Source organism: Erigeron canadensis, chromosome 9, assembly GCF_010389155.1.
Source record: "Erigeron canadensis isolate Cc75 chromosome 9, C_canadensis_v1, whole genome shotgun sequence".
NCBI classification, from domain to species: domain Eukaryota; kingdom Viridiplantae; phylum Streptophyta; class Magnoliopsida; order Asterales; family Asteraceae; genus Erigeron; species Erigeron canadensis.
The window spans coordinates 31,493,923-31,637,521 of record NC_057769.1 but is presented as its reverse complement, the minus strand read 5'-3'; the positions used below and the strand labels follow the sequence as shown (position 1 = coordinate 31,637,521).

Below are 143,599 nucleotides of genomic sequence, written 5' to 3'. Positions count from 1 at the left end.
CTATAGAAGTCGATATAGTTCCCCGGCTGTAAGGATATATGATCCCAAAAAATGCCAAAACAAATAACAAGCAAATGCTGTAAAAAAGAGAGAAGGTGTTTGTGAGTAAAGTTCAAATGTAAAGTGCAGTACTATTGGTGGCAAAATGGGTGGGTTGCACGAGTTGGCTAAATGGCAAAACAGGTAAATGTTGGAATGGGTAGGATTGACTTGAACCGAAACACTAGTCAAAAGTTTAATATAGATAATTAGTGTGTCAAATATGATTACAAAACTATTGTTTCAATAATAATAATAATCAAGTTATTTTAATAAATGAATTAGTAGGTTTAAGGATTAAGAGTTCACACCGGGAGACATTAAACACATTCGATTCTTTTCCATTTATACTGAATTCTTTTTTGCCGGTTAACCCGTCAAAATTTTTCCCCCTATTGACCCATTTGTAAGCAATGAGTTGACATGGGCATCTTTATTGTAATCGAACTGCATAATTAAACTTAAAAGCTAGTTACATGGTCAATAGTTGTGTGCCAGTGCCTAAAACAGCACAAAACAATGCCATTCGTGGAGGACATCTGAATACATCACCATGAACATACTTCCAACCCACTTCCTTATCTTGTTCTTCATCTACACTAGAATATCTGCAATTGGAATCAAAGACATTGAATATGTAAATGGGTTTACAAGTTTGATTTCACTATTAGGAAGCAGTAGAACTAACATATTACCTTTTCAAATCATTCTTTAGATGACGCATAAAAAGCATTATAAGCAGCCCTGTTAGGAGCACGATGATGACCACACTATTAATGAAAGAAAACCAATGCATATGTCGTTGTGTAGGCAACAATGAAGCTCTCGAATACTTGTTCATTCTGTTCTTGTACTCGCTTGAAGTTGCATTCCAGTATATAGAATATGTGAACGTAATATCTACTTCAGTTTTGTCACTGATATCCACAACATAATTTGGGTCACTAAAAGCACGTATTTCAATGATTTGGTCACTGTTGTAAAGAGCATCAAACTGAACGTGTTTGAACAAGATATATGTGGGTCCCAACCCATCACCTGTAAAGCTCTCATCTTCCACTTTTCCAATAAATCCCCATAATGGAAGCTCATCGTAATACATCTGGAAGTAATAATCATTATCAATAGCATTTTTTAATTTCGTTATGTCGTCTCGCGTAAGCTTCTTATCACAAAGAACTTGGTCAACTTTATTTTTGCGGAACTTCAAGTTGTATAAGGTATTGGTCATCCTATCTCCATTAAAAACCTCCCCTAAAGTTTCCTTCTTTGGGATCACTTGATCTGCAAAATATTTAAAGAAAATATGGATCTAAGAAGGGTTATAAATTATAATATATAAAAGGCAGAAAACTTGCAGGGTTTTTGCAGTGTAAAAAACAAATAAGCAGAAACTGTTATTTGTCATCTCATGAGTCCATGACGGCGTGAAAACGTATATAAAATGGTGGTACATACAAAGGTCAGAAATCTTAAATTCACCGCTAATTAAAGAAAATGGCACAATTACTTGATCTTGTAGGTTTGTTATGTTTTCTGTTTAGAACAATGAGCATTGTTATCCTTTTCATTTACGCCTCTATTTTCCACCTTTTTGTAAACTTTTTTAGTGCTAGGTGAATTTTCTTAATCGTAATAACTTAAGGCTAAGTAGAAAGGTTTTGGACAAACTAAAACAATAAATACCATTTTTTTTTTTTTTTTTGACAAACTAAAACAATAAATGCAAGAGATATCAAGAAAACAGTATTCGTAGTTCATCTGCCTAATTTACTATGAGCCAAAATGCTAACCTGGATGGCAGAATGGCAAATCATAGTATTGATACGTTTCACTGCAAGGTATCAAAAGAACAATCTTAAAAAGTAACTTGATGAAAAAGCCTAACCAATTTGAATACAATAATGCTTGCAGGATTATGGTTTTCTTACGGAAAAGACAAAAGTACAATAATGAAAAATGAAATGGAACAAACAGATGGACCTTAAATCTGAGAACCAACTATCATGAAATGAACAATGTAAATCATCCTAATCTAGCTTAAGATTCAAAATTCCACATAGGGGCATCTTAATAATAATTTTCCAACATATATCTTCCTCTAACCATATGCTAACCCAGATTCCCCCTAAAAAAATTCAATCCTTTTGTTTTTAAATCACTTATTGACACCGATTTCGTTTACTTTACTATTTCCCCATGAAGTTCCTGGTCTAACACTTTACATATACTTAAATGTCATTCACTTTTTCTACACAAAATTACACAAATCTTGAAGCTTAAAACTTAAAAAGACTCAATCAAAACTCAAACTAATAAAAAGTGAAGACCTTTTATAACTAATTACCCCAAGTTCCTACATAATATCAAAAAGTTCAATCCTTTTCAAACTAAAAACAATACCCAATCCAGCAATTCACTAAAAACAGTAATTTATTAACATGGCATTTCTCCTAATCAAAATTTTATATTAAAACACAAACACAGACACACACAGATTACTGATTACTAACCTGGGATTGTTTAAGGGACCAATAATGTTGACAAATAAAGGGACATCATCTCCTACATTGTATCTATGATCAAATGATGAAGCTATAATTGGGGAAACCAATATTTCTAGGGTTGTTAATACTACCAAGAACATATGAATAAAGGTGGTGTTTTTTTGAGTCATTCTATCTGATTTTGGATGCAAAGCAATGATATTTGAAAGGGAAAATTATTGGGACTTCATTAAAAAAATTTGAGCAAAATGTTTAAGTAATTTACATGCTTTCTCAAATGGTCAACTAGTTCTTCAAATCTGTTGGATCATAGTCAATTTAGAAGATAGTCATATTAGAGTAAACTTTTTTTGTTTTGTTTTTCTATTTCTATTTTTAACAATAGCCCCATGGTATTTGATATTATATCAAAATGGTTCTTAGAAAAGGCATATATGGAAAAAGAGAGAAAAGTTTCATTTTGTTCAATTTTCTATTAATGCCTTACTAGAAAATTTTGGATCCCGCGTTGCAGTGTCTCAATTCCTTTGTTGAAACGGTTTGTTATTTTAATATATATGCCGTGAATTTTCGACAGTTTAATTAGAAATAATTTTGTCATTAATATGTTTGTTTAAAAGTATGCAAGAAACCAAAACGTAAACCGTAGTAGAAACTTGAACGGGATGTGATATGACAAAAATATCAATATATTAATTCAGATACTAAGTGGATGCGATATAACAAAATGCAAGTAGTGGTACGGGGTGTATCACAATAAGGTTGAATGACAAATAAAAAGTGTGAAAAAAACAAAAGAAGTAACCCGTAATAAAAAATCCGAAAAGGAAAAACAAAACTAAAAAATAAAAAGACGTGACAAAATCCGAACAAGATGCAATGTGACAAAATCCAAACTATAAGAAACGTGCGATGTGTCACTTTATAACCGGTGCTACGTGTCAAGTTTTAATAAGCATGGAACTTATTGATAACCATGCAAAAAAAAAACCGAAAGAAAAAACTCCAAACGGGATCCGTAATGTCAGAATCTAAATAGTGATACGGGGTATATGATGAACTAATAAAAGAGATCATATAAGCAAAAAAAAAAAGGTATCAAAAAACCAAGAAAAACCGAAAGATAAATAACCTTAAAGAAAATAGAAATAACAAAGGAAAAATAAAATGTTGAATAAAAGTTTCCAATATATTATTTGAGAACACAAAAGCCAAAAAAACTATGATGAACACCAAGAAAAAACCTCAAACGGGATCCAAAATGGTAAAATCTAAATAGTGATGTGGGGTATACGATGAGCCAATAGAAAGAAAACACAAAAGCAAAAAAACTATGTAATAAACCAACAAAAACCAAAAGAAAAATAACCTTAACGGGATCCGATATGGCAAAATTCGAAAAAACGCGGGGTATAAGTGGACCAATAGAAAGAAAACACAAAAGCAAAAAAAACTATGTAGGAAACCAAGAAAAACCGAACAAAAAATAACCTTAACGGAATCCGATATGGCAAAATCTAGGAAAAAACGCGGTTACGGGTGGACCAATAGAACAACGCCACGTGGCACATGACACTGTTCATTGGCCTCGCCTTTAATGAGATTACAATTTGTTAGCGATTGACTATCTATGCCTCTATGGTGATATCTAAACGCACAATATGTCGACTCTAATCTATAATTCACGTGCCCTTCTTAATTACCAACCCTAAAGTTAACCATTGGGGATAGTACAGTAAAAAAAACCCTTTTAATGATTGTTCAAATAAAAAACCTAATGCTACAAAATATGGCGTCTAATCTTTGTAAAAAATTGGTTGGTATGAGCTTTCATTTATTTTGTGTTTCAATTATGAACTTTGCGAAGTTAAATGAAAACTCTGAAAAGCTTTCACTCCAGTATCTTGAGTATAACCTTTTAGGTGTGGTTCTTTAACAAATTTTTCATTGAATTCTTTTTTAAGTAAGTCACTTGGCCCATTGTCTTACTCTATGAGCCAAGTCAAGTATAAGTGTATAAGACCTCCCACGGTTGACCAATATAATTGACTTGTATTAAATCATTCATTTTATAAGTGGGTGTTTGTTCGTAGTAAATTTTGTTCTCACACAATAATCTCAAATAAACTTTGACTGTTATATATAACACACATTCAAATATTCAATAACATTCGTTTTGCAACTAGACTTTGTCAATTCGTTTGCGATAACTTCAAATTTTAATCTGAAACAAGACTAGCTAATCAAATCCTTTCCGTCATCCTTATGTTTCTTCGCCTTGCTCTAATAGTTTTACCCCCCTGCCTTGCAGTAGTGGTCATCAAGCATCAAGTCCGCCTTGATGTCACGGTTGGTTTCATTTCTAGACATCCCCGAAGGCACCATTGTTCCTCTATATATAATTGGCACGTTATTTGTCATCGGCACATAAGGGTTTAATGCACTACTCGGTGCAAAGTTGTATCCGTTAGACGTAGCACCTATCGGTCACAATTAATAAAATGTGATCAAACTTTTTTCTTCTTTTTTTTTTCTTTTTATGCTATTAAATCAATAATGTTACATATATAAACCTGTCGCATAAGCAAACACTATATTTGTACCTTGCGCGACACCATTATGGTGTTGAACCATCTCTTGGGGGTGTGCTACTTTTGATGGTGCCCGAACAACCCCTAAGCTAATCAAGAATTCCTCAAGTGTCATCTCATCATCAGAGCTATGTTGTTGTCTTTGTAGTGCTTGAATTCGAGTTTGGATTGGTTGGATTTCCCCAATAATGTCTTTTAAAGATTTTGGGATGCTATGATCATCAGCTTGTATATTGATGTCTATACCTTCTTCTAGGATTTGAAGCTGGTTATCATCTGCCTGGACATAAGCCAGGTACTCTTCAACATTCATAGAAATTGAGTTCTCGATTTTTGCAGGATGACATTGAAAAGATGCCCGGGACAATGTCATTTGGGTGTTTCTAAATTCTAATATAATAGATCAATTCACAAAATGAAAAAAAGATAGCAAAATTTGCTAATCAAAAATGCTATTTATATATAGGCTTTAAGAAATCACTAATGCTCACGACGTCTACAAAATACTCTTGTTTAGCTTTAAGAAAAGCTTGTGTCATTCTTTCTTTTTTTAAATTGATTGTTAACTAGGAATTATTAAAAGTCGAAAATTCAAATGCATTAAATGAATTATTGTGAAAAATGTCGGTCATTGGTTAAGATGTTCAACCCAATCGTCACAAGTGCTATATTAACGGTGAACCATGACATCATATATCTTTTTCTTAAACGACTAACAATTCACATATGGTAAATGTGATGTTTGACTTAGAAAATCGTAAATACAATAAAATAGTTTAACCAATATTTTATAACATTGAGGAGAACAATATCTTTATGTTTATTTTTTTATAAAACCATCTCTTCCTTTTAAACTTTTTATTTTTCAAAGCACAAAAAATGGAAATGATTAATCATCCTAATACAATAGTCAAAAAATCATCCTAAATGCTAGCTTTAAAACATGACAAGTGTTATCCACTAATTCTCTTTCTCAATCTCACCACTGATTTTGCCACATATCTCAATCTAATAGTTAGGAAGACTTTTAGATTATTGTATTAGGAGGATTTATCATTACCTCAAAAAATACCTTTAATCTTCAATACCTTCACAACCACATATTATATTTACCTAAAATACCCTCAAAGCATTTTCAATCCATATTTACTCAAACTGATCATCTCTTTTATTCAAAAATTTAAAAATCTTTACATACCATACCTATAATATCCTTAATTATTTACAACATGCATCTCTTAACTCTAAAAATAATTACATTACCGTTCAATTAATTTTACATTAATAATCACACTGCTAGCGTCATCACCGCCGACTGTCACCATCAACACCATCGCCACCACCACCCATCACCGTTACTGCCGCTGCAATTTCTGGATAACACCTCTATAGAATATAGATGTTTTCATCTCTTTCGCATTAAATTTATGCACTACGTCTATATATTACTTTTTATGCATCAAAACTTGAAAATATACACTACTTTTGTTTAATTAAAATTATTTTGTTATATGTCAACTTAAATATTTCAATACCTAACTATATATAAATGAAGTTAAGTTATTTTTTAACAAGAGTCAACCAAGTATAGTAAATATAATAGAAACTTCAAAAAGATATTAATTATAGGCTTATAGCTATTTTGAACACAACCTTGTATATATTAGTGTAAAGTTACAATAACTTCACATTTTTCTTATACGATATGGCAATTTTTCATGGTACGAGTATTTAAGAAATCTGACAATTTGATGGTTTCCATCATGTGGATGGCTGGATACGGATGGATGGCTAAATGCGGAGGCGGTATAAAATGATTGGCAATTGATGTGTGATAAAAATGGATAATAAAATTGAGATGGAGGGTAAGGGTGTATGAGTATGTCACATAATTACGAGTATTAGTGGTGAAACTAAATATATATAGAGTTAAGTTCAGATATACTCCTGCATAAGATATCATATTATCCAAAACTTGTTTTAAGATCATTGTATATTATTAATTAGGGTTAAGTGCGCCGAAATGTAACTAACTAAATGACATATCTATAGTGGGAACCAACTATCAGGTTGGATATTGTGTGTTAAGAACCTAGTAAAAATGTTCAAATCATGAGCCGACCAATCAAAAATTTGCACATGGCGGCTCATATAGCCGGGTTGCCACGTATGTCATATTACATAATTTGGACAATTTATTAAGTTATTAACATACAATGTCCAAAATTTTAGTTCATTCTTACTATATATACATTTGGTTTTATAGTCAGTTACATTTTAAGGTACTTAACCCTATTAAATATTGAAAACTTGTAAATTGGATAAATACGATATTTAGGGGGTTTAGAAAAGGGATATATGATATTTGCCCATCTATCTATAATATAACTAAAAGAGGGGGTTGGGGGTACACTTGATAACCCTAATCCCCTCCTAGAGCCTAATCCTCCCTTCTTATTAATACTCTAACTTTTTAATATTAAATTTAAATAAATTAATTTTTACTTTTTAGCTTTCTATCACCAATTTACATTTTAACCCAATTCTAAAATAACTAATTTACACTTTTTGGTTTTCCAATCACCAATTTACACTTTAACTCAATTTAAAAATAATTAACTTACACTTTTTGATTTTCCATCACCAATTTACACTTTAACCCAATTTAAAAATAATTAATTATACTTTTGGATTTTCCATCACCAATTTACACTTAAAAATAATTAATATACATTTTTTGATTTTCCATCACCAATTTACAATTTCACCTAATTTTAAAAATAATTAATTTGTACTTTTCGGTTTTATTGGTAATCTATACTATAACTCACGTACGACAACAAAAAACGAAGCTACGATCAACTATAAAAAGAGTTTTCTTTTTATATACTTTGTACATAATTAATCATTTTTAATATTGAATTCTTATGTTATTGTTATTATTATTTTTTTAAAATTTAGTTTGTTAGCCATTATATTTCGTTATGGCTTTTTCAACAACAGTAATATGACCATATTAGTTCATCTTGAAGATCTGAAGCCAACACATGTTAACCATCATTTACGACTCCCTGTTGTGCATGCATGTATGGACCGTTTCAGAGTGGAACAACCCGAAGAAAATCAAAACGTTCAAAATGGTATTTGTTATGTATTTTTCAAATTATATAGTTTACACTTTTAGAATATAAGAAATTGTAAATTTTTTATTCAACTAAAGTTGGAAAAAAAAAAGGTAAACTGAAATCAATATTTATATAGAGTTAATTTTTGTATGTTTCTTCTTTAGCTTTTGTATTGATTAAGTTGTGATATATGACTTAACTAATCTATATATTATATATTAAATTTTGTATTTGTAACCTATATTAACTCTTAGGATTTACGATTATATCTTTCTATAACCTTTTAGATATCTAAATTTGTTATAAGTAGGTTTTCGATTACTTTAACATATCGACTTTGATTATTTTGATTTTGTTTTGAAAGTAGCTCATTAATGGTGTATAGTTAAGATTTACGATTATATCTTTCTATAAGCTTTTAGATAAAAAGTCAAATTTTGCTATGAGTAAGATTCTTATTATTTTAATATATCGACTATGATTATTTTGATATTTTTTTTGAAATTTTATGAGTATTTTGACCGATGGAGTGACTATTCAGCTAGCAAATTTCCAAGTTGATTTCGGTATCTATTTAATATATTTGAATACTAATTTTTAGTTTTAATTAATATATTTTGATACTACCCGTCCATTGGACGGACCTGAACACCAGCATATATATAACCAACAGAATATTAACCCGTCCTGATTTGAACTAAAAGTAGTACTATGAGCTGAATTATTTACACCTACTTTTGTATTATAAAAAGTCAAAATCTCAATCATAACATTATGATTTTATGAACCGATCAATGAAAAGAATAAAGATTCATATATATAGGATCAACAAAAATAGGATCTCAATCTTTATTATCAGATATGTTAGGATATATATGATGACCAATGATTTCTTGCCATGCAATTCTTAGACATGATAATGAGTTTCGACCTATATTGAAACAATGCACGTTTCTGATATTATGATGCATGTTTGAACTAGCTTCTTGTAAGTTGTAACAACCAATTAAGTTAGCCCATATTTATATACGTACTTAATGATGCATTTTAGGAATTTTTGATAATGGTTTAATAATGTTTCTACGTTATTTGTTTGTACAACTAATTTTATCTTTCTCGTCTTCTTCTTAAGAACAAAACCGGCTCCATCTCTCTAGCTTCCACTCCCGTTAGACCCCACCACCAGCGCCACCGATGGAACAAAATTAAATAAGAAAATAAAAATAAAAAGTTTAAATAAATTAAACCCGGTTATGTTGTTTATGTAACTAGCTTAGCAACCCGCATATTACGTGGGTAAATCAAAGAAAATTTATTTGATATACCGATAAAAACGAAGCATAATTAGAAAAACAAAACAAAAATAAATATAATGAATGACGTAACAAATGTTTTACGAAATCAGATTTTATTTTAAAAAAATGATATGAGTATATGATTAGATGTTCAAAAAATGTGTTATTTTACATTAAGTTTGACTATTTTTGAAAATTTTTTTAATGGAGGATTAAAAATAAAAACTTTAATATGATGTCATAAATACAATTACATAAAAAAGATTATTAATAAGAAAATACCTAAAATCAAAGTGATGCTTTATTTATATAGTAGAGTAGATTAATTTAACCCCCTCATACTAGCTATATAGTTTGCACCTTATTTTCTTTCTTGAAAAGTCATACATAGACTTAGAGTTATCGAAAAACTAGCTAGCTCGTGCACTTAGTTTATGTACGTGCTTATTCAATAATATAACAATGTATTACATAATATTACAGTCGACGACGACTCGACGTACACCGGCCAGTTGCAATGATTTTGATTCAGGTGAGCTAATTGAGTATAGCTCTAGCTGGTAGCTAGAGTAAATATTATCGGCGTCTGGCAGCTGTTTCTCTCTGACAATTGAAGAAAGCGGCAGCAACAGGGCGGCCGAGTTCATTTTCATGAGCAAAGCTTCTAGTGTTGAATCTATCTCTTGAAACTGGACAACTCACACTTTGTCTTCCCTCTTGCTTAAAAAGCACAAACACATACCTATATGTACATATATATGTACATAACACGATTGGACGAGATATATAGCTAGCTTGATATATATATTAAGAGTAGACCAATAATTGCAATATTTAATAATGAAAAGACCAAGAATTGAAGAGATTGATGGACAATATATATAATTACTTAATTACCTGTGAATGCCAATGTTTGGCCTAGGCATCTCATAGCTCACCACCTCATTCCCTACACACACACACACACACACAAAAAGCTTGGATTTTTTTAAGCTCCTTATATAACAATTAATGAGGGGATCAGCGATTTTTGGTCTACTATTCATATGAGCAGCTAGCTCAGCTGGGACATTACTTCATTTATATAGCAAGAACTTTGGCTATGATTTGTATTTGTATTTGTATATATAGACACGTGATGGGCCGGGCTAATTAATATATCTGGCCCGTAATCTATAACGAAATGAGATCACTAAAAGATCGATGATCTGTTAACAACATTTAGCTACAATTAATAAAAGTTGACAATTAATAATACAGTATTTGCCTTATTGGGAAACTTTTTAATTAAGTCATTATATCAATATTCCTACATTGCAAAAAATTAAACCCACTAAACATGCATAACTATTAACTAGAAGTCTAGAAATGAAGTATGTATAGTAGTAGCGTAGTGTATGTGTTGATCCGTCGAAGTAGAGCAATATAATGGCATGATAGGTATAATAGGACGGAGATTCCGTCAAGTTTGGAATTAATTTGAGAGGTCAAGTTAAAATAATCTCAACCATTATTGGATTAAACTTAACAGTCATGATTTTTGAATCTTGATCATTGGTTTTAATTTAAGGGTCAAGATTTTCCCAACTTAACTATTAATATCTATAATATAAGACGAGTTGGGGAACTTGAGGAAATCCCAACCCAACATCCTATTACTCGTAGTTGTTCGCGTATCAACTCCCTTATGGAATTGCGACGACAACACTATTAATTATATCTATAATATAATTAGACGTATAGTAGTTCTATATACTTCTATTTATACTTGACAAATATGCGAACAACTAATTCAAACATATTGTTACTATGATTTTCCAAAAAAGCATATTGTTACTATGTATATATATATTTTTTACTTAGCAAAATTTGAGTCACAACTTACAATCAATTAACTAGTCTTTAATTCAATGTTAAATTGTTAGCTGTAATATTAGTACGTACAGTAAAACAGTAAAAAGAACTTAAAAAGGAAAGACATATGTAATTATGTATGAATGAATGATGTGAAAGAAGAATATATACCGAAAGAGGAGTTGGTGGTGCCCGGGATGTCTGTAACCATCCTGGAAAGAAAGAAAGAGGAGTCAAGTCACTACAACAAATTAATCAATTATACACATTTTATTTTACACAATTTTGAAAGATGCGTATATTATTAGATCGTTCACACTTATAAATGTGTGCAAAATGTACACATCAATAAGTGCGTAAAAATTAAAAAGTTTCACATATAAAAGTGTAAAAAAAATGTTCACGCTAATAAATGTGCACAAATTTTATATTTTACACTTATAAGTGTGAAGATCATTTATTCACGAGTGACTTCTTCGCACTTATGTAAAAATCACCCGCGAAGAAATGATTTTTATAGTGCGTATAAATCACCCGCGAAGAAATGATCTTTACATTTAAAAGCGCGTACAAATCTAACATTGTACATACTTATTAATTAGTCTGCAAAAATTTTCTTCGCACTTTTAAATGTAAAACTTGTAATTTTTTCCACACTTTTTAGTGTATATTATTTATACACATTTTTAAATGCGAACAACTTAGTAATTTTTTTTACATTTTTAAAAAATGGTGCATACAAATGACAAATTTTTTATAGTGACCACACTGTCACTTCGATGTTTAATTAGCTGCCGGCCAACTAATTTTTCCATTTCCCTTTTTGTTCTTTCTTTTTTTTTTCTACCACCAATTGTAGGCATTATTAATTCACATTTTAATAATAAAGTGCCAATGTATTTTTAAGTCGACACATTCATTCATTTTGAAGTTTTAGTATATGTAGTCTAAATCTAAATCTAGATACATATATCCAAGTCGATTAAAATCAGGACAACCACGCGCATTGCTGATAGCTTGAATTCGTTACAAATTAATGAACTCACGAGATCAAGAGGTTTTTATCCAATTACTTATTATTATTATTATTAATATTATTATTTATTTTTAAGGTTCTAGGATTCAAACTTTATATATGTGTTCATCCTAAGATACATATAAAGGCTATTATCATTTATAAAAAGGTTGGAAATAGCTAGATAAATTAAGTAGCAAGAAATAGGGATTATTTAATGAAGTTTTGATTGAGAAGGAAACACTAAATTATTTTATAAGGCTCCTACATCGGAGTCTATTTTACAAAAGACTGTAAGTATTTAAGGTGTATAAAATAATTATACACTCATCATAAAATTCATGAATTGATAAATTTATGATATGAAAATATAGTTTTTCCATGTACGATAGTAGTAGTAGTAGTTCTAAGGGCTGAATTTAATATTTTTCTCATTATTATTATTGTTATTATCATCATCATCATTATTACTAATTAGTATATTAAAGGTTACCTATGCTTATCAATTTATCATACTATATCCTTAATCATGTTTAATTACTTCGTATAGCTAGTATGATGGTATTCATGCATGAAATATTTCCAAGGAGAAGTAAGTAATTAAATAACCATTGGCTTAAACCCCAGTGGTCAAAGGTATCTTTTAAATCCACTATGTGAACCGGGAGTGAGTTACCCAAGGATCTGACCTAAACACCAAAGGATTCGATGTAAACATATTAGTTCACCCAAGTCCACCAAATCTGCCTCATCTACGTACTGATAACATCCCTATCATTTAAGACATTTATTAAGCGACCCATCATGTGTCGAAATTAATTAAGTGTCTTTGATGTACGTTGTGAATGTAAAATGTTAATTACTCGTATTATTGATGAAGAGAAACACATGCGCGATAGAGATACAAGACGATTAACTGAAGAGATTGAGGAGATCAATCCATACGTCAAAGTCAAAGCTTTCGAGAATTTGAATCGATCAAGAGTGGATTTTATGGTGCTTGTAACTTTGTAAGTAATTAAACTAATTGTTATGTTTCCGGATGGTACGTAACTGTATTTGAATCGATCAAGAGATTGGTGTAAATGGGTATCAAAAAAGTGTAATGTTTTCATGTGGCGTGCTGCCATGGATCGGCTACCCACCTCGTCAGCTCTTCAGGCTAGAAACTGCTATTTTGACAGTCCTGAATGTGTATTCTGTGGCGATAGGGTTGAGGATGTCAATAATTTGTTTTGCGAGTGTATTGCAGCAGCAAGAGTGTGGCAGTACATAAGTGATTGGTGTAAGTCCCCTCCTTTTTTCATTTTTTCGATTAAAGACTTGTTGGAATACCATGAAATTAAGGGGAAAGGTAAAAAGGAAAGGAAAGTTATAAAGGGTATTATAATGATTAGTTGTTGGAGTATTTGGAAAGTAAGGAACGAGATCAAATTTGCAAAGGTTAACTGCAATGTGACCGGAATTCTCCAAGACATTAAGTCATTCGGGTTTTTGTGGTATAGGAATCGTACAAAGAATAGGAGTATAACGTGGGATGATTGGTGTCATTTTAATATTGTGTAATATGTTGTAAATATACCGTCGACGATTTGCCGGGGTCATGTGAATAAAAGTTTACTTTTCAAAAGAAAAAAAAATGTAACTGTATCTTGTGATGTAAGTTATCTTTATGAGAAAGTTTAATTACTTGATGACCAAGTTTATATATATATATATATCCTACTCATACTAATACTCGTACGGTATACGGTAGCTATATAAATTGTATCACAAGAAATTCTAATATTTGCCTTATACATGATTTGTGAGTGTGAAATAAAGCTAGGTTAAAATAAATCGATGGTTCGATGATTGTACTAAATTATAATAAACAATAATGATAAATATAATATATGTTTAGTTGGAGTTTTATGTTTATCTTAGATTTTTAAAATCACATCAAAATCGGAACTTGTAAGCATAGTGGATGACGACAAAGAGCCTTGCGATTTTGGATCGTAAACTCAATATTTTGAAGTCTTCATGTTAATAACTAATCATAAATGATATAAGTAATATGAGTTGAATAATTAAAAAATAAAAATAGACACTTTATTAATGACCAAATGATCAATCAAATAATGTTATCATATCTTTTGTATTAATAAGCCAAGAGTTAGAGTTTAATTGTAAGTATAATAAGGAAATTGAATCTATATATAATTAAAAAAGCTAATTTAAAACGGTAGATTGATAGGAACCGTTTGATCCCATGTACCGAATTGGTACCCACATAACCCCAGCAGGGATAGTGTCAAGGTAATTCAACCACTTAAATTCAATTCTGCCTCTAGCAAGATTTGAACCCAGGTCGCTCCTAGAAAGTGGCAGCTGGTGGTCAACTCTTCTATGAAGAGTTGGTTAAAAAAAAATAAATTAAAAGGACACGTGTTGATCAAGGATTACGCCACGTGTCGTTTTAAGAACATCTCAATCCTATTTTAGTTTATTAGTAGATAAGTAAGAGATATAAACCATATCGGGTTGTCAATGAGGAGGTTAAGAGAATAATTTATACTATCAAATAAAATAAACCACTCATTTTTTCCTTAAACATTCTGTCTTTGAAAAAACCAAAAATACTTTTCTCCTTTATCACTGTCAGCTTAACTATAATAATGGGTTAGGCATGGGCCTAACAATTTTTATACTTTAAGCTTAATATTTTAATTAGACTTTAAATTTGTAAGCTAAATATTAGTGTTCTATAGACTACAATCCACAACAAACTACGAACTAGCGGCGACACCACCACGTCGGCATGTTTACCACCACCGGGTCCAGTGATTTCCGTGCCACTAGGTTTACTGCTCGCCTTTTGTAATTCCTTTTTATATTTATTGTTATTAATGCTAATTTGTAAATCTGATTTTAATGATTAAAAAAATATATATTATAGTGAGCTAGGCCCAAAAACTGATTTTGTTTAAGGCCTTGAAAAAGCTTGAGCCAACACTGTCCTTTATTCACTAATTTAAACATCTCTATCTAATATACCTATAATACCTTTAATGAAAAAATTTACAGTATAGATCCTCCAACACTTAAAATAACTATAATACCACCTTTAACGTAACATCAATTAGTTTTTACATTCACTACCATTGTTGCCCCTATCGCCGGCCCCACCATCGTCCCTACTACCGCCCCTACCACCTCTGCCATCACTACCCCCGTCGCCACCGCATTGCGCTGGCATAAGTCTAGTAGTACTTATGAGAGTCACTTAACTGATCGTGAGTCTCCCGTCTCCTGACAACATTCGTCCATGTGTACATATGTGTCTCTTTTTTTTAAACGGCAGATGAATTGACAACCTTTGGAATTTGTGTGCCCATTGCGAGTTCGATTGAACTTCCTAAATTGTTTGTTCTCTCATGTCTTGGATGCGCATAGCGTTATAACTTACAAATGTCGATCTCATCCCCAAATGTTTTTGGCTTTGAACCCTTACCCCAAGATGAAACCCTTAGGAGAGAACACCCTGACCACTGGACAACCCAAATGACTTGTACATATACGTCTTCAGAGATACAATAATGTTTATGACACCACCATTATTGTATCTATTTTGTTAAGATTGAAAATTGTAAGGATATTCAAGAGTATTAAGAGAGAAACGTCTAAAATGAGATTAATTTGGTAGTGAATTGAATTTATTGATCCAAACCAAGTAAATCAAGCTTTGTCCTTGTCTTCTGTTTCTTTATTATTGGTTATTGGTGTGTTGATTAATTTATTATTGTGGTGATTGATTCTATAGATCTCGTACACAAACACGAAGATAATTTTTTGTATGCGTGTTTTTAAATGCCATCATATCATAGCTTCAAGGCTCTTATAAGAACATATATATAAAGAAGTTATATAGAGCTTATTTCTGAGATGTATAAATTAATTTAAAGATACTTATGGATATATAACTATTAACTAGTAGAAAATGTAATTGTGTGGGTTTAATCGAAGGAAAATGAAAAATCCTCTAAAACTATAAAAATATAACATGTGATATCCATTAATTCTCTTTTTTAACTCTACCACCTGATTTTTTCACATGTCCTCATCTCATTCTTAAGAGGATTTGTAGGCTATTTAACTAGAATGATTAATCATTTCTGTTAATTGAATTAGTGATCCTTGCTCCAATAATATTCCCTCTTCTTCGTACGTACTACATTTTCAAGCAATCAACTATCTAGCTAGACTTCAATTTAATTGTAAATGTTGTTCAAAGAATTAACTTACAAATGGTAATTAATTGATGATTATATAAACATCAGTATATATGAATTTGAATAATACCAGTGCAAATGCTCTTTGAGATATGGATCACTAGGTCCAGGGACATCTGGATCTGTCATTATCTGATAATTAGAAGAAATAATCTATATAAATAAGATGTACACCAGTTAATATAAAAATATACTAGCTAGGGTTTGAGTAAACATAGGTTAACTCTAACAAATTAAATTAGATCAATATATATGTCTTAATTATCTTATAAATGATAAAAAGAGTACTTATAATTAAGAAGGTATATTAACAATTTATTTAATTACCATAGTACTTAAATATAGCTAGTTTTGCTGTCTTAATTAGAAACTCAAACCACCAAATTAAAAAACAGCTTGAAATTGTCCATAAAATCAAATCAATATATCCATATATAGTGTTCGTTGCATTTCACATCAAAAAGATTGTTATGTTCACATGCGCGCGATGCATGCAAAATTAATTAAGATTTAAATTTAATTTGAGATAGAATTTGACGCATGGTACGTACGTACCAGTGTATAAAAGGATCTCATGTCACCACCATGATCAACATCAACTCTAGGTTTACCGGTCACAACCGAAGGCAAAAACTCATTCCCATTGTATACTTGGTTTGTTGAGTTGTATATTACATTCATATTCACACTTGGCGCGAAACGATCGACCACGTCTCCAACTACTCCTCCTAACACCAGAGGATGATCCGCTGTTACCATTCTCGCCATTACTTGAACTCCTTCCCTAGCTTAAACAATTAATTAAATTGCAGAGATTTTCTAAAAATAATTGAAGTACTATATGTGTTAATTGGACACTTAAGTGTTTGAAGTAGAATTGAAATTAAAAGCAGCAGCAATATAGCCATATATTTGTAGGGTTACGTTGGAGGAACTTCTTTTTGCACGTATGTACCCACCATGTTAATCTTTGTTATTATAAACAATTGGTATTATTTTTAATTAGGTTATTTAAGAGAACATAAAAAAACATGATATGATGTCCCCATGCATTAGAACTACTGTATTTTGGAATATTAACAGATCGATAGTGGCCTGAAAGACAAAATGCTTTTTTCTTTTAGCGATTTTAAACGTGTATACTAAGTTGTTTTTTTTTATAAATAATAATTAACGTTATAACAGATTCTATGTACTTAACAAAATCATAATATTAAAAATATATAATATTAGTTGTTAGTTAATTCGTGAAACTTACATAACATTCTTCATGTCAATTTGGTTGATTAATTAGTTCTTTCTAGTTTATAAGATATCATATATAACTTTTAAAATTTTATGCCTCTACGAATATATATCCCAACCGAGAATCGGGTTTGTCCCCCTCTCTAGGCCTCCCCTGTTAATAGAAAGAGATTTTCTTTTTGTGATTCATTTTGATTGGTATGATTGTGGCTGGGGATGGTACCAGGGGTATAACCAACAATAGGGTTTTTTTAAAGGTGAATTTCGCTGAAAATTTTGCGTCGCGATTCGAAAACGAGAGGTCTAGCATACGTTGTCTTAACTAGGTCTGCGCTAGAGAGCTCCCTCGAAGTAGAAATGCCTTTTTCAAATATCAATGGGGGAAAACCTCTATTAATCCGCCCGAAAGCACGACGATCAATAGGGTAAACCCTGCCCTCCCAGACTTGAGTCTGGGTATATCCAAGTCAAGCCCTCATAAAAAAACTTAATCTTATGTCCTCTCCAAGGCTTGAACACAAGACCTCTTGCAAGGGGATGGTCATTCAACTATTGAGCTAAAGCTCAAGGACCGACAATAGGGTTAAAACCAGTGTCTTGATGAAATTGTTGAGAATCTGTTTTGTGAAAGTAACTTGCAAAAAACCGCATTGAGCATTCATATTATTGAGAATTCATATTGTTTGGCGACTGGTTGCTTGGTTGTGGAGTGAATGAAAAATTACTCAGTGACGAAATTGGATTATTTTTAGTAAATCATTGAACCTATCGTTAGCTTGGGATTCACAATGCATATTCGCAAGCTCCTTGTAAATCTTTGTAGATCTTAGATATTTTGTGCAAAGTCATAAAAAGTTAAGTAAGTGATATATTTGCGGAGTCTTTTAGGTATTGAAGTTACCTATAATTTATAATATTACTGGTCTTGAGACATGACCGATAAACGGATAGTCTCAGAATATATATATATATATATATATATATCAAAGGTAATTATCAAAATAATAAATAACAAAATAGGTGAAAAAATAAAAAAAGTTAAACAAACCAAATTTAAAAGAATAAGCTTTTGTAGTAGAAGAAGAAACCATAATTAAATTATAATTGACAATAAACTAAATTAAATTAGATGAAAAATAGTAATAGCATAAAAAATTAATATATCAAATAACAAAGAAAAACGAACAAAATGCCAAAAATAAGATCAAAGTGATGTAAAAAAAAACGTATGGTTTTTTTGTTGAGAAATTTACTGAACTTGGTTTATTTATCAAAGATAGGAAGGAGATAAATAATATAAATAAAAATGATTAATAAAACTTTAGGTTGCATTATTTTGATTGAAAAAACATTATGATAGAGTTTTAAGTATAAGTATCTATTTATTAAGCAAATAAAAAACAAAAAAAAAAATTAGAAAAAGAGAGAAAGCTCTAGAGCAATTAGAAAAGAAATTTAGGCCTAAAAAAAGCTTTAAGAGGTGTTAAATGTACCCAACCTGCTCTTTTAGTTATAATATAGATATAAGACATTTTCTCTTTCCCATACTTCTCAAATGATGAACTTATGTACCTATTGCGTTTCAATCTTCTTAATTATTTCGAGATCTCCACATGATAAATCTATAATATCCCTATTAATCTATTAATTATACCTTTGTTATTCGGTTATCAAAGTTTCTTTCTTATTCAATTATTTTAATTAATCATCAACTAGAATTATTATAACTTATTTTATTATTTTTAGTTATGACAATAATAACATTTTTTTTAATTCATCAAAACTTTATCGGCTATTATGTTATCATTTTCTGTCGCAAGTGGTTGGTTTGAAAATAACTTTGTCACGACATCTCACACGATGTGTATTATCATCATCACATCGCACATAAACCTATTTAGTTTTTGCTAAAACAACTAACTCATAATACCTTCTGAAAAGGTCAGGGCCACATAATTACTTATTTGAACTTTGGAGTGGTGAGGAGTGGATTATCGTTTCATAAAAAAGTAGGTATGGGTCATTTCGGGAAAAAGGAGATCCTAATAGAATTCTACTTCTAGAAATACATACTATTACTCTAAATGGAAATATGAGATGTAAAATGTAGACAGTTATAAGAATAAGAGGCATGCAAGTCTTAGTGTGCATATGTGTATGTCATAAGAAAACATGACAATTATTATTATTTTCTTTTTATAATAGGTAGTAAATAATATCTTTAAATCGTAACCAAAAACTCAAAATCACAATAAGAAACCCCGAATTCGCTATGACAAACACGGAAAATCGCAATGCAACCCAAAAAATTGCAATGAAAAGTCAAAATCGCAAGGATAAGTCAAAGTGTTGATTTCTAGTTTCTCATTGCGATTTTAGGGTTTCTCATTGGGATTTTAAGTTTTTTGTTGCGATTTTGATTGCAATTTATCGTTTTTCATTACGAATTGGTTGGGTATTTGTTGAAACTTGAAAATATTTGTGTCTAAAATAACCCTGGGGAAACCGACGTTCGAAATTTTATCAAATACATGATTAATTTATGGCTGAATCATTTTAAAACTATGCTTGTTGTGGATTATGTTGGTATTATAATGGTACATGGACATAATGGGTTTCCATTAATTTACGTTTTTTTAAAATAAGACGAGTATGGTACCCACACAATGCGGCGACGGTGGTGGGGAAGACGGTCTAGTGGTGTTGGTGATGGTACTATTGGTGGTGGTGGAGGTGTCAACTGTTAAGTGGTGTAGGTTGATGTAATTGTGATAGTGAAAATTTTTAGAAGATAAGGGCTTAAAGTGTTAATTATTAAAATAATGGTTTGGAGTGTAAATTAATTTATTAAGGGCAAGTTTGGTATTTTATAAAAACTCTTTCCATAGTAAGAGTTTATTAAGGGTAATTTAGTAATTTCATATGTAATTCTTGTGTAACTATTTCTAAAAATGGGGAGTGTTATAGATATAGATATATTTATGATTTTTTATTAGTGATGTTAGTTTCTATAAAAACTAGCCAACTTTAGCCCCTTTCTAAAAATGGGGAGTGTTATAGATATAGATATAGATATGTTTATGATTTTTTATTAGTGATGTTAGTTTTTATAAAAACTAGCCAACTTTAGCCCCACGTTGTGGGGATTTAACTGTTCCGTCGAAAAAGTTACATTATTCAAGTATGATTGCGTTGAACTCTTAACAGCCTGATTAAAAATGATTATGAAAAGAAAAAAATTTTAAATGAAAGTTTTTACTCGTAATATATTAGTTAAAAACACCAAATAAACAAAAAAAAAGTGTGAGACAGACTAAATAGTTGTACATAATGGTTCGTAATATCACGACGAAAAAATTGCAATATAATAGTTGAAAACCTAAAAGGAAAAAAGTGTGAAAAAAACTAATATGCAATCCGTATTTAAACACCCAAACTAAATGTAATATAGTAAAAAAAATCTTTAAAAAAAATAAAGATAAGCAAGCTAGCAGGCAGCTACCAGCTACCTGTCAGCCTGCTTTAATATTCATCATTCCAATCCTCTAAATAGAGTATATAATATAATACTCATAAGCCCATAAGGTTATTGAAGGCGTTAAAATGCATAGAGGCCCAAAATATGTAAAGAAACACATGGGCTGTAAACGGTTCAGTTCGGTTAGTTAGAAATTTCGAACTGTTTTTCGGGTTTTGGTTCAGTTTGGTTTGTTAGAAGTTTTGAACCATTAATTTCGGTTACCCGGAAATCAGTTACCCGAAAAATTCGGTTAATTTCGGTTTTATTTTCGGTTAACCATTTATTAAATTTATGGTTATATAAACTTTAAGTTTTCAAATATAATAGTCAATTTACATTGTATTAATTAATTTTTCTATGTATAATAGTTATTTAACTAAATTAATATTTTGTTTTATAAATAAATATATATTACATCTAATTTTGAATTATTTTTTTCTAACATTATATTTAACAATGCAAGTTTCTATTTAACTATTTAAGCGTATAGTATCATTATTTACTAATTAAAATATTTTCGATAGGATATTACTACTATTTTTGATAAATATTTCATTAAAAAGAGTACATATTTAAGAAAATTACTTAGAATATCCAAACTAATCATATATTATGAAAGAAAATTAGTAAAATTGCTAATATTTAAAACAATAAATACAAAAAATTAGCTACATAGATATGTAAATGATGTATTTATGTAATACATATATGTGCAAATATACATATATATGACTATTTGTAAGTAAGTATCAAAATTCGGTTCGGTTCAGTTAACCGCGGGTATTGAATATTAAAATCGTAACCGAACCGTTACACATCGGTTATTTTATTTTCGGTTTTTTCTGGTTTCGATTTTTTTGGTTTCGGATCACGCGGTTCGGACCGGTTTTTCGGTTTTCCGGTTAATTATTTACACCCCTAACCCCGGTGGTGTTATTTTTTTCTTATATTATTTGTAGACCTTATTTGGGCGCAAGTAGGGCTGTCAATGAGTTCGGGTTGGCAGGTTGAAAAACTCCGACCCTAATCCAACCTACTAAAAGTTTCGGGTCAGAAATTTCAACCCTGACCCACAACCTGCCAACCCATGACCCAACCCATGTGACCCGAGAAGCAAATATATATAAATATAAAATGGAATAAATCAACCAATATAAAGCTTTATTATTGATGGTGTAAGCCGAAAACAAAGGGTACAAAAAAGAAAGAAATACGAGGGTATTATTAATACTTGGCACAAAGTTAACAAACTTACCGCCTCATCCTATATCACTTATCATCTTACAGAATTTTGAATCCTCCTTTTATTTCATATTTGAAGTTACTTTAGGTTAGAAATATAAAAAATGAGAATAAGACGTATGAATTAGTGTAATGTGGAGTATGAGCTATTATATATAATTCAATTATTTTAAAGATATTGGGTTGGCGGGTCGACCTGACAACCCAAACCGGACCCAACCCAAAAAAAATCAGGTTGGTGGGTTGGCAGGTTGGCGAGTTGGTGGGTCAAAAATTCTCAACCCTAACTTAATTTTTTTCGGGTTAGGTTCGGGTTGGGTCGAAATTGACAGCCCTAGGCGCAAGGGCGTTTAATTACAAACCGTTTGTTTTAAAAAAGTGAGAAAATTGTATATATATTTACCTAAACTTTAATGATTACAATATTTTTCCAAACAAACTTTTAAATTACAAATATACATTTTCATAATATAAATAATGGTTCTAAAATAATATGACTCGATTAAACTGTCTAAGATGTACAGTAATGTAGAGAAATTAATCTTCAATCTATGATAAATATATGATGAAACCAGGTTGAAATGCTCTAGAGACATGCTCACATACACAACACCAGCTAATTCTTTTTACTATATCGTTGAAAAATGCTGAAGATTGTCATTTTATATCCATAAAAAATCAACCCCTTTGTCGTATGTTTTCACTTTTCGAGTTAGTGATGGTTAGCATTTAATATGATTTGATCATCGTACATCGGAGATGGAGTCCACGAAAGTCACTAATAAAGTCAAACTAAACGTCAAAGCCGCTACTACATGCATATAATGTCCCCGCAGAATAAACATTTCCTCAAATATCAGAAGCTTTTAGACATAAACATATATAACACCCTAAATCCCTGGTACCAAATTCATACCAAACAAAAAAGAACATAAACCACCCTACAACATTTGACACAAAACTATAAAGAATAAAGACCCGGATCCAAATCAACGCATCATTTGTAGTTCCCTAACTATTCAGGGAGGGGGCTAACCTTGAATCTATAAAGCAGCGTTTTCTTCTTTGAGGTCGGGTTGTCAATAGTAAGAAGTATCTTACCGAGCTCGTTGATCTTGAAACTGTGGGTAGTCACTGGTTCATCAGTAGTTGAAGACATCTTTTTAGGCTTCTGTATGATTATGGTGTAATGACTTTCATCACTGGGTACATACTCGGCACCATAGCTCACCTCCCAACCAACTACACGTAGCTCCCAAACGAATAAGCATTTCTGCGATGTTTTACACATTTGACCATATCAGCATCAAGATTCACACACACATTACAATAATTCTTCTTCTGATTACATGGGGGTGAAATAATCAATTCCATACGAGCTGCAACAAAAGCGATAATATAAAGGGTACATTGAGTTGCCCTATTTATCTCTACTTTTGAAACGGCCAACTTTTCTAAGAAAATGTCTTTTTGGTCATATTATCGTTATCAGAATTTGCCACACACTCATATGTTTGATTATTACAACTTCAGAGATCAACACACCCAGACACTGTATCCTACAACCAGCTTATATAGTTATATGACATTGCATCATCACTTCAAAATGCATATGCAAACACCCTGTAGAGATGACTCAAAACCGAAATATACTAGAAATGCTTAATAATAGAAACTTTAAATGCACATGCAAAAACACTTTAAAGATGACTCAAAATAAAACCGCTTATGACGTTTTGTCAACTTTTAATGCATCTAGTCATACTCTGAGTTCTTATAAACATAAAGATAAAAGTTGCTTAGCATATTTATCAGAATTTGCTAAACCAGCAAGGCTGTGAGAAGAAAAGAAGAAAATAACAGAAAACACAATGTAAACTGTACCTCGTTTACTATAATTTCCACTGTCTGCTTGGTAGCTGGTTTCATTGTAACCACTGAAGCTGGATCGTCAATGGTGAATTCAGGATTGCAGTCACAGTAATCTACACTCAACCCCCCGTACTGAATTGGCACATGCTCAGGACTCACATATCTGTTTCAGCAGAACAAACTTAATACCTAAACTCATGAAGAAATTAGATCTATAAGCTTATACCAGAGGTGGACAAACAGGCAGGCTAGGTAAACAAGTCAAAACTGCTTCTGGTCAAAACAGTTGGCTAGTGTACAACCCAGGTTTAATTGACCCAAATTGCTTTATTTTTGTCCATCATTTTGATACTTGATAACTTTTGAAAATAATTAAGTGTTTTAGTTACACCCCGCTATTTACTCTCACACGCTTTGGCCCGAGGTCCTTTGGGAACCAGTCTCCCTACCCTTAATTAGGAATAAGATTGTCTACATTTTACATTTTTACCTCCTGCACACCCCGTCCATGGAGGGATTGGCACTGTTGATGTTGTATTAGTGTGTTAGATATGAATATATAAAACCAATTTATTACAACTATAGGCTTATTTTGAAATAAAATGAAATATACTCTGGCTCATCATATAATTTTTTGACTAATATGACTTGTGTACTGTAATTAATTTTTTTAACCCATAAGAATAAAACATGACCTTTGTAAATAAATGGGTCCACATTGTCATCTTGGTTTTTAGAGAATATTGGGATGATTTATAAACAAAACTGCAGAACTTACTTGAAAAGGATTTCAGGAGTCTTAGCGGTGCTAGCAAATACGAACTTGCTTTTGGTCCTTTGAGTCATGAATGGGCTGATCATTGCATAGAAAGCTAGATACCACCAGGGGGCATTGATAAAAATCTTTAAATAAAAAGTTAAAATCAATAGTCAGACAAAATCAGGGTGTTATTCGAGTTAAACAGATTGCAGTTGTTACTCCGACTTATTGCGGCTTCCCTAATAACATTAGACTATTCAAACTCTTAAAAAGCAGCGTGGTTTGGATAAATGGTAGACACCCACAGAGGTCAGGGGTTCAGTCCTCATCCCATGCAAAAGGCCGGAGGTCCTTTCTACCAATTATATAGAACCTGGAAGCAGCCTCTCTACCTAGGGATGGCAATAAAACCCGATACCCGATGGAAAAACCCGATACCCGAACCCGTTCGGGGCAGGGACTGGGGAATGTCTGCCCCGACCCGACCCAATATATATATATATATATATATACATATACTGATATACATATATACATGAATTAAGAGTTTAGTAGTTTCTTAAATCCATATTTTGGTGAAGATGTGGAACTATTGATTTTGTGTCCTCATTATGCAAACAAACCTGGTTCGAAGTTGAAGTTAAATTGGTGTGTGCAAGCGTATAAGAGGAAAACTTCCTGTAACTTTAATATTAACATTTCAAAACTGAAGCTTTATTCATTTTTTTTCATTTTTTTATTTGACAAAATGAACCAGAATATCACATCTATCGCCCAGAAACTTTAAGATTATGTTACTCATCTACTCACCACAAATAAAATGTTAAGATTCGGGTCGGGTTCGGGTATGATAACGGGTGTCGGGTATCGGGTCAGTTTTGGGTGAATCATTTGACCCAATAGGGTGCCCCGATAAGATCCCCGACGGGTATCGGGTCGGGCTCGGGTTCTTATTTTCTTATCGGGTTCGGGTATGGTACTACCCGACCCATTGCCATTCTTATCTCTACCTTGGTAGGGGTAAGGTCTGCCTACATCATAACCTCCCCATACACCGTCGAGGTATTGGGGCTCAAAACTCGCGGAAGGCGGCAGTGAACAGTTTCACTCTTTTCTTTTATTTAAATAATTTTAAAGACACACTCACATAAGTAGTTATAACCATTTAAGTTACTCAAAGATGATATATATTTGGAAACATAGTTCAACTTATATTTTAATTTATAAATTATAACTAAAAAAAAAGGTAAATAGGTGGGGACACTCTAGTCCCATGTACCGTCTTGGTGCCCATAACTAAGTACAACAATTACAACTATAAACTATAAATTAATGAAAAAATCTATTTTGAATAATATTCTTAGTTATTAATTATAAAGAAAGAATCTATTTTGAAATGTAACCTCTTATTCGCATAATCCAATTTACTTTAGAATAATCCACAATCTGATCCGTGTAACACTGTAACCCGTATACACAATTCGGAACCAAAGTACTAATCTGCAATTTGGATAAGTGGGCCCGTTTAACCCAATTGTCATTCGGATCAGGCAAATTTTTTGGGTTTGGCGAAAAATTACACCCCTAGAAGGCTAAAACCTTTAGCACCATATGGAGGTTACAAAATGGGTGGGTCGGACAAGTTAGGTTAACATATCAAAAAGGGTAATACAAGTAGTATCGGTACAATCCGGTTGTTAGTCCCTCCTTTTATCCTTTTCAAAATCAACTACAGATGACTTCAAGCTTACATAAGATTACAAAACTATACTTATATTATATCAATAAAAATCAAAAGTTTTTTAAAACTATCTGGGAGGCTATTTACATACAAAAAACCTTTTTGACTTATTTATTTGATACTGTATAAAGCATGGTCTAAATCCAGCCAAATTGGCACTTCTAGCCTTCTAGGCCAACTTTTGAACACACTTATAGTAGTTTAAATTATCTAATGCAGAAAATGCACAAAATTAGAACCTAAAAGCACACAATCTTCTTCTTTTCAAACAGTTGATTACATTTATCTCAAAAGATTCAATCCTTCCAAGTACAAAATTCAATTATTCAATGAAATTACCATGTGTGCGTATACCAATTTAAATGGGTGTTTGGATCAATTTATTTTCCAAGCTTTATCGTCTTATTGAAAACTAAAAAAGCTAATGACTCATTTTTATCAACTTGTTAGCATTATCAATTTGAGCTTTTAGGCTTAAATAAGCAGTAAACTATTACAAGAATAAGATCATAACTCATAAGCCAGTAAAACTGAGCTGACTGGCCTTTTGAAATTGGGATAAGCCCAAAAAATAAGCTAAAGCCAATTACCCCCTAAACAAACTAAAAAAACTTAAACTTCAAGTTCAAACAAGACAAACTCACTTGTTTCACAACAAATTCAGGGTAGTTATCCTGCAGCAACTGCACAGCTTGCCTGGTGGCTACCCTGAGCTCAGTTTTTGCCGGTCCAGGCGAATTTTTCAAATCATTAATCTGAAAAATAGTATTGACACCACCAGGAGTAAAATCCAACTTTCTTATACTCTTTTCAAGAAACCTAATCCTCCATTTTAAAAACAGCAATCTTTTCTCTTCATCAGAAAATGTCTTATGATACAAATCCTTATTTTGAAACTCACTATAAACATTATAACAAACAGGGTGTCCTTGTTTATCAAAACCATGCATAAACACAACTTTATCAAGAAAATCATGATCATTAAAGTCCTCTTCATTATCAACTAAATTATCTATATCAAATATTTGTCTCCATTGAAGTGTATCTTTTAGCATCAAGAAAGACTCTTTAACTTTAAAATCTCTAGCTCTCAAAAACTTAAGTAAAACAACATCACTTCTTTCATCTTTCAAAATGGGTATTCCCCAAATGCTGATTTCTGAAATGGGTTCTTCTTGTTTTTGCAAAAAGGCGAAATCTTGGGTGTGATTTAAGGATTCTTGGATTAGTGTTTTGAAGTCATCAAGTGATTTCTTTTGTAATGGTGATAAGTCTTTGAGTTGGTTGCTTTCTTCTTTGAAAAAAGGCATGTTTTGAGGTGGGGTTTCTGTGTTTTCTGGTTGTTCAATGACTTCAGCTAAAGTGGGGGTGGTGGTAGTTTGTGGTGGTGAAATGGGTGGTTCTGAAGGAGGTTGCGGCGGAGATGCGATGGTGGGGTGGTTTTCGTCGGCCATTATTTCTTTTCCTACAAAAGTAAGTGCTTTATCGGGAGAAGTGACAAGTGTGTGTTTGTGAGTGTGTGTTTTGGTGTGTAATGCAAGTGAGAAGAGAAGAAAAGAGGAGAGAATCTATTGGGAAGAAAATGTTTAAATATGAAATGAGTAGATTTTCTAATGATAAAATTAAGGAAAATGTTAAATAAAGTGCTAAAGGCTTTTATTTAAAGTGTATAAAAATGTTGTATGTATTTATGTCAAAAACTCACCTTTGATTTTTATGATAAGTGTACAATTATTTAATGTATCTTAATGAAAGCCCTTAGGACTTTATTTAGCAAAATCCTAAAATTATTTCTATATTTTTATTTTTTTTTAACTTTTACTATTTATAATTTCTTATAAAACAAAATGCTCTCTTTATTTTAAAAAATTCAGCTTTTTTTTCAATATTCCCAAACTATCTTTAAATAGTTCTAACAAATATATTTAAAATGGTTAATTTTTACATCTTATTATTTTTTCATCTATTCTTCGACTTATATTTATAATAATAATAATGGTTAGATGACTCATCGTCGCATCTCATGAAAGTATCCTAAACAGCTTGTATAATTGTATTACTGTTACGGCATCTCACGCGTTATAAATCATTCCGGTTGTAACAAATTGACACCCTTCTAGCATATTTTTAAGCACACAATTTGTCATCATCAAAATCCATATAAAATATAGCGAGTTCACGATATACCAATGTTATACGTTATCAAATGTATTTTAAAATATTATACAGTTTAATATACAAAACATGTTCCATTAAGCTCTGACTTATATATATATATATAAAACAAAGCGTTTGGATAAAAGCCATCGACAAAAATTTCAAAATCTATGTAAGTATATACATGTATCTTGTCTTCTGAAATCAGTTTACATATCATCATCATAAAATTGGCGACTGATTACTGTACGGGGTATGAGGGAGGTAAGCTGTAGACAGTCTTACCTCTACATAAAGGTAGAGAGACTGCTTCCATAGGGATCTCCGGCCACAAAGGAGTGCACGACGGAAAAAGAGAAATGTTTAGAAAAACATACCTGTCTGCCAAGAATCTGAAAAGAAGAAATACCTGTCTGCTGGATCCGGCTACTATTCGGGACGAACGAGTATCAATCATGCGTCCTACCGATGTCTTAGAAACATGTTTGACAATACAAATACAAATACGAAAGCAAACATATTGGGCATATTAAACAACATAAAAGTAGCAAATTAATAAGTAAGTCGAACAAGTAGTGAGAAATAACCAAGACAAACATACATATAAATAAGAAATGACAAGACCAGAAAAGAGCCCGATTGGGCCAAGACAGTAACGACTTCTAAACAACCTATGGAAAAAAAAGGAACTTAGGTCGCTTAGCTATACTAATCCTAGTCCTCTCACCGGCTCTCCAAACCATTAAACCATTAAAAAAAGGAACTTAGGCGACTAATTAGAATTGTATTTGCAAAAAACAATCTTTCGTGAAAGACAAACTATTACATTTTGGTATGAACTTTCGACTTCTTAATTTTTCTTCTTCAAACGCCATTACTAGTAATAATTGAATAAATTTAATAATAGCTTTGAAAAAGCTGAATTAAAGGTAGAAAAACTTATTCTAAATTAATTAATGAAAATTTTGTAAATTTGTAAACTCTTTGTTAAAAGCAGTTAAACAGAAATATGAAAAAAGACATGATGTAAAGTAAACAGAAATCTTATTCTTTGATTTTAATCCAAAGGTCAATATTTTTTTAACTTGACTCAAGTTAAGAATATAACTTGAGGGATCCTCCTCTCCTCCCCTTAATAAATTGTATCAGACTAATTCCTTTTATTTCTCACAAGTTCACAATGGAATAGTCCCCACTTAGATAGTTTTAGTTGGTTCTTTATGTGAGTTATTTACACTGGCAAGTGTTGTTTCTTACTTTCTTATAGCATATGGAACATAATAAATTTTTTTTATTGATGAATCGGGGACCATAAAGATATTGGTTTGGTGAGAAGTAATGTTTATATCACTTTTTGGGTATGTGAGAAATGTTGATGAACAAAGTTGTGGTAACAATCAAGATTTACAACTCGTGGTAGATAAAAGCGACCATGACCTTTTTATGTAGTTTCAAACAAAACGAAACAAAATGTTTTCAGAATCTTTTACCATACCAATAATGTGTTCTAAAACAAATATTTAAATATTCATCTCAATCTTGCTGAAAAGATAACTTGTAAAACAACTAATATGAAGGCTATGGAAAGGCCTGTCAAATCGCTTAATTACGTTTACTTGCAACTTGAGTTTCAAGAAAGACCAGAATAGTAGTTTTTCTAAAAATTATGACATTTGAGTGGTAATAATATTACTACAAAGATAGATAAATTGACCATAGAGTATAAATTGTATGACATATTGCACGAGTGTTTAATATACAATTATGGTAAATCTTTTAATTTTGTGATACGAATATCACCATCCATAACATTGACCCAAAATATCAAAATAAAAAAGAAAAATATCCTAATAGAGAGAAAATTTCTTTATGAAATTGTCATATCTGTCCTTCCATCTGTCAAACAAGTTTTTTTTTTTCTTTGAACAAAGACTAAATAGTTAGTAGTTAAATTACACTAACATCCAACTGAGCAATGTGCGGAGTTTGAACCGTGTATGAAATCCAAGACTCTCATTTGTCCGATGCAATTAATAAAAGAGATTTGCTAACTATTTCCCATAGAACACTAGTTATAATGCTTTCAAAGAAGTCCGTATTTATTAAATTATCTAAAGTTACATTTAAAACTCATTAATTCAATATGAGAAATGTCAATTTTACATGTATCATAAATATATGATTTTAATTTGATGAAAATTTTATATGTATCATAAATATATGATTTTAATTTGATTTCATTAAATGCATTATAACTAGTGACACTGGTTAGTAAATCCCTTAATTAAAACCCAACATAACACACGTAGCGTTGGTTTTATACTTTCCACACCATTCATAGCATTTGACATGTCGGTTTCCGGTGATTTTGTGTAACCGGACACTACCACTTCCGGTATACTACTTTTACAGATCTTTTCACCCAAAAATTCTTTTACAAATTGAAAGCCAAATACGTCTATTTTGGGCAAAAACTTCGTAATGAGAAAGCGAAAGACAAAATAACTAAATACAGATCGCAACACAACAATAAAACCAGAACACCAATCCAATATCGAAACTACAATCTTCATATACTCGATTCTTTCACATTAGCTATGAGAATGTATAAGACCTTTTATGAAAGAGGAAAATTATTCGTAATATATGAATCAATATTTGTGGTAGTAATATCATATCATTTATAAAAGGAAAGACATCTGAAGTATGAAAATGAAATGATCCAAGAGTTTTTTGAAGCAAGACGGAACCTTTCTAATTATTTTTCGAACCACATTATGTATACATGTATAAAAATAATGCCACTAGCAAGAACTAGTAGCAAAAAAAGTACAGTTGCACAGTCTAGAAATATAACAAACGAATATACACTTTCTAGACACTTTTAGGACTTTGATTGCCAGAGAACTCATGCCACTTACGCGAACAAGACACAAGAAAAACCCCTACCATCGGAAGCCATACCACCGATTTTCACTCCGTGGTGTTATTGATGTGCTCCCAAACAAGCCCTAGGGGACGAGATCTAACGCACACAACCAATAATACACAAGCAACATTAACTATGACGAATAACTCTAAACGAACAAAACAGAGAGGGTTCCAACGAATAACTCTAAACGAACAAAACAGAGAGGGTTCCAAAGCCACTCTACCCATCTAATTTGGTTCTTCCATTCCTGTTCTTGTACCAAACAAAAGAGAGGGCAGTAATCGAATCATGTAAGGTGTCGCTGCTCTTATTTGTAGGAGAGAAAACTTCCTCATTACCACACGCCAAATGCTCCAACAGCCCGTATGGTTTAATGATTATCTTGGCATTGGTTGAGAAGTTAGAGAAATCCATGTGCTGCATCAAAGAGTTAGGCTCTGAATCTAATGGTAAGCCAATATCAAACCATTTCTTAATGGCATGCCAAACTTTCTTTCCAATGTCACACTCGGCCATTATATGCAAGGCAAATTTAAAATATTCAGCACAAAACCGACAAAATATTGATAGGATGTCCACACCTCTTTTTTTTTTTATATAGGTTGCCAACTCGTTTGAATCTGTGTACTAGAGGTGTGGACATCCTATCAATATTTTGTTACCTTCAGATGGAAGTTACACGTTATCTAGTAGGAATTCGAACAAAAGAAAGGATACAGGAATCAATGTACTTCCTCTTGCAGACTGAGAATTCGGTAATGCCATATAAAGACCACGCATACTTATCATCTATGGCACTTTAGGTGACCGGATTTACTCTGTCCACCACGGCATCTCTCTATTTAGTTCTTTTCTTTTCTTTTCTGTCTTTGCCTTCCAATGCCATTGGCATTCCAAGTTCCAAACATTTTGGTTTGCTTTGTGTTAATTAGATAGCAGGCGTCCATATACCTGATTTCATTCTTCACAATAAACTTGCTTGGCTTATTGCAAAGCTCTTGCTGTGGTTCAGGAGTATATCAAAATATTGAGTCCCTTTTTTCACATATCCTTACTTTATGACAATAATATCGCATGTGGAGTCCAAATTGTGAACTTGTTATCTACAACTTATCTGGTAGCTAGTATGAAATGCTGAATGTTTTACCTTGATAATGCACAGCCTTGAGTACATGGAGACTTGGTCTAACTTTGTCTTCCCTGCATTTTAGATTTTGTAAAACATGAAATCTTCCAGGATGTTTTCCAAATCGACTTGGGAGAGGCGCCTACGTATTTATAGGCTTATTGATTTATTTTTGGTCACTGACGCTTATGCTGATGCTGAGACAACATACATCATGGCAGACACAGATCTATTAAGAAGTTTCTTGTGGGCATGTGTTTACCTTACAGATTTTGCATTCAATTTTTAACGTAAATATAGAAAGAACAATAACGTTTTCGCGATAGTAATACATACCCCCTCACTTCATAACTATGTAGTTAAGGAGGACAATTGTCAAAGTGGACGTGTTGATTCATCTGTTGACCTATACTTGAAAGAACATACAAAAAAATTTCACTTCTTTCCCTATACAGTTTGAATCCCATTCTATGCATAGATATATAATCGCATAGGCATGTTATGCAGAAAGCTTGTGCTCTTTAAAGCAACAAAAGATCAAATGAACATAAAAGGAACTAAATCCATATGCCAACAAGAAACATTTGATTTCTTCAAATTTGATGTTACATACAATTTGTATTCCTTTACCATTCTATTACTAGTATTATCTGGTTCCCTTTAAGGGACACTTACAATGCAATTCTCACAAAAAACTAATTCAATCGTGTAGTATAAAACGTGTCATTTATGTATAACAACAGGAGGGAACTTGAACGTATCTGATATGAATGGAACTGCCTCAGGTCTCTCCACAAGATCCCGATACAAATCATACTCCGCTTCATAATCATGCAAATGAAGCTCCTTTTTCTGATTAGTATGATAATGATGCTTAGCAACGTCCGACTTCCCAAACCCAAAAATACTAACTTGATCACAAATCCCCAATGCAAGCATAACAGCTTGCATACCCGACGAATAATGGAAATTAGACCCATCATGTGAACCAGCCCAATCTTCTAACGGCTTCCCGGTTTCTTTAACAAACCTTGACACTGAATAATACTTTACAATTCGTGCACACAACACATCAAATTGGGGGTCAGTTATCATCAAAGGCGCCTTATGTGTCGCGTTACACACAACATAATCAAGAAAATGCATCATTTGACACATGTACATCATTATAGGTACTTTTTCACCATAAGGGTGACAAAAACAACTTTCTTTTCTAGCACACAAATGCAAAATGTTACTATTAACAAACGAAAGGCTCGTTTTCGTACCTACAATACGTTCAAAACCGCTCGTTCTAGCGTTATTCAACCTGATCACAAACTCATGCTCATCAATCACATTACCAAGATTAGATTTTAACAAAATCCCACTATTTCCCACAACTGCACAAGATTTAAACTTTGACCCTTTTTCAAAAACAGTCCCATTTCCACCCCCTTCTAAAATCTTGACCACATTCGCCATATCCGACATTATATCAGCCCGAAATCGATGATTTCTCCACCACTTCTGTAAATACCGCCGGAAATCCAACCACAGCCGGTAAATCTCCGGCGACCGGAGATTCACCGGAACCCCTTTGGCCGACCTAACACGTATATCAATCCTGTACTTCCCTGACATCAAGAAAGACCTTTGCCGCCCATTTTCTAACCCTCTAAAATTACCACCCACCAACTGTTCGACGTTTTGCCTCAATGAAGTTTCAGCCAAATCAACACTAGCAAACTTCAATAATGTCTCATTAAATACCGGCAAACGCTTCTGTAGTTCTACTCCAGTGGTCCTGTAAAAGAACTCTCCGGCGCCGGAGCCGCCGGTGACCAGAATTCTGAAGCAAAGAGTGAAGGCAGCTGCCGCTAGAAACAATACACTGAAAATGGGACGAACTGATCTCTTCATTGTAAAACACTATCTAGTCAACGGTAGTCAAAACCCAGATAATGGATTTTGTTCATTGTTACAAAATTGTGAGATTTTCACGAACACATAGTTAAAGGTGTGACAAGTGTGTGTAATTCTGTTAGATCTAACAAAGGATTTTGGTGAGAATCTAGCAGAGTGGTAGAGATAAACTAGAGGTGCATGAGGTAGATATATCATAGCAAGTGAGTGATTTAGTGTTTATTGATTTTTACAGTATTTTTTAATAAGGAAAATCTTTTTATAAGTGCAGTGTGGATATTGGATAGAGTGTATAAATCAATTTTAAAAAATTCAGCACCACACTTCATGACCATTTTTTTTTTTTTTTAAAAACATTCGGTCGAGAAACTTCACCGTATAATAGTGAAGCCTTGCACGTACCCTAGACAACAAGAAAGTATGCGACATCTGAGAAACCTCACCGTATAATAGTGAAGTCTTACACGTCCCCTAGACAACGAGATGTTGACTCTGACCATTTATTTAGTGTGTTATACATTTTGTGTATGACAATGAAATTTTTTATATAAAGGATCATTACGTTATATAAATGGGTGAATGATAAACTGAGACATGATATAATTTAATCGTCACCAGCTATACCTTTACTCTCCTGTAAAGAAAGATTGATTTATTGATTAACAATTTGTTTATGTATTTTGATGGTGAAAGAGGTGAACAAGACATGGAACCATTAATTTAGTTTAAATAATGAATAATACCCAAATTCAAAAAGGATTGATGTTGAAATGTTGAATCTAGATCCTGCTATATAAAAATTAAATGAAGAGTTCCTTAAAAAATTTTTTAACGGTATTTTATTCTATTCCTACTTTTAAATTACACATATACCTAGAAATCAGAACTCTCGAAATATCTCTATTAATCCACCTTCACAAATGCTGAAGTTATTTTCATATTGAAAGGTTAAATTACAATGATTTTGATCCTTCGATTAGATTTCAATGATTAAGATGATCCATATAAATTATTCTCAATGTTGAAATGTCCCAATTAAAATGATCATTTTTGTCCTTAGATTAATTTATAAATTAAACTCTTATCTTATCAATTTACATTTTAAATCATATTTTTTAAAATATCTCTATTACCATATTTACATGAATTACATTTAATCAGTCTATATCACTCAACCTCGCCACCATCACCAATCGTCATTGCCATAACCACCACGAACATTACGCAAGTATCATGCTAGTTGTACTAAAAAGTTAATAGAGAAATAAATTAAATGAATTTCTTTTTTTTTGCTGTTCTAAAATAAAAATTAAATGAAAATTTCGAAGTTCTATATAGATTGATTAACTACCATTATATTGGGCTGGTTAATGGCCAAAACGTTTTGAAATAATCTGGGTAGTTTGGTACTTTACCTGTAAGTAAATCTTCTGAAATGGTTGAAATGATTAAATAAATTAATATTAATATTAATATAATTAAATTAAATAAAACTGTTAACTCTGATGTTATGTTCTTAAGTTCCTTATTAAAAGAAAAAAAAAGATGAGATTAGAAGATAATCAATCCTTTCTAATCATCCCAAAAGTGGGAGGAAGATTTAAGGAATAAAATCAACTAAATTATCACTCCAATTCTTATCATTTCCCTTCTCTTCCACCTTAAAAAAAACTCAAGAACACAAATTGTTTCAAGATCATTTGAATTCCTTTCTTTTCATCCCTTAAAAAAACTCAAGAACATAACATAAGTGAAAGATTTTTTTTTCCCACAAAACCTTAACAGAAAAACCTTCCGTTTTTTTAATTTTTATGTACGGTATTATATTTATGCGACATCTATGCTCACCAGCAAGAGTTTTGTTTCTAAAGATGGATATTTTTGTAAGGACATCATGGTATTATGCTACTACGAGATGTTTAAAAAAGTATTTAACACTTATTAAATTAAATTCATATTTGCAAATTCTACCACACAAGTGATTCATATTCCGAATTGCTAGATATGATTGTAAAGTGTAATACTTTTTGGTTTATAGATTGGTGGATTTCTGGAAAAAAAAAAAAAAAAAAGGAAAAAATTTTTTTTAATCGTCAATTGATAAAAAAAAATCTCAACTTGACAATGAATAATAATGAATAATCGGTTGTCTAAACCGGATCCTGCTATCACGAGCTGCATAAGGTGCTAGAGGAAAAGCTCCACTAGGCTTCGTTTAACAACCATAGATTAAGGAAGTGTTTGGTACAATGGAATAGAAATGGTGGAAAGGGAATGGGAAAAACTTCTCATGTTTGGTTGCAATAGAGAATGCCAAAGAGAATCGAGAAATGAGAATCGATTCCATTCCCTCCATTCTCAATAAATTGTAGAGAATGGATGGGAATGGAAAAAAAATTTATTTTTTTGTTTTAATGATGTTATATATATTAAATTTAGTATTTATTTAAAATTTTATATTTTTCATATATTCATTCTCTGCTTGTACCAAGCGACGAAATCTTTTCTCTTTTCAAATACCCATTTTCTTTCCCACTATATTCATTCTCTATTACATTTTCATTCTCTTTGATTTACTCGTACCAAACACCCGAAGAGGCTACCCAATGGCACTCGTTCCTCACTAGTCCGCCTTGGAGGGATTAGTCCACACCATTGGGTGGGACTAGTCCTCCACTCATCCGGTTCACTAGTCCCTGCAGGGACGAGTCTTTTTATGTTTGTAGTTTTTTTTAATGCTATATATAAAGAAGAAGATAAAAAAAATTAGTGGGTCCAAAACTAATACTTGAAGGATGAGTGCATTAGGTATGTTTCGAGAAATTAGTTCTTGGAGCATTTTTTGTTAATGTGGTGCTAATAGGGACTAGTCCTTATGCCATTGGGTAGCTTCTAATAGAGTACAAATTTACACCTGACAAGGTTGTAAAACGTCATTGACAATATGGGCACAGAAAAACAAATAGAAAACTACTAATAACTTGCCTAAAGAAGCGTTGTGCATTTAACCAACGAATATATTAACATTTGTGTGACACAAATCGGTCAAACCAAAAATCAATTCTCACCCATACTCGGCAACCAACCCACACGTGAACACTAAATTACCCTTATGCAGAGTTGCGGACATATCCGAGTAAATTAAACCCACTGACCCAATTTACAACCCGATTTACCCAACAACATACAAATTATTCAAACACTAAAAAACATATATAAAAAAACACTGGTTTTGAATTTAAGATTCGAGTCCTTTGTTAAAGGCGATAGCAAAAGTTTCCAATTTTTTTTGAACGACATTCAATTTCACTCCTACTACTAAATTACACTGGTCTATAGTTATTCTATTCTATAGTCCTTTGTTAAAGGCAAGAAGCATGGTTGGATCAGTTGTAAACACCCTTACCTCTAGAGACAGAAGTCATGGGTTCGATCCTCATCCCATGTAAAGGTTGGAGGGCATTTTTAACCATTTAGGTAGAAACTAGAAGCAGTCTCTCTACTTAGGTAGAGGTAAGGTCTGCCTACATCTTAACCTCCCCCATACACCATCGAGGTACTGGGGCTCAAAACTCGCGGAAAGCGGCACTGAGCAGTTACTTACTTTTTTTTTTTTTAGTCCTTTGTAAAAGACGGTAGCAAAAGTTTCCATTTGGTTAGGGTTAAGGCACACACTAATCTCAATGTCTTGCTTGGATTGTTTGCCCCCATTTAAAGGTATGAGGAATGCGCCATGAACGAAACCATAGTCCATATGAACTATTTCAAACTTTTTCGATTTCCCCCACCAGAAATCCAAGTCATAATATCTTAGTTTTGGTGGCCCGTAAATCGCTATTAATGTTTTTGGCCACCCCCTGACAACATCTGATCCATGAATTTATCTCCCAGCATTCCATCTTTATCGGCTAGCATTTGATGTAGATTCTCTCCGATTAATTTAGCAGCATCTATAAAGCCTTCATTTCCAGCTAAAAGACTTGTTTTTGCATTCGTAACAATCGTGTTAATACAGTTGCCCATGTAGGATGCTGGAATAGGTGGATCCAAACGATCCACTGCGAACATGAATCCTTGATGTTCATATTCAGTGCGTGCCTTTGCAATACAACACCATATATATGCACATGTTATTGTAAAGGCAGATATATACGATAATGTTGGCACTTGAGTGAAAACCAATTTTTTTCAACCATTCAATGCTACTTCGTGTCAAGACAAATGTCGATCGGACATTATCATTTGGGCCGAATAGCTTTGGGGGTTGATACTCTTTACCAAAAACAGTTTCAAACTTGGCGTTCACTAGAGTTAATTTATCTCGTTCTGGGTAATTGACCACTCTTTCGTAAAAAGGTAAAATTCCATTGGCTAAAAATGACTCATCTGTGCTAGATTGAGCAATCGATGTTCACGCATTTAAGAAGCAAAACAAGGAGCTACCATCAGCAAGGCAATGGTTATAATTCACACCAATGGTAAAACCACAATTTGGAAAAAGTGTAACTTGAAGGGAGAAGACCGAGATCTTAATGTAATCTTATACTTTAGCACAGTCTCCGATTGGCGGGGTAAGATGGTAAAACTTATCACTTTTACGAGGATGGTATCCTGTAAAAACACTAAAATCAAGATTACACTTTGCAAAGGTAACCTTGACAGAATCACCTTCAACATAACGAATTTCGGGTATAGTGGTAGTACTAGGGTATATGATAATGTTACCAGCAAAAGGTTGAAAATGTTGAAGGGTTATTGATAATGAGCGTTTAATCTTGGGAACAATGGTTTCGGGGAATTCAGTTTCAGTGAGTGATGGAAGTTGACAAAAAAAAAAACAAAGTGAACAGGGGGCGCAACAATTTGTGGTATACATTAGATTTCTCAAGGATATATAAGATAGGAATGGAAGCTAGGGATGAGCACAGTCTTAAAACCGGACCGAACCGGACCGGACCGGCAAAACCCGAAACCCGGAAATCGTCTAAACCAGGAATCGAAGACCGGACCGATTGGAGGTCAGTTCGGTTCGGTCCAACCCGGAAATTATCAGTCCGGTCCCGGTCTAAACCGATTGGCCCTGTGTTTTTTGGCAGCTTTGCTGGGCTACATAACTTGGGCTTTAGCCCACCTGTACATGTGAAGGCAAGCAGCATAGAATCTAACGAGCTGTACATAATTTGAATTTGAACAACATATATACATACATTTTCGAACAGGATATATATACATGAACAATTGTACAACTGATTGGATTTGCAAGAACAGATTACACTGAACAACATACTAAAGCAATATAAGAACAGGATATATATATATATATATATATATATTATATAAATACATGAACAACAGTATAACGAAAGCAATATATATAGATTTTCGAACATACATACATATATACTAATACATGAACAGAAAGCAACATACATATATACAAATACAAAACTGATTTCGAACAGAATATATATATACATGATCAGGGTTTTTAAAAAATATATAGGGTTTTTCAAGAAAAAACATAACAAAGGAGATGACATAATTACATACCATTGATGACGAAAAAGACATTGTTGTGAGAAAGAAGATGATATCAGATAGTTTCCTTTTTTTTTTTCCAGACGTGAGATTGTGAGAGGGGAGATCAAAGAGATCAGTGTTATAAATAACGGTTGTTATAACGGTAACGGAGGTCCAGTGTTACGTTAAGGGGGTTGGAGGGTAAATTTAAAGGTCTGAGGATTTAACGGCCGTTATAACGGATTTAAGGATCTTAACGGCCTTTATAACGGGATTTAACGGTCAAATAACGGAATTTAACGGAGCTTAACGGTCAAAAGACATTTTTTGGCTAATTTTGTTAGGATATTGCTAATATATATATATATATATATATATTTTATATAAATTCCTTTATATTTTATAGTCTCTGTTATAACGCCATTATAACTCCGCGAAATGATATTTAACCTTAAAGGTGGTCGACCGCCGAGTGTTATTTACAACCTTGAAAGAGATCTTATAATGTGAGAAAAAAGAGGCAAACGGTTTAGTTTACTATACTTCTTTTTTTGTTTTTTAGGTCCATGCATAAGCCCAATAAAAAAACCTAATAAACCCTTGCACTTCCGGGTTTTTTTCAGGTATCCGGGTATTTCCGGGTATAGACCGAACCAGACCGATAACCCAAAATGTACAATACGATTTAGTTCCGGGTCGGGTCGGTCCGGTCCGAGCCGGGTTCGGTCGGTCTTGGGCCGGTCCTCGGGTTTCCGGTCCTAATGCTCATCCTAATGGAAGCCATTAATTAGCTAGCAATGTATTGCCAAACTGATCGATGAGTAGTAGTGTATATATATATATATATATAATGAGAAGTAGTAATGAAATAAAGTAAAGGCCAAGTACATGAAAGTTATGCGAGTAAAGTAATTATCACGTGATAATAAGAAAACTACACATATATCTTGTGGGGTGAAAAATGTGTAGAACATGGAATACGAAGAAACTGATAAATATTAAACATCATTATCGTACAAAGTACAAACAGCAAGCAATGTCGGAGGCAATGTCGGAAGATGAATTTCGTTCAGTCTTTATTTTATTTTTTTTAAATTCAAAATGTGGTTCATGTGTCCGTTTTTAATTATAATTGGGCGTGTAACATCTCTCAAGGTCCAGTTCACGATTCAATTTATATTCAGTATCGAAGGAAGATACTTACAGCTGGTAACTGCGGCTAACCCTCATGTTCGGTAACAAATAGAGTATCTGACACTGTTCAAACTTACAATCAGTAAAATGTGTTTGTTTTTAATATACATGATCCTAGCAAGTAATTTAAAAAGTTAATCACACGTTTAAGTTTTAATTAGATAAAAGGAAAACACAGTAACTTTGTAAATTTTTCACCTGAAAAAGGCTTAAACAAGCTCAAACTTATATAATGATCCAAGACATAGTAGTAAAGTTACATTTGACATGAATAGATACAGCCTCACCATTTGTTAACCTTCCTCCCCAAACTCTTTTGTGAATCTCTCGTGAACCTCAAGGTCGCTTTTGCTCACAGTTGGCCTCTGCCTTGCGAGAACCTTGTCGAAGTCTGCTCGTATGATAGGTGGTGGACTAATCTGCATTAGAATCAATCATGAGACAAGCAATCAAGGTTAGACTAAAGCAAATAGGGACAACATTTATGGATCATGCATTTTTCATTTAAAGGTGACATAAGTGAGTGTTTGGATTTGTGTCGATGATGATTAATATCATAACACGATCCTAGAGATAGTGTTTGGCTATGTTTACATTGTTTAAAATGGCAAAATCAAATAAATCACTGTTTTGAGAGTTTGGGTAAAAGGTTATACCCCGTGTGAATTGCATTCAAACAAAAAAAAGATTCAGGCAACATGACTGAGTTGGGCACAAGGCATCATGTTTTGATAGTTTGACATTGACTGAGTTTGGGCACAAGGCATCATGTTTTGAGAGTTTGTCAAATTGTTATGAACACAATGGCCAAAAAAGACATTCTTATATCGCTAGAGTATCCATTTGAAATATCAACTTGGTTTTATTTTTATCTCCTATAATAACTTCTTTATACACTAATTATTAACAAACTAATTAAATAAAATTCATGTCTAATTCCATCATCATTTTTCATAACAGAACAGTCAATACCTAGAACTACAGATGAAAATTGATATAATATAGCCAAAAGGTGGGCTCTAAAACAAAGACTTTCAGTTTTCCTATTAATTATCATATTTGCAGCTTGATTATCATCAAAAACTTGTTATTACCTTGGATAATAAGAATTGCAATCACTTCATACAAACACTGTATACTTATTATTGCAACTTCGTACCACACACCCAAACACCTCAAATAATTTTTGAATAAAATTCCTACTTTTCAAATCATAAGCTTTAACTATGAAGATATATCACATTACCTTTGACGCCAGCCCTTTTGCAGCAAGATCCTGCATGGTGATCTGAACAGCCCCACGTTGTTTTGGCCCACATGGTACCCACAAATCATCATGTGTGTTAACGAAGAACATGGCATCTTGGGTTTTACGTACAGGTTCAAATAAAACATCCTTAACCTACAAAAGCCATGTATAGGAGACTTAGCAAATACAGTACGTATTCGGTACGCAAAAAACCAAAGAGTTTCACTTACACAAACAGCAATGTCAGAACCAGAAAATCCTTCCGTCTTACGAGCCAAGGATTCAAAATCACTTTCAGTTAAGTTGTTAGGAGTGTCTCCCAAATGCACCTGCATATTATCACAAAATGTAAGCCACTTGTTACAAAAGTTCATAAACCTGCAACAGAGTTGGCAATTTTGGCACATTTATTTAGGTATAAAAAGATTTGGGTTATGTCTACCTCTAACATGTCAGATGTCACTCAAAGTGTCCTTATAAGTAAATAAAAGATTTGGGTAAAACATACAAATTAGCCATAAAGAAAGCGATTCAAAAATCGACCAAAGTGTCCTTTTATCACACACCTCAAAAAAGAGTTCTATGCAAATAAAAATATATCGTTATATCCAATACAGTTTTGCAGTCATGCTCAACCTTTTTTAACCAAAGTTGAGCAAAATGTTGTTCAGGACTTCAGGTCAACCTAACTTGTTTTATATCATACTAAAAGTTTCCTATTTTGAGTTGTTGCCAGCCCATTCACCCTTTTTCAACATACATTGGATAAATGTTTTCCAGGTCAACCCACCCCGTTTTTAATCATACATAAAGTTGACTGTTTTAACTTGCTACCAACCTGCCTGCCTCGCTCATTATGCCACCTATACATGCATATAATTAAGATACTACTTTACTAGAATCCAAACATGACGAAAAAGCATATTCCAAAAACAAATACATATTAGGGGAACTAGGAAGGGCTAAGAAAGTGTAAATTTACAGAAGGCCAACATTACTTTAAACATGTGCTGTCGCGCCTTCATATCTGGGAGTGGAATATAAATACGCTTATCAAATCGCCGTCGGATAGCCTACAAGACATAATAAACTCTTAGTTGGCTGGAAAATTAGAATAAACTATTAGTTGGCTGGAAAATTAGGATTCAATACATTTTATAGGTTTCTAACAAACCTGATCCAGAGAGTAGGGTGTATTTGTTGCGGCAAGTACTAAAACCTTGTCATCATTGTGCCCAACACCCTGAAACAATGAAACACACAAATTTAAGAATTAGGCTATTGTAACACCAAGAGACCACAACCTATAAGATACCATTCAGGTGTATTATTATGTACTTATACAGTAGGCATTATCGTATTCAGCACTAAACTATAGAAGGTGTTAAAATCATGATTCAATAAGGCAATTCAGTTGCAATATTGATCAAACAATCACTTTTCATTCATAACCAAGTTGAGATAGAGCACTTGAATCATCCATGTCTTTGATTCAGTTATAACTATTAAAAATTCAGAGCTAGAATTCTCATTAAGTCAAACAGGCTTTATCAAGCAGACCCTAAGCAAACCTTTTCGGAATATTATACTGGACAAAACAATGACCATACCCAACATGGGGAGGTGAGATGGAGACTCTCACCTCTACCTGTGGGTAGAGAGACTACTTTCGAAATACTGGACAAAGGCTTTGCATACAAATTACTGAAACTAGGAGATGCCATTTCACCATTTATGATTATTTATTTTAAGAACCTAACATAAACAGGACAAACCTTAATTCTTTTCTAGAAGATTAACAAACGTGAGAAAGAATATTTGCAGTTATAGGACCTAAGAGCAATTTATATTTCTAGTTTGGTTTCCAATCACCTGCATCTGAACAAGAATTTCAGTTTTAATACGCCTTGAAGCTTCACTTTCATTGCCTTCTCCACGCTGCCCACTGAGAGAATCAATCTCATCGATAAAAATGATGGAGGGTGCACTTTCACGAGCCATTTCAAAAAGATTTGACACCAGCTTTTCACTTTCTCCCATCCACTTTGATACAAGATCTGAAGAAGAAACACTGCAGGAAAGCAGCAGTTGGCACTTGCCAACTTATTGGCCTCAGTCCATGAACACAAATAACCCAAAGAGAAGCACCATCAACAGTCAATGAAAGAGATATATGAAATCTATAATCAAGTATTCTTGTGAAAAAAGAGAACATGGTTAGCGCTTGCCAGCTTATTGGCCAATGGTAAGAGACTATAGAGGTAACATTTTTGGACGACTAAATTTTGATATAGTATGTATCTAACAAATGAAAACGTCATCCACGATACGTCTACAAAAACCTCCTAATTTGCTTTTCAAAGGAATCAGTAATTTTTCTATTATAGTTTTTGTAATCACATTTAGCCCATTAAACTTTTCTATATAAGATATATCTTCGAAGCAAAACTGCAAAAGGGGTCATTCACGTGCATGAAAGAGCATACGAATGAGAAAAGAAGTTTATTTAAAAAGCAATGTATCATGCTACTTTAGTTTCCAGTTCATCATAAGTAGAGATTATGATTTGGCCATGGACTAAAAATACACTTGGGGATATTTTTGACCCAGTTCCTTTATAGTATTTACCCAAAATAAATTTTGACCCATTAAAGATAAGGCAGTACCAAAGGTGAAAGGACTCATAAGATATTTCACGATCAACTAAAAGTCAGATTTTGACCCAAACATCCTCTTTTGCCAAACAAACCTTCATTAACTATTTCACGATCAACTAAAAGTCAGATTTTTGTCAACTAGTTTAATTCATATTAATTACCAAAGGTGAAAGGACTCATAAGATATTAAAATTAGTACCAAAAAAGCTTGAAGTGGCTGTGTGTTGCTAGTTTCTCCATCTTTTTTTAAGCTTCTAAGTTTTTTGAAAGTACTTTTCAAGAAGTATTCAGGTCAATTTAGTGAGTTACTAAAGCGTTATGGTGCATTGCAGCATTATGGCCTTATGGGTCAACACATTGAGAGGCCATCATATACAATAGCCTACTGCCTATGGACTGAACAAACAAGTTAAGAAGCTAAACAAGATAGGATATGATGGCCTCTCAATGTGTTGACCCATAAGGCCATGAAGCTGCAATGCACCATAACGCTTTAGTAACTCACTAACTTGACCTGAATACTTCTTGAAAAGTACTTTCAAAAAACTTAGGAGCCTAAAAAAGGTACAATGGTGAATGGCCTATAAAAGATGGAGAAACTAGCAACACACAGCCACTTCAAGACTCTTAGAACACTCTTCCACTGATTTCTCTTGCTGATCCATTCACTGAAAATAGATAAAGGAGCTAATACTCTAGTGTACTTTCCGTTTTCAGGTCAAGAGAATATGATACAAGAATACATGGAAGTAACATGTTATTTCACTGACCCCCTTTCACCTCTACAGCTCTAACTCAATGGCAGGATGAAGCACTAGGTTCAGAAAAAGCATCTGTGAATACTACACTTATATATGTATATAGGCATCTGTTTGTGTGGGTAGAACTAGTCAAAATTGAAATATCACTAACCACGATTCTCAACATTTTGTACATACAAACAAGCTTAATGAAGAGATATCCAGGCTAAAAATGAGGCAATGTTCACTTAAACTACAAGAGATAATTTAAAGATCATGGCACATAGAAAGGTCTAATTTAATAATTTAGCTATAGTTATCCAGATTAACACCTGAAAAATGTAGAGTCTGCTTCTGTGGCAACCGCCTTTGCTAAGTATGACTTTCCTGTCCCAGGTGGGCCGTATAAAAGAAAAGCTCTCCAAGGCCGCCTTTTACCTACCACAGAAAAAAACTTCTTCATCATACAAAAGATTAAGACCCCAACTTGCTTGGGTGTGTAAGGTAACTTCAACTCATTAAAGACTCCTAGAAGATTCAAACAAATTAGATTATTAGTGTGGTATGTAATAGAAAGACGTGTATAGAAAGGTGAATGTAACAAGTTTGATAATAGGGTAAACAACTTTTGAACAAAACACCATAGACTCTGCAAAAAATGATGATTATAGTGATGGACATTTTGGGAAAATAGAAAGACGTGTATCGAAAGGTGAATGTAACAAGTTTGATAATAGGGTAAATAACTTTTGAACAAAACACCATAGACTCTGCAAAAAATGATGATTATAGTGATGGACATTTTGGGATAATAGAGGAGGTACTGAACTATTGTAGAGCTTCATACTACAAAAACACGAGTCTCACATGTCATGTTGACTTAGTTACTTGGGACAATAAATAAAAGTCATTCAGGGGGTAATTGCCTATATGAGACTACTTACTAAAGCTACTGAAGCTTTTTGAAATCAGCAAAAACATATAATCAACTGTAAAAAAATAAACTGTAACAAAACACAATACAGAAGATAGAATCTGGATTTGCTTCTACGGTTCTACCATAACAAGACGCAACAATCAGATAAGCAATTGTTTGAACATTTAGCAATTCTGCTTATCTAAGGATTTCAGAGGTAAAATAACCAGAATCTAATTAACAATTTAAATAAGCAATCCCTACAGCTTATTTCAACCTCAAATAAGCACATAATCATATGCAGTTCGCTTCTATTCAAACACTTAAAACTCGTTATCTACCATTCTACCTTATCAAAATACAAAAACCAGAAAAGCAATCCGAAACACCCCTTTAGCTCAATAATTTGACATTAAGTGGTTAAAAGAAAATGGTATGACCAAGACATAAAAAACATTGAACTGCATAAGTAATCATGCTTCTCTAAAGTCAATCAACTTTTTTCTGGCTGCATAAACCACTCTCAAAGTTCAATCTTATTACATGTTGTAAAAATTTTCATAAATTGAGTTGACATAAATGGAACAGTCATAAAACTTTGCTACAGAGTACAGTATCATTTAGTGACTATCCGAGTATCCGCAACATCTGCTACTTCAAGTGAGACTTCAAATAGAGAAAAATTCAATGGATAAGAACCAAGGTTCATAACTGTTCCATTAAGGTCAACTCAACTTACAAAAATTTCACAACAACGGAACATGGAAAATTGAACACTCCTTGCAACTAAAACAAAGTTGAACAACTCCGGTAGAGCAGTGACAATATTTCTCTTATTTATTATCAAGTCACAGAAACCAACTAATAAACATTATAACGAACAAATCCTCACGGCCCTTAACAACCCCTAATCTAATTATGATACTTATGCAGGTATTCGAGATCTTTTATTCTAAAGTACTTATCTACTTAAAATATAAGCCGGCCATGACCACTCACACTCCTCATAGGAAGTCTTGATTAATGCTTATCAATCCAAAGGCCACACAATCAGCATACAAACACTTAACTAAAGCAATCGAAAACACTCGTCTATACATCGAATGTATATATATCTATATAAAAATACTAACCAGTGAAAAACTGCGGAAACTTAACAGGCAAAATAACAGCTTCCTGTAAAGCCTGTTTAGCACTTTCAAGACCAGCAACATCATTCCATTTCACATTCGGTTTTTCTCGAACAATAGCCGAATTTAACCCGGCTCGCAGTTTCGAATTCTCACCATCTTCTCCACCACCATTTTCGCCGTCTTTAGGTTTACTTTTCGGTTTGGCAGCAACCGCCCCATCACCACCACCATTCGCAGTTCCACCCCCACCTTCATCTAACACAGCCCTAATCTCCTCGGCACGGCGTAAATATTCGGTGAATTTCTGGGTAATTGCTTCACGAATCTTGGGGTTTTTTTCGTATTTTAAATGAGTTTTGAAATACTCTAATGCGTTCATGTATAAAGGGAATGCCTTTGAGTAGTTTCCTGCATTATCTTCTTGTACTGCTTGTTTTACATACTCTATTGCTTGTTCTTTGAAATTGCTATACATGATGTGATATGTATATATATGTATATGTATATGTGTGTGTATTAGTGAAATCGGTTGATGGGTTTTGTAGATCGAGTGATTTGGGGTGAAACCCTTGATTGGATTTAGGTGAATTTTTTGTGGGGTTTTGATCGGAGGAAAAGGGGGGTGATGACGATGATGGTGATCAGGTGAAGGGTAGGGACGTGGTCTAAAATATGTCAGACAAATTTATACCACTCCCCTTTCATCACGATTTTGAACTTTTAAGAGTTTTTTATTGGAGAGAAAGCAAAAGAATATGAAAGATTTTTAAAACATTTGTATTTTTGAGTTTCATTAAAGAAAAGAAGAGAAAAGAAAGGAAAGGAGTTGGAAGGAGAGTTCAATACATTTTGATTATAATTTTTTTCTTTCACTTTTGGGATGATTTGGAAGGAAAGAAAATCTATCCCTTCTCTTCCATTCACCCCTCTTCTTTTCTTTCCCCTTCCTTTAAAAAAGAACTCGAGAACACAGCATTAGACTAACACTAGTAGCCCGTTCTTATCGTTTTTCGTCGGGGAACACCCTCGGAATGCCTGTTCTCAGTCCGGGGGCGTTCCGCGTGTTAAAAAAGCATGCCTATTTTAAAATCGAACGCGTCTGAAAGGCTTGGCTTGTAGTGGGTCAAACCCTTGGAAACCAAAATGAATTCATTTAATTCAGTTTTTTTTTAAAAGCAATTCATTTTTTATATATACATATCTTATATATACATACATTATACATATACTTATATATTTATCTATCTTCTTCTCCAACTTCTATATCTATATTTTTCTTTCAAAAATCAAAGAGAAAATCGCGATAATAGCCAATTTTTGTTGCGATCGTACCAAAATAGCCAAGTTTTTTCGGATTATCACAAAATAGCCATATAAATCGCAATAATCTGCAAGAATCGCAATAAGATCATGAGAATCGCAATGAGATCATAGAATCACAATGCGATCATAAAATCGCATAGAGATCATATAATCGCATAAAGATCATAGAATTGCATAGAGAACCTGCTGAATATTGAGATTCTGTAACAAATATATATATATATATATATATATATTTTATTATTATTATTATTTTTTTGCAATTTTGTCAACAATAAATAAAAAAAACATACTAGTTTATTACAAAATCCATGAATACAATGCTTCAGAATTTCTACCGTGTATAAATGGGTTGTGACAAATAATTATGAAAGTTCACACTAAAAAGTGTGAACTTTTATTTCTACACACTTTTTAGTGTGAAGAATTCCACACACTTTTAATTCAATATATTTGTATACACTAAAAAACGTGACAAAATTTTTAATTTGTTCACACTCACCTAATAATGTGAACAAATGCAATATGATTTGTAGTGTCGTGACTCGCAGTACTCGTAGAAACATCACTATTATAAAAAGTGACATCCAATGTCGTCTTCAAAAACCAAGAAATTATTTGGGATTTCGGCTCAAAAATACATATACGTCTCTAAATAATAAGTCAATGTAAAATCAGTCAAACATAATAATCACCATAAAATTAAGGGAAAAGTGAGTATGAAGTTGTTATGCACCCAACTTAAGTGAAAAACCCCTCACATACTAATATTTTAATATTTTAAATAAATACATGGCCCCCCATGATTTTTACCTTTTAAAAAAAGGTATGTGAGGGGTTTTTCACCTAACTTAGATGCCTAACAGCCTCATATTCCCTTCCCCCTAAAATTAAACTCAACATCTCGTTACAAGCAAATAATAATAATTTTGTATTATATTAAAAAAACAAAAACTTATTATCACCTACAAAAATATATAAAAAAAATATATAATAAATAAATAATATAATGTAAAAACCCTGGAAAATAATGGTGTAAAAACCCTCTTAGCAAAAAATTCTGATGTAAAAACCCTCTTAGTATGCCAGAATAAGTTACGGAGAAGGTTTCTTAGCAGTCAAGGTAATTTCTTAACCATCGCTTGTTAAAGTATTAGGTAAAAGGTACTTTAACTAACCACCTTTATACACTTTTGTATTTTATCATAGACAAATGCTATTGTCCAGATAATAGAGTATAAAGGTAAAATGTATTCCTCATAATCAGTGTCAAGTTTTGTAAGTACTTTCCATTGGTCGATACTTCATCTGGGTAAAATGTTCACTCGCTTCGCTGCCATGAACGTTTTCTTTTTTCCACTTGTTATCTTCGACTTCAACTGAAATGTCTTCAGTTCTGGTCAGATCTCGTGTAACACCCCGAGCTAGGCTCGAAGTGCACTGAAAAGCATGACACAAAATGGAATTATCGTAGAACGAGACTATATGAATATAAAAGGATTCCGTGAACCTAACAATTAGTTTTCAATGTCACAAATGCATAAAGAGCATACAACCATCAAGAGTTTACAAAACAATATCAAAAGATGGCTCATGATCCTAAGCGAGATCCCATCAACGGGTAATGAATCACGGATCCATGGTCATAGTCCAACTCCTAGCAATGAAATCAAGCTCTTGGATTCTCTTGCCTTGTCCTCAAACAAAAGTTATACGTTTATGTAGTTTATGTTAATGCCTCGAATTAGGTTCCAAAAATGAAGCTCGACTTTGAACGACTCGTTTGTGATGTACAGGGCACCAATAAAGTCTTAAGAGTACATTCCGGAAAGGTCGGGACGATCCTAGGACATTAGAAAGGAAGCTAGGAATCAACTAGGTGAAACTGGGCCCACTGCGTCGCATCAAGTGGACTGCGTCGCAGTCTTGATGTCGAGAATTCTGCTGCTTCGCAGCTTCATTAAACTGCGTCGCAGTCAACCCAGATCAGCACCAGCATCAGATTTACGAGCCAAACACCCCCAAAACACCCATTTAGACCCCATAGTCGACCAAGGAGGATCTAGGACTCGATTTCAAGCTTGAATCCACACATTTGGACATAAACAAACTCAAATGAACACAACCCATTACAAGATTTCATTTCAAAACATCAAATCTAGTTCCAAATTAGTTTTAACCCATTACAAACCCTAATTCGACCCTTGGCTCAATTTGAGACCCAAATTTACTAGAAATCAACTAGAGACAAGTTAATAAACATAAAATGATGATTATGAGATGAGTTTCACTTACCAAAACCTCTACAATAGCTCAAATCCGAATTTGACCTAATTGAAACTTAGTCTTGCACTTTGAAACTTTAAATTTTTGATATGATATTTAGATGAGGAAGAAGTAAATTATTCTTACATTAAATTGCCTTGAACAACCATAGATGGTGAATTAAATTAGAGAGGGAGTGAGTTTGAGTGTATTTAGTGAGGTGGGAGAGAAATGATAAAAGAAATGAATGAATGGATGAAGAGATGAATGGGTGGGGATAGGGTTGGGTTATCTTGGACGGGTCATGGATTGGGTACAACCCATGGATAGGATCCATATTCATTTACTAGTTAAAGTTAAAGGTTATCTAAATGAAATCGATTAGCACCAACTAATGACCTCGACTAGTACATAACTCTCGAATCGAACAATAAGTTGACCCATATGAACACATTGCACCCAATTGGACCTCATATTGCACTAAAACATATATTGATTAACTAATACTTAGTCAAATATACACATAGTCAAAGAGTCAAGAATCACAATTGTTACATCTTGACTGGAGTGAAACTCCAGTGGCATAGCTGTATATTGGCCACTGGACTTCTATTAGTTCTGGACAAATCTTATGGACTCCGGTCTGCATTGAATTCGCTCCAGTTTTACTTTACTGGATAACTGGACTAACAATATTCATTTATCTTTCGAAAGGATTTATATTAAACTCTTAATTATTTAATTAAAATAAGCACCTCCGAGCATTAGCCATTCGTAGGAGTGTTTCGTATTGAATATCCTTCGTATAATGATTCGAAAGGGTACATCATGAGACATCTAAAGTAAAACGTGTGGAGTATTATTACACTAAATAACTAAACGTGTTTTTATTAAAATTTATACTATCATATCGTAGTTATACACGCATGTAATAAACATATCTTATGAACCATATACAGTTTAAACCCATTTTTAAATAAGGGGTTTGCTAAATACAACCATTAGGGCTGTGTTTAAGGTGCATAAATTGTTTGTACATCTACCATGAAAATCAGGGGGCAGGCTTTTAATATGGAAGGTACAAGTTTTTTTATGCACGTTAAATACAACGGCTGTATTTAGCATTTCCCTTTAAATAATTATAATATCATTATTTTTCAGTAAATAGTATTTAAATTTAACTTTACACCATCAATATACAAAGATATAACATACATAACTTACTAACCATTTTCCATATAAAATATTTCTTATAGAAATGATAGATCCTCCTAAAATATTCTTCTAATAATCCTCCTAAAGTCATGATCATGACATCGGTTTAAATCAAAGGTTATGATTAGAAGAGACAATTAATGCGTTACACTTGTCATTTGTTCATGACTTTAAAGAAAAATACTTTATTTTTTCATGAAGCTTTTATAACAAGAAGTTTTGCATATTTCATCAATATTATCTATCTTATAACTAAAAGAGAAGGTTGGAGTTGACACCCTTTAAAGCTTTTTAATTTTAGGCCTAAAACTTTTTTCTAATTACTCTAGAGCGCTCTTTTTTTTTTTATATATAGATTTTTTATTTTTTATTTCCTTAAATAAAAGTTATATTTAAAACTCTATCATAAATTTTTTTATCAAAATAATTTTTTTAAAATTTTAAAGGTATATATAATATCCTTAAAACTCTCATAATAAATTATTTATATATATACAAACTAAATCATTATTAATCATTTTGATTAGTTTATATTATTGATCTACTTCCTATCTTTAATAAACAAATCACGTTCAGTAAATTTCTCAACACAAAAAGCATAAGGTTTTTTATATCACTTTAATTACACATGTGTAAGTCGTGGTGGTCAATTTCGTTTTCGGGTGGATACGGTACGGGCGTTGCCATACATCCGTTCTAAACTGGTTGTCACCGGACACATATGAGAATCGTATGGATTTGATGGGCGACGATCCAAGAGATGGTGGCGGTTTGATATGGTACGGGCTCCGCTCTTGCCGCCGGGTTCGCCGGAGATGGTGGTGGTGGCTGGAGATCATGGTGGTGACCGAAGGATCATGGTGGTGGTCAGAGATGGCCATGGTGGTGGTCGGTGATGGTGATGATGATGTATAAGTTACAATTTACACTTGGTCCTAATGGTCCTAAAATAAAGAGTGGTCCTAAAATAACTTTTTCATATATCTACCAATATACTAAAACAGGATTGAGGTATTTTTAAAATGACATGTGGCATATTTTTTAAGCGACGTGTGTCATCTTTAGTTATCTTTAATTTTATATATAACTTTATTAAATTAAATAAATTGAATAATTTTATATATAACCCGCTCTTATAGTTTTAGGTAATAAAAGTTATCTATACCATTTGAATGGTTTTTAAGTTATATGTTTAATCTGGCTACGAGCTTATGATAGATTTATTAGATTTAGATTAATTGATTTAACTTTCTTTCTACGTTTTTCTTGATTACATACTGTAATTTTTGTTACCATTAGTATATATGAGTATAATACCCGTGTGTTGCGACAAAATTTTATACCCACTTTTTTGGATGAATACATTGGTTACAAAGTGGAAATGTGATTTCACGCAAGCAAAGTTGAGATTTTATTTGCCTGTCATTTTGTTTTAGCAGTGACAATTTGTTATAAGAGTAAATGTGATATTTTAGTGTTGTAGTGTATGAAGGGGCATTTTGGGAACTATAAAGATATTTATTATAGATTTTTGTTATTTTACGAATGAGGTTGGTGGCTCATTTGTAAGGTCTTTGACCTTGGAGAAATCCACCTAGGTTCGGTCCCACTTCTCACATTTGTGGGGGCAGATTAATAGAGATTTTTTTTAGAGTCCCGGGTTTTATTTCAGACATGCGTGTAATTTAGGAGTAGGAGTAGATTTATATATCGTTCTAAAAAATGTAATATGATATGAACGATAATGAGTCAACCGTGCGACGCGCACGGATATTAGTACTATATATATATATATTTAGACTATATGAGGCCTAAAAAATACGATTAGTAGTTAAAATTATGGAGAAACAATTTTAAAAGAAATCCGGACATCTAAAGCCGGTGTTCATGCAATTATACATGGGGTTGCATGAATTTTTGCACCATGCTTTCTTTTTTCTCAAAAAACTAATGTCTTTGCTTTGAGATTTGATGTGTGTTTAAGTGTAACAATCGTGATTCTTGACTCTTTGACTTCGTGTACATTTTGACTAAGTATTTAGTTAATCAATATACGTTTAAGTGCAATTTGTGTTTTAATTGGGTTCAATGTGTTCAAAAAGGTCATTTATCATTTATTTGAGACTAATGTGCTAGTCGAGATCATTGTTAGTACTAATCGACTATTATATTTTAGATGATATCTAAATTAACTAGGAAACATGATATGGAACCTCCATGGGTTATACCCAACTTATGAACCACCCAACAAAACCCCACCTTATCCTTTCCCTACGACCCAATTCTCCTATCTATCCATTTCACTTTCCTTATCTCTTTCTCTCTCTATTCTCTTGTAAGAACACACACACAGATACATTCACTCTCTCTCTAAAATTCTTACATCAAAATAATTGTTTCAAGCAATATTTGTGTTAGGGTTATCATTTATATCATCATCTTCATATCATATCAAAATTTTGGGCAATTTCAAGTACAAGAACTTCTCATCTAGCAAATTTTCGGATTTGAGTCTTGGGTGGAAGATTTGGCAAGTAATTTCTAACTCAAAATCATCATTTAATGTTATTAATCTTGTTTATGGTCAACCCTAAGTAATTTTGGGTCAAAATGGGTTCTTGGAGTCAAAGATAGGGTTTTGAATGAAATTGAGTATAAATTGGTCTTAGATTGTGAAATGAAAGAGTTTTTGATGATGGGTTTTGTCCAAAATGTGTTGGTAACATGATTATTGGCTTCCAAAATGGTCAAAACGATTTTTGGGTCAAATTAGGGTTTCCTAGGGTTTTTATTTGGGCCAAGAATGGATTTGGACAAGATTAGATGTTATAGATCGAGTTTCTGTCGTGGGTTATGTTCAATTATGCTTGGAAACGAGTTTAGAAGTGTCTCATAATTGATTTTGAAGTCAAAATGAAGTTTGGGTGCAATTTGGGTTGAATTTGGGCAGGTTTTAACGATCGAACTCCGAGGACTGTTCTTGACAACAGTTCAGAACCAAGAAGAACTAATTAGAACCAAGATCCATTAGTTTTTAACGCCCATTAGTTACAGTTAAAACCAAGATGAACTAAAAGTCCGTTAGTTTTTAACGCCCATTAGATAAAGTTTAGAACCAAGATGAACTATTTAAAAACCATATGTAAGGTCTTGATTTGTAAGCATGTTATGTACATTAGTAGGTGGTGGACGCGAAGTAAACGTTGAACAACTATAAACCGATCATAAATCAATATTAACTACTTTGCCGATCAAGGTGAGTTTCGTAGCTCCCTACTCAATTGAGATTCAGGCTGAAAAGTGTACAACTTTTGTGCGTTGACTTGTTTGAGTGTGTAATTATATGTTTGCCTTGATTTGTGACATAGTTCAATTGTGCATACGCTTGATTTACTTGATTGATGACATGACTTGATTGGGCATATGTTTGAGTGTCTTGGGTGATGACATTATGGAGGACAAGAGGACAATTGAGGGACAATGTGTGTGTGCGTGAAAACATAGGACTTGTTAGGATACTTGTTAATATCATTATTACTTGTTCTTGCTTACTTGCATATTCTAAATACCTTGATATGTAGTTCATTATGTGAATACATGTATGAGGGTCATTGATGGACATGGTTGTTATGGAGACATTAATTGATTTATGGATTTACATGTTTTGTGACGGTTTTGTAGATGTGCAATTATGTGATTTGTTGTATGGTTATTGTGCATGTATGTTGAGTTGTTATAGGTTAATTGTGTATATATGGAGGACGGTAATGCCTTTGAAAGGTTGGTGATATGGTGGGAAGGTTGCGGGTGACCCTATATATAAGCATCAAAGGCCTTTCAAAAGTAGTATCGTACGAAGTATATACACATGGTGTTTTTGGTTATGTGTGGGCATTGATGGTCATGGATGAACAACTTATGTGCAATTGAGTACAATAAGATGCATGATGTGCAATTGAGTACAATGAGGTGCATGATATGCAATTGAGTACAATGAGGTGCATGATGTGCAATTGAGTACAATGAGGTGCATAATGACAATACAAACGGGTACTTTAAGTACTTGATGACATTTTACGGGTACTTTTAGTACTTGAGGACATTATGGACAACATGGGGACATTGAGGGACATTGGGTACAAGTGTGCAAATCTTAGATCATGTTTGGTGTTAATTTTGTATTGGTTGACATTGGTATGTACATGTTCTTGTTCATTCTTTCCTACGAACTCACCAACCTAGTGTTAACCTTATTTAGTACACTTTTCAGGTTACCAAGAGAATCCAAGAGGTGTTGGATGATTAATGCTTGTGCTAGAACTTGGGCTTGGACTTACATGGATCTAGGATTCATTTGCCCCCCCCCCCCCCTCCTTATTTTGCATTATGTGTTACATACTTGTTTGTTAATGTTGGATTCACCAAATCCCTTTTATTCATATAGTTCATGTTCTACGATAATCTCATGCATACGCTGTATCTTTTCAGTAATATTTCGAGCCTAACTCGGGGTGTTACATTAAGAGAAAGCGAAAACGGGAGAAAAAGAATGGTTCTTCTTTTGTCAAAGAGACCGATAATATCCAACGGGGATGAAAACAAATCGAGCAACGGAATCCGGTAATTGGAAGGCAACCGGAAAAGATAAAGGGATTTACAAAGGAAGAGCTCCGAGAGGGGAGAAGGCTAATTGGGTGATGCATGAATTTAGACTTGAAGGCAATTCTCATATTACACCTTGGCTAAATATGATAGTCCCTTACCTCCATTGATCGATGATCATTCTACAGATAAGAATAGTCTTTGACCCAAGACCAGTCACTGCTGGCTTTTCCTACTTCTCTCATGATGACCAACAGCCCCTCCAAGAGGAAGCTAGATATAGAGAGAAGCTTTGGCTCCAATGACAAAAAAAAATAAAAAATACCTATTTGAAAGATCAAAATGAAATAAACTAGTACAATAAAAGGTTCAAATGAGAAGGTATAGGTTGGTAGATATTCAGTTTTTCATTATATCTACTATGATATAAAGCATCATTGTTTTATTTAAATTTGAGCTTTTGAGAGCTTTTTACTATTGGGGGTGTAAAGCTTTTGTTTACAAAAACCTCTTATAACAAAAAAAGTCTTATGGAATAATTTAGTGTCTGATCTAGACTTTTAATGATTTTCGGTCACTAAAATGACATTATTTCCTTGTAGTGTTTAGATATGGAGTATCAGCTTGGCCGTTATTTGTAAGCGCTATGTTACTATCTTATCTTGTTGCTATGCTTGTACGTAGGCGACTTCTTTATGATAGTTAGCTTGGATAATGCAGATACATAGTTCACCCACCTATATATATACTTTTTTATTTACGAGGGTCATCCGAGTATCGAAACGACTTTATGGTCAAGTATGTGTCTTGTGTCACTCACCAACTCCTGCTTGGATGAAAATGATATATATCGAAAAGGATGCTTGATGAGGTGCCAAGCTAGTTTTGTCATGCATCCGGCATGTGTTTTGGCTGAAATTAGTACGATGAAACCATATACTTGGATGCTTTGGTCATCCGATCGAGTATCATATCACTTTAATCAATAATGGAAAATATTCCCAAATCCTCTCACCATCCTCACTTTAATCTGTTATAATTATCAGGGTTTAAAAAACTTGATTGTATTAAACTTCACACAATGAGCTCAATATGCATATGTGAAATTGAGTTCCATCTCTTTGTGCAGGTAGAAGCAACAATCGAGTATATCTTGCCGGCATGAAGGTGAAGGGGCTATTCTGGTGTTTCTTACAGTTTGGGATGAAATCTCAAAGCTTTTTGTCAATGTGAAAACTGACAATTCTCTTGGTGATCCTACAAAGTTTCTTGTCCTTCTTCTGCATGGTACAGTGCCTACTATCAACCAATGTGAAATATTTGACCACCCTCCTTCCGGCATGAGGTGTGTTTTTCTACTGTGATCAATTTTCTATATTTCCTGGCAGATCATGAGAGCTCTTTAACAATGTTTTGGATTTTTGTAACTTTTTAACTTACTGACGGTATGCTCTTCAATTTTCTATACTGTTTTGATGGTCAAAAGAGTCTGGGCCTGGTCGGTTTATCCATCACTTTTTGTTCAAAATTTCTTGAATTCATCACTAGATGTTCTTTTGTTAACCAAGTTATTAGATTTTTGACCAGTTTGAAGTGTTGAAATGTTACCTATATTGACCCATTATCAAGTAAATGGGTTGAAAGTGCCTACTCTAGTGATTTGCAAACTCAATGTTCTTCATGTGTAAGTAGCTACTAGGTAGTAATTCTGAAGTTCCATACTTTTGTTTTGCAGGAGGTGTATGAACAACAGAAAGAATTAATCGATCTTAACAAGGGAACGCGTAGTCCTTGCAACTCTTGCTTATGACTTCAATGTGCACCATCCATATAAACCACTTGCCCAAGTTTTCGTAAATGATGGGTATGCTGTAATCCGTAACTTGTGCATGTGGTCATTGCCCCTTTTTTGCTTTTGACCTGCAAAAAGGACATATGCAGTCTTCGGACATCTCTCTGCTAAGTTTCTTGCTGCCAGCAGACGGCGAGAAGGTTTGGTGGCAGGAATCCAATGTTACCCCACGCCAATTGGAGGGTTGGTTTCTTGTCTTCGTATGTGATATTTGACTCTAGTAAACTTTTATTATTTTCTTTATAGGTCATTATGCTCTTTTAACATTTAATTTGTTAAACATTTTAAGTGGCCATATTTTTGTACAGGTCAAAACTGGCTATATATATTGAAACACTTCCTGCACCACGATGAAAACGTTTTGTTTATGACTAGTTGTGAAACTTAAAAGTAATCAAGAAAGTTTTTTGTTATTTCAATGAACTCAATCTGCTTGACCTGTTCTTTAAGCTCTAATTATGACCCGTTGGAGATGTAGCAAAAGCTGATACAACCCAATCACAAGTTAATGGGCCATACATCAATGTTTCTGGGGTAGCTGAACAGTCGAAGTTACACGTGGGCTTATTATTGTGGGTGGCGGAAATGACCAAGTCTGTTATCTTACAATGATTTTGCAAAGTACACTTCCCCCAGTCAGTCACCTTCAGGGATCAATAAAGTGGGATGATATATATAGCTCATGTGGAAAAAGTGTGACTAGAATGCGCAATATAATTCTTTGCTTTACATAATAGTGACCCTTCTCACATCTAAAAGTAATAAATATAAAAATAAAAAGCTAACAGCGATACAGAATAAGAAGCTAAAATTTAACAATAAAAAGCTAAAATTTTGAGTAATAAGCTGTACCTCGAAAAGTGAGTGAAGAAATTTAGGGGAATTAAGGAGGAAATGAGGGGCGGGAGAGGGTGAAATTGTAGTAAGGGAAGAAAGAAATAAAGGCTTTTGCCTTTTAGTACCATTTCAAATAGGATTCAGAGTAAACCCCCTATAAAAACCAATAGTGGAACTTTCGGTATCTGAACTTCTAAAAACATGCTATTATTATTTATTTTTTTTAACTTTATTTTATGGAAAACATTTATCTACATTATCTATCTATACTATATACTCGTATCATGGTTGTAAATCTCGGCCGATATGTCTCCGATATATTGCTTATCGGTGGTCGACCGAGATGATATATTCCCGAAATATCACCGATATATCGCTTATCGGTGGTCGACCGAGATGATACCAAAAAGCGATATTTACAACCTTGCTATATATATACTAGCACAATACCCTCGCAATGCGGCGATGATGGAGGTGATGGCGGGGTGGTGATGTAATGGCGGTGGCGATGATGGGGTGATCTACCTGACGGACTCCACCCTCGAATTTAAAAATTCGTCGAAAGTATATCGAATGACATCTCTAATGAAATAGAATGAAATTTTAAGAACACCCATATAGTTTTTATTATTTATCGATGTACGGATTTTGAGATAAAAGATTTTGAATGAATTAGAAGAATAAAATATTTTATGGAGGAGAGAAAAAAAATGAGTGGTTGAGATTTGATGAGAGAGAAAATATATTATAGTTATTTTAGGTAAATATAGTATAGATAGAATAGACTATTTGCTTTATAATATAGTGTGATTTAATTATTTAATGTTCAACCGCTTAATTAAAAATCATTATGTCATAGATATGTTTGTTTATAAGTGTGAAAAAAACCTAAAATAACTCATCGTAGAACATCCGAATGAGATGTAATGTGACAAACTCTTCCACATATTATATAAGAATTCAAACCAGATTGCTGATGTGGAAAAACCCGAATGGTGGTACGGGGTGTGGTCACAAAAAGGTTGAATAACCCAAAAGAAAAAATGTATGGAAAAAAAAGTAACCCGTGATAGAGAACCGTAACAAAATACGATGTGGAAAAACTCGATTTGTGGTACGGGGTGTGATGTGGACAAACCATAAGTCGCCAAGTTTTCTAAAAATGATTGAAAAACCAAAAAGTAACACGTAGTAGATTACTCGAACTGGATGCGTTGTGGCAAAATCTTCGATATATTTGTGTAACAGAATGCTATTATTTTTTTAACTTAATTCTTGAATATACTGCCATCGATGACCAAAGGCATTCCAGACATTCGTTTATAACTTTATATTATACTACATATGTAGAAAAACTCATAGTATGGAAATCATATTCATTGATATCTTAAGCCTTAAAGAACTGGTCAGATATATGAAAGTTATCAAATAACATAAGCATAAAAATCTTAGTATATTTTTTTTCTTCAAACATTCAGTCGGTATGCGATATCAGAGAAACCTCACTGTATAACGGTGAAGCCTTGCACATACCCTAGACAACGAGATGTTGACCATGGGCCGTTACAAGTATTCGGAGGAAAAACCCGCAAGACTTGTTATCCCTAAGGATGGAACTCAAGACCTTGGGTAAAACCTGGAATGCCTCTAACTAGTTGGACCAGTCATCATTGGCATAAAAATCTTATATATTAATTTGCTCGTTTGTTTCTAGTTAGCACCATATATCATCACACTGTATGATAATTAAATTAATCCACATCAAAATCAAATCGACAAATGCCACTATTTTTTATTTATCATATTATTAATATCAATACGGAAATTAGTAATCAAAATATTTTTTTATTAAAATCATCAAACAGAAACAAATGCCGGCTTTGGAAACTAACATTACCAGCCGGCTAGTTGATACTTCCCAAATTCTGAATGACTTCATCTATATATGTAGTGTACACTTTCCAAATACTATCGGAGGCAAACATGGTGCACAAAAGCTTCTCGGTCGGCATTATGCAATTAGTGACACTTTTCGGTCTTGTTTTGCTCGTGACTCTTGCAGTTGGTCATGAAGCCGCCGATCTAAAGGTAACGTTGTTTCTCTTATTTAGGTGACAAAAAGTAAAACATCTAAGTATTTGGGATACAAAATATGCTAGTGACGATTCCTTTCAAAAATGTTGCATTTGATTTACTTTGTACGTTGTGTTTTTCGGTATATTATAGCATTACATAGTCTACATGGGACAACACTCGCACCCGAGCTCAGAATCTGTCATTATGGCTAACCATGAGATGCTGGCATCGGTTCTTGAAAGGCAAGCACACACACATATATAAGACTATGTAAACATTTGTATGAATTGTCTATAGTAGTTTAACAAAATAATGGCATTTAGTGACGACTTACGACACATATAAAAGTTATTAAAGAAAAATTCTATTTCATCCTACAAATTAATTAAGCCTACTAATCCTCCTATACATTTATGTGACATTCATCTAGGTAAGTATAGGTAAAGGGGAACTTTTTTTGGATGTTTTGATTGAATGAGTGACGAGTGAGTAGATTAATATATAGTTGATTGATAGGTTGAAACTTTGAAATAACAATAACCAATATTTTGTGAAAATATATTTAGCAACGACATTTGTACTCGAAAAGTTTGACAGGTTTTTAGTTAGGTCGTCTTAGTTACCATTATGTCACTTTACCTTGGGTCTCTATTGAGGCCTTAATATAGCAGGGTTGTATAGATGGGTTAAGATCAATCAAGGTTTATAGAGTATACATGTGATTCATAGATATTTTATTACTTCTGTGAAACAATTTTAAGTTTTCGTGGTCTGTTTTGTTAATTTCCGTAATTATAGTGACCCTATTTCATGGTACTATGAGATCGTAGAAACTATCTTTTGTGAGAAAAGATTTCCAAAAATACAATCGTGACACAGCTTCTTTTTCAGTTACAAAGGAGCAAAAGAAGCAGCGATCCACCATTATACTAAAAGCTTCAGAGGCTTCTCTGCTCGGCTTACACCCGATCAAGCAACAAAACTTTCAGGTTCCTTACCAACAAAATTGCTACGCTTCTTTGTTTAGCTTCAAATTTCAGGCTTCTCTGTTTTCGTCGGTTTTATAAGTACTAATATCACCATTTTGTCACTAATACTCAAATGCTAAGCTTTGGAATTCGTCAGAATTTTCAGTGTATAGCTTTTACCTTATTTCACCTATTTTGTTACAAGATACAGAATGATAACAAAAAAAATTAAACGTCCAAGGCGTAGCATTCCCTCTTCTTTCTTTTTATAACCTTAATTTTCTTACTATCTCAGTAAATGATGGTATAGTCTAATCTAATGAGTTCACACATATTTTGTTGGTGACACAGAAAATGAAGGTGTTGTTTCGGTCTTTGAGAGCAGAATGAATCAATTGCACACGACTAATTCATGGAGATTTCTCGGAGTGGAATCTCTCTCACAATACAACAAGCCTCCAGCAGATATAAAATCAGATGTAATTGTCGGCGTCATTGACACTGGTACTTGTTACAAACACTAGTACCCTCATAAGTCATAAGTCATCAAATGATCATGCAATAAAATCTTCACTAATGAAAAATGATGCTCAACTTAGGCATTTGGCCAGAGTCAGAAAGCTTCAGTGATTATGGATTAGGTCCTGTCCCGAAGAAGTTCAAGGGAGAATGTGTGCCGGGACAGAATTTTACACGATACAATTGTAACAGGTAAGCAACATAACTCTTATCTTTATCTACAATGCTTACCTTTAGAAGTTCGAGGATAATTTTGCATCCTTTTTCCGTGTCTAATGGACTACTGATCGGTTACAAAGAAAACCTTGTTTCTGAAACTGTAAAAGTCGTTTTTAGTAGTTCGTCCTGCATCTGCATAATACCTCCTACATTTTGCAACACATTTTAAAATAATATACTAACTTGGATCACTTGGGTGAATTTGTGACATTCAATGCAAAATGGGTATGGTGGCACATCTTTATCGACACCAGGGTGTTGCTCAAAAGTCATCAATTTCGGTTGTCGCTAAAATCTGTGGTGTCTGAGTAATAGGTTTTCCTTTACTAATTTTGTTGATTATGGATGGCTTTTTACAGGAAGCTAATAGGTGCCAAGTACTACTCGAAAGGATGGGAAGCCATAAATGGACGTCTTGAGGATTCCAACCTTACATTTTTCCGATCACCAAGAGATAGTGAGGGTCATGGTAGTCACACATCATCTACTATTGCTGGATCAATGGTCTCTAATGCCAGCTTGTATGGGCTCGGTTCAGGCACCGCAACAGGAGGTGTACCAAGTGCTAGACTTTCCATATACAAAGCTTGCTGGTTCAAAGACTGTGAAGATGCCGACATCCTTGCAGCAATTGATGATGCTATTCATGATGGTGTGGACATCATCTCTATGTCTCTTGGCCCAATTCCACCCCAAACAATCTTCTTTGAAGACGCGATTTCGATTGGAACTTTTCATGCATTTCAAAAGGGAATTGTGGTATGTGCATCTGCTGGGAACAGCTTCTTGCCACGTACAGCGACCAATGTGGCTCCGTGGATCCTCACAGTCGGTGCTAGCACGATCAATCGTGAGTTCCCATCCTATATACTTCTCGGAAATCTGAAACAATTGAAGGGTTTTGCTGTAAACACTATGCCAGAGCAAGGGAAACAATACAGTTTGATATCTGGTTCGGTTGCTGCAGCTTCCGGGATCCCTTCTAGAAATGCAAGGTATTCCTAACAAATTTAGCAACTGTGACAAAAAAAAGATGCTGTATATACTATATAGCATTGTCGACTAATAATTAATCACAAAATGTCTGCAGACAAAGTTTCCCACTGTTGCCATTTAATCAATTATTTGCTTTTTCGACACCTCTTATATAGCTTTTGCAAGAGAGATACACTGGATTCGGACTTGATCAAGGGGAAGATTGTGGTGTGTACCCTTGAGATGTTGACCGATGATAGAAAAGAGAAAGCGGCTGCGATAAAAGAAGGTGGTGGTGCCGGGATGATCCTCATTGATCCTCTTTCAAAATATGTTCTATTCCAACCTGTGATTCCAAGTGTTTTGATCGGACAAGCAGAAGCTCTAGAACTTCAATCTTACATGAACACCGAAAAGTAATTTTAGTAATCATGTATCCTCATTTCTTCATACATGCAACAACGTCAAACAACAATTTTGATCTAACATTATCTGTTGCACCATGATTCTAGGAACTCAACAGCTAGAATCTATCTTACAGTAACACACGTTGGGACTAAACCAGCACCAGCAATGGCGATCTTCTCTTCCAAAGGACCAAACATTATAACACCCGATATCATAAAAGTTGGTACCTTTCTGCTTGTTTAAATTTGTACCAAATGAAACTCAGATCCTAATGTGTGTCATGGCTGTAAATTAAATGCAGCCTGATATAACTGCACCAGGAGTGAACATTTTGGCAGCATGGTCACCTGTCTCGACTGAAGACACTGCTGGCAGGAGCATCAACTATAACATAATATCAGGCACTTCTATGGCGTGTCCACACATAGCTGCAGTGGCAGCACTATTAAAATCTGTACACCCATACTGGAGCCCAGCCACAATAAAATCTGCAATAATGACGACAGGTAGATCCTTCAGTTATAAGAGTAGCTTTGTATTTGACACAAAAGACCAACTTCCTTATAGCATGATCCCCTATCTACTAACTGATTAAATCAATTCTTCTTTCAGCCACGACCACCGATAACACTGCAAACCTCATAAAAAATGACGATTCTACAACTGCAACCCCTTTTGATTACGGTTCAGGACATATAAATCCAGCTGCAGCAATAGATCCTGGACTCATTTATGATTATGATGACAATGATATCATCAACTTCCTATGCAGCTATGGTGCAAGCTTTGCCCAACTCAAGAACTTGACTGACACACCAGTTACTTGCAAGAATTCTTCCACACCCTCCTATAACTTCAACTATCCGTCCATTGGTGTAGCTAATATGGCTGGAAAATTATCTGTGTACCGCACCGTTACCTACATGGGCCAAGGCCCGGCTGTTTATTATTCAAAGCTAGAACTGCTTACAGGAGTAAAAGCATCAGTTTATCCTAATGTGTTGAAGTTTGCGAAAGCTGGGGAGAAGATGACTTACAGGGTAGATTTCATACCTTATAAGAGCAGCAATGGCAGCTTCGTGTTTGGATCATTGACATGGTGGAACAAGATTCATAGTGTTAGGAGTCCTATTGCTGTTAATGTGGTTTCAATTTAATATTTTTCTCTTTAATTTCTGAATAGAACATTCAGTTATATATAACAATTGTTATACAATTGTACGTTGTGTAGTATGTTACCTATACTTGTTACTTGTTTACCTCCAATTAAGAATCGTATGCTTCAAAAAGTTTAGGATGTTCAGGGTTGTATAGGCTAAAAATACAAGTTGGATAACTTTCAACTTATTCTGACCCGCCTTTTTTTAACTAATTTCTTTGTTTTGATCCATCTGAGTAACCCGAATAGATGGAAGTCAACACCTTTTGTAGCGCAATACACTAATTAATCAGCATATAATCTATTAACAGAGTTGGAAGATTTATGGTTATTAATAAGCAAACCAACAACAACTTAAAGCCTAAAGTAGCTATTGAATATTGATCATATCATATTACAAAACTGTGGATGAACATGAGCTGATGAACAACATTTTTTTCTACATATCCTATCTGCATTCCTTACACTGTCTATATCTTCTAACAACAAATAATACTTGTACATCAAGAAATGAAGTTTCTTGGTAATAGAAAACTAGACTTACTTGAAGGTTTTCCAAATCTTGAATACCGTCTAGCAACATGTAGTTTCCTCTTTATCGCAGGAACCTTTTCTGACACAGCTCGCCATATCATCTGCACAGCATCATTGTTCTTAGAGGGGTATTGATACTCGAAAAAGTGTTCAACTTCTTTGAGCTTTTCCCATTTCTTAGTCCACTCTTCTTTCCCAATACTTCTTATAAAATTTATAAGAAAGTTTTCTCTCAAAGCATCTGCTGTTCGGACGAAAATGCAAAACTCTGAGTAATCAAGAACATCTTCAAAGGGTAGCTCAATTTCATCACTAATAATGACCGGAACACAGTGACTAACAATGGCATCAAACAAGCGATTTGATGATGGTGTGTCTCCTGCTATATTTAGACAAAACTTTGATGACTGCATTCCTTTAGTAGCAGAAGGAACACCTTGTTTTTGAACACTTCCAAATTTAAAATGAACATCTTTTTCTTTTTGTAACAGATAAAAGATTTCTTGACGAACAAAGCCGCCATCTTTTCTGTAGATGGCTCCCTGGAAAAACAGCAAGATCGGTCGAGAATCAAAACTTGATGTATCATTGACATTGCTTTTGATGATATGCTTGTAAGGTGCAATTACATCTTTATCGATATTTGCTATAGTTGGTGGGTACCTTCCGAAATCAGAAAGAACAAACATGGCTGGCCATAGCTGCATTCTAGCATCTAGTAAACTATTCGGATGATGAGCCACTATTACATGGTCTATGCCACCAGACCTTTTCCATTCGGGTTGACCCATTAAGTACTTAACCAACTTATGTTGAAGCTCCTTATTTCTATTAGTTTTCTGATGTGGGTTTAGCCTAGAAAAACGATTAAAACACACTGACGAAAAAAAGGGAACAAATATAACATCAGCTTCACTCGAGTTATAAACTCTAATAACATTCCTACCACCGTCATTATCAAATCTCGACGCTAAAAGGTCTAAAGTAAGCCAGTACGCTACGCTATGTTGCACGTTTAATCCACCCGGGTATTCAGGCACTTTCAAACGTATATCGGGCCAGATACTCATGCCTTCTGGCTTCCAATACAAAAGTTCAAAATGGAACTCAGAAGGCAAATCATACATAAACACTCTAAGTTGTTTGTGACGCGTTAATAACGACGGATTATAAGCATTTGAAATGTAATGTTTTGAATGAGATAAAAGACTGTTATCAATGAAACGAGACCGGGCATCAGAACTCAAGAGTAAGAACCAAGATAACACGAAAACGGCGAATCCAATCGATAACAAACCGATCAATAATCTCATTGACAGTAACGAAAAACCGCCATTTCTTTCAGACATTTCGGCAAACAGGTTGTGGGCATTAACATGTATACAAAGAAAAATATGTTAATTTCTTGGTGAATTTTGTATCAAATTTTTTATTAAATGCGTCAATGAATTTCGAGAATGTATATGTGTATATGTATGTATAACCCCCAAAGAATTAAACCTAAATGAGATTTGAATTTTTTATTTATTATAAAATATAAAAAGAAATCAGGAAAAGAATGAAAAAAATGGTGGGTAGCAAAGTTGTTAGATGATGTTTGTATTTTTCTGTATATTTGAATCTGATCATGTGTTTTGGTACTTTTCAACCTCCCACCAAATATGACATGGATTTTAGTCAGCTAAAAATTGGGAGATCCAACCTTCTATTTAATCAAATTCAGTTTTTTTTTAAAAATATTTTTATCTTTATTAATATCATGTTCCATGAAGAATCTTATTTTGTTATACAAACCTACTACATTAAGTAAACTGAAAATGATCTAGTGGACTAGTTACGTTTTGATTTATTAACAAGAGTTCGCAAGTTAAATTTTCGTGGGTGAATATCAAGAAAAGGGTGAGGGAAAAGGAAAAAACCGCCCACTTTTGGTGGGTTTTGAGCCCAATACCTCGACTAGGAGAGATCAAGATATAGGCATATTTTCAGGTTCTACCTTAATTGTAAAAAAGAAAATCCGGAGATGGCAATTAAACCCTTGACCTCTATCTCCATATGTCAGGGTGTATACCAATGATCCAAACCACGGTACTTTTTAAACGATTAGGGGAAAACTTCAATTATATCGTGTACTGTAACACCCCAACTAGGCGGAAACATGGGGCATTAATAGAAAAGCTCAGCACGACATGGAAATTAAGTAGAGACGACTAAATGCATTCAAGGATTAGAGCAATTCATACATAATTCAAAAACGATTACAAGTTTCGGATCAAATAATGCACGAGGAGCACAACACCATCAATAGTTTACAAATGATAGTTCAATGATGGCTAACGATCCTAGGCATAACCCATGAACAGGTGCAATGAATCACGGATCCATAAAAGTCCAAGCTCAATCTATCACATGCAATGCAATCATCCATCACGTCTTTGATTCACTTGATTACCTGAAAAGTGTACTAAAATGCGTCAACATAAAGTTGGTGAGTTCATAGGTTTTGACAATAAGAACCAACTGTCGGGATAACAACCGTTTAACCTTGATACGAACATAATTAGATCATTAAATGATCATAAAACCTTGAAACCTTGATTTGGATCGATAAACGATCACACACCTTGAAACCTTGATTGGGTCATTAAATGATCTCATAACTGAGATCGTTAAACGATCACCAAGCCTTGAAACCTTGATTGAATCATTTAATGAACCTCATAACCTTGATACGAACATAACCTTGATTCACAATCCAAACGAGCACATAACCTTGATAAACTAGCCAAACAATCATACGACCTTGATTCACAAAGTAAACAAACACATAACCTTGATAACTGGCCAAACATTCATACAACCTCGATTCACAAAACAAACAAACACATAACCTTGATAAAATAGCCAATCATTCATGCAACCTTGATTCACAATTAAACGAACACATAACGATCAACAAAACGAGTAAACACGTTGTACACTTTCCACCCCAAAATCATATAGAGAAAAGGGGGTACGAACTCACCTTAACTTTAGAAGTTGTTAGAATGAGCTTAAGCGGGTGAGCGGGGAGCACAACGATCACAAATCTATTACATCAACATCTTATCATCACATTATATCCTACACTATGCCACAACCCCAAGAATGGTTTATAAGATGGATTTATAACACAAAATATACATAATTAGCAAATATGTGGCACGCAGGAAATGCATGTGGCATATATTTGGCTTTTTCAGATTTTTGGGCAAATATGTGACACATGCATACATGCATGTGGCGCATATTTGACTTTGTTGAGACTTTACACAAAAACTGTGGCACATATTTAGCTATTTTGGATTTTTGTCAATTATGTGGCACATGTTTGACCCTGTTTGGAATTTACACAAAAACTGTGGCACATGCATACTCAATGTGGCACACCTGGGCATGTTCTTGCTCAAAACGGGTTTTGACACTAAAATTGACCAAGTTAAACCTCAAATCAAAGTTCCAAACTTTACCACAACTCATTTCAAGTATAATCACACATGAGAAACAAGTTTTTACACAAACCCACTTCCAAAATCATTAGATATGACTCACAACACATTTTTGAGCTAAAACACACATATTACGCCCCAAATCGACCACCACAAGTTTAGATTTATAACGGGGAAGTATTCTACAATGTACAAGGAACATTTCAAGTTATAAAACACTTACCAATTCTTCCTACAACCTCAAATTCGGATTTAGGGCTCAAACTTAGATAAACACCTTAAAACTTGGAAATTCTTGGATATTGGATGATTATTATTACTAGGGTTGTATGACTAGGTTATTTTAACATCAACAACACAAAATTTTGGGATTAAATGGTGAATTTATGATGATCTTAGATGGTAGATGGGAAATTTGGGAGATAAATAAATGAGAGAGTGAGAGAGAGATGTAAGAAATGAGTGGATGGTTGGGAGGGTGAGAGGTGTAAGACTTTGGTTGGGTCATGGGTATGGGTCTAGGATTTGGGTTGACCCTTGGATAATTCATTTACCTACTCAATCTAGTTACACCACAAGTTAGCAATCGACCATTACATTAACGACCATTCGATCTCATAAAACACCTTGAATATCATGCAAACACAACTTGACTAAAAAACGATCATTATATATATATATATGCATATTCACCTTGAACACAATTAAATCATAGCCAACTCGATCATATATAGAGTAAACGATCATCATTAATCAAATGTACACAAAACTAACGGGTCAACAAAAGTCAAATTTCTCGAATGTTACATGTACATTTGAAGTCAAAGATGTTTTTCTGAAAAAACTTCTTTCTATTACTTGTTTATACTTCCGGTTAGGATCCGACTCGACTTGACCTTTTATACAATTCTTTTATTTTTTTTGTATACTTAGAAATAGGAACTAATCTTCGTCAAAAACTAAATACTTCAAATCAAGAAATGACACTTAAAATGATGTAATAAAACTATCTGCATTTTTTAGGACTCGAAAAGGTCAAACGAAGACTCAAGAACAGTGAGTGTCGAGGACAACAGACAACCGATGGTTAGGCAGACGTCCGCCCTAAACTGCGGATACTTTGGCGGATGTTGTGCAAGCATCCATCTTACCCTGCACACAAGCCTTATTACAAGATCATTTTTCACGACTTTCCTTTTGACTAAATTAGACATATCATATACCGTTGAAAAGTTGATTATGTCTACTATCCAACCAAAAGACTATTTTTCACCAACGCTTGACCAACTTCAAACAAATAGCAATTAAGGTAGGCTAAAAGACTCGTTTTGACACTAAAATGCTTTGACTATTTTTTTAATCAAAACTTTAAACCAAACATTAAAGTGGTTAAAGAGCACATTAAGACATAAAAACAACTTCCATATCGTTATTCATTTAAAATCTACAATCATACGACCAAACGGGTCAATTATCCACATTTACCCAAAATGACAAAATGGACGATTTAAAACCATTTAGGTGTATACTTGTACATAACCCCAAAACATGACATTACGTTTGTTATACCAAAACGACACAAAATATACCAAGAGTCAAGAGTACAAAGACGGATATTACGGGTTCTAATTACAATACCATTTTTCACATTTAACTAATACATCCAATATCCAAATTCAACATTTTCTTATCAAAATCTTAGAGTTTGTGGAATGAGGTATTTAATTACAACTGCAGTTGTTTTAACGCATAAGAAAAAAATCCTTGAGTTTGTGGATCGTCATTGGTCAGTTCTGTCGAATGATGACTGAGTCAATTACTCATTATACACTTTCCTCATCTTTTCCTGGCAAGATGTGTTGCTTCTTTACTGGAAGCCTCACTTCCACCATATCTTCCCCAACGTCACCATTAAAATATCCCATTTCGTCTTATAAGAGTAGAAATCATTGTACAGATTTTAGCTTTTACTATTATTATCTTCGTTGTTTTTTACTCGTATAGTCGTATCAACCTACTGTGATACCTACCTAGCTTATTTCCAAATATCCTACGTACGTTCTTAAAGAAGAAAAGCAACACAAGTTTTTCTTCATATTTCGAGTCATGTAATTTAGAATTTGCAATGTGCAACATTTTAGGTTGATTCTAATTAAAACTTACATTACTTAGCTTGTGTATTCCAACCTTATTTTGTTACAATGTAATTCTTTATTTTTAAAGATATATTTAGATCGAGTTTTCTTACTCATACAAAAGTATTTATAACGAATAGATACAAAGCGTGATATATACTAACGTTTTACATTTGCCCTTTCAAGATAAATGTTGTGGCTCTACCTTTGCTTGTGTACATATATAATACGAGTGATGGAAACAAACCACTTTCAAGATGATCGTTAGTTGCATTATTGGGGTGTCAATGAATCGTATGAAAATAGTCATAAGGGGTGTTTGGTATAATGGAATGGAAAGGGGAGAAAATGAATGAGAAAGACTTCATTTGTTTGTTTACAATGAAGAAATGGAATGAGAATGTTGAAAAGAGAATCAATTTCATTCTCTCCATTCTCTACAAATTGTAGAGAATAGGTGAGAATGGAAAAAAAAAAAATTCTTTTTTTGTTTTCAAAATGTTATATGTATTAAATTTATTATTATTTAAAATTTTATTTTTTTTATATATCCATTCTCTGTGGATATCAAACAGCGGAATTTATTCTTTTTCCAAATACTTATTTTCTTTCTCACTATTTTCATTCTCTATTATTCTCTTCTACCAAACATCCCCTTATATCTTTACTCCTATTTACTAGCACGTTACCTGCTTGGTCGTGGCGTTGATGGTGTGATGGTTGGGCGACTGTTGGTGGTGGAGCGACGTTGAGTTATGTATATAAATGATGTAAATGGTTAATAAACATATTTTAAATGATAAAAGATTGATAATATAATTTAATCATTAATGTTAAGTGAGTAGTGTATGTGAAAATATTTTAAGGGGTGCTAATTGAATATATTAACCATTTTCAACATTACTAAAAGTTAAAAGGTTATTCTTTTTATAATACGAGAGCAAGTACTCGCGCGTTGCATCGGTGAGATGGTGAGGGTGATAGGTCATAGGAGGTGATATGTGTCATATCCAAATGTCTTAGCCATACGGGCTCCGCCCCCGAATTTAAAAATTCGTCGAAAGTATATCGAATGACATTTCTAATGAAAGAACATGAAATTTTAAGAACACCCATATAATTCTTATAATTTATCAATGTACGGTTTTTGAGATAAAAGATTTTGAAAGAATTAGTGGAATAAAATGATTTATGAAGGAGAGAGAAAATTGTAGACATTGATGTATTGTACATTATGTATTATCATGTGTACATTGTTGAAAGTTGAAACCTTATTTGCATTATAATATAGTATAGATAGTATAGAAGTATAGATATAGATTAGAGCAACCTTTTTTTCCTAAAAAAAAAAGATGATCTACCGAAATTAACACTCTCATTTATTCATTAATATAAATCTCTCTACCTAATATATCAATAATAGTTTTAATTTAATGAAATAATTATAACATAGATCTTTTAAACTTTAAAATAACTACACTACACTATACCCTTTTACATCAATTACTTTTACATTCACTACCAAAGTATTATCGCCACCATCGCCGCTCCCACCAGCAACGCTGCCACCATAACCCCGTTCCGCCATCACCACAACGCCGCCACTATCACAATCGTCGCCGTATCACACGAGCATGCATCTAGACGTCTAGTATAATTTAAAGGATCTTTACCAGATAACCTAAACGTGAAATTGTTTTTTTTTTTCCAGTTTTAACAATTTTACTATTTTTTTCCCCATTTACATATCTAATGGACCAGCCCAAAATCGACCAATATAGGCCCAATACGTAAAGATCCCTCATGGCAACTCAAACTATATATATACGGTTTGCAACTGAGCCCTAAAATCACAAAGGAGGCAAGCGTTGAGGTGGTAACAATGAAGGTGATCGCTGCATATTTGTTAGCTTTATTGGGAGGCAACAAATCTCCTTCTGCTGAAGATTTGAAAGCCATTCTTGGTTCAGGTTTATATATGACAATTCTATATCTATATCTTTGTATCTATATATAACTGTAAATATCGACCGTCTCCTAATGTATGTCCCCTGCGCGCCTGTTGGTGAACCGTGTATGTGTATGTGTTGATCATTGCTGAACTACTTGCATTATAAAATTATAATAGTTATATGGGGCTAATAACATTATTAATATTAGATTTAATTAATCGCGGTTTAAAATTTAGTTTACTATTTTTATTAGTAAAAATTGATCTATATATTAAAACTTAGATTTTTTTATAAAATCTTTTTAAAAAAATATGCACATCTAAGTTGTTTAACGTGGCATGCTTGACAATATTTGATTATTACAAAATCATAATATGCCAATCAAAATTGTAGACCGTGACATACTTATTAGTATATAAAGAGATTTATATTTTTTATATTATTTTTTCTATAAAAAACAAATATGCACATCGAAGTTATAACGTGACATTCTTGGCGATAATATTACAAAATTATAATATGCCCATTGAAATTGTAGACGGTGACATACTTATTAGTATATAATAAAATTTATATGTTTATCCTATTATCTTTGAATAGCAAGTAAAAGGGTTAAATTTATCGAGTTCACTAATCAGCGTCTTGTTGGTATAAGTTTATTTCATTGTTTTGTTTCCGCTGTAAATGGAGTGCCCTAGTGTTGAAATTAGTATTAAATATATGTTTTTTTTATAAATGCCAGAAATCAGTGATTAATTTTATTCTAGTATTCTAAAATTTATATGGATATCTAGCAAAAATACCACCAAATACATGAATGTGGAGTATAGATCGTATCCAAGTGAAAGGATAATGATTATTGTTTGTATGATTCGAAATATGTTATCGAACTACTATCTCTTCAATGGTGTAGTTTGTTTTATACACAGGTTATGTTTTTGTTTGTTGGTTTTTATGATTATGTAAACAATGACTAATAATTGGTTGTTGTGCTTTGCATACAACTATACAAGTCAATGATTAGTAACACAAGATAAGCCCATGAGTTCTGTGTACAACTATACTTCATGGTCCAGCTCGTTTTTCAGGCCTTGCTTTTCCACTCCCCTCTCCCTGTTCTGCCGTTTAAAACCATGAGGTATATGTGTGATTGTTGGATCTCTTGATTCATTTCACGAGTGCCTCTTTCTATAAATCAATACGTATATGGAGGTTTACCTTTTTAGTTCTGATGGTTTGACTTTTGATGTTGGTTGTAATGTTCAAACTATGTGAAATGTGTGTCTTTGGTCTGAGATGTAGCCTAACATTTTCCTCCTGCATTTGTTAATATTAATGGTTGTAGCGTCAATCTTCACTCTACTGAATTCATTTATGCTATGAATGTACTAAATATGAGGTTAAGTATTGAATTTATATAGTGGTTTACAGTCGGAGTTGAGGCAGATGACGACAAAATTGAATTGCTCTTGAAAGAAGTGAAGGGTAAAGACATCACAGAATTGATTGCATCCGGAAGGGAGAAGCTGGCTTCAGTTCCTTCTGGTGGCAGTCGGGTTGCTGTTGCTGCTGCAAGTGGCGGAGGCGCTGCACCTGCTGCCGCTGCAGCTGAGACAAAGGAGGAGGAGAAGGTTGAAGGGAAAGAAGAGTCTGATGATGAGGTAAGCTCCAATTCCCATTTCCTTCATCCATCTCTTAACGTGTTTTATTTTTAACGGCTTTCTCTCATCATGTGCGCTTACATTTCTTTTGGTCTTTTTGTTTGTGTTTTCAGGATATGTGTATGAGTCTATTCGATTAAGGGCTTTTGGTTTTCTATCATCAATTAGTGATTAGCATGCTTCCTTTTTGTTATCCTTGTTCACTTTTTTTTTCTGGTACTATCAGAGTTTCTTGAACCTTGCTAAAACGTATAGAGTTTCAGTTAAAGATAAGAATTTATTAGCCAATCGGTTATGTTTCAACATATCTGTGGTTTTTGTTTTACAATGCTGCAGCTTTTGTCATGGCTGAATTATGTATGATTGTCCAGTCCGTGGTGTGTGACAATAGTGAATAGCCAATATAATTCATAATTTGTCGTCTAAACAGATACTCCCATATCTTACTTCACACATAAGATATGACGTCGTGACAACAACTAACACATGTGTGCTTCATGCCGGAATGTTTATCTTTTTTTTGCTTAACATGTAGCAAATTAGCAAATAGCAATGTGTCCCATATGAGATTTATGGTAACACACATTGTAACAATGCGACCTACATTGTATTACTCTCGGTATTGATACAAGTCAGAATTTGTCTAGCCCTGCTGTGGACATGTCTACAACCCAATGCCTTGTAACAAAGCCACCTGCATTGTATAGATCTCATATTGATTCAAAGTCATAATGTTGATTTTACTGTCGAGATCAAATAAGGGATGGCAATTCTAGGCATTGAACACCTGACTTGTAAATAAATGTATTTGGGTGAGGACTACAAGCCACAGGGCATTTGATTGTAGACACGTCCATCAATCTACCAATATATATAGGGAAGTGATATCCTCACAACACAAATTAGCCATCCACAACATATGTATATAATCTATTACACAGTATATAACTAAGCAATAATTGTTGTGGATGGCTAATTTGTGTTGTGGGTATATCATTTCCCATATATATATAAACAAGGTGCTAAATTCATTCTTAAATTCTTTGATGAATTTCATCTTTAATTTAAAACCATTAGATTAAATTTAATTGTTTTATCTTTATTAAATGACAATATTAATACTTATACTTTATATAATTAGACAAAATAACCCCTTCATATCATGAATTGTAAATAATTTTTATAATATATGCACACCTAAAAATTGCATACCAAATCGTGTACCATAAATAATGATATATGTACGCTCGAAAATTCCATACTAAATCTGAATCGTATATAGCATAAAAATAATGATAACATTGATATCTCAATTAATATTCCTAGTATCTCTCATTAATGATAATATATTTATCTATGGTTTGGGTATTGTAAAACAAGTATTAAAGTAAAACAAATAAGACAACATCTTTACCATTAGATCATTTTAAAATTGATGCACGAAGATTAACAAAGCAATTGATGCACGGTGATTTTTATGATGCACAGTAATCTTTAGTGAAGAAAAAACCTATTGTTTTATTTGTTTTGCTTTAATATTTGTTTTATTTTACCTAACAATACATATCCATTAATAAATGATAACATATTTATCGAAAAAATATATCTTATGCAGGTTAGGAGGTCTTTTCTACCAATTAGGTAAAAAAAAAAATGAAAGCAACTTCTTTACTTAGGTAGAGTTAAGGTCTGCTTACATCTTAACCTCCCTCGTACACCGTCGAGGTATTGGGCTCAAAAATAAAATGGAACTGCACAGTTTTGTTTTTAATATATACACGAGAGACTTATTATTAATCTAATTTTAAAGAAGAAAAAGTTTTTGGATGTGTTATAATTTTAAAATAGAACCATTAGATCTTATTGGTGATATTATATTATTTTTCACTTATCAAAAATAATATCATACTCACATTTTAGATGATTAGTTGAAATAACTCTAATCTACAATCTACATGTAAGAAACTCCTCACACTAACTATTAAATGAGTTTCAATTTTTAATTACGAACATTAAATTATAATCATGATGTTATTTTTAATTTTACTATTGAGAGACACAACATTAATCCTTATACTTTATACATTCAAACATTGTGTATTTAATTTAATATGTCTACCAATATTAATATCTAAGATATGTCGCTTAATACTTTATAAGTTATAATAATAATAATAATAATAATAATAATAATAATAATAATAATAATAATAATAAAAGGCAACTGACCTAACCTCAATTGACCAATCACAACTCTCAATTTTTTAAAATTAATTAAATCAACACATGTCTAAATTAATTTATATTTTTTGTTTTTCCATCATCAATTTACACTTTTAACCCAATTTATAAATAATTATATTTTTTTTCAATAATGTCTATCTAATAACAAAATATAGCTAAAAGTTAGAGATGTTACATATTTATATCAATATTTTATTTTATATTATTAACTCTAATCAAACTAATTGTAATATTGTTGTTATTAGTACTTGTAATCGAATTATAATTTTGATGATCATTGTTGTTGTTAGTAATTTTAATCAAACTATATTTAAAATACAAATTTATTTTATATAAACCGAACCCTTCAAATAAAATAGCAACACACGAAATAATTGAAAACTCCACGAACCAGTTTCTACTTTTATTGTTTTTAACAACCACGGCTAACGAAAATAAAATTAATTTTTTGCAAGACATCAATGAGAAATCTGTCAGTTTTGTAATCAAGGTTAAGATATTGTTTTTTTGGAAGAGTTTTTGTATAAAAGAAACCATGCATCTAACCTTGATATGATTTAACATTAAGTATATACATTAAATATCTCAATTCTTTTTTAATTATATTTTTACATTTAACGTATAAGTATTTTTTTTTCATATACTAATTCTTATATTAATAATATTGTAAAACTCATGTATTTGACGCGGGTCTAAAATCTAGTTCATTCTAAATAAACATATTTTTATTTATATTTGATCTTACATCTTCATTATTTAAAGTCAAAACATATCCTATGAATCATATACGTACAATAAAAATCGTTTTTAAATAAAAATGTTATTATTCTCTTCTGCAGGTGGTATTTATAGTTAACTTTATATCGTCTTTATATAATGATGATATAACATACATATTCTATTAACATATTTGATACAAATTTTTTTTAATTATAATATCATCATATTTCAATATCTTTTAAAGTTAATTGCAAGATTGGTCCCTATGGTTTGTACATTTTAACAAGGGGGTCCCTATTTGAGAATCGTTGCAATGGGCGTCTTTATTTTGAGAATTTTTTGCAAAATTGGTCCAAATTTGATGGATCCATTAAAAGTGACAGTCAAGTGTGCACGTGTGCAGCATGTGCGGGGGTATTTATGTATTTTACACTCCACAAGGACCCCATTGCTAAAATGAAAAAACTACGGGGACTAAGCTTGCAACTAACTTTTCTTTTATAAAATAAAAAACTATCGGCCTAACCACTTCTTAAACATTTAAAAATTTTAGTTAACTTAAAAATTTTATTTACATGTATCATAATTAAAATTATAAATCAAAAAATATGGAACTAAAAAACTTTTAATTAATAGTTGTAGAAAAAGTTTTATAAACTTACACTTGTTTAAATTTAATCACTAAATAAATCTTTTTAACTTTTCCATAAAAAAATAAATCTTATTAAATAATTAACTTAAATATAATTTTTAACACTTTTTAGCTTTTCATGATTATTTATTGTTAAATTACTAAAAACATATTTCCACTAAAAATTCTAAGACTTATAAATACTTTAATTTATGATTAAACTTCAATTCTCATAATAACTTATATCTACTTTCTAATAATATATCAAATATTTTGTTTTTTAAGGTAAATATCAAATTACCAGTTTGTTTTTTCTTATTTGTAAATTAGAATTTATAAGTTTTTTTTATTCTTTTATTTAATATTTTATATTATTTTAAAAAATATTGTTGACTTTCTGTGTATTTGACTTGAGAATAAATAACTAAAATACCATATATGGCATTTATATTATTTGAACAAATTTTTTTTCTTTTTGATAAATATCAAATTCCTAACACACAATCTTTTATTTATTTAAGCTTATATAGTAATAAAAATTTATATATAAATTAGTTTTCTAAAATAAACATATTTATATAAGGTATAACTCTATTTTTAAAATTTTAAAGTATATAAATTTAGTATTATAGACCTAACGAGCACATAATTGTATGTTACAATCATTTGAATTAAATAAAAAAAATATCAAGGTATTAATTGCAAGATTGGTCCATATGGTTTTTTCATTTTAGCAATGGGGTCCCGGTGGGGTGGAAAGTACAAAAATACCCCCACATGTGCACACTTGACGGTCACCTTTATTGGTTCCGTCAAATTTGGACCAATTTTGCAAAAAATTCTCAAAATAGGGACCCCCATTGCAACAATTCTCAAATAAAGACCCCCTTGCTAAAACGTACAAACCACAGGAACCAATGTTGCAATTAACTCTATCTTTTATCAATAACTATAAAGTATGTTATTAAGAAAATTTAATATTATTATTATAGAATATAATCTAGTAACACTGTATAAGAAGTTTATTAAATGAGTTGATATCGAGCTCACATTGATAACGGGCTAGTATATTTTACTAATGTGTATATCTATATACTAAAATTATCAAATACATTTGAAATTAGTTAGTTTCAAATCATTATTTTTTTATCGTGTAAGGTTTGATTTTGTATGATTGTAAGTGTGTCGTCTACTAATAAGGCTTACGAGATTTTTGAAGTAGGAAGATCTATGGGTTTTAATCTAGAGGCGCAACCATGCAAGTTGTTGAAATAGTGAAGATGAGTAATAAAGGCTTCGAATTATATCACATGTTTATTAACGAATTAAGTTGAGATCAACTTTTCATCATTGGTTAGGATTCGAGTTGATAACCCGAAACCATGAATACAAATACGACGCGATTATCATCTCTAAAAAAGAACTAAGCAAAAAGATAAACTACCATTATTTTATTTTTTTGGAAAAGAATATGTATGTATATGTAATTTGTCTTCGGCTACCATTGTATGAAAAAAAAACTTTGTTTTGGTTCATTGTATGTAAGTTTGTCTCAAAACTGAACGAATTGTGTAAGAAATCAGCCGCATACTAACGTGTCACCATCAAACATCTGATACGTGGCCCAATGAGAGACCACCACATCAACATTTAGCAAATTATTTACACGATTCTCTCCAATTTGTAGAGAATGAGTGTGATTTCATTCTCCAATGAGAAAGAAAAGAGGAGAGTCAATTTCATTTTCTCAATTCTCTCCAATTTGTAGAGAATGAGTGAGAATGAAAAACAAATATTTTTTTTTATTTTCGAGATGTTATATGTAATAAATGTATTATTATTTAAAATTTTATTTTTTTTATATATTCGTTCTCTGTGGGTACCAAACAACGGAATTCATTCTCTTTCCAAATACTCATTCCCTTTCTCACTATTTTCACTCTTTATGATTCCCTTCTATCAAACACCCCTCCTAGTAGTAGTATTGTAGTAAGTAGTAACAACTATGTATAAGTTCAAATACCAACATCTAATAAATCTTCAATTTTTTCTTTTCAAGATTATTATGTGGTGAAAAATTGATACAAAAACAAAAATCCAAAAATTATAATCTTTAAAAAAAAAAACCCCTCTTTTTTTTTAAATCAAGTTCATTCCTTTTCTTTCTCCATCAAAAATTATGATGTCACTATGCACCAATAGTATCCTCCCAATCATCCCCAACTTACCTGTTACGCATTTCAACACCAAAACCCCAATTCTTACACCATTTTCCCCTCAAAATCCCCACTCATTTAATCAAAGTTTGAATCTTTTTAATCAAAGATTAAAGATTAAACAAACCCCATTAACAATAATCACATCATCAATGGCTTCCACAGCTCAAAGTGAAGAAAAACCATTTTCTGTGTTATTTGTGTGTTTAGGAAATATTTGTAGAAGCCCTGCTGCAGAAGGGGTTTTTACTAATTTGGTTCAAAAAAGAAATCTTTCTTCCAAATTTGTTATTGATTCTGCTGGTACCATCAATTATCATGAGGTTTGTGAGTTTAACATTGTTAAATTTTCTCAATATTATCAGGATAAATGTTTGAAAATGTATTTTCCTTTAGTCTAAAATCTATTGCATGTATCTTACTTTTAAATATTGCTTAAATATATTAACTTCTTAAAATACCCATTTGTGCTTTGATTTTATATTTGTTGGGTATTATTTAGAAGTCGATTTTTCGGAAGCTATGTTTATCTTCAATTGTTGTGTGTGACTGTATGAGTGTGTGTATAAGGAAAAAAAAAAAAAACTCTTTTGGAGGATTATGAGATTACCCTTTTGTGAATTCAGCTTGAATTTGATTCTGAATTCTGCTTTCTGAAATTTAATTATGTTTGATTTGTTTCTTGAAGGGGGGTCCAGCAGATTCTCGGATGAGAGCTGCCTCTAAAAGAAGAGGAATTGAAATCACATCGATTTCAAGGCCGATAAGGCCATCGGATTTTAAAGAATTCGATCTTATCCTTGCCATGGACCGGCAAAACAAAGGTGTGATTTATAGAATGTAATTCCGTGTTTGGATGTGCATTTTCAGTTGGATTAGTGCTGCTTGGAAAATACTCGTATAATCCAAATTTAGATGATCTAATAACATATACGCTTTTTGGATGCATTGCAGAGGATATACTTGCGGCTTTGGAGAGATGGAGTTTTACTGAGACATTACCTGCTGATGCACATAAGAAGGTTTGTAGCAGCAACTAAATAGTGTTAATGTATCTTCGATTTGTGTTGTTTAATTGGTTTATGAATTTGTGTATACAGGTTCAGTTAATGTGCTCATACTGCAAAAAGCATGATGAAACTGAAGTGCCCGATCCTTACTATGGTGGTGCGCAAGGTTTTGAGAAGGTAACAGTTCTTGATATTGAAATACTCTATGGATGATTGATAGTTTTCTATTTGTTCAATTCTCTTTTATTTATTGTGTTTCGATTTGAGGGCCCCATTTTCTGTCATTAGTTGGTAGAAAAAGAAGGATGAATGAATGAAAATGGGCTAAATGAATCAAGTTATATACATTTTGACTCAAACTACAAAGCAACCGGTAAAAGTGTTTGTTTGACCTGCCCTTGTGTTTTATAAGATGTTATTCTGGTTGCTGTCATGTAATCTACGTATTTGGTCATAGTACATTGACGCTATAATGACCTTTTGTCTGTTAGTCATCCTCATGTGGCCAAAAACTCATGCATTTGTGCACATATGTCCACAATGGAACTCGAAACCACAATCTCTTGGTTGAAGGGCCAACTCAAATACTGCTAGGCTAAAGACCTTTTGGTGTACATTTGTTTTGCATTGATGTAATGTCATTGTGTTCAAGAGAAAGTGATCAACTCACTTTGTTAATTGCTAGACAAAATGTGGTTGGAACCTGAACAATGGCCATAATAATGAAGTGAAAATAAACCCCCCACTTCATGATTTCTTGATCATACAAAGATACATATACCTGATGAGAAATACCTTGGCACGGCCTTGGTACGTCTATGCATGGATCAGTTTGATGTCGTCGTGAATTAGATTTATTGATTCTATGGATCATGTTTTTATTTTATCCTCACACTAAGGGGATGAGAGTAAGAATGACAACATACTTCATCCTTGATGATATGACATAGATAAAACCCACAAAAGGGTATGCCCTTTTGTCACTTTACACTACGCTGGTTCCACAAAAGGGTACGCCCTATTGTTGTTGTACACTGTTCCAGTTCCTGAATAAGATCCAAGAGACTAATCAATGTTCTATTTCTTCTTTTTAGCGGTTCATCTTTGTCTAGAATGCATCCGGATTCGGGACCAACAAACTACTCCATTTTGCAAAATATTAAGGTTTTGACTGTTGATTTTCTTTTGTCCTCCAGGTGTTGGATTTGCTTGAGGATGCATGTGAATCGCTCTTGGAAAGCATAGTGGATAAAAGCAGTTCCTAGACCGTTCCAAGTCCATTCTTCATTCTTCAGGGCCTTTCTCTGTTTTTCATTACCTCACATGTAATCATGCCTCCATATCTGTTAAAATTGTAAGACTAGTACCCTAGGAATAAAATCTCTTATAATGGAACTCTGTTAAGATGTAAAGACAAGTAGCTTCATTTTACCCACTATAAACCACCAGCAGACAATTTAATTTTCAAGGTTAACAACTCCTGTTCATGTTTCAATAAACATGTAGGTGACATAATACACATCTGTACATGCTCATCCGTGTTATATAACTCATTAATCAAAATTATAACTCCTGTGATCTTATGCATCAACTGTTTACTTAGCTTTCAATGGCATACAATATATTCATATCCCTAGACTTGGCACCCACATAGTTCCAAGTGCATATGAACTTACAATGATTTCCCATTTGAAATCGAACTCTCATATATCTATCTTACTGGATCAATAGCATATACTTCTAACAAAAATTATCCCCTTCTTTCGCAAGCTTGGGACTAAAAGAATGGTTGGGACAACAAAACAGCTTTATCAGCTATTTGTCTATTCAGGTCTATTTGAAACTAGTTGATAGGAGTTGATAGCATTTTGGGGGGATTTCCTTGAGAGGGTCCCCAAATAACCATTTTACGCCTTTTAATAACTTATTATTGTTTACCAATGAACGATACCACAACTCCACAAGTATGTCTTTCATGTTCACAAAGTAAAAGTATATATCTTTCACATTCATGGGAAACATGTTGCATACAAGATTTTCTTCCTAAAATACAATGTTGTTAGCACTCTACAATTACAGGAGCATTATGAAACCCACACTGTTTGCAACTTGTAAGAAACCTGGTCAATATATGACTATAATTCTGCCAAGACCAACTTGATTTACATCTAACAAAAGATTACACAAATAAGAACTCGTGTTGTTTGCTTCTTTGTGATTCTGACTCGATTCAAACGAAACCTAATTTCTACCATCTACCAAAGCAACTCCCACTCTGGTTTCTAACTGTCATCCATGTTATGATCATTGTCATTGTCTCCTTCATAGTATTCATCATCACGTTGAATTTGCCTGTCTTGAGTGCGTTCTGTCAGAAAGAACAGCAGTTGCATGAATTAGAAATATTGCTGACAAGCATGATAAACAATGGATTGAGGTGGCAATTTCGATCTAGTAAGGAGTGAATTGGTCGATTTGGATGGGCTCTCTAAATGGTCGATGTTAAAGTTGGAAAACTTGGTTATATGAAAACTTTAAAAATGTAAATTATACTCTATGTATAGAACCTCATAAATCATTTTATAAAAATAAGCTAGATTTTATTGAAATAATGTAGGTTTGTGATGATATTAACGTGTCTACCACCCGCTTCAATAGATCCATAACCCCCACCCACACACCACCACAACTCTTCTGCCGCATCCAATAAACAAAAGTTTATTTTAGAAATATTTGTACATACGATCATTTCGTTCATCAGGGTTGTTCTCATCTTCATCAAAATCGGGAATATAGAAATCAGGTGGAACCTGCAATAATAGCAATCAAGCACAAATCTTATTTAGCCGATAAGCTCAATCTAAACAAAAAAAAGAGTCGTTCGATAATGCAGGTCCAATGGGTTTGAAGTCACTTATTTATCCATTTCTTTTAATAAAAATTGAAGTCTACTATAAAAATTCTAAAACTATATTGTTCAATAATAATATTACCTTACAAAATTGGTAATTTAGAAATTCTAAGCAATTTGATTACATATTGGAGATACTATTCTACCACGATCAACCAGTTTAAAGATAAAAGAGTCCTCTGCAGGTAACCAACTTGATTTTGTTACATTGGTATTTTTTGTCGGTATGATCATCTCTACTATTCAAATAGATAGACATGAAAGTAAGAAAGTGTGTCATGCTGATGGAATAGTAGAATCAAGTTATTTTAGTACTTAAGTTTGCTTCTATACAGATTACCTCTTGCATTTGTACACTGGGGGCATGCTGAATGGCACGTAGATTTTCCATAACTTGCATCTTTATGGTGCTTAGGTACGACTTGCTATTGAAATTTTCCTGTCCAGCCAACAAAAAAATAGTATAATTCCGGAGTATCACAATATGAAAATGATGTGAAATGAAGCCTAAAATGTATGGCACGCGACCTCCATGAAATACTGAAGTATAATGAGAGCTGATAATTGTTTAAAACCAAAGAACCAAACTAAATAAGAAAAATCAAGAAGAGATGACATACAATATAACCAGTAGGGATCCTTAATGAACACTCCGGAGCAAAATACTTGATATAGTCGTTATCTGGGATCTCTGCAATAGCGTGCAGAGGTTCAGTCACAGTAAGCAAAACTTTCCAAAGAAATATTAAACTACATCAGATGACCTGTTCTATCTAGAGTCAAAACTCAAACAGTACAAACAGAATGATTGCTCTTAACTTAAAGACTGAGATTCTGTATTATGCATAGTATGTATATTGCTTTAACTTTCTCAGTTCACACCAATTTTGTGATAATTCCAGGCTGAAGCAAGTCAACAATGCAAATCTTGTAATCTTTCTAAAACAAGCAACTACCTTGCAGAGAAAAAATTCAGGCATGCGATGCTAATCTACGCATAATAGCAATTAAAGGTGCAGCAACCCATGTCTTACATGAAACAAGTAAAGATAAAAGCATATACCATTAGGAAGCTCTGTGTCTAAAAGAACTCCTGTTTCAACAGTCCAGCACCGAGCAACATTCTCTTTGGTATATCCTCCGCCTCCAGTGACCTGCATGGCAACCAGCCTTATAAGTGTCTAATAAATAAAAGTTGAGAGGTGCAAGGTTTAAAAAAACCTACCAGCAGGGGCAAACCGAACTTCTTTACAAACCTGACACATTCAGCATGCCCTGTAAGAAGCAGTTCAAAAGTAATAAGAAGTAAGTATTCTAACATTAATCAATTCATCTGTCTTTTGCACATGCTGAAGATTACAATGATGAAAATAAAAGTTAACAAAGTGGGTTTTGATTACAAGATTAGCACCATCTATAGAGAGGTTGAAGCAGCCTAAACGATCCCCAGCAAGTGAATCTGCCCCGCACTGTAGAACTATCACACCAGGTTGATAAGTTTCAACAACTTTTGCAATGATCTACAAAATTCAGACAATAAAAATCTGACCTCAGCAACATAAACATATTGTAAAACAGAATAAAAGCCATTAAAGTTCTGATATTACAGCTTCTACTTGAAACTTACTGTTCTAAACAAACGAGTAAAGCTGGAGTCATCTATGCCATCCTTCAAAGGAACATTAATTGCATAAAACTTCCCTTCTCGTTCCCCAATTTCCTACAAGTTTAATGAGATAGGTGAATTTAATGCATGCTTTATAAACAGCACCCAATATATTATACTTGCAGTAACCACAGAGCCACAGACCAGATATCATCTTTGACTGTTAGTAACACAGAATATTCATGGTATTACTATTAGATAAGCATGCTAACACAAAATATTCATGGTATTACTATAGTTGGACATTTAAATATTGCATTTGATGAAACTCATCACAATCATGAATTATGCTACCTCTCTTGTTTCAAGAACAGCAACCAGACACCTACATTAACATTCCTACCGAAATCAAATAACTACAAGATTAGCCTTAGAACACCTCTATGTCATCATTTAGCTCAGATTAGGAAATATAATACTTAAAGCTTCTTTCATTATAGTCGCGGGGCTTACTATAAAGGGTACCATTTATACGGAGTCAGAAGAAACATATAGGTGATTGATTTCCAGTTACTCGATGTGAGTTGTATTAAAGATATAACAAGCAAAAATGGAGAATACAGAGGAGTGTTATGTATACCAATATCACTCTAATCATTCCAATAGAAACTTGGGTAGAAGGGATAATATTCATACAAAAACAAATAATAGCTTGGTACAGCACTTTGGATAGAAATAAAGGTTCTTGTCACCGATACCATCCATGCCATAAACAGCGTCATAAAAAGAGGCAGGCATAAGCTAATCCACATTGTGGACAGTTTATAGGAGATGCATGTTTGATACCTTAACATCTCCTGATCCAGGAAAGAACAAATTTCCATACTTGTGAAAGCTAACAGTCATCACCCTGAAAAGTGAGAGAATCATAAGGTTAAATATTTTGCCAAAGAGACAAAGTAGATTCAAAGCAAGCATAACTGTATTTGTCATCAAAATTTCCGTTCTGTTTCCAGGAAATTTCCATTCAAATCTATACAAAATTTGTTTGGGATGTAAAAGAAAATATTATGGCTGTGAGACAACCAGGTGAACCACTTATCTCATTTTCTTCAGCTCGCATTTTTGTCAATAATGAATGAATCATCCATAGATATCTAGCTTATACACAATATGAAGTTACAGAATGAAAGTGCTGCTACCTGTCAGTGAAGTAAAAGGCTTCTTCTACACCATCACCATGATGAACATCTATATCAATATACAAAACCCGTGCATGATACTTGAGAAGCTCCAAAATGCCCAAAACCAAGTCATTGATGTAGCAAAATCCAGATGCCTCGCACTTTTTAGCATGGTGTAACCCCCCAGCCCAATTTATGGCAATGTCACAAAGCTGATTGTTTAATCTGCGTGCAGCATCTGCTAACAAACATTAATACAGATGTATACATAAAACCACAGCTAAATTCTCTTTATGATGAATCTTACCAATAGTACCACCAGCATAGATTTGGCAAAATTCAAACAAGTCATCAAAGACAGGACAATCTTCTCCAAGTTTAACTGTATCAAATAAATATTAGAATGTTAGATAAAATAATAACGTACACATCATATAAAAGCTGTTTAAAACGCATTTCTTACACTTCTTCATTTCCTCTGGAAACAAATGTTGAGTGTCCGGATTTATCCGCTGCAGGAACTCCACATAATCAGCCGAATGGAACTGAGCTAGCTCAACTGGATATGCCTTATGAGGCCTCTGAAACAAACAACACATATCATCAACAATCAACAAACAAATCCGCCTAAAAATCAAGTTTTGAACAGAGAAACACAAAAAAAAAAAAAAAAAAACTAACATAAATTTCCATCTTCTTATGAAGATCATATGAAAGCACCAAATGATGAGTCATACATAACCGATGCGGCTTCATTGGATGGTTCGGTCCAAAGTAAACATTCCCAACATCCCCTGAAAAAATTACATTTCATCAAATATCTTCACTATCATTTTAACAACATAATCACGAACTTTAAAGTATATAAAGCTATATAGGATTTGATATTACTATTATATAAAGCATCTATATTGTGGATTTGTGGGAGCCTCCAGTTGTAAGACAATGACTGGAAATGCGGGTGTTTGAAAGTGCGTATTTCCAGTACATTTGACTTATTGCTTTTTTTGAAAGCCAAAACATAACTTGACGTGTTTGGTTATTAGGTGCGTTCTAGCTAATTTCAACGATATAACACACATTTTTAATACGTCTTTTAACCCATGATCACTTAAACATATACACTACCGAACACCCTCGGATCATCACTATCTATTCTTAGCATTACATTGTGTATCCTTGTTATCAAACACCGCCTTTATTTATACCATCCTACAGAAAACCGGCACAACGCCAACGAATACTACATCCCTAAAAACACACTCACTCGGACTCTTCTTTTGCCGAATAAGGCGGATACAATGCTAGTTTCAACCCTATATAAAAGTTCCAGCGTTTAAAATCTTACAACCAAAACATATATTAAATTAATTAATAGGTCATTAAGTATTATACACACACACACACACATATACATGCAGAAATTAACCTCTAGGGTTTGACATAATTGCACAACAAATACAGTAATAATGAAGATCAATGATATTATACTAAAGAAATACACAAATCCACTGAAAATTATTAATATAATTGATATAATATATCAATAATAATTGTACATATATATATATATATACACATATAGAGAGAAAAAATGGAAGGTGAAGAATATACCGTCATAAAAGTATGAAATTTTGTCTTTTGACTTCATGTTTCTATTTTAATTGGTTGAGAAAAGCTAAAGTTGCAGATAGAAATTAGCTCAAGATTAACACTGCCAGTATAATTATTATGATTTTTAAATATATACACAATTTCTTTTTTTAAAGGAAATTTTCTGAATAAATAAAAATAAAAATGTAGATGTTGGAAGCAGGGCGAGTGAGTGGAGTGTATTTTGGGATATGTTGAGTTTTGGCACTTTTGGTCCTTGGGTTTACTTATTTTGTTAATTTTAGGTAGTAAACTTTGGGACTGTTGTTTGGTTTCCGAATTAAAAATAAGTGGGATATAATGGAACCTCTGTAAATTAATAGTGGTGGGACTGAAATAATTTATTAATTTAGAGAGTTATTAATTTGTCGAGTATTAGTTTTCACTAATCTCTTAAGTTGGGTCTGAACAAATTATCAATTTTATGTATTGAAGAAAGGAGTTTAATCAGTCAATTTGATTATGTACATACTAGCCTTGTACCCGCGCGATGCGGCGGGACATAAGAATAAAATACTGGTTAAGTAGCGGTACCGTGTTATTACATGAATGTATGATTCAACTCAAGTGTTTCTTAGTCTGGTAGAAAGTGCAAACCGCCATTGTTTTAGAGTGAGCGTAATTATGTTGATCGATTATTAAATTCAGTAACGCATGTTGTTTTTTTTTTGTATACTATGTGAGCAACTTCAGGGAAGGGAAGGGACACGCGTAAGGTTTTTTTTTAAGGGTATTTTTAGAATTTCAAGGATGAAGTTTTGATGGTAGTATAGATTAAAAGGGTAAATTAGAGATTTTAAAGGTAGAGTGTTAAGTTTTAGGGAGTAGTTTGTTTATATAGATAGTATAGATATATAGATCAATATCTCTTGTAAATAAATTTGGCATATATATTGAAGAAAGGAGTTTAATCAGTCAATTTGATTATGTACTAATTCTCGTATATACAACTCAATTACTATTATTTTTCGTAATGGTTGCATGAGATGGTGTGTATTTTGTGGTGACGTTGTGGCAAGATACATGGTGCCCAGTGCCATGATATTACCACACCAAGTGGTTCTTCAGGGTCTTGCATGTCTAGGTTCATCAATGTGTTTGCATGCCCCGATCGAGTGAAAGATATTTTTTGTTCTCACACTCACGCAACATATATAAATAACAGATATGTGGCCGTTTGAGGTAGAGTTGATGCACAAAATTTACGTATATGTATGTAAAACAATTTAAATATGTTAGCTAAATGTAGTCGAAATATTTACTTGCATAGTTGACATGAGGTCACGGCTATTATGACTGGTTTTTCCATTAACTCTGCTCATCAACATCTGTTGCCATTTCATCGGATGATGTTGTTGCCATTAGAAAAGCGTAGTATAGTTGGTGGTTATCATCATGATGAAGAAACGTTGTTGTCATGTATTGATAGTAGCTGTGATATCAATAAAGTTCCTCAATTACGTTTTTATGTCTTCTAATTACCTGATTTCATCGCATAGCCTACTTTGACAGGCTATTGTTTTCTCTTTAAAATATATGGTAGCTCCAGGTCTCTATGAATCAAAATAATTCTGGGAATACGCAGTTTCTTTCTAACTCGTGTGCCGGTGATAACTTGTGCCACGATGAAAATATTAACTTGATAATTTTCAAGTATAAGAATTAATTAAGGAGCTGGAGGTGATGTAGTCATGTACATAACATAATTTGGGGTTAACAATCCCTAACAATGGCTATACATGGCATATCAATCCATTCACATTCATGCTAAAAAGACCTTATATAGCAAGTGTACCGTCAAAATAAAGGTTCAACACGCTGCAAAGTACAAACAAATAACCGATGACCAATGTTCAAACCACCATTTCCAGCAACATGTTTGTTACCAAGTAATTATTCAAAGTTCATAAAAGCCCGAACATGAAAAACATGGGAGTCTAAATATGAAAGGGAACTTCAAAAGTAGTAAACTGTTTATGTGCCTTCATTAGGAGCTCCATACTCATTCTTTCTTTCCAATCCCATGAGACATGTTATAGATTCCCCGTCCCTGTTCAAAAATGCAAATAACGTGTTAAAAGATTGCCAAACTCATACGAACAATTGTCTCGCATGGCAACATTTAACAATTTATATTTGTCTGGGTTGATACCCTCTCTAAATGGATTAAAAAAAACAAGATTACCAGGTGAATAAATGGGTTGAAATGACCCAATGCGTACTTACAATGCAACAAAGCTCCTAAATTCGTTATACAAATAATCATATAGCTTTTAAGATAACATTTTGCAGTAATATTTGATAACCTTCTTATTCATAAACAAAACCAAGTTTTGAAAAAAAAAAATGCTAGGGGTCCACCCGACCAACCATTTCAACAGTTACCCCACCCGGTCGACCCATCCATTCTGTCAACTACAACAGCGGTAAGTTAATATAACTCACAATGAGGAACAGGCAAGAACCAGCAAGAGCCACAGGGATGGCAACCGAGGTGATCTTGTCCATTGGACCTTTCAGATGGGTGTGTTTGTGGATGCTTTGAAACAATCTTTGCCTTTCAATGAGCTCCTCTCTTGGTCTAAAAGGTGCCTCAGCCACCATACTGGAAAATCCATGCATTATATCACAATTTTGAACTTATCAAATTTGTTGAACGAGGGTATGTACGGGCTAAAAAGGATATATGTTCTCTAACCAGGGTTTTCATAACTCTCTATCAATAAACATCACAAAAGAAAATCTAATGATACTCTATCATGAAATTACTAATCAAGAATGTGGCTCATATTTGCTTCTGCAATAGGCATTCAAGATTTCAAGCAGGGTCAGAAGTTGACTTGTCCTTGCTAATGATTCTAGTAAAACTTCCATGACTAAAACTTTTCGAATCATATGGAAAGAGATTTGTGCTCATCTTTGTGTTTGGTAGAAACAACATAAATGGGTTGGTTGAATAATAAGTCAAAGAAGATAACTTTCTTAGCTAACTTTATCACAATGACCCAAACACTTAGAGCAGCTCGACCCACAACTACTGCATTACGCATTCCTAGTGAGGGGTGCACATCATAGTTCATACTCTATAGTTCAGAAATATGTACAGATTGCTAAACGAGAAAGATAAAGTCAAATCAAATTCAACTTAATATCAAAGATTCCAAAGTTTGTGACACATAGGAAAAAAATACAAAATATGAAAAAGAACTACAAAAAATTAAGAGTAGCCAATAACTTTCTGATTCTGAGAGATTATCGACATAGGCATGAAAGAAAATTGGCAAACTGGGAATGGTTAAGAATGAAAGAGATCAAATGACTATAACTTGGCATAAGCCTACTTGGTTCATGTATGGCTTAACAAAGCATCCAAGAAAAAGAAGACAAAACTAACTACATGTGCCATCCAGATGAAGGTAAACGGAAAAAAGGGAATCAAACGTACATATAGATATTAGACAAAAATCAATAGTCAATTAGCCATTAGCCATTTATATTGAATCAATAGTACTAAACTTTGTTTCTCACGTGATCCATGGTATGAAATATACCTTCAATACTTCACTATCTTCAATACTTCACTATCTTCAATACTTCAATAGTGAATTAGTGATAGTTATCATTATACACTAATTCCGTTTTGCAAAAAAGTCCCTCTAACAAAAATTCGAGACCATACTTCAACTTTTATAATCATAGTAACCATTTCCAGAATGGAATCTTCTAATTTAAAAAGTGGGACACTATCGTCAAATGCATAAGATTTTGAATAAAAACGGGTCGAAGCAGCCCCGACTCGGCCAACTCAGTCAAAACTCAGGTGAGTCAGCCAAACTTTTCATTTTTAAAACTTTTGAATTATTATGTTTATGTTTCTAGATAATTGAACTTTTAAGTATTGTGTTGATGTTTCTAAACAATTACGTTTGAATTTGAAGATTCTAGCCTATTCCTAATCTTTTAAGACATATAACTTCAAAAATGGTAACTTTTCTGTATAACATCCCAATCCGGGTACCGCCGGGAACCTTGCTTAGTAATTAAAATCTAATTCTAAAAAATCCAACATTTCATATGAACATCAATCTACACTCATACTCGAAACACATCCCACAATACGAAAAATTCGATTAACAAACCAAATCATACCGAATCAGTTACATACAATTACCACAACAGATCTATATAAATTAATTCATACTTATTTATATAAATTCATTATCTATTGTATACAGGTTGAAAAATATATAATAGATACAGATCCGAAACAATAAGCTAACAAAACATCTGTTTATAAGAGATATTCTTACAGAAAAATAGGATTGCAATCGAATAAAGGCGATTTATACACATTATTATTATATATAAAAGAAGAAATCTATAAATAAGATTAAATTACAATTGAATAATAAGAATAATAATAATATGTAATAAAATAGAGCTGAATGGAATGGAAGTACCTGAAGGTTGATAAAGCCTAAAAGTAATTTGGTAAAAGAAACAGAAATGAGGAAAACGGTATTCAACAACCAAATGAGGGGTGGGTGGATGGATGGATGGATCTGTTGTTCAAAGGAAATGAATTTGGGAGATAGCGTAATTGGGGGTGAGGTTTTGGGCTTTCTTTAATAGGCTTTCAGTTGGGCCTTTCTCTTTCGGTTTGTTCTGAATAGAATACCTTTAAATCTTTGATAGGCTTTTTAGAGGTAGTTTGGTTCACGTAATGTGTTTGAAGGAATTGGAATTTAAAGGAATTAGAATATGAAAATTTAATATTTGTCTTGTATTTGGTTGACAGAATTCAATTTAAAGGAATTCGAATATAAAACATGTCAAATGACAAGTTTAACCTTTGTTATATTATTTTAATAACTTTTTCTTCCATTTTTAATAATAATAATAATAATAAATTGATATAGTAATAATTAGTAATGATGTATAACACACACCACACGTGTACCCCATATTCTCAAACGCAAAAAAAAACCCAAACAGCATTAATTTCCACCATACATAACTCCAAATCGGTCATCTTAATACCGAACAACACCCACATAAAAAGAAAAAAAACCCACCATTATCTATCTTTTACCGGCATCCTCCATTTTCATCATGTCCTTCGGGGGTTTTTTTCATCATCATTTATGGTGGTTGTTTCTTCGATAGCCTTGAATAAGTAGCAGCGGTGGTGGCTGTTATAGCATCAGCGGTGGTTGTTGTTACCCCAATAAGATACATCAGCGGAGAAGATGACATGGAGAAAAAAGGGAAAGAGGTGCTGAAATAAACACTATTGGGTTTAATTGTAAAAGAGGGTTATTTTTGTCAAAATTTTCAATTCCATTGGAATTGATACAGTAAAGGATTTTTGAATTCTGTATATTAAGGAACTTGAAGGAAATTTTTACATTCCAATTCCATCATATGTTCCAACCAAACAAGGTAAAGCATGGAATTTAGATTCCAATTCCATAGAATTCCTAAGAATTCCATGAACCACACACCCCCTTAATGTTAAGGAGGTGAAGGCTTATCTTGATTTTTTATTCAATAAAATTCACGAGGCCATTCAAAAAATATTTATAAAAAAAAATATTTAAAATATAGTATGTGAGGGGTTTTTCACTTAAGTTTGGTATGTGACAACTCACACTCACTTTTCCCTAATGTTAAACATTATATTATTAGATACTCGTTTGGTACCGGCATGTTAAACATTATATTATTAGATACTCGTTTGGTACCGGCATGTTGTGATGGGTGAAAATTTTTTTGTAAGATTTTTTTGGTTTTCGTTGATATTTACAAGTGGCGTTTTAATCTTGTCTATTATTCAAAATATGAGTTTCTGATTAGGTGCAGGACAAATAATGAGACACAAATTATTTATCAAGATAGTAAGTAAGTAAGTAACTTTCAATGCCGTCTTCCACGGGTTTTTGGTCCCAATACCGTCTTCGACGGTGTGTGGGGGAGGTTGATATGTAGACAACCTTACCCCTACCAAAGGTAGAGATGCTGCTTTCAGGTTTTACCATAGGTAGAAAAGGACCTCCAGCCTTGCTGGGCATGAGGATCGAACCCATGACCTCTGTTTCCAGAGGCATGAGCTCCAACCACTAATTCAACCCAGTTGGTTTTAAATTATTTATCAAGATAAAATACTAAATGTAAGTAGTCGATGATTACAAAAAACTAGACTAATATATGATACAATCAAAAAGCCATTTAAATATACCCACTATGCGTCAATATATCAAAATTTAATGTAATGAAATCAAAGAGCCACCCCCATATATGTTTTTCCATCCTTGTGACGTATAAATTGCAATGGAGATTACTAGCAACGTCTTTTAAAATACGTATATATTGAATAAACTATTTTGATTTCATTATTCATCTTACACATAATCTTTTCATACACTTGTGCACGATTTGCTTGACGATCATCGATGGTCACTGCAAAATAAACGATTGTAGTTTCATTATTTGGGTAATATGATTATTTTTGTTGATTTTATGTCCAGATGAGGAAAATTACATATGCAAAATCATTGAATTGTTTGAAGGTTTGAATAGGGAACCTTACTTCTATGCTCAGTGGTTCTATAAGGCCAATAACACAACAATTGTTTATTAATGCTTTTGATGGTTTTGTTTTTCAGTGGTGGTTTTTTATTCTAACTCACACCTGATTTGATTACTGTTTCAAACAAGAGAACACAGACAATAGCGAAGGTTTCCGACCTTATTGGTGCCAAACGCATTTTTCTTTCTAAAGTAAAGGATGATAACCCTCTTGGATGCATATGAAGGAAACTTAATATAGTTTGAGTTCTTCTAGATGTATGAGATTGTTTTTGGTATTTTTATTAATCTGTTCTTTAAGCGGATGTTGCTACTAAGTGAACAATGCTTTTAGATGGAGATTTTCATTGTAGTATGTAAAGTTGAGAATGGTGTTGTAGCAACAGACCCAAAAGCCTACATGTTAAAATCACTATTAAAATAATTTAAAGGCATATTCTTTTGAACTAATTTTTATTAATGAGTGTTTTTATTTGAAAACGGAATCAATTCTTGTAGTCACATTTACAAAAATTAGTTCAAGAGAATTTGCCCTTAAGTTATCTTGAAGATGACTTCAACATCCAAGCTTTTGGAGTTTGCTGGTACAACATCATTCTCAACTTTACTTACTACAACGAATACCTGCATCTAAAAGCATTGTATTGTTAGTAGCAACATCGACCTTAAGAACAAGGCCAAGAAAAGTACTAAAAACAATCCTAGAGGAACTTAAACCATTTTAAGTTTCTCTAAAAGGCATCCAGGAGTTTTATCATGCTTCACTTCAGAGACAAAAGTGAGCTTAGCATCAATAAGTTCAAAATGCTTCGCTATTATCTGCTCCATGTTATCTCAAAAAGTAATCAAATCAGGTGTCGGTTATAATAAAAACCAACTATCAAAAACCGAAATTATCAAAAGTTTTGATAAACGATGACCGTGTTATTAACTTTAACCGTTGAGCACAGAAGTAATGTTTACCATCCACTCTTTCAAACAATTCAATGATTCTGTATATGTAACTTTCTACTTTCTTTACGACCTTAAAAATAAACAAACTAATCATGGTTACCCAAACCAAATCATATCACATGTGTCTAGCGAAATCGGTGTTGGAAAGCCTCCCTATTTATTACTTTTCTCTGTTTAAAGTCCCTGGGAAAGTGATAAATGACTTAGAAAGCATTATTAAAATATTCATTTGGGGTGGATCGGGGGAGACAAAGAAAATCCACTGGGTGGCTTGGTATAGAATGGCCTCTCCTGTCAAATTGGGTGGTCTCGGATTGTGTAAGCTAAGAGATTCTAATACGACGATGCTCTCTAAATGGCTATGGAGATATCGTAATGAAGACAAGGCTCTATGGAGGAAAGTAATTGATGCAATACATAACACCAAGAGATGTTGGGAACCGTTTCCTATAAACGGGGCTGTTACAGGAACTTGGAAATCAATTGTCAATGAAATTAGTAAAGTCAAAGTGCATGGGGTGGGTCTGAACCAATGTTTCAAAGGTGAAGTTGGGGATGGCGCGACGATCAGGTTCTGGATTGATGTGTGGGCGTGCAATGTAACATTGAAAGAAAGGTTTCCATTACTTTTCAAACTCGAGAGGGACAAAAAATGTTGGGTCAAAGACCGATGTTGTGTGGAAAGTGGCAGTCCTCGTGTAAAGTTTCAATAGTTTAAGGATCCGGCTTCGGTGGAGGAATTGGTAGAAAAACAAAATCTTATAGACTTGCTGGATGGGTTCGAACTGAAAGATGCTTCTGATAGATGGATATGGAGGGGAGGAAAGAATATGATCTTTTCGGTTCAGAGTGTTAAAGAATTCATAAGAAGTGAGATTGATTTTAGTGATCGTTTTATTTTTGAATGGCCGAAATGGACAACGAAAGATTGCAACATATTCATGTTCCCAACTATGGTAGCACTCAAGAATAGGAATGTAGAGTTTAGCAGTGTGGGATGCTTACTCTGCGAAGCTGTGGAAGAAACTCTTGAACATATCTTATGCTCATGCGATTTAGCTACCTCCATCTGGTACATGATAAGCATTTGGTGCAAGGTGAGACCCCTCTTCTTTTTCTCCATCAAAGACATTTTTGGTTTGGAGGAGCACTTGGGTCTTGGGAAAAAACATAAGACATTTTTCTCCATCAAGTTGAGACCCCTCTTCTTTTTCTCCATCAAAGACATTTTTGGTTTGGAGGAGCACTTGGGTCTTGGGAAAAAACATAAGAAGATCTTTAAAGGCATTCTCTATGTGACGTGCTGGTGCTTATGGCGAGCAAGAAACCGTAGAAGGTTCAATGACGAGACAATAAGAGTCGAAAAGGTGTTTCAATAGATCAAGGCTACTAGTTACTTTTGGTTAAGGAATAGAATGAAGAAATGTACAGTTAGCTTAGAAGATTGGAATACGTTTAATATTATGTAAGTAATAAGGCCTTGTAATTATGGTTGCCAACACACTACGTGTGTGTTTGTTTTAGTTGAATTAATAAAAGTTGCTTTTCAAAAAAAAAAAAAATATCACATGTGTCTACAAAGTCATGAGCTACTACAAAATCATAAACATTTACATAGTAGACGACAAACAAAATATACTTGTATATACATAACCATCATCTCTAGTTTCAATGTACACGTCCTTTAATAAGCGCTTCAATGTAGTGTTGTTTTGTTGAATAATTCAAAACATTCCATTTAAAATAATCAAGTTTACCCAAACCAAGTCATATCAAATGTGTCTACAAAAACATGAGCTACTACGAAATCACAAACATGTACATAGAAAACGATAAAAAAAAAATAGTTACATATAGAAACAAAAAAATTACGTCATCAAACAAACCAGATTAAGGAAAGTAAAAAACTCTAAATTTTTTTTATAAAAAAAGAGTAGAAAGCTGTACGATTTATTAACACATACATTTATATATTGTATTATTCGAACATGAAAAAACCACAAAACAAACATACATCTAAGAAACTAAAGTACATTGAACAATATGATTACCTCAAAAAATTCAAACAAAATATCTTTTTTCAAATCTGTTAGCCTTTGGTGATGGAAGATGAGATACGAGAGAAAGGGCGAACTATATCGTCCCTCAGATCTTTTAACCGAAAATCAGGAAAAATATAAATATTTCAAAAAGTTCATTCGTAAAATCACGGTTCCATATTAATAGATTCAAACCTTTGGTTATGATAGGCGAGAGAATCCAAGACTAGATAATGGGAGCCGCCATGAAATATGATAGAATGATGATTGAGGAGAGAAGCGTTTGTGTTGTGTTGTGAAGATATGAAGAGAAATGAGACAATTTGAAATGAAACCCTAAGAATGAAAACTTCACGAGAGACTTATTTATAATAGAAACCATACATCAGAGAGCGTCTTAAGACGCTTGTGCTTTAAATATTTGTATATCGTGCTAGTTTTAATTTGGGCAAACTACCCAAAATGCCCCAAAAATATGTATAAGATAATTATTAATATAGTATATATATATATATAGAGAGAGAGAGAGAGAGCATATATCTACATCTATATTACTATATAAATGTATATAAAAAAAACCATGGTTTGTGTTTAAGATAAACTCAAAAACAATGACTTGCATGTTCGCAAAATCACTAGTTTGTTTTTTGTAAAATCGCAACCCATTGTTTACAATTTTGATTATAATTTGTGAAACTTATAATAGATTAGTATTATATATCTATTATCATATATTTGTATTTATATTTTGACATTTAGGTTATTTTAAATAAACTTATCTTTGTGAAATACTACAATTTTTATTCATGTTCGGGTCTCTAACTCTATATAATTAGATTTGTGTTAATGAATTTTTAAGAAGTTTTTCGGTATAATTCCTATAGTTTTATCGTTAATGACATAAATATTCCTTGTGGTTTACCAAAATAGTCACCTTTAGTCTTTAAAAATTCAAAACCTCAAAGACAGTTCTTTATAGGAGGATTAGGTTCACATTTGGTCCTTTGACCATTTGACCGTCACCTTCTCTCCGTTAAACCCCCACGTGCTTCCCACGTGAGGGGTATTCTAGTCATTTTTACTCTAAAGGACGAAATGTGACTATTTTGGTAAACCACATGGACGATTTACGTCATTAACTCTTTACAAAAAACCAAAAGGTGTAATTATTTCTTTAAATAATAATAATAATAATAATAAAATCATCCCCTATCTCTTTCTAAGTATAAATCTATACATATATCTCTATATTTTTCATATATCTCATTTTGTTGCCCCCTAGCCTCTCTCTATCATTCTCTCTCTCGCTAAGTTACAGTTTGTACCTTTTTCTGAAACTATTTTTGGAGTTTCCGGCTACCTCACCGGACAACCACACGCTAGACATCAACATCAACAACACCTACCCCACACCTCCATTACCCCATCGGGAAACCACCTGCCATATAAGACCCACACTACCGCTAATCACCACACCACTAAAAACCGTCAACACCTCACAATTCACCGCTGCCGTCAGCCCTACTCATCACCAACTCCGTCATGCCCCTTCATCATCAGCACTAACGTCACCCCCACTCGACCCTCCACACCACATCTGAAAGCCGCAAACGGAGACGCACATATTGTTGTGTTTGCATATCCTTCGGGCACCACGCTGTCGACCTGTATCTATATCTATAAAATTTGTTGTCACCGTTTATATCCAGATCCATATATATCTAATCCAACCACCTCACCTCACCCCACCTCCAATCAATGTTTATATCTAGATCTATACCTAAATCTATAAAATCTGATCACCATAACGCCGACATCCCCAACTCCATCGTCACCATTTAGATATATATAGTAGATGTCCTGAAAGATTTGACGGTCTGATGGCCTAAAAAGCGGTGGTTTGCAGGAAAGTGGTGGTATCCTTATCTTCATTCATTCTTTTTTTCTTGTGTTCTCTGCCTTTGATTAATGGCAGCCCCATTTCTTTTGAATAGGTGAATGAAATTGGATAGATTGATCTTGAAATAAAGATATATGTATTATTGTGTTTATGTATGTGTATATATGTATTTCATTTTAGAATATCTACGCTTTAAGTAAGTGAAACAAAAAAATTAAAAAAATATCAGGTTTTTGTAAATAGTTAATGACATAAATCGTCCCTATGGTTTACCTAAATAGTCACCTTTCATCCTTTAGAGTGGAAATGACTAGAATACCCCTCACGTGGGAGGCACATGGGGGGTTTAACGGAGAGAAGGAGACGGTCAAATAGTCAAAGGACCAAACGTGAACCTTATCCTCCTATAAAGGACTGTTCATGAGGTTTTGGATTTTTAAGGACGAAAGGTGACTATTTTGGTAAACCAGAGGGACGATTTATGTCATTAACTCTTTTTAAAAAAATAATAATAAAAGAAAGGCAACCCCAATTCCCAAACACACTCACTCCCTGATTAAACCCACACCGGCAGCCTCGAATCGGAGCGAATTGTCGGACATGGCAGAAACCGATAGTCCCACAAATCCAAACGGAGCTTCGACCCAAAACCCGATAATTGCAAACAATAAACCAAAAGTTGTGGTGATTATGGGAGCAACCGGGTCGGGTAAATCCCGTTTAGCAATTGACCTATCTTCACATTTTCCTATTGAAATCATCAACGCCGACTCAATGCAGGTTTTTTCTATACACAAAACCCCCAACAATTTTATATACTTACATATATATAATAATCTATAAACCTCTGGTATCATATAGTTTGACCATATTTGACTCTTTTTTTTTTGGTTAGGTTTACCAAGGATTGGATGTTCTTACTAATAAAGTTGCCATTCGTGATCAAAAAGGTTCTATTTTTATGTTATTATTTGTTATGTGTATATATATATATACATGTGTATGTATATGTATAGGTAGGGTGTATGATAAGAACAAGAATGGTATGAACTTCTTAGATTCACACATTTGGCCTGTGAATTCACTGGAATCACTCATATCAGATGTCTCACGAAAAACGTATGTATGGTCTTAGAAATGCATAAAATTGGGATGACATGATAGATGCATGATTTTCACATGCAAGAAGTAGAATTGCGCGTTTATGATTTGCTAGACCTATATGCATTATTAAAGATGTGCGTCGCCGTCGTTTTTTTTTTTTCTCACGATCTAAGATGTATGTATGTAAATCTAGTTGCTTTGTTGACTATATGTGTGAATGTGATGCATTTTTACCCTTGTTATTTGTTTCAACTCTATATGTATATTTATAACGTTTATTCTTTATGTATTAATGAATCGTCGTGTATTTGCGATTTTGTGTGTATGTAGGAGTGCCGCATCATTTGTTGGGTACAATAAGTCCTATAGTAGAGTTTACTGCAAAGGATTTTAGGGATAACGCGATTGCGGTGAGTTCTTACATACTTTGTATATGCACATATGAAATATGTTTTTGTTTGATACTGTGATTTTAGTAGCCCGCGCAATGTGGTGGCATAAAAGTTTAAAATTTGTTTTCTTTAAGTGCTGTGTGTGATTTGCATGGGACCATGGGTTGGGTTTGGTTAGAAGGATATGAAATTGAAGGTGGATATTAGATGAAACAACAGTCCATTAGCTGACATCTCTTCTCTTAAATTTTAAGACCATTGTGCTAGAAAGAAGTGTGAGGGCCCAACAACATAGATGCTTTATACAATAGTACAAGTTTTAGGACTATTTTAAATTTAGGAGTCGAGTAATTGGTTTTGGCTAATCTGTTTACTTGTAGCTGCAACACAACTTATTCTGATTAAACTATTTAAGGGTCATTTTGCATGTTAATTCTTTAAAAGTCAGAATTTGTATCACTCAAAAAAGTGATTACCTGATTATGATAACCACAAACAAAAGGAAGTCCAAAAACTATAGCGTGCAGCCTGTTAACATATTGGATACAGTTGATGATTAGATGCTGATATATCACATAATCACTTTCAAAACATAATGGCAAAAAGGGTGCTTAACTAATTAGAGTTGACATGAAATGGATCACAGAAAGACATAAAAGATGAATGTTTCAGCCTTTACATCTTTGTGATCATTAGAAAGTAGAAACTAGTACTTGTAAATTGTAATATTACATATCATCAATTAGTAGCCAGTTAGTTCTGGATTTAATCTATATTTAATATTTGGATTTGGATGTAGGGTATGTAACTGCTTTTATATATATTAATGAAGCGGAGATATCAAAGTTCTCATATACAGCATTCTTCATTAGTCTAATAGTATCATTGGTAAATGTTTTTCAGCTTATTGATGATATAACATCCAGAAATCACTTGCCAGTCATTGTTGGAGGCACAAATTACTATATCCAGGCAAATGCTATTTATAATATTTGTGAGTTCAATTTATATATTTGTTAGATTTCCATTTTCATCTAATTTCTAGTGTAATCTTTGTTTCGTTTTCTGTTTTCAGGCCCTTGTGAGTCGGTTTCTTCTAAATGATTCACTTGGAGATACAGATGAAAGCTGTTTAGATGAAAATAATGGTAATCAGCATTTTTTTGTCTGAAACTTTTTATGCTTACTTTTAACAGTATGATTTTATATTCATCAGCAACCTTTTTTTTCATGAACAGGAGCTAAACAGCCGCATATTCATGTTACGGTGGACACAGAAAATTTTAGTTATAGCTATGATAGTCTCAAGGAGCTTGATCCAGTTGCAGCTAATAGAATTCACCCGAATGATCACAGAAAGGTAAGTCATTTACAATTGGTTAACTATTTTTTTGCTCATGACCTGTATGAGTGATATTCACCACCACGTTTTGAGTTTTGCTGATCCGGTATACATATTAATCTTTAATAAACTTCCGCAGATATGTCAATACCTTAATTTATATGCTTCCTGTGGTGTTCTTCCTAGCAAATATCTTCAGGAGACGACTATGGAGGTAAGTATTGCCTATTCTTGCAATATGCAGCTGGAATAATCTGAACTGCTTTCCTTTACAGAGCTAGACATTTCCCCCATTTTTCATGTAACTTTGATCTTATCTACTTCTTTGAGTTATAGAGGTGGGGATTTGAGTTGGCTGTGCGGGTTAAATAATGGGTAAAAACAGGTTCGTTTTTGTATTGGTTAGGTTGACCTGAAAGGCAGAAACCATTTTTTTTTTGTGCCTATAATTGTAGTTTTTTGGGTTAATTGCACCATCAAGAATTGTACGTTTTGATCCAGGTGTACGTAATTATGAAACATTAATTGGTACAAGGGTGAATGTATGTTGCATTTTGGTGCAATGGAATATCTCAACCCGTTTTTCTTTTTTTAGCCAATATCATGCTACCCGTTTTGCAATTTAGAGATTAAAAATAAGCCAAGTTAACACAATTTATAGTACTATAGTTGAATTTGCTAGTCTTTACTGAGTTATAATCATCCATGTGGCAGAGCAGAACTGGGGCAACGCTGATAGTTTAAGATACAACTGCTGTTTCATATGTGTGGATGCTTCTCTCCCTGTTATAGACAAATATGTAGAGCAGAGAGTAGATCAGATGGTCGAATCAGGATTGCTTCGAGAAGTTCATGATATTTTCAACCCTAATGCAGATTACTCTCGAGGTTTGCGCCAAGCCATTGGTGTTAGGGAGTTCGAGGATTTTTTAAAAGCTTACCTTTCTGAAGGTAATAGTAGTATGGAAGCTAGTATCAGTAACTGTTCATCTGACCAAGTGTCAGCAGATACATATGTTGAGAGGCTTAAAGAAAATGTGAATGCAATTTTGAGTACCTCTGGTGAGAACCTGCTGAAGCAGCTTCTTCAAGATGCCATTGACAAAGTTAAACTGAATACCAGAAGGCTTGTTCGTCGTCAGGTAATATAATTGTTAAGCAGCCGTTCTTGTAAATAGAGGTGACAAGATGGGTGGGTTGGATTGGGTAATGGGAACGGGCCAATCTAGTACCAGTGGAACAAAATATGCCAGCTTGGGTTATTATTGCAAAATTATCATAATTACAGTTCTAATATAATTCTTTGAGTTAAAGAATGCCGGAGTGTGTATAGATTAAGGATAGACTTCGAACTACTTTCAACCCATTTCACCCTCTTCCGTTTCAGACTATTCTTTTCATTTGACTCTATGATTACTAAAATAGGGTCGAGATTGACACCGTTGTTAATGATGAATCATCATTATTGATGATTATTATATTTCTTATTCTTTCTACATATTTTGTCCCCCTCCTATGTTAATTTTCGATGATTTAGAACTTATAATCCGGTATTTGTGCAGAAAAGAAGGCTGATTCGGCTGCAGACATTGTTCGGGTGGAAGATACATTATGTCGATGCAACAGAATGTCTCTCGTGTATGTCTTTTGGCCCTATCTTTTATTAAAAAGCTTAGCAGTTGAGTCTTTTTGGTTGCATATTGTTAAATTGAATGTGAAAATGTCAATCTATATGACTTTATAATGATTGATGGACAAATATCTAAATGTTCCAGTTTTCATTAGTAGGAGGTAGCTAAGAACATCTTTTCACCTACATCATTTTCGGTTTATCTTTTCAGGTTTATCTGAGGAGTCATGGACTGCAAAAGTGGTCGAACCATCAATCCAAATAATCAAATCTTATTTTGACAAGGATACAAGTTCGGTACCTGATTTTAATGCAACAACTGGTACCAAAGGATTAAAATTAATGGAAAGGGATTTATGGACACAACACATATGCAAGGTTAGTTTACATGATTGTATGTTAACATGCTTCGTGAGCTGGTTATTGTCCCCCACCCCTTCGAGGCAAAATTGGTGGGACCGTGGAAGGGTAACTGCGTAGCGGATGAAAGTGCGTTTTGGTTAAAATAGGAATTCTGGTACTGGTCAGATATGCGGACAATCTGAAACACATTTTTTTAAAAAATAATTATAGATTTTTTCCCCCAAATAGTTAGTGTCGCCTTTACTCGTAATATGAATGTTGAGTTTAAAGATCTCTTTAACGTGCTGCTATAAATGACTTGTTTTACTTTTAGGCATGCGGGAATAAGGTACTTAGAGGGGCATATGAATGGGAACAACATAAACAAGGGAGGAGTCATCGCAAAAAAGTTTGTCGCCTTAGAAAGTCTGGAGTATCTGGATTGGATGAGTATTAGAGTTTGTTATGTTAAAGATATGCTCTACGGATAATAATTATAATTCAAACGTTTAGTGTGTCTATCTAAGAATCTGGAAGCCAAAAGTGTAGTTGAAAAAGAAAAGAATAAAAAAAACAGTCCTCTTTTATGTTTGACTACAGATTTGGTTTTGTTTTCTGAAGTGATAAAGTGAAGTGTATGGTCATGATTTTGTTTTAAAATACGTGTTGTAATACAAGGCTTTGGTTAATTATAGCAAAAATGCATATGGGTTTGACTAGTCAAACCTGGTTCTCCGTTTGATTTGTCTTCCTTTTTTATCAACTAAACCGATTTAAATCACCGGTTTTTAATATATCGAACAACAACAAAACCCAATCCCTGGGTGAGGTATGGGGAGGTAAGCTGTAGACAGTTTTACCTCTATCCAACGGTTGAGAGGCTGCTTCCATAAGGACCTCCAGCCAGAAGAGGTAAAAGTAGGAACGTGTAGAGAGTTTAGTTCAGATACCTGTCGGTGGAAAAAAAAAACATAGAAGATACAATATCACAAGTTTTAACTTATTACTTAGAGCACCCGTAATGGTCCATATCAATACTAACCAATACAGTGCCAAATCAGCAAAACTTCTTTTCAATACATTTTTCTCAATTCACACCCAATACCCAATACATCCAATGCTAACCAATACGCTCCAACATATTTATTTTCAAACTTTTAATAAATAAAACCACAAATATAATTTATAAAATAAACACTAATATTATATTAAATCCTAAAATACCATTTTATTAAAAAAAGAGCAACGTACATAAGAAAAAAAAAATTAAAATGCATTTAAAATAAAAAAACAATCCTAATAATGACTTAAGCGCAACAAGATTTAAAGAAGACTCCAAATATGCTCGACGAGATCATGACGTAGAGAATGGTGGACGTGTCGGTCTCGAAGTTCCTTGATTGTCCGCTCATGCACCTTTAGCCTCTCCTCGAATGTTCGCCGTGGTAAGTTACGTGGCTCGTTAATGAAATCCTCTTCGTAAGAGGTTATGGCATTTCCCGAATCCTCAACAATCATGTTATGCAATATAACACACGCATACATGGTTCGGCGAATCTTATTAACACTCATGGCTTTTGCCGGTGCCTGAAGTATCTCCCATCGACCTTGAAGAACTCCGAATGCCCGCTCAACATCTTTTTGAGCACTTTCTTGGTACTTCTTAAAACTTCTTCCTTTTCTCGTCTTGCGGGCATGAGAACGACTTCACAAACATAGACCACTCTGGATAAATGCCATCAGCAAGGTAGTATGCCTTCTTATATTCGGTCCCGTTAACGGTAAATGAAGTGTCGGGAGCCGTATCCTTAATTATTTCCCTATATTTAATAAATAAATTATATTAAAAAGCGATAAATTATATTAAAAAGCGATAAATTATTTTAAAAATACCTAAACAAATTTGACTGATTCAGGACGTTTATGTCGTTGTTAGATCCTGCAGCGCCAAGATATGCATGCCATATCCATAAATCATAAGACGCAACTGCTTCAAGCATGATGGTTGGACGTCTTTTATCACCACGAGTGTATTGCCCTTACCATGATTTTGGACAATTTTTCCATGGCCAATGCATACAATCGATGCTTCCTAACATCCCCGGAAACCCATGAAGTTCTTCGTGTTTGCTTAGCAAACGTTGTATGTCATCAGGCGTGGGTCTTCGCAAATACTCGGCTGCATAAAGCTCAAAAACACACTTACAAAAATCTTCTAGACATACTCTAACTGTTTCCTCCCCCATATGCAAATATTCATCAAGTGAGTCTGGAGATTTGCCATACGCCAGTTGTCGTATGGCAGATACACATTTATGGATGCTACTAAAACCAACCATTTTTCTTGCATCGACACGTAAGTCTTCCATTCGGGTAAAATGTCTTGGTTTTGGAGACAAAGAGTAGCTTTGTATATCTCGAATGATGCGCATGAACAAGCTCTTTCTCATTCGAAAACGCCGCCTAAAATGGTGTGGCGCAAACGTTGAGTCTTCAATGAAATAATCTATCATGAGTCGGTCAGCAGTCCCATACCGATCTCTATAAACCGGTTCCCGAGTTAATTTCTGGGACGGTTCGGCCTCATCGAGCTCGATACAATCTTTCATGATAGCCATGAGCTCCTCATCACTGTCGTCATCGCTAAGCAATGGACCCGAGTATGTATGGATGCTCGATGAGAAAGACATGGTGATTTTTAGTTTGAAAAATGAATTGGATTTGGATATGAAAGTGTTTGAGTTTTGGTTGAATGAATGAAATAAGTGGGTTAAATAAGTGAATAAAAGGTGAAAAAGGTTGATTTTTTTGAAAATTTTGATAACTAGCCGTTTGAAGATTGTATAGTAAATTCAAAGTTTTTTTTTTTTTAATCAGGTAGCCGTTGGGGAAAAGAAAAAAAAAAACAAACAAAACTTGCAATCCGTATTCACCACCACGAAATCCAATACGGACCAATACATTGGGTGTGGACCGTATTGGATGTCCAATACGCAGCCAATACTAACACATAACGGGTGCTCTTATGTTCAATGTTTTAACATAATATATCGATTGGACGTATATATTCAATGTTTTAACTTATGTTCAAGAAGCCTTGCCTTCTACAAATGTTTTGACTTTTGACTCATAGATTATCGGATTGAGATCTTCTAAAGTTATTATTAACTTTATAGGTAAAGTTGATGATTTTGATCTTTGGATTAAAATCAATGGTCAAGATTCAAATATCAACTTTAAATCTTAACCTTTGATTTTAATCTAAAGGTCAAGATTCTCTCAACTTCATCTATGAAGTTAATAATAATTTTAGAAGATCTCAATCCCTTAATGTATCTATATTTTATACTATATTGTGTTCATGAGTTTTTTTATAAAAAGAAAGAAAAGGAGTACAAAAGATTTGAAGATAAATTGTATTCTTGAGTTTTTTGTTTTTTTTTTTGAGTTTTTTTTAAGGGAAGAAAAGAATTGAAATGAATAGATTTTTTAGTTGATTTTGTTTAACAAATTTTCTTTCCAAATATAAGATGATTTGAAAGGATTATAAATTATACCACTTCTCTTCTATTCTTATCTCTTTAGTTCTTTTCATTTCTTTTTTAAAACAAACTAAAGAACACAATTTTAAAGTTGAGACGGCTTTTAGAAACAACGGTATAGCTATATTGTGTGTGTCCAATATTAAGAAATGTAATTCGGAGTAACTTAAAAGTAATACTTGATATTTGCATTTCCATTTTGTACCCAAATTTAAAATAGGTATTCTTTTTTTATTATAGTTAGGAACATAATTATGATGACATCTTGTGTTTTTTATTTTCAAATTGTTAGTATAATTATGAACATAAAAAAATAAAAATAAAGTTTGGTGAAATATGATAAGTCATAAAAAAGATATGAAATGAGATGAAAATGCATTATTGGGAGACGTTGAGATATGAAAAAGGCATGGATTATCATTGCTAACCTCCAAGTCATTGGATTCTGATTTAGGGAATATCTATGGAATATAAATTTCAAAATACCTTGAAGATAACCTAACCAAATAAACCAATAGAAAAGGTACTATTCTTTTATTTTTTTTTCCGAACATTCAAGCGGTATGCAACATTAGGGAAACCTCACCGTATAATGATGAAGCCTTGCACGTACCCTAGACAACGAGATGTTGACCATAGGCCGTTACAAGTATTCGAAGAAAAAAACCCCAAGACTTACCATCCCTAAAGATTGAACTCAAAGCTTTGGGTAAAACCTGAGATGTCTCTAACCAGTTGGACTAGTCATCATTGGCATTCTTCTAGTAGTTATTTTATAACTACTAAGTATAAAATATGTATTAGTTATTTTATAATTTAATCGTTGGAGTTATTTTATAATTTACTGACAATATAGTACGGAGTATTAGTTAAAATATGTAAATTAGTTATGGACATTAATTATTTAGGTATTTATTTTTTGTACTTATATATTTTTTAAGTGTTGTGATTCAAAATTATACTAGTATAAACTAGAGAGATATAAAGTTAGTAAACCCAATGTGACATATGCCGCTAAAAATATGTTTCAGAATTACTCCAATTCTCTTTTAGTAAATTCTAAAATAAATTAGATTAAAAAAAAAAACAAGATTAGACTGGATTATCCAATAGGTCCATTGTTAATATAAAAGCATAAGTCGATTTGGAGGCCCTTATCTTAGGTTGGAAAGTTGATGGTCTACAAACCCCACCAAACAAGATGCAATGTCGAGAATATCTCCATCATACACACTCTTGAAGAGACATCATTCATGCTCTTGTTACACATTCAGCCCCTCTTAATTCTTTTTTGAAATGTGATATTGTGAAATACAGTTTTATTGTCTATAATTAAAATGTATAAAATAGTTATGTATTTATTATAAAATTTTAAAAGTATATTTTTGATATCAAACATACCATATTTTTTTTACACGTTAACTATAACTATTAGCTAGGTTGTATCCAACATTTTTCATTTATAATATTTTCCTTTTTTAACAAATGTTTTGACAAACACTCGTTCAACATACCCACATTTGTAAAGTTGTTATCAGTTACCATTCTGTCAAGCAATTTTTGCAAATAATGTACTAAAGGGAAGGAATTACACTAGTCGTTCCGGAACTTGTCAATTTTTCAAAATTATTACTCCGCAATCAAACGCCGTCTATATGGACCGTTAAATGAAGGGCATATTCATAACACCTTTTTCTTTTTCTTAGTTTTCTTTTTCAGATCTAACACACTAAACCCAACAACTAAAAAAAAATGTAATTAACTCCAATAATAATAACGATACCAAATCAAATCTAAATCAAAACTTTATCACCTCAAACTTTACTCCAGGACTTCAAATACAGCATTAGCCTTATTAGTTCGCCTTGTTTACTGCCTTGTGGTGGCCAGGTATTGGTCCAGTGGTTTGGATTTGTTGTCATTTTAAAAGCATAAGAATTAATAAAAGCATAAGGATGACCGTGTGCTTAAATAGAGAGCCATTTATTATAAGATTATTATAAGTAAAGCAATAGGTACGTATTTGATTAGCAGAAACTTTCGTTTTGGGTATGTAAATAACTAGTAGAAACTTCCAATTTACATTCATAGTGTCTACAAGTAGGAAAAAACATAACATTATCATGCAATTTGACAAGTGGATTAAACATATGACAAAACAGACTTGCTCATTTTCTTCCTTTTATTTAGGAGAAATCTCAGATTCTAATGGTTTCTCTGCACCGCAATTTTGTCTATTACATTTGATCTTCCTATAAGATTATTACCATTTTTGTTTTAGTGTGTTAGTTCTGAAAAGGAAAATCAAGAAGAAGAAAAAGGTGTTATAGAAGGAGAACATGGGAAATGATGAATTTGTCCCTCATTTAACGGTCCAAATAGACGGCATTTGATCGCGGAGTAGTAATTGTAAAAATTGACAAGTTCCGGGACGACTAGTGTAATTTCTTCACTTTAGTACATTATTTGCAAAAATTGCTAAGTTTAGGGATGAAAAATATAATTTACACTTAATTTTAAAACAAACATCTACATATATATGTATATATATATATATGAACTACGCGTGTCATAATATGTTCATCAGCGGAACTATACACGTATTAGACCATTCGTAACCGTTCACCCTTTCACCTACACTTTTTTCTGCCACATCAACATCAAATTTTCATTTCTTTCACCTTCTATTTTTCCCCTTAACCATTCACTTATCATTTGGTCCCCACTATTATTTAATTAAAAACATAATACCCTACAATCTTTCACTCTATATCCAATCAAAATAAAAGAAAATAAGAAAAAATTATATATAAATAAAAAAGTACCTCACATTTTGTCTTTTTACCTAAGTGATTACGATCACCTTCTTCCCTTCACCTACACTCATTACTTACACCCTTTAACCATTCATTCTTTTCACCTTTACCCTTCACCTACCTCTATCACCTACCTTTATAAATGTTATTATAATTTGTCGATGATAACAAGTATAATAACTGTATAAGTATAACACACACATTGATATTCCACATTCGTTGCATGTAGAAACCATTAACCATAACAGATATTCATTTATAATTCATCTCAAATATTATATTTTAAAAAGTTTTCATAAAGGAACAAACATAGTTGAAACTTTTTAATATAATTTATATATATCTTTAACTTAGCATACTTACAAGTTCTTCACAAATTTAGATGTTAAACTTTTGAAAGCTGTTTTACGAACATTTTATAGACCCCAAAGTAGCCTTGTAAAAACATGTATGCTGCTACTTGCATACTGTTCTTCCACAGCAAGCCTTTCAACATGTGATTAAATGAAAAAAAAAATTATATAAAATTAAGCTAACAACAACATGCCTTCGTATATTATTTGATAAATAGTCTCACAGAAGAGTAGTCGTACATAGTTTGGCCAAACATACGAAGGGTGAAATAGTCTTTTTACCAGTCCAAAGATCTATCACTTTTGCTGATGGGAAGCATAAGAATATAAGATAACTTAAAATCCGATATGACCCCATTAAATTGTTGCACGAATACGCTCCACACGTGCAACCGATAATGTATATACTTTTATCAAATCAAATGCAACCAATAATTCAAGTTCAATTATTATGTTTGATAATACTAACACGTTAACGGTGCAATGCGACGACTTTCGTGAACACGTTGTCTGTGCAATGCGGCGACTGTCGTGAACACGTTACCTGTGCAATGCGGTGGCTTTTGTGACGACGACAGTGTGGTGGTGGGGGACGGTTTTTTGGTGGTAGTGATGGCGTCGAGTAATGTTAGATAATTGATGTAAAAGTAATTAATGTAAAAGGTTAATGTGAATATTTAAAAAAAAATGATTGATAGTATTATATACTCATTAAAGGTATTAGTAACTTCTTCCATGTAACTTTCAACATTGAAGCTATATTCTTTATTATATAGTATAGATATGTAGAGGAAAATCACTAACCCGTATTATAAAACAAATAATTTAGTTATTATTGCATCTCATAAGTTAGGAAAGAAGAGTGAATCATTTCACTATTTATTGTTGCAAAAATAGCAATTGATATGCATGACATAATTGTAATAGATTTTAACAATTTTTTTTAAACGACATTCTAATCACATGACTCTCGAAAAATCCTTATTAATCTATCCCCACAAATGTGAGAAGTGAGACAATAGGTGCAAATATAAATAATTTTTTCTGTAGTCCAGCCGAAAACTTTTCGAGGTTTATATAATATAACCCCCTCTAATGAGTAAAAAAACTCATATCTTGTTCTGCCACTATATATATAAAAGAGAAAAATAAGTATGAGACTGTTATGCACTCAATTTGGGTGAAAAACTTCTAACATACCAATATTTTAATATTTTAATATTTTGAATAAATGTTTGTCCCTCATGATTTTTATGGTTAAAAAAAGGTATGTGAGGAATTTTTCACCCAACTTAAGTGTCTAACAGCTTCATATTCCCTTCCCCCATTTATAAAAGAAATAGTATGTTTGAGATACATTGCATTTGAAAGATAAAAAATATCACCCCGTTCTAATACAAATCATATGTACTTTTGATGTAAAGTTGCAATAATGTTACATTTTGGGACCTGCAATACGGAAACGAAAAGGAAGAAAAGATTGACAACCAACCACCTCCCATGTTAGCTGCCTCTTCATTTTATTTGATTGTTTTAAATTTTTCTTTCGTTTTCACAAAAAAAAAATAATAAAGTTTTTTTATTTTATATTTTTTTTAAACATTCAAATTTTATTGATCATAAAATTAGAGCAAGAAGCTAGAGTATAATCTAAGAAGAAAAAATTAAGCAAGTAGAAATATAAAGTTTACAGGAGACTATAAATCAAAAGCATTCCATGTGTTCCAATCCACTTGGTATTTTCATAGGAAGCTTTGCATTAAATAATACTCTATTACTCCGTATATCTTAGCATAAAAATTAGGGATATGCATTTTACGACACACAATTTTGTAATAGTATTTGCATATATACTCATTAATTAATGGGCAATCATGGATTGTGTTGTATGAAATTAAAAAGAATATGACCTTTTCCTACAAGAATTTCTCTATTCATCTCCAGGTTGTATATATGCTTTTTGTGACAACTTTCTTAATTAAAACTTAAAGGGATATGCTTTTTGTGAATTTTGAGGGATGTGTTTTCGCATTCTTGGTCTCTAGGGATGCCTTCGGGTTTCAACCTCTAACATACTGCCTGCTTGCAGGGGCGGATTTAGCTTGGGGGCAATTGTCCCCATTCCAATTTTGATACTATGTAAAAAATTTTAATTAATTTTAAAAATATACTTGGAATTTTGACACTAAAAATGAAAAGAAACTGTATTAATGGAAGCATATTTTATATAAGGTAAAAGTTTATTTGATTTTGAAGTCATAATGAACTACTGAATTTATGTTTTAATGGTGGTTGTGTTTTTGGATAAAGTTACAGGTTGATTAGGGAGGAAGATGATATATTTGCAAAACACACCTTACATTTTAGTTTCTATTTTCTTTTAAACCTCTATACTTGAATAAAAAGTAGTTATATTGACCTTATGACTTTATAAACTACCTTTTTGACCCTTCAACCTTTGTAAAAAACCTCTTTAACCCTTCGACCTTTTGTGTAAATTTTTGTTTTAAAGAAAAAAATATTAAAGTAACAACAATAATTCAACATCATACCTTTTTCATTTTTTTTCGAAATAACCATAATTGTAGTAGTTGAAATTGAATGTTATTTTATAAGCTATTAAATAAATATTGACAATTTGTTTATAATTATTATGGTTTTAGAAATAAGCTGACAATTAAAGTAAATTGTTATACGTATTGTTATATTTTTATTAACTCTTATGAACTTCATTTTATAAATAAATGTTAGAAAACTATAATATATATTTTCTAAAAAAAATTAATTATGGTAATCTAGACATGCATCTAGACTTGTTGAAGAGAAAACTTGTAGTTGGTTATTTCAATAGAATCTTACTTATAAAATATTGTCTTGTATTCTTTTAGTTTTCGTTTTTTTTTCAAAGAAAAAAGTTTAATAATTTTCCTAAAAAAGCAAAAATGAACAAAATAATGAGCTTCTAGTTTGAGTATGTCTCAAATAATTTGGTATCTCTTTACAAAATTTAGCAGAGGCTTCTTCGAGCGACTCGTTGTAGGCATCAAAAATCTGTAGACCATCGTGAATATAACATACGACTTTTAAATTTGATTCCTCGCAAAAAAAAATACTCTGGCTCCGTCCCTGCCTGCTTGGATGTCAACTAATACGTCGTTTTAAACATTTTTTTTAGAAGACTTTATATATAGCTCTCCTTGTCACATTGATATGTCCTTGATGAAGTATAACTTTATACTGTAACTTATTTTTCAAACTTTCATTATATGGCACCTAGCTTATTATTGTAGAATATTTCACATAAGAATAAATGTAACATATTCAAGTTCATTCATATATTCTTTAAATCTTATTACTATGCAATTACTTTCTCGTATAGTCGTATTTGTCGTGAAAACTGGTTTGTATAAGCTGCATATTATGTCGTGAATCGTTTTTTTCCTCCTTTTTAAAAGTTTAAAAGTACCAACTAATTAAGATTATCTCTTGGACCAGTTTTTTACAAATAATAAATAGGACCACAACTATGTATTTACTATTTAAGGTCAATTTCTGATTTCAGGCTACATTTTTCACCAACTATGGGTACATGCTTTAACTTTCGTTAGTTTTAAGCAATTTTGTTGTTTATGATTGTATGCATCATATTCCAATAATGGTCATACCATTTCTAATGGTTGTATCTAAACAAAATTGATTGAAAATAGACAATGTTATATTATTTCCAATTTCTATAACAGTTTTTATGTTATCGGGTAAAAGTATATATGACTATTTATAATTTTATTTCTCTTATATCCTGTATTTGCCGAGATTTTATATTGTTATAGAGTTATAGTATTTTCGGTTGAGGACATCAAGTTGTATGTTACGTAAACTGTGACATCAACACTATTCAGAAATGGTTGCGTTCACGATAGCAAAGTCTCCAACAAAGTTTACTGGTTGTCAGAGTTGAAAATGGACACAACAAAGTTAGTGAAAAGGCGTATAACCTTTTACCCTTTTTTTTATTTTTATTTTTTTAACTTTATTAATGTGGGTTTTAATCAAATTAATTAGGAAAATGATAAATCTTCATAAAGAGTAGCCCAAAAATTCTCCTAAAGCTTTAAGAAGATGACATGTATTATATATCTACTAATTCTCTTTCCTAATCTTGCCCCCTGATTCATTAACATGTCATCAGTTAGAAAGGTTTTTAAAATAATTTATTAGGAGGATTAATCATTTCCCAATTAATTATACAGTTTGATTTGTATCTATCGATTTCAGATTTTGATGGTACATTTTAAGTTTCATTTGTATAAGTTTTATATTGAAATTATTAAACTAAAATTTTCATTTGTTTTTGTAAATGGAAAAAATTCTTTCACGTTTTAAAAATTTTAAATTGAAAAACTAAAAAACATTTTCCACAATTGTACAAACCTTTAAAATTGATATTTCAATTTCGATCTAAATAATAGGAAATTAATCTTCAAAACAATGCTAAAGAAGAAGTTGTTCAAGATTTTAGAGCAAAAGAAATAAAGTTAGGAGTTAACCACGAGACTTACTTTTCGGATAATTCAATAGACTAGGCCTCATCCGTTTTTTAACAAAAAGTTGGAACCATGAAACACAAGATGCAAATAAAAAAACACACTACTACGGACGTTTTTGACAAGATACTTTTTGAGGCTACAACTTTCTTTTAAAAGAAGATTCTACTTATTTTTTTGAAAGAAAATTCGTGTTAGAATGTAATTTCTATAAAATATGTCTCATCTCCAAAAATCCCCTCATATAAAACTCGTATATTCTTATTCGTACTACATTGCATTGCATTACTAGAATACAAATAACGACATTTGTTCGACTTACGATATTGGATTATTATTATTTTTTCTTACGGTTGTTTTGTTTAGCATCGTCTTAAATTATTTTTTCTTACGGTTGTTTTGTTTAGCATCGTCTTAAATTTCAGGGAGTAATTTATTGTAACATGAAGATTAGTTCGTGTGGGAGTGAGTAACATTAATTTGATACACGTGATCCGTATATAATTTTTTTTAGTCATATGTCGTTTATTATTGTATAATAATACCACATTACAAAACACATTGATAGTGTATGAGTGTATGACTAGAAAAAAATATATGCCGATCATCAGCCATTCAATTCTAAAATTTTCTTAGAGTTTACTATTCGTTAAATTGCCTAATGCCTATTAAATGATACACATTATAAAACTTATGTGAGTAAGGCTATCTCCAATGCTAAGGACGTCTTTAGGCGTCCTTGAGCTGCCACATCATATCCTTACAAAACCTTACACATCCTTATAAATCCTTCAAATCGTATAATTTATCTCCAATCATACAAACATCCTTACATATCCTTTACCTCCAACTAAAAACAAAATACATTAGGTAAGAACAAGTAAGGCATGCACTTAGGTAAGAGCATCCTTAAAAAAAATCATTAGTTTTGGACAAGCTTCAACGACAAAGGATATTCAAGTGCACCTAAGGACACCTAAGAGCGCCCAAAGGCATCCCCATTGGAGATAGCCTAAGAGCAGTCACAACGGACTAGTTCTGGCTCGTTCCCCGCTCGTCCGCGGATGAGGGACGAGCGCACACGGTTAGGTGTGACTCGTCCCTGGGCTCGTTCTCGTGCACCCGTTCCCACAAAGACGAACAAGAGGAGCGTATTTTTTTTAAAGCAACGGTGAAATATTAAAACTTTTCAAAAAATTGACACAATTAGTCCCTAAAACGGCCATTTCTGAATTTTATACACATTTTCACTTTTGGTCCCTTTTTATCACTTATATATATATATATATAACATCTTTACATCTATAGTTTTATACACAAAAACACACTTTTATAAACATAAAACACACATTCATATATAACATCTTTTCCATTTCCGTCGAGTGCTAACACATACACACGACCGGAGTTATTTGGGAACGACTCCGACGATGAAGAACTTATCACTGTAATGGGTGATTTTATCGATATGGTCGAAAATGCGGAATTTTCTACCCCTCTCACTCGTGGTCATATTCCAAGAGATCGACTTGGTGCAAGGCAACAATTGCTGAATGATTACTTTGTAGAAAACGCAAAGTACCTGCCACACTTCTTTAGGCGGCGTTTTCGAATGCAAAAGAGTTGTTCATACGTATAGCTAACGATATCGCTTCTTTCTCTCCAGTAGGTGATGAGCCTGTTCTTCGTCATTTTGTTGAGTTTTGAAACCAGCGTGTAGATGCAAGAGGTAAACTCGGTTTTTCTACGATTCAAAAGTGTACATCCGCGATACGTCAACTGGCGTATGGCAACATGACCGATTCACTTGATGAGTATCTACAAATGGGTGAACAAACTTCCAGAGACACGCTTAATGCTTTTTGTAGTGTGTGTTTGACCTTTACAGAGAAGAGTATTTACAAAGACCAACAACAGATGATATACATCGTCTCTACCGGAAAGACGCACAACTTCATGGTTTTCCAGGGATGCTTGGGAGCATCGACTGTATGCACTGGCCCTGGAAAAGGTGTCCAAAAACATGGCAAGCCCGGTTCACTCGAGGTGATAAAGGGGTACCAACCATCATGCTTGAAGTGGTTGCATCGTACGATTTATGGATTTGGCATGCATTTTTGGAACGGCAGGTTCGAACAATGACATAAACGTCCTCAATCAATCACATTTGTTTAGGGAAATCGTTGAGGATACGACTCCGGATACTTCATTTACGGTTAACGGAACCGATTACCAGAAGGGGTACTATCTAGCCGACGGTATTTATCCTGAGTGGGCGACATTCGTCAAGGCTTTTTCATGCCCACAAGACCCGAAAAAGAAAAAAATTCAAGAAGTATCAATAAAGTGTGCGAAAAGATGTGGAACGAGTATTTGGAGTTCTCCAAGGTCGTTGGGCGATCCTTACACAACCCTCAAGGTCGTTTAGTGTCAACAAGATTCGTCGAACCATGTATGCTTGTGTCATATTGCATAACATGATCGTTGAGGATTCGAGTCACGCAATAACCTCCTATGATCTAGAAATCCTAGCTGAGCCACCCTGTGTACCTGTTCGTACCTTCCGAGAGAGGATGGCGGTCCACGCACGGACCAATAAGGAGCTTTGAGACCTAGGGGTTCACCATGGTCTTCGTCATGATTTTGTCGAACATATTTGGCGTCTCCCGTGATCCATTGTTGTTTGGCTTAGTAATAATAAATTGTGAAACTATGTTGTTGTTTTTAATTAATAATGTGTTTTTTTTTAGTATTGTATTGTATGCTTTTTTATTTAATGAAATTTTTAATTGTGTTTTTATTAAAAAAATGAAATTGTATAAGTTAGAAGGTTAAAAGTGTATAATTAAATAGATGGTAGAATATTGAGTTGAAAATGTAAAGTTAAATAAATAGTGGGTTCTAGACTAGTTCTGACATTATGAGTGTTTTGAAGAATTAGTCTTTAGTTAATCTTTAGGCTGATATGGAGCTGACATAGACTAGTCCTTAGAGAATGAGTGTCACCCAAAGAATGCTCTAATTGTTTTACATATAACACAGTAAAGGAACTGTTTATTTCTTACATAAAAAAGCAATGGGGTCATTTCTTTTGTTAAAAAGTACACATATATAAATCGTAATAAATTTTGAGTAGGTAAGTTGACCAAGTCAAGATAGTACAAGTAGTATTGCAAAATGTACAAGGAAATCTTTGTCATATAATTCAGACAATGATGTCGGTGGGTTTGACTGTGGGGACGCAGCGACGGAAGTGCTGACTTGTGGGTCTTTGACGCACTTGTTACATTTACTTTTTGTGCATTGGAAGTTGTACATATGTATACTAAGAATAATTGAGCCTACAAATGCGTATGTGTGCGTTTATGTTAAAGTGTGTCAGTGTGTGTGTCACATGTCATAAGTAGAAGGTAGAAGGTTGAGTCTATATGTGTGTGTGTCATATGCTATAAGTAGTAGGTTAATTGAGATTATATTGTGATTGTGTGTATACATATATAGTTTTTTGTAAGGCTATTTATACATATATATAGTGTGTTTGTTGGAGATCGAGTGGTGGATTGAAGTGATCACAAATGGGTGAGTTCACACATTTGGTGGTGGTCAAGTTCAAAGAAGAGGTGGTGGTTGATGATATCATGAAAGGGTTGGAAAAACTTGCCACCGAAATCGACAGTGTCAAGTCATTCGTTTGGTAAGTCCATTTTTAACTTCTAATTGATAATGCATATAGTATATAATAATAGGGAAGTGATATTAGTACCACTTATTTCGATAGATTTACCACAACTGTGCAATACTGGTTTGTACTGTCAGCTGTAAAACTTGTACGTTGTGGTATATCCATCAAAAGTCATGGTACGAATATTATTTCCCATAATAATATAGTAATATTGTTATAGTATATATCATAAAAGTAAGTAGAGTGTAAGCTTAAATAGCAATATAGTATATGTCATTGCTCATTAAGTCTTTATATGGGATACATTACTTCTTGTGACCGAGTACACTTTTTTGTTGCATTATATACAAGTTACTAAGTAATGGTCTCGTCTTTATACGAAACCAAAAATTATTGTGACTTACATTTGGTCACATTTTCTTGAAACCATCTTATTGAAGCTTAATTAATATATGGTGATTGGTGAACAACTCCAATAAAAGTTACAACTCTTATTGCATGCCAGTGTAAATGTCATCAAGTACTCATTACAAATAATGTTGCATTTATTAGCACTTTTAGTTAGTGTGAACAAAGTAAAAATTTTGTCACGTTTTTTTGTATGTAAAAATATAACTAAAAGTGTGTAGAAATTTCTCCGTCCTAAAAAGTATGTAGAATTAAAAGTTCGCACTTCACACTTTTTAGTATGGACTTTTATAATTATTTTGTAACACCTCTTTTGTTCACACTAGCGTGAACAAGTAGCGTGGACAAATGGGGTGTTACAAATAATTATGAATTAATGTTCACACTAAAAAATGTGAACTTTTAAATCTACACACTTTTTAGTGTGAATAATTTTCTACACACCTTTAGTTCTACATATTTTTTAACACATCAAAGCGTGACAAAAATTTTTAGTTTGTTCACACTAACTAAAAGTGTGGACAAATGCAAAATTATATGTAGTGACTTGAACTTCATGCATTTATAAAATCTTAACTCTTTTTTCGAAATTTTATGCTAACTAAAAATAAACTTAAACTACATAGTTTACGTACCAATGACTTACGCCGTATAAAAAAAACTAAATAATTCTACGTAATAAATTTTTTATAACAGAAATCTATTTAGTTATATGGATATATATCGATATGTAAGTTGAAAACTTGAAATGACCACCTCTAGCATTAGACGATTTTCATTGCATTAGGATATACAAATATTGTTTATAATAATTGAATGAAATGTGTAATAAATAACTTGGTAATGCAATTAACCATACCCTTGATTCATTAATCATCATTACATATATATATATAACAGGGGAAAAGATATTGAAAGCATGGAAATGCTAAGGCAAGGGTTCACCCATGCTCTCATGATGACATTTGGCACCAAAGATGATTTTACTGCTTTCCAAGCTCATCCCAACCATGTCGAGTTCTCGGCAACGTTCTCAGCTGCGATCGAGAAGATCGTGCTTCTTGATTTTCCAGTTACTGCCGTCAAGCCAATAACTGCTTAATATATATGTGGGTGCACAAACATTTTCCTTTAAAAAAAAGTCCTAAGACTTTAAAGAATGTGGAAGCCTATGTTGCTAGTTTTGTGTTTTTATGAGATTTGATGATTGCATGAATAAGTTTTTTTTTGGTTTTTTGAATAAACTAAGTTGAATTTGTTCATAATGATGTTATTATGTACTATTTTCTTTGCAATGGTGAAATTTGACCTTTGTTAAAAGTAAAGTAGCTCCAAGTATGTCTTTCACGGGCTATGGGTCCCAGAGAGACCGCACCTTTTTCTACGGATCTCCGGTCTTGCAAGATTGCAAGAAGTAAGGATTGAACTATTGATTAATGTTTCTACAGGCAAGTATGTTAACTAGTTGATCCAATCTAAGCAAAAATAGATGAAAACACAGAGGCCAGTTTTAGGATGTTTTCGAATGTGCATTCAGAAAGTAATTATGTGAAACTGTAATACTGAATAATACCATCAAATAATGAAGTTAATCTTTGAATGTGTTTCAATACTTTGAGGGAACTAAAAAAACCAATAAGCAAAACATACATTTTCAATGATTGTAAGTGTATTATAATATAAGATTTCTTTTTCATCCACTCTAACTTTCTTCTTTTTAATGTATAATTAGTATCATACATATACATATGAGCCCGAAATTATAATTATTTGATTGATTACAACAATGAAAATGTGGGCAGATAAGAAACTAAAAGCGCAGTCTTAGAATTCATCTTCATCTTGTGTTGGTCTAGTGATGGGGATCGACCACCTTCCAAGATGTGCGGTATAGTTTATGCATCGAACAACTCCTCTTCCGAACGGGCCATCAGGGAAATCAATGACACTAATGCTACCAGCGTCGAGATGAAATGATCCCAGCCAGTCCTTTGTTAGATTCAGGCAATGTCCTAATAGTCCAATATTAACAATAGGATGACCAACTACTACCACGACGTTTTCTGGTTGAGATTCATTAGATAACTCATCTAGTAACGATTTCCAGGTTGTTCCTGACCGGTCCCATATTTCTGTCAACAATCCATCTTCAAATTCATTCATCCAGCCAAACTGTAGACTTGATGCATTGATTGATTCCTGGTATTGAAAACATAGCAAAAAAGAAAGAAATCACAATCTTGATGGGAATAAGAGAGTAATTTATTTGTGACTCCTAAGAATGAACCAAAATGTATGTTTCTTGCCTTCTTTGAACGATTAAGAATATCTTGAAAGTCGAGGTTTTTTAACTGCTTTGTTTCCACATATCGTGGCACACAATCAGCGCCAAGACAATCAGCAGCTTCTTGAACCTTCAATTATGTAAAAATAGCTATTTATATTGATAAGACAATAGGTTGGTTTGGGTTATGTATGATCTATAATGAGTCATAAAAAGCTAAAGAGTCAAACATAATGAATTATGTCAAAAAGGTTATGCTAAAGGATTAAACTAAATGTAACAGGTCAAATGGGTTAAGCAAATCAAAAGGACTCAACAAGTCAAACCGGACGAATCATCAGAATTACATTCAAATGCATTGTGTTACCATGAACTGTCGAATCATATTTAAATTGTTAACTATTTATTAGTTCAAAGAAATGATTAAAGCAGCTGCGTCGACCAAACCTTACCCAAGGGCTTTGATCCAACACCAACCTGCCTAACCCGTCCATTTTGTCACCTCTACTAGTTCAGATAATTTGATGAGCAAGACTGAAAGTTTGGGAATGATACTTACACGAGCAATTGAATTAGCCGTTTCAGTTGGAACTATTCTTGGGCTACTAACAATCGATTTCACCTTCAAATCAAGTAGCAGTTCTGCTGTTTTTTGTGACTGTCATTATAAAGCAACAGCTTGGATTATACATTCTTCATTCTTGCTTGTAGTCAACTAACAGATCAAAAAACTTTGAATACCTGTATAGTTCCAAGCATGTCCATGGGTGTATCATCAGAATTGCTAGCCTGTTTATAAACATAATGTCTAAATGTTTTAATTTTACCAAGAGAAAACTTTACGGAAGAAATAGCAATTGAAAACGATGAGCCTTATTTTAATAGCCCATTTCCCACTTAAATAGTGAACTCTTGTTATTACCTCCTTAAAAAAGGGACAGCAAAGAATAAAAAACTCAGTCTAAATCAATGAGATGATATTAAGTTTTAGATAAAGTTTTTAAAAATTTCTTTGCTACTTTTACAAAAAATCTGTTTCCATAAGCAGCATGGTTTGGAGCAGTGGTAAACACCCAGGCCTCTGGAGACAGAGGTCATGGGTTCTATCCTCATCCCATGCAAAGGTTTGAGGGCCTTTTCTACCATTTAGGTAGAAAATGAAAGCAGCTTTTCTACTTAGGTAGCGGTAAGGTCTGCTTACATCTTAACCTCCTCCACCGTCGAGGTATTGAGGCTCAAAACCCGCGGAAGGCGGCACTAAGCAGTTTCTTTTCTTTTACAAAAAAAAAAGAGAAAAAAAAAGAAAAATAAAAAGTTACTACAATTAACACACAAGAAGAAAGATGGTAATGAATCAACGTTTACTATGAAATTCCATTGGTTGCTTTACCATTTTGGTATTTACCTGGGATGATCCATGACAGACGAGTACGATCCGCCTACTGGCCTTCCTGCCTGCAGAGCTTCCGCCACCAATAGGCGAACCTGGAGTCTGCAAAATATACTTTCTTTTAACATGCAAGACCATACTAACGGCTGGAAAAAAAGTGAAATGATGTCAGATTAAGCGATTAAGTATGGCCATGTAGCACTGTGTAGGATTCCTATGATAAAAGGAACTATGCAAAAGTAAACACAAGTACACGAATAAAAATGGCCTGTTAAACCATGGATATTTTCATTTAGAAGACTAGAAATGGGCCAATCAAGTAAGGTCACTACCTGATTTAACCGGTTAAGACATATATATGGAGATCCACCCTCAGGCCGTGGGACAAAATCTAGCACACTTACACCACAGTTGCTTTGAAGTAAAATCCTGAAGTACTCAGTTCCTAAGCCTGAAGATGAGATTAAAAATAAAGCTCATTCTCACTCAAATAAGCACTGTTGGACTTATCGTCATATTGGTTGTACTTGTGTAACAGGGGTCAGTGAGCAAAATAATAGTACAACTGACAAAGATGAACATCATATGAACGGGTCAAAAGTTGTCCAAAATTATATAGTATGCATAAAACCTCTATGTTCAATTGGAAAAATGTATTATTCGTATTATAGTATAATAATATAGTTTTTAAGATCAAATGTAACATATGAATTATTTATACAGTTCAATAAATAAAGACGTTTGCACGTCACCTGACCCATTTTGACCCAAACGTATTTTGACCTGAACTCAGTTTGCTGGCTGTATAGGAAGGAAAGGAAATGTACCCATTGCGGTAGCAACAAGCGCCTGATTAACAGCATTGTGAGCAACCACAAGAACCGACCTACTGTCATGAACCAAGATTTTCTGCCAGCAGCTACTAGCACGATCCCACAATTCCCTAACTGGATAATGACCATCTATATTGAAATTTGGAGCATCCTTTTGCCATTTACCAAAAGCCTCACCATACTTTGCTATACCTTCGTTCTTTAGGAGTCCCTAAAGTACAACAAATAATTGCATATGACTCGCCCATTATCTAAGAACCGTTATAACAATCTGACATGTACAGCTTCTTCAAAGAAAGGTTCTCATGAGAAGTCGGACTAACTTGAAATGAGTATAGGTCAATCTCCCTCAAGTCGGAATCAGTAAGGATCTCCTCCTTCCGAGCATCCCATATGACATCAGCAGTTCTTTTTGATCTTTTTAAAGGACTGCATATATTTTAATATTCGTTTCATGAATCGGCATCAACTATTATTCTTTAGCATATAGGATCAGTGGATCACTCATAAGTCAGTTTCTAGCCTTTGAGTATAGTGAAACAAATTAAAACATTAGTTTAGTAGTAGCGGCAATGATACTAATTCAAAGTAACTAGATTATTTACGGATCATTTGACACACAAACCTTGAAATAATCAAAACTTATCAAACATTCAAACATCTGAAAACCAGATTACTAATACAATCAACAAAACACGCCCAATACTATATTCAACAACCCTTTTTGTTACAACTGATTATCTGATCTCATTACTCGATATCACTATGACCACTTAAGAAACAAACAATGCCAAAAATTAAATAACACCTCCTCAACTTTAGGAAATGAAAACATTGTAGGAATTTTAATGGCTGGACCTTTAAAAGTTAACTTATCAATTATGCACTTTCTGGACAGAGGTTTTAACATATTTTGCGTACCCACTTTCACAGTCCCACTATGTGCCTTTTATGTGCGATCAATTGCACCAAAATGTAACAAACTTTCACCAAAATTCAATTCACTGATAAGGAAATAAATAACGTTTATTACATATCAAATATTTCACATCACCTAATAAAATAATCAAAATTTTTGATAATAATACTAATAACCTCAACTTCTAATTTCTAAATCTATCATTCTCAAATCCAAAAATTTAAAACAACAAAAGCTAAAAACATAAAACACAAACCTTGAGAAGCAAATATCAAACGAATCATCGATAAGCATTTGCCTCGAAGTCTCAGCTTGTGCCTCACCCTTTTTTGTAAGAATTGAAAAATCCGAACTTCCTTGTATCCTGCCTTCCGCATTCCACGTGCTCTGTCCGTGTCTCACCAAAACCACCCGTTTCGCTACTTTTATCGCAGGAAACGACACTGAACCGCTGACCACTGAGCTCAATTTTCCATCATCATCATCATCGTCACTTGCCTCCAATGATGATGAAGTATTGAGCTCTTGGAGGCTTGAAGATCTAATGATAAATGAAGTGGGTGTGATGGGTTTGAAACTGTGGAAGTTATGGCGGTGGCGAAACAGGTGGTGGTTGCCGCCGGCGAGTGGAAGTCCGGCGGAAAGCATGGTTAAGTTTGTTGGTTTTGGCGGTTAAAAAAAGAGTTATAAGAAATGTATGGTTACCGTTGGAAGTTGTTCTATCTGTGTGTCAAGTATCCATCAGTTTTTTTTTTTCCATTGGCCTACCATTTTTTTCTTTTTAATATATCTATATGTGTTGTTGTTAGGTTAATAGGTAAATGGGGTAAACAAATATTGTTTTTTTTTTTTATCATTTCTAAAATGATTATTTAGAAAGGTTTCTAACCCAAAACCAAACTACTTGGTGTGGTTAGTTTGTAAGACTAAGAGGAGTGAGAATAAGGGGAAGAGGAGGCGACTTGTGCCATATGGGATAAAAAGAGTTGCCTCTCAAAAAAGGTGGAAATGGGTAGGTTTTTAAGGGGTGGACGACTTGTGACATGTGACAATGGTAATAATTGATTTAATTTTATTTTTGATTTTTTTTAAACTTTGTTATAATAAAAAAGTAATACATATATATTTTAAACATAAACAAATTTATTAAACATAATTAAAATTACTACTAGTTAATCATAAAAATAACAAAGTTTTTAAAATAACAAAGTTCTAAAAATAAAAAAGTTCATAAAAATAACAAACTAATTAAACATAAAAACTAATCAAGACAAATATTTTTCACGAAGCGCTTGTTTTTTGCGTTCCATGATGCTTCGCTCGGGCTCTTCAAGGTGGGAATATTCGGTACCCAACAACTTCCAATCGCGGTCTTCTTCCATGATCTTAACTTTCTTTTCCTTCAACTCAATTTTCTTCGAGCTCATATCAAACAACTTATCCAACTTTTTCGCAATTCCTTCAAACGTCTCCATATACTTACCCTTTCTTTTCCCCTTGCCTCCCGAGCTCGACCCGGATCTCGACGCTTTCTTTGATGCGTCCCTACCAATGGGCCGTTCTTGATACACCGGCTCATCATCATTATCACCCAACTCTTCAAACGAGTTAAGGTCAAAGTTGACCCTAGCATCCGACCCTTGACTAGCCACTGGGTCGGTGGATGATGAAGTCTTCGACCTTTTGGCCGTGGGTTCACCGAGATTGGTCCTCACAACGCTTTTGTCCACGAGATAAAACTTCGAACTGTACCTATATATATATATATATAACATAATTACACATAATAAAAAGTAATATATATATACCTAATTTTGCCCCAAATTGATGAATACGGAAATGGCTTGTGATAAGTTCCTTCATACTCTTCGTTGGCCTTTCTAACACGATCTAAATCATTTTCTCCACTTGCATGACCGATTCGAGTATAGATTTGGTTGAAGTTTTGAATAATTAGACGTATCTTCCTCCATTTCGCACTCACAACTTCGGGGTCACGGTAATCTTTCGGCTTTTCTTCTAATGTCGCCAAAGCCTCGGTTATTCGTGACCAATATACCCCCTTTTTTTGATAATTTGCTACAACAAAAAACCAAACGCAAATAATATTTCAAATAAAAAAAACTTTTTTTTTTATAAACTCGGCTGTTTTTTTTAATATAAAAAACTGTTTTTTTTATAAAAAAAAGTCGGCTGTTTTTTTTTTTTTAAAATTAAAAAACTGTTTCTCTTTTTAAAAAAATCCGAAATATATTTTAAAAAAAACTAAAACAGTTTTTGTTTTATAAAAAAAAAACGAAACAGATTATAAAAAAATATATGTTTTTAACACAAATTAAAAAAAAAAACGAAACAGATTTAAAAAAAAAAAAACAAACCGAAACAGTTTTTTTATTTTAAAAATGGACATTTATATAAAAAAAAACTAGTATGCGTAAAAAGAAAAATACCACATTCCGGGTTTTCGATCACCGATAGCCAAGCCGTAGCTAAATTCATTTCTTCTGACGGTAACCACGTTTGTTGGACATTTCTTGGTCGTGGTTCGTCTTCGCCGACCACTTTTTTCCTATGCCGCCTTGGTTTTGATGGTTGAGGGGGTGGTTGTGTCTTTTGAACATCATCATCTTGAGAATCTTGTGGTGGAGTATCAACTAGCCTTTGACGATCAAAAAATGAACCGGGAGTGTTTTGTTGGCTAGAGGACCCACCAAAAGTTTCATGTTGGCTCGAACCACCCATACCCATACCCGGACCCATACCCATACACATACCCGGACCCATACCTATAACCGAACCCATACCCATACCCATATGTTGATTAGTGGACATATGTTGAATCAATTGAAAAAGTTGTGGGTTATTGAGTAAATTAAGGTCGTTCATCATATCGGGTTGTTGATTTGGGTTATTTGGACATTGACTACGATTACCCGGGGTAAAAGGGTGGTTGTTGAAGTTGTTGTATGGAAACATTTTTGGTTAAAAATGAAGAAGATGAAAGTAAAAAAAGGAAGAAGAAAGGTATATGTGTGTGTGAAATGTAAAAGGAAAATGGAATGGAAAAGGATATGATTTTTAAAAAAAGGGGATTTTTTTTTATAACTTGGTCAAAAACTAGCTGGTGGGAATTAAATTACCTCGGTCAACGTGCTAGTCAAAGGGAAAGAGGGCGAGGCGTGTGGGTCGGGCGAGTCAAGCGTCGGTCGACGGGGGTGGTGTGGGGGGCGACGGTCCGTGACAAAGGGCGACGGTCGGCGTAAAAATGGTCCACTCCGTTTAGTCTAAATTTTTAGCTTTACAAACTTTTCAATGATAATTTCATTTTTTATACATTAAGAACATATATTTTGAGAATATTTGTCAATTTAACTATGTGTGATCAAAAAACATTATAAAAACTACAAATAGTAAAATTGTAGGATATCCGTCAAATTTTAGTTTGTCTTGAAGTATATTGGATGAGAATATTCAATATAGTTCTACAATAATTTCATAGAAAACTGTTCAATCATTGAATACTTGAATAGATATTCTTAAATTTCATTTTTTTTTTTTTTTTTTTTTATCATTTCTCTTATACCATATTACCATCACCATCACTGTTTACTATCTATAATCAGTGATTGTTGGCCCTAGGTTATCCCGGCGCTGCTATCCAATATCGATAATCGTTCGCCTTAGCCATCTTACCTCACCGTCTAGCACCACTAGCATCACCACCCTACCCATCACTTGCTGCCAGAAATTTTGGTTTTTTTGTTGGAATGCAATATTGTCAGTTTGCAACAATTGTTTTATACGTACATCCAAACACCATGAAACAACATTGTTATCTCTTTTAACAAACTTAAACAACTAAATGACCTAAAACTCGTATCCATCTGTACTATTTCAAACAGTCGAGATTAAAACTTCAAAAAGATTGAACCGTGATAGATCCATATACTAATGTGGAGTTTTGCATCTCCTTCAACTTCACCGTTAATATATCAAGATAAAAGGTTTTACAAATTCTATCGGTCGAAACAATTGCACACAACAAATTATCTTTTCAAAGGCATACACTCAAACAAAAATGTATGAATTATACAGATTACAAATCATGTTGGACCAGATTGGCTGATCAACGAAGGTCTAGTATAGGATACCAGATTGATCATCACAGTTCAGAGAGGCACTTACCATTAATAAATTCAACCACCTGGGCAACCACTTCTCGTAGTGCCACAACAGTTGCTTGCAAATTTTGTGCAAAATCTTCAGGAATGGAAATTTCACCATCAACAAAATTGGATACAGCCTTTATAAATATTGCCGGGACTCTCATAAGACTAGACACATAAGCCACAGCTGCTCCCTGGAACCAGAATTTTAGGATATGAATGATAAGGGCTGTATTAAAGATAATTTGTTAAGTGTATCAAATCATGGAAAACAAGTTAAGCAAAGACAAACTATGAATTGGCATTATACCTCCATATCAACGATTGTTGCATCATTGGCCAATATGCATGTTTCATCCTGCGGGGTCATATCCAAAGAATCTCCCGTAGAGAGATTGCAAACCTGCAAAGTGTGTTTATTAATCTTGAATGTCATAAACGACAATCTGCGGTTGGAGGAAAGATGTATAACATTTGGAAAATGGGTCCCATATCGGAGTATAAAGCTAGATTGCTTAACTGAATATAAAAACTGAATAATGACAAAATTTTTAGACTGGTTGTTTTTTATTTTGAAAATGTCAACATTTGTCAAACACCATGTTCGTTAAAAATTCACTTATAGATGATCACCTTTAGCTTAAGCTCCTTCACAAGATTTGGTGTGGAGAAACTCTGCCGTCTCCCAACTCCATATTTATCTGGACCCTGCATATCAAGAGGGCCAAAGAATTAGGATAAAAATCTGATACAGCCAAGGAGAACAATGGGTATCCGTGATTTCATCAAAATATAAGAGACAAATTGATTAAGCTACTTACTGGAATTGGAATCCGTCTATCATGGAACGCAAGATCTGAAACCAAAAACACATCAAATATGCAAGCTCCTTTCACCTGGTTTTATCAACATTAACAACACTATAACTTCAAAACTAAAAAAGGTGACAAACAAGAAGAAAGAAAACTGTAGATGCGAATAAAACATACACATCGCAATCCTAACTTCAGATATTTTCAGAAAGAAAGGGTAAAAATAAAATGATGGGCAGAAATAGTATACTTTAAAGCCACCAGCAGTGCCAGCATTTATCAAAAGATCTGGCTTCAATGCTTGAATAGAAGCATAAGTCACAAGAGATGCAGGAACCGTTCCTACACTATTGACCCCTGAGACAGAAATTGGAGGGGGTATCAATACAGGAAAAAAAAAATGCTTAAATATCCTGTGAAACATATACATCTTGGTTATTCAAGATCATTTACATTCAAGAAAGGAGGCGAATATTTTAAATCAGTAACTATGGGTCCTCTGACTTTATTTGGGCCACATGTTGACTACTAAATTCCAAATTTACTAATCAATCAGATATCTCACAAAATTGGAGAAAAAAAGTCATCTGAAATATCCCGCAAACGTTTTCAACAATGCGGAAGGTGAAAGAGTTACCCACCTAAGTCGGGGTCTCTTCCTGGATAAATGAGATTTATATTTAGATCCTTGTAAGTACCATGATATCTGATCCAAGGGACACCTAACGGAAACCTGAAATAATTGAAACTCAAAATAAAACCAAAAAACGATATAACAGAATGTGATACTTAACAGCCCAGAGAGACCTGCAATACAATAAACCGAAAAATATATAGACAGTATATAAAAGCCTCATAAAGCAGGGTTATTTGCAACGTAAAACACTACTAAACTTATAGATTATGCAACTGACGCCTTCGACGTGGCTTGAATCGACGACCACAAGGTTGTTGGGACTGATACTAGTGGGCCAAGGGACCACGGTCTCATATGGGAGCTTTTAGTTTATCCAACTTAACATATGGCTAGTGGTATGCCTATTCCTACGCAATGATAAGTGGTTTGATCAGCATCTCCAAAGTCATTATAACTGAAAGTAACATAATTACTGAACGTATACTCGTTCCAATACCTATTTACCTCAAACACAAGTCACGTCTGAAAGTCAACCTGCCAGTCCTAAATTTCAACTGTGATCAAATAAACCTAATGGATAGCGATACACTACTATGATAGCAAACACTCGCTTTTACAAAGCCAATGTTCTGTACTCAATTTAAGTGCTCATCTGCTAATTTACATGCTCTCTAAAAAACCGCTTATCTATACTATATTATAAAGCAAAAAATATATAGATTTTCAACATTGAACTTAAATTTTCAATATTGATTTTAAGTACTTCCCCAAAATGTCCCTCCTATCTATTCTATATTTATCTAAAATAACTATAATATCCTTTCTCTCTCTTCAAATATCAACCAATCATTTTTTCTCTCTCTTCCATAAATCATTTATTCCTCCAATTCATTCAAAATCTTTTATCTCAAAAACCGTACATCGATAAATTATAAAAATTATATGGGTGTTCTTAAAATTTCATGCTCTTTCATTAGAGATGTCATTCGATATACTTTCTACGAATTTTTAAATCCGAGGCGGAGCCCGTACGGCTAAGGCATTTGACTATCATACTCTATGACATGTCAACTCCTATGATCTATCACACTCTATGACCTAGCTATCGCCCCCACCATCTCACCCGGGCGCGGGTACTTACTCTCTTCAGCTTATTATATAAAACGTATATGCACATACAGATTTTTGCGTTTTTCGAAGGTCAAAACACAAGTTCAAGTATACGGATTTCGGTCCTCTTTAGTTCAAAGATTAAAACAAACTTATTTTAATCATCCGCAGCTATCTGAACACAACTTTTAAGCCGTAAGCACTTAAAAACTATGCACTCGAAGTCTCAACCAGTCATCCACACTTTTTTTCTTTTTTTTTAGCAAAATAAATCACAATGGCAAATAATAACAATAAAAAAGAAATTAAAAAAAAAAAAAAGTAGAAAAACTTACAAAGAACCATCATCTGGTGAAAGCTTAAAGAATTCAATAATGGGGAGTGCTTCTGAATCCATGGCTGTTACACATTTTTACACATCAAAAGAAACTTAACTTAAATAATAATAACTTCTACTAAAAAAAAAGTGTATACATATATATATAAGTATAAAGACAGGCCAGATGAGATGAGATGAGATGATTACCAGTGAAAATGACAAGGGTTGAAACAGGGTGGTGTTTGTCATCATTTTCTCTGATATGAAAAGTAGCCATTGAAAGCACAGACAATCAGAACTCTCTGCTTCCAAGTTTTTCCTTACTTTGACTCAATAGAGTTGGTCAACAATCAACGTCAATCCGACTATGTTTTTTTTGTTGCTTTCTTTTCTAAAAATATTTTTAATCTAAGTTTTTTATTATTTTCTTTTAGATAGGTGTTAAAAACTTTTTGTAAGTTTTTGCAATGAAAAATGATTAAATTATTAAATATCTTCTTAAAAATACTCTTAGAACTACAAAAACATAACATGTGGATAATATGTATGTGTGTTTTTTATATTCAAATAGGTCCAATTTGAAGAAGACGTATACCAAAAAATAAAATTAGTGGGCTTTTAAGCTTCAGACAAAACTAAAATAATGGGCTTTTTGGGTTGATGCAGGATAATGTGTGTATGCCATTTGGGAACTTCATCTTTTTGTCAATGGTTGGTATTTTTGATAGTTTAATTTTTTTAAATCAATAATTTGATGAGACTAAAACAAAAGGTCCTAATGGGTTTAACCATTGCTGACTTTAAATTTGTCATTTATATATTGGAAATGATTAATACCCCTAACTAAATAGCCTAATAATCCTCCTAACCATGAGATGTTGATATGTGAAAAAATCAGGGGACAAGATTAGTAAAGAAAATTAGTGGATACCAGATGTCATTTTCTTAATGTTTTAGGAGGATTTTTAGGCTAATCTTTAGAATGATTTATCATTTTTCTTTATATATAGAATTTACAGATTATATTACAAAGTTTAATAAAATTTTAGCTTGACCCTTTCAAATAGAAATCTTTGTACTTCGGCCCTTCCAAAGTTCCAATAACTATTGAGTATTGAGTTGATGCGACTAACACACTAAAGCTTAGTGAGTTGACCATTGCAGCCTTGCGGGCTCTGTTGAAATCCTTACACAATATATTTACTCAACAATATATATTAGAACCATATATATTAACTCTTCAAAAAGAAAAGATAAATAAAAATAGTATAAGCATCATATAGTTATACAATATAACTGTCTGATGTATATATTATTGTGTATTACTTCGTTGTTGAATATATGAAAAGTAATTAATTTCATACTAATTAAGATTGGAATAACGTTGAGAATCATGTGAACTTACTGCCCAACATGAGTTTTTGCGACTCTTTCCTAGCTTCTTTAATTTTGACAATAAGCTATAAACGATAAAAGAACAATGAATCACACTTGAATTAAGGTCAGGGTTAGAGGGTGAAACAATGATTTCTTTTATGTAATGATGATTGTTATGAAAGGTTACTAATTATGGAACTTTAACTAATATATAGGGGTGTAAGAAATGAACCAGAAAACCGAAAAACCGGTCCGAACAACGTTATCAGATTCCGAAAAAACCGAAACCGGAAAAAAACGAAAAACAAAAAACCGATGTTTAACGGTTCGGTTACGGTTTTCAATATTCATTATCCGCGGTTAACCGAACCGAAGTTTGATATATGTCTACATATAATCATATATATGTATATTTACACATATATGTATTACATGAATACATCATTTACATATCTATTTAGCTAAATTTTTGTATTTGTTGCCTAAAATATTAACAAATTTACTAAACTTTCTTTCACAATCTATGATTAGTTTTGGAAATTTTGAGTGATTTTGTTATATATATACTCTTTTTAATATAAAGTTGTTAAGTTTATTTAAAATATTTATCAAAAATAATGATAATATCATATAGAAGACATTTAAGTAGTAAATTATAATACTATTAAGTAGAAATTTGCATTGCATAAATATAAAGTTAGAAAAGAGTAATTTTCAAAATTAGATATAATGTATATTTATTTATAAAACAAAATACTAATGTAGTTACGTTAAATAACTATTTTACATAGAAAAATTAATTAATACAATGTAAATTGACTATTATAATTGAAAAATTAAACTTTATATTTGCATAGCTTTAATAAATGGTTAACCGAAATTAACCTTCGTTCCTCTCGGTCTCATTAGCTTCGGCGTCCTAAAAGCCATCATTTTAAGCTTATGACATTGATGAGTGATCCAACAGTCTTGGACTTTTTCGGGTAACCGAAATTAACGGTTCAAAATTTCTAACTAACTGAACTGAACCGAAACCCGAAAAACGGTTCAAAATTTCTAGCTAACCGAACCGAATCGAACCGTTTAGAGCCCTAACAATATATACTAATCATAAACAAGGATTAGCATAAAAAAAAAGGAGCTTGTTAAATTATATAATGCCTACATGCCTGGTAAACCAAACAAGTATTCATTTGCTGGCCAAACCAGAGGCGGATGTAGGATATTATGACATCGGAGAAAAAAAGTTGCTTGAAACTATGAGAACATGATGAACTAAAAACAATAATAATATATATTTTCGCTAATAGTTTTTGGGCCATCAAGCAGGCCAGATAATTATATGCTACATCCGCCCATTACAGGCAGATATAAGTGTTATGTTCTCTTCGTGCAAGAGCTAATTAAGAAAATCATTTCTCTTCAGGTATCATATGTTCAATTGTTCTATCATACATGAACACTATAGGAAGAAGAGAAGGCCTAACATGAGAAAGAAGAGCATGTTAGCTAACCAGAGAGTGACTTGCCTCATGATCGAATCCAACTACCATGGATCAATCACATTCCAGCACCTTTAGGCGTGATGAGGCAAGTCATCCCTGGCTATCAAACAAATAATACTCTTTCCTTCATGTAAGAGCCTCTCTTCGATTTCTATTATAAGGTTTGGTGTGCATTACTAGAGTGTGTAAAGCTTTCTATATATAGCCTACGAAAGAGTATCAAAGGTCAATGAAATCGCACAATTCTTTTTCTTTCTTGTCTTTTCACCTTTCAAATTTCTACCTTATATATGCTTCTTTTTGAGGGAATATGTTCACTTTCTATACTATGTGAACCAGATTCCATATATCGATCAAACGTGGAGTAAAATCAGTATTGTTCTTCAATCAATGGCCAAAATCTTGCAAGGGAGTTGACTTTAATTCCACAATGTGACGCTTCATACAGTAGGAATCCGTTTACTTAATCCATTTCTGCAGAACCCTTGTTGGATTATTGACTTATGCTCATCATGCTTATTGACCACGTTCTAGTTGATATTGGAACAAACTTCAAAGTTCATATATATATAGTTTGTTCATAACTCATTTTTATGCAAGAGTAACTTGATATCCAATACACGAAATACTAGAATTTTGCTTCCTGGCAATGTGCAAGTGAACGCAAATTAAAATTAGGTAGGTACACACAATAGTGAACTAAGGTCCCCGGTTCTGTATTACTCATAAATCGTAAGAACATCGAAATGTAGTCAGCTTTCCACTTGTCATAATGTCATGCCTTTACTTCTCTTCATGAGCCTGGTTTCCCTTGAAAAGAGTGCCGCGAACCATATTAGAAGGCATACTTAAAGCCCTTCAATGAACGGGCTAGTTCTGCGTAGAATTTGATTTCAGTATTTATGTGTACCGTCCTTGAAAGACTAATAGAGATATCCATTGCCGGTCTATTACTGTCATTTACTTTGTTCCCAGTTTACCAGTCTTAAGTTTGTGACTGATCGTTACTCAACTCCTTATAGATCCGAAACTACCAGTAGTCTGTGCAGTTAACATATCGAACATGTCTCAAACATATTTTGAGCCAAATCCTTTGATGAGATTTTGTGATATTTTTTACATATCCTTTTCATGGTGAAGTCAAACTACTTTGTGGTTTCTCCTGAATTGGAATATATGCATACTTCAGACTTCAGAGTCCTCAAAGTTTGCCTTCTGGCCCTAACTAAAGGTCATGCATGTATGTGTATCAGTGCATGGCATTTATCTGATATCTTACTTGATCTTATTTTTTTTACACTGCAAATTTGGGCTCAACGGCATTGTCTTTTCATATTCCCAACTCCAATTCCAGGGGAAACGTATTCTGAAAAAACCCCTATCATCAGTCCTGGGAGCAACTTACTTGATCTAATGGACTAATTAGATAAAGTTCTGAAGTACTTGGAATTGTCTAATGTGTGATGTGTCCAATTTCTTTCTGAAATCATTTTACTTTCACAAAAGCATCTTAAGATAGGTCTATAATTAGAAGCCATATGCCCATATACTCGAAAATGCTATAGAAGTCTCATCAAATGTCAAGTTTTATATGTTTTTAGTATCGTTAGGTTAACTTTTTTTTTTTTAGTCAAAATGTATAGAAATTCTGCTCAACAGTTAGTACTTACAGAATCTCCAATGCTATGGACTAGCCATGTCATGCTATTTCAGCTTATAATAAGCCAATAGTCTTGAGTACTGCTAGCTGCAGCTTGGTTATGTGTTAAGAACAATTTCATGCCTTCGGGCCTGGTCACCATCCGCTGTTTACGATTTAGTGACAGATTATATGCAGTCAATTGAGAGATAAGGTTTTAGTGACAGATAGTATTAAGAGCACTGAGGTTCAGGGTCAGTGGTTCATAGTTACAGCCACTGTGGATATAACGACAAAATTCGGTAATACTTTATTTATTTATTTTTTTAAAGAAGTTAACTCCAGAAAATTGAAATACAAAATAAATCTATCACTTATATTCAAAGGTCTTGATTATAAAAAATGATAATAACACCAATGCATACAATGTACAATTGTACATGGCATTGCATGACACTAGATTTTATCTCAAATGTCTCTGTAGTTGTAAGTTTATGTTTTTTAAAGCATTTTCGAAGTTCTTTCTGGTTCTGGTGAGCCATGAACACATTATTGGGCTCGTCTTCACGTTGGTCTTATGAAGAAGTTATAGTTTGAATGCAAAGTTCTACCTTGAAAAACCAACTTCCATTCAGAAATCTGTTAGTAGTAAGATTTATTGACCGATTTATACTAAGAATATCCTCCATATTTAGTAATTTCATTCTCTATAAGAAACGAAACATAGTACATGAGAAGAGAAACATAACACAATTGTTTGAGATGGCTATTCTATATACTTTTGCACACAGATACACACGTACATACGATGAAACGACATTCAACATAAACAATGGAACAATATAATATCATTGAGTTCAAACTTATAATGATCCAACGTACATTTAAACTCGAGTACTCGTGTCTTCAGGTCTGATTCTATCTTCTCACTACTGGCTTCAACCGATCATCTGCAATTACAACTACTGCCAGCAATGGAAAGATTGCTTATTTGCTTAATAGTTAATACTGAACTGGAATGTTTACAAGACTGCAAGTAAGTACCTCTCATATCATCCTCTTATCAGTTATATATTGATCTGCATTGCTCTTCTTTGAGTGAAAATAATTATCTATAACCAATACATTATATTTGATAAAAGCACAAAATTCTCACTATTCTCTTTACATCTTTGTGATACAAACGACTTCTAAGCAACCTTTTACATAAAAAATTGAGACCTTTTAACTCATTTCAAGTAATTTTAGAAAATCTAAATTATAATTCATAATCATAGAGGGACAGCAGAGTTTCTTTGTTATAAATACTTACAAAGATACTATATATTACCCGCTTATATTGTTGGAATACTACACAAAATGAACAATGTCTCAACCTAGAGGCACGCATGTACTGTTCACATCTACTAGATCTCGAAAGCAAGAACAGAAGGCTTAACATGAGAAAGAACAGCCTGTTAAGTCAGCCAAGGCGTGACTGCCTGGTTAACCATATAGGGTGTCACACAAACACCGTAAATGGTTTAATGAGGCAAGCCATCCTTGGCTACCAAACAAGAATGCTGTTCTATTCATGTTAGAACCTCTATTCTTTCTAAATGTCAAGTTCTTATCCAAACTCTGTTGTTCTTGAAAGGACGAAGAGACGGCCTAACATGAGCAAGAAGAGACTGTCAAGTTAGCTAAGGAGTGGCTGCCTGAAGAACCGAACAAGGTGTTATGTGAACACCTTGATGGGTTTGATGAGGCAAGCCATCCTTGGCTACCAAACAAGAGTGCTCTTCTCTTCATGTAAGAACCTCTCTTCATATTCTGTTATCAGTTTTGATGTGCGTTACTCCATTTAGTAAAACTGCCTATTTATAGCCTACGATATTTGAATAGCCAATGAAACAGCATAATTCTTCTTCTTTCTTTGCTTTTCGACTTTACAGCTTTTAACCATATATTCCACCATTTGGATATCCACTTTCTAGACAATCGAACCCAATTCTGTAGGGTAGTTGACCCATTCGGCCTTCATTTGTATAAGCATTTGACTTTACATATCAGGCGTATAGTTCGAGTTTTGTTACATTTTTCAAAATGTTACCCTGCTTTGGTTTGACTTCTTTTTCAGCAGATATGGTGATGATTCAGCGTTTCCTTTCCCAGTCAAGTTAAAGAATCATATCTTATGGATTGGAATATATGCTTTTTGATATCCTCAATACTTTGTTTCTGGCGCGGGATAAGCCATACATCAACATAATTATGACTTTTTATGGTCCATACATTCATATCACTCAATGACATTTGTATATTAGATCCTTATAAATCTTACTGTAATTTGTTTTCAGAGTCTTGAGATTTCAACTATCAATTAAAACATAACTTATTTTGCATTATCTATTGTAGCCAGTCACTGTTTTATTTTTATACAAATGACTTATATACCATATGGCCATGACGCTTATATGAACCCTTTTCCATTCGACATATCATATAAAAAATGTCACACTTTGGACAAATCTTTTGTGATTAATTTGCCCAGCTTCATGCATTCGAATTATCGTATAGTCAACCCACTTGAAGCTTGAAATAGGAATTGATGCCTTTCAAATTCTCATTGTTCGCCTTCTTGCCTTAATGAAAAGCCAACATAGATGGGCAGATATTTGATACAAATCTGAGTTGCTTAAATCTAGTACACTAAGTACTAAGTAGATGGTTTAACATATTGAACTTCAATTCTCTATTTGTTTTAGGTGTCCCCTTTCTGACGAAGTCATTTTACTTCTAGCCAAGCATCTCAAGGTAGCTATATAATTAGCTTCGGATGCTTTTGGTGAAAGGATTTGACCGACCTTTACGGGACTATTATATCATAATTGGTCCCAAGTTCAGAATTTTCCTCTAAATATCAAATGTTCATGGATAAGTAGTTTTATGTCGACTTATTTACTATTATCCTAGACCATCCCTTTGCATTTCTTGAATCAATGCCAAAGATTCTCAATCGATCGTTATATTGAGTTGGTGTAAGGACCCTGCCAATAAGGGGCATTTTTTGGGGCGCTTTTTTGTTTTTTTTGTAGGATTGAAGAAAGAGGTATGGTTGACACAGTGGTGGCACTACACTATAAATAGGAGTAGCCCAGACTATGGGTCCGTTAAATCGATGTAGTGTAATTGTTTGAATAATGATGTATTCTTTGTTGGTGCTACGGGTTAAGTTCTGAAGTTCTCAGATTTAATGTTTCCAATTTCTTTCTGAACTCAGATTACTTTCACAAAAGCACCCAAATCCATATACTTTAAAATGCTACAGGAGACTCATAGAATGTCAAGTTTTGTATAATTTTGGTATCGTTAAGTTGACTTTGTTTAAGTCAAAATGTACAGAAATTTTGGTCAATGGCTAGTACTTATAGAATCTCCAATGCTATGGACTCTCCATGTCAGGCTATTTCAGGTTATAATAAACCAACAGTCATTTGTACTGCGCTAGCTCCAGCTTGGTTATGTGTAAGAACATATTTTGATGCCTTTCAGCCTGGGCACCATCCGCTCTTTGCTGTTTGATATTCCATCTTTAACATGGACAAGAATTATATCACTAGCAAGTTTAAGTAATACATAATATGCAGTCATTCAACAGATAAGGATTTAGTGACCGATAGTATATATCCAGATCACTAAGATTTAGGATCAGTGGTTCATAGTTACATCCAATATGCATCAAGGATTAAAGAGAAAATTTTTATCTCAGTAATACTTTATTTATTTAATTTTTATTATAAATTAAGTTCAAGAAGTCGAAATAGAAATAGAAAATAGATGTCATACTTCTATTGAAAGGTGATGACAATCAAAAAAGAAAAAAAGGAAAAAAAAAAAAAGAATGGTAATAAGACAATGTCATACAATATACAATTGTACATTTCTTTGCATGACACTAGATTTTATCTCAAATGTCTCTGTAGTTGTATGTTTATCTTGTTTAAAGCATTTTCAAAGT

At 33.2% G+C, this 143,599-nt stretch overlaps 16 protein-coding genes and 3 pseudogenes across 17 annotated transcripts in view; 6 read left to right on the top strand and 13 right to left on the bottom strand.

The window, feature by feature from the left end:
* Positions 1-2,832, bottom strand: part of LOC122582289 (transmembrane 9 superfamily member 5-like) — a 4,998-nt gene extending 2,166 nt beyond the window's left edge. Inside the window, exons 1-5 of the mRNA XM_043754659.1 lie at positions 2,553-2,832; positions 1,833-1,873; positions 735-1,323; positions 516-647; positions 1-77 (exon numbers count right to left, since the gene is read on the bottom strand). The exon at positions 1-77 is cut by the window's left edge and continues 80 nt beyond it. Of these exons, the coding sequence (XP_043610594.1) occupies positions 1-77; positions 516-647; positions 735-1,323; positions 1,833-1,873; positions 2,553-2,716 (1,003 nt within the window). The 5' untranslated portion in view covers positions 2,717-2,832. The remainder of the gene's footprint in view (positions 78-515; positions 648-734; positions 1,324-1,832; positions 1,874-2,552) is intronic.
* A 7,152-nt stretch (positions 2,833-9,984) lies between these two features.
* On the bottom strand, positions 9,985-17,468 carry LOC122581643 (CEN-like protein 4). The gene is made up of 5 exons (XM_043753888.1): positions 17,256-17,468; positions 16,771-16,832; positions 11,583-11,623; positions 10,455-10,506; positions 9,985-10,299 (listed from the first exon to the last, which is right to left on the bottom strand). The coding sequence occupies exons 1-5, from the start codon at positions 17,466-17,468 to the stop codon at positions 10,134-10,136; spliced, it is 534 nt and encodes a 177-aa protein (XP_043609823.1). The 3' UTR covers positions 9,985-10,133.
* A 6,032-nt stretch (positions 17,469-23,500) lies between these two features.
* On the bottom strand, positions 23,501-28,604 carry LOC122582634 (patellin-3-like). Its single transcript, XM_043755053.1, has 4 exons — positions 27,725-28,604; positions 25,358-25,482; positions 24,592-24,742; positions 23,501-23,980 (listed from the first exon to the last, which is right to left on the bottom strand). Exons 1-4 carry the CDS (start codon positions 28,532-28,534, stop codon positions 23,723-23,725), a joined length of 1,344 nt encoding a protein of 447 aa, XP_043610988.1. The 5' UTR covers positions 28,535-28,604; the 3' UTR covers positions 23,501-23,722.
* A 5,259-nt stretch (positions 28,605-33,863) lies between these two features.
* LOC122582342 (beta-1,6-galactosyltransferase GALT29A-like) lies at positions 33,864-35,425 on the bottom strand. Its single transcript, XM_043754711.1, has one exon. It carries the CDS (start codon positions 35,195-35,197, stop codon positions 34,019-34,021), a length of 1,179 nt encoding a protein of 392 aa, XP_043610646.1. The 5' UTR covers positions 35,198-35,425; the 3' UTR covers positions 33,864-34,018.
* Positions 35,426-38,108: 2,683 nt separating this feature from the next.
* LOC122583580 lies at positions 38,109-40,072 on the bottom strand (annotated as a pseudogene).
* Positions 40,073-42,039: 1,967 nt separating this feature from the next.
* LOC122581867 (protein SUPPRESSOR OF K(+) TRANSPORT GROWTH DEFECT 1-like) lies at positions 42,040-49,285 on the bottom strand. Its single transcript, XM_043754183.1, has 8 exons — positions 48,610-49,285; positions 46,893-46,998; positions 45,036-45,234; positions 44,338-44,406; positions 44,162-44,236; positions 43,394-43,492; positions 43,161-43,316; positions 42,040-42,333 (listed from the first exon to the last, which is right to left on the bottom strand). The coding sequence occupies exons 1-8, from the start codon at positions 49,082-49,084 to the stop codon at positions 42,208-42,210; spliced, it is 1,305 nt and encodes a 434-aa protein (XP_043610118.1). The 5' UTR covers positions 49,085-49,285; the 3' UTR covers positions 42,040-42,207.
* A 13,431-nt stretch (positions 49,286-62,716) lies between these two features.
* On the top strand, positions 62,717-67,025 carry LOC122584012 (subtilisin-like serine-protease S). Its single transcript, XM_043756376.1, has 10 exons — positions 62,717-62,791; positions 62,930-63,021; positions 63,671-63,768; positions 64,099-64,251; positions 64,347-64,458; positions 64,845-65,480; positions 65,637-65,876; positions 65,973-66,087; positions 66,170-66,374; positions 66,481-67,025. The coding sequence occupies exons 1-10, from the start codon at positions 62,717-62,719 to the stop codon at positions 67,023-67,025; spliced, it is 2,271 nt and encodes a 756-aa protein (XP_043612311.1).
* A 356-nt stretch (positions 67,026-67,381) lies between these two features.
* On the bottom strand, positions 67,382-68,972 carry LOC122582944 (probable arabinosyltransferase ARAD1). Its single transcript, XM_043755376.1, has one exon. It carries the CDS (start codon positions 68,908-68,910, stop codon positions 67,531-67,533), a length of 1,380 nt encoding a protein of 459 aa, XP_043611311.1. The 5' UTR covers positions 68,911-68,972; the 3' UTR covers positions 67,382-67,530.
* A 6,079-nt stretch (positions 68,973-75,051) lies between these two features.
* LOC122581655 (60S acidic ribosomal protein P2-like) lies at positions 75,052-77,127 on the top strand. The gene is made up of 3 exons (XM_043753900.1): positions 75,052-75,154; positions 76,568-76,797; positions 76,911-77,127. The coding sequence occupies exons 1-3, from the start codon at positions 75,067-75,069 to the stop codon at positions 76,935-76,937; spliced, it is 345 nt and encodes a 114-aa protein (XP_043609835.1). The 5' UTR covers positions 75,052-75,066; the 3' UTR covers positions 76,938-77,127.
* Positions 77,128-82,541: 5,414 nt separating this feature from the next.
* LOC122581654 (putative low molecular weight protein-tyrosine-phosphatase slr0328) lies at positions 82,542-85,092 on the top strand. The gene is made up of 5 exons (XM_043753899.1): positions 82,542-82,931; positions 83,297-83,432; positions 83,563-83,630; positions 83,709-83,795; positions 84,815-85,092. Exons 1-5 carry the CDS (start codon positions 82,572-82,574, stop codon positions 84,881-84,883), a joined length of 720 nt encoding a protein of 239 aa, XP_043609834.1. The 5' UTR covers positions 82,542-82,571; the 3' UTR covers positions 84,884-85,092.
* A 502-nt stretch (positions 85,093-85,594) lies between these two features.
* LOC122581263 (histone deacetylase 9) lies at positions 85,595-91,082 on the bottom strand. Of its 2 annotated transcripts, XM_043753449.1 has the most exons (14): positions 90,934-91,082; positions 90,001-90,113; positions 89,783-89,900; positions 89,627-89,701; positions 89,338-89,557; positions 88,982-89,045; positions 88,157-88,249; positions 87,941-88,049; positions 87,755-87,804; positions 87,593-87,683; positions 87,150-87,220; positions 86,870-86,968; positions 86,362-86,428; positions 85,595-85,986 (listed from the first exon to the last, which is right to left on the bottom strand). In XM_043753449.1, the coding sequence occupies exons 1-14, from the start codon at positions 90,968-90,970 to the stop codon at positions 85,901-85,903; spliced, it is 1,293 nt and encodes a 430-aa protein (XP_043609384.1). In that variant the 5' UTR covers positions 90,971-91,082; the 3' UTR covers positions 85,595-85,900. The 2 variants fall into 2 exon arrangements, with proteins under 2 accessions (XP_043609384.1, XP_043609386.1); XM_043753451.1 differs by lacking the exons at positions 89,783-89,900; positions 90,001-90,113; positions 90,934-91,082 and having other exon boundaries at positions 89,338-89,544; positions 89,627-89,687.
* A 1,651-nt stretch (positions 91,083-92,733) lies between these two features.
* LOC122583797 lies at positions 92,734-95,571 on the bottom strand. The gene is made up of 3 exons (XM_043756172.1): positions 95,433-95,571; positions 93,418-93,577; positions 92,734-93,022 (listed from the first exon to the last, which is right to left on the bottom strand). Exons 2-3 carry the CDS (start codon positions 93,574-93,576, stop codon positions 92,975-92,977), a joined length of 207 nt encoding a protein of 68 aa, XP_043612107.1. The 5' UTR covers position 93,577; positions 95,433-95,571; the 3' UTR covers positions 92,734-92,974.
* A 7,436-nt stretch (positions 95,572-103,007) lies between these two features.
* On the top strand, positions 103,008-107,850 carry LOC122581837 (tRNA dimethylallyltransferase 2). The gene is made up of 11 exons (XM_043754145.1): positions 103,008-103,233; positions 103,349-103,403; positions 103,888-103,967; positions 104,853-104,921; positions 105,025-105,097; positions 105,188-105,309; positions 105,431-105,505; positions 106,011-106,433; positions 106,854-106,929; positions 107,133-107,299; positions 107,598-107,850. Exons 1-11 carry the CDS (start codon positions 103,054-103,056, stop codon positions 107,718-107,720), a joined length of 1,443 nt encoding a protein of 480 aa, XP_043610080.1. The 5' UTR covers positions 103,008-103,053; the 3' UTR covers positions 107,721-107,850.
* A 736-nt stretch (positions 107,851-108,586) lies between these two features.
* On the bottom strand, positions 108,587-109,953 carry LOC122583579 (annotated as a pseudogene).
* Positions 109,954-119,968: 10,015 nt separating this feature from the next.
* On the top strand, positions 119,969-121,127 carry LOC122583578 (annotated as a pseudogene).
* A 772-nt stretch (positions 121,128-121,899) lies between these two features.
* On the top strand, positions 121,900-123,933 carry LOC122580805 (stress-response A/B barrel domain-containing protein At5g22580). The gene is made up of 2 exons (XM_043752967.1): positions 121,900-122,212; positions 123,509-123,933. Exons 1-2 carry the CDS (start codon positions 122,094-122,096, stop codon positions 123,708-123,710), a joined length of 321 nt encoding a protein of 106 aa, XP_043608902.1. The 5' UTR covers positions 121,900-122,093; the 3' UTR covers positions 123,711-123,933.
* Positions 123,934-124,244: 311 nt separating this feature from the next.
* Positions 124,245-128,781, bottom strand: LOC122580804 (probable 2-carboxy-D-arabinitol-1-phosphatase). Its single transcript, XM_043752966.1, has 9 exons — positions 128,291-128,781; positions 127,439-127,544; positions 127,110-127,326; positions 126,615-126,733; positions 126,298-126,384; positions 125,634-125,681; positions 125,452-125,550; positions 124,915-125,022; positions 124,245-124,807 (listed from the first exon to the last, which is right to left on the bottom strand). Exons 1-9 carry the CDS (start codon positions 128,680-128,682, stop codon positions 124,433-124,435), a joined length of 1,551 nt encoding a protein of 516 aa, XP_043608901.1. The 5' UTR covers positions 128,683-128,781; the 3' UTR covers positions 124,245-124,432.
* Positions 128,782-129,299: 518 nt separating this feature from the next.
* Positions 129,300-130,848, bottom strand: LOC122583577 (glutathione S-transferase T3-like). The gene is made up of 3 exons (XM_043755969.1): positions 130,485-130,848; positions 129,843-130,113; positions 129,300-129,786 (listed from the first exon to the last, which is right to left on the bottom strand). The coding sequence occupies exons 1-3, from the start codon at positions 130,846-130,848 to the stop codon at positions 129,300-129,302; spliced, it is 1,122 nt and encodes a 373-aa protein (XP_043611904.1).
* Positions 130,849-131,980: 1,132 nt separating this feature from the next.
* Positions 131,981-135,460, bottom strand: LOC122581794 (5'-methylthioadenosine nucleosidase-like). Its single transcript, XM_043754074.1, has 8 exons — positions 135,286-135,460; positions 135,095-135,158; positions 133,654-133,745; positions 133,263-133,369; positions 133,022-133,096; positions 132,834-132,908; positions 132,511-132,603; positions 131,981-132,394 (listed from the first exon to the last, which is right to left on the bottom strand). Exons 1-8 carry the CDS (start codon positions 135,353-135,355, stop codon positions 132,197-132,199), a joined length of 774 nt encoding a protein of 257 aa, XP_043610009.1. The 5' UTR covers positions 135,356-135,460; the 3' UTR covers positions 131,981-132,196.
* Positions 135,461-143,599: the final 8,139 nt, after the last annotated feature.

What these genes read in the sequence shown, in the direction of transcription:
- LOC122582342 (XM_043754711.1), bottom strand. Translation starts at nt 35,197, where the DNA reads ATGAAGAGATCAGTTCGTCCCATTTTCAGTGTATTGTTTCTAGCGGCA.
- LOC122581867 (XM_043754183.1), bottom strand. Translation starts at nt 49,084, where the DNA reads ATGTATAGCAATTTCAAAGAACAAGCAATAGAGTATGTAAAACAAGCA. An exon ending in AAATTCTTGTTCAGATGCAG is followed by an intron (nt 44,407 to 45,035) that starts GTGATTGGAAAC and finishes TCATTGTTTCAG; the next exon opens with GGTGTTGGGCACAATGATGA. An exon ending in CAAAAGGGCTGGCGTCAAAG is followed by an intron (nt 42,334 to 43,160) that starts GTAATGTGATAT and finishes ATTCTAATGCAG; the next exon opens with ATTAGTCCACCACCTATCAT.
- LOC122581655 (XM_043753900.1), top strand. Translation starts at nt 75,067, where the DNA reads ATGAAGGTGATCGCTGCATATTTGTTAGCTTTATTGGGAGGCAACAAA. An exon ending in GAAAGCCATTCTTGGTTCAG is followed by an intron (nt 75,155 to 76,567) that starts GTTTATATATGA and finishes AGTGGTTTACAG; the next exon opens with TCGGAGTTGAGGCAGATGAC. An exon ending in AAGAAGAGTCTGATGATGAG is followed by an intron (nt 76,798 to 76,910) that starts GTAAGCTCCAAT and finishes TTGTGTTTTCAG; the next exon opens with GATATGTGTATGAGTCTATT.
- LOC122581263 (XM_043753449.1), bottom strand. Translation starts at nt 90,970, where the DNA reads ATGAAGTCAAAAGACAAAATTTCATACTTTTATGACG. An exon ending in GCCTTTTACTTCACTGACAG is followed by an intron (nt 89,046 to 89,337) that starts GTAGCAGCACTT and finishes CTCACTTTTCAG; the next exon opens with GGTGATGACTGTTAGCTTTC. An exon ending in CTGGATCAGGAGATGTTAAG is followed by an intron (nt 88,250 to 88,981) that starts GTATCAAACATG and finishes TTAAACTTGTAG; the next exon opens with GAAATTGGGGAACGAGAAGG.
- LOC122583797 (XM_043756172.1), bottom strand. Translation starts at nt 93,576, where the DNA reads ATGGTGGCTGAGGCACCTTTTAGACCAAGAGAGGAGCTCATTGAAAGG. An exon ending in GTTCTTGCCTGTTCCTCATT is followed by an intron (nt 93,023 to 93,417) that starts GTGAGTTATATT and finishes ATTTTTGAACAG; the next exon opens with GGACGGGGAATCTATAACAT.
- LOC122580804 (XM_043752966.1), bottom strand. Translation starts at nt 128,682, where the DNA reads ATGCTTTCCGCCGGACTTCCACTCGCCGGCGGCAACCACCACCTGTTT. An exon ending in TTTGATATTTGCTTCTCAAG is followed by an intron (nt 127,545 to 128,290) that starts GTTTGTGTTTTA and finishes AAATATATGCAG; the next exon opens with TCCTTTAAAAAGATCAAAAA. An exon ending in ACATGCTTGGAACTATACAG is followed by an intron (nt 125,551 to 125,633) that starts GTATTCAAAGTT and finishes TTATAATGACAG; the next exon opens with TCACAAAAAACAGCAGAACT.
- LOC122582944 (XM_043755376.1), bottom strand. Translation starts at nt 68,910, where the DNA reads ATGTCTGAAAGAAATGGCGGTTTTTCGTTACTGTCAATGAGATTATTG.
- LOC122581654 (XM_043753899.1), top strand. Translation starts at nt 82,572, where the DNA reads ATGATGTCACTATGCACCAATAGTATCCTCCCAATCATCCCCAACTTA. An exon ending in CATGGACCGGCAAAACAAAG is followed by an intron (nt 83,433 to 83,562) that starts GTGTGATTTATA and finishes GATGCATTGCAG; the next exon opens with AGGATATACTTGCGGCTTTG. An exon ending in CTGCTGATGCACATAAGAAG is followed by an intron (nt 83,631 to 83,708) that starts GTTTGTAGCAGC and finishes TTGTGTATACAG; the next exon opens with GTTCAGTTAATGTGCTCATA.
- LOC122581837 (XM_043754145.1), top strand. Translation starts at nt 103,054, where the DNA reads ATGGCAGAAACCGATAGTCCCACAAATCCAAACGGAGCTTCGACCCAA. An exon ending in TGCCATTCGTGATCAAAAAG is followed by an intron (nt 103,404 to 103,887) that starts GTTCTATTTTTA and finishes GTGTGTATGTAG; the next exon opens with GAGTGCCGCATCATTTGTTG. An exon ending in GCACAAATTACTATATCCAG is followed by an intron (nt 104,922 to 105,024) that starts GCAAATGCTATT and finishes TTCTGTTTTCAG; the next exon opens with GCCCTTGTGAGTCGGTTTCT.
- LOC122582634 (XM_043755053.1), bottom strand. Translation starts at nt 28,534, where the DNA reads ATGGCCGACGAAAACCACCCCACCATCGCATCTCCGCCGCAACCTCCT. An exon ending in CTGAATTTGTTGTGAAACAA is followed by an intron (nt 25,483 to 27,724) that starts GTGAGTTTGTCT and finishes TTTTATTTAAAG; the next exon opens with ATTTTTATCAATGCCCCCTG. An exon ending in TGGAAATTATAGTAAACGAG is followed by an intron (nt 23,981 to 24,591) that starts GTACAGTTTACA and finishes AAAACATCGCAG; the next exon opens with AAATGCTTATTCGTTTGGGA.
- LOC122584012 (XM_043756376.1), top strand. Translation starts at nt 62,717, where the DNA reads ATGCAATTAGTGACACTTTTCGGTCTTGTTTTGCTCGTGACTCTTGCA. An exon ending in ATGAAGCCGCCGATCTAAAG is followed by an intron (nt 62,792 to 62,929) that starts GTAACGTTGTTT and finishes GGTATATTATAG; the next exon opens with CATTACATAGTCTACATGGG. An exon ending in TCAAGCAACAAAACTTTCAG is followed by an intron (nt 63,769 to 64,098) that starts GTTCCTTACCAA and finishes TTGGTGACACAG; the next exon opens with AAAATGAAGGTGTTGTTTCG.
- LOC122581643 (XM_043753888.1), bottom strand. Translation starts at nt 17,468, where the DNA reads ATGGCGAGAATGGTAACAGCGGATCATCCTCTGGTGTTAGGAGGAGTA. An exon ending in TGAGATCCTTTTATACACTG is followed by an intron (nt 16,833 to 17,255) that starts GTACGTACGTAC and finishes TCTAATTATCAG; the next exon opens with ATAATGACAGATCCAGATGT. An exon ending in CCAAACATTGGCATTCACAG is followed by an intron (nt 10,300 to 10,454) that starts GTAATTAAGTAA and finishes ATGTACATATAG; the next exon opens with GTATGTGTTTGTGCTTTTTA.
- LOC122580805 (XM_043752967.1), top strand. Translation starts at nt 122,094, where the DNA reads ATGGGTGAGTTCACACATTTGGTGGTGGTCAAGTTCAAAGAAGAGGTG. An exon ending in AGTGTCAAGTCATTCGTTTG is followed by an intron (nt 122,213 to 123,508) that starts GTAAGTCCATTT and finishes TATATATAACAG; the next exon opens with GGGAAAAGATATTGAAAGCA.
- LOC122583577 (XM_043755969.1), bottom strand. Translation starts at nt 130,848, where the DNA reads ATGGGTATGGGTATGGGTTCGGTTATAGGTATGGGTCCGGGTATGTGT. An exon ending in GATCGAAAACCCGGAATGTG is followed by an intron (nt 130,114 to 130,484) that starts GTATTTTTCTTT and finishes TTTTTGTTGTAG; the next exon opens with CAAATTATCAAAAAAAGGGG. An exon ending in TCAATTTGGGGCAAAATTAG is followed by an intron (nt 129,787 to 129,842) that starts GTATATATATAT and finishes ATATATATATAG; the next exon opens with GTACAGTTCGAAGTTTTATC.
- LOC122581794 (XM_043754074.1), bottom strand. Translation starts at nt 135,355, where the DNA reads ATGGCTACTTTTCATATCAGAGAAAATGATGACAAACACCACCCTGTT. An exon ending in AACCCTTGTCATTTTCACTG is followed by an intron (nt 135,159 to 135,285) that starts GTAATCATCTCA and finishes AATGTGTAACAG; the next exon opens with CCATGGATTCAGAAGCACTC. An exon ending in TCACCAGATGATGGTTCTTT is followed by an intron (nt 133,746 to 135,094) that starts GTAAGTTTTTCT and finishes CAATTATTTCAG; the next exon opens with GTTTCCGTTAGGTGTCCCTT.